Source organism: Genypterus blacodes, unplaced genomic scaffold (assembly GCF_046128005.1).
Source record: "Genypterus blacodes isolate CSIRO-AG114 ecotype Tasmania unplaced genomic scaffold, CSIRO-AGI_Gbla_v1 ptg000032l_1, whole genome shotgun sequence".
Classification (NCBI taxonomy): domain Eukaryota; kingdom Metazoa; phylum Chordata; class Actinopteri; order Ophidiiformes; family Ophidiidae; genus Genypterus; species Genypterus blacodes.
In genome coordinates this window covers 7,934,898-8,048,788 of record NW_027466845.1, presented here as the reverse complement: position 1 = coordinate 8,048,788, position 113,891 = coordinate 7,934,898, and the positions used below count along the sequence as shown (strand labels likewise).

The window sequence follows — 113,891 nt, the reverse complement described above, 5'->3', positions numbered from 1 at the left end:
CTGGACGTTACTCTCTGCCAACCCTGCTGATGTCTCCAATGCAGTTTCAACATCTGAAAGTCAAAACCCTCAAACAAATGGAATCATTTGTTGTGCTTCATGCCAACATGGCCTTGAAATTAAAGAGGATTGATTCAGTCCCGAATTGTGAGACTACCCAGATGTGAATCATTTTATTGTTAACAGTGCCTTACTAAAACTCTGTTTGACATGTGGATGTTTGTCTTTTATGTCATAATTATGAGCAATGTTTTTAATTTGTGTGTATGTTTGTGTAGTGTGTCATTATGGTTAGATCAAGTATTGTTATTGGTTTGTTTTCACCACCTCTATGTTTGACCATCAACCATACTCAGCTTCATGTGGCTGATGAATTTGTTGTAAACATTTTGATTTTTTGTTATTTGTTTTATTTATGGATTTACATGTATTTAATCCACATTAGCTCCCTTTCACGGTCGAGTTATCGCCAAAGCATACAAAGCTTAGTCATTGAATGGCACGTTGTACCGGAGATTGATTGCTGTTTCATATTTTCTAGATTGCATCTTGCATGTTCTGTGCCAACCCAAACGACATCAATCTGTAGGCACTTCAACTAACACCTTGTTTTCATTTTGTCTTTGGATTTTGTTTTGTCTATCAAATACTGAGTGAAGCTGACCCGATCCACGTAAACACACTTTGGACTTGCTTGGACAGGTTTAAATGTCTCTTCTTGGCTCGATAGCCTTAAGGGACAAAAGTTCAGCTTCCTTTGTCATGCAGTTGGAGTTGATGGTAAACCTCTGATGATCTGTATAATTGAAAGGTACACTAAGAATTTGTCACAGAGTAAAATGTCTAAACTTCCCACAACAATCGTACAGCTGAACCAACAACTCCAAGCCACAACAAACTGTCTGGAGAATCATCATTCCCGTAGCGGGTATGTGATCACACCTGGCTTGTAGTAAATTCTCTGGTAGTTGATGTACTGTGTAATCCTAGTTTACCTTTCCACGGCCTAAATTCAACGAAAAAGAAAAGGTTCATCCAGTAATATGACACAAATAGCCATTCATAGCAAAAAGATGATGGCATATTTTTGCCAGTGACAAGTTTGTTTAAATGTAATTTCTTGGTGAATAACATAGTCCCTAGTTCACCACCATACTTCATTGAAATGAATCTATGAGTCACAGTGTTCTAATCACCAGTGTTAGCAGAGTTAGCAACTCGTGACCTTAGAATTCTAAAATTCCCAGCCGCCTCAGACTCGTTTTTGAGATAAAGGGCTTTAAGGTTTGGCCCCTTCATCCAGATGAACCCTTACAACTTTTGACTTTTTGAAATATTAAACTCATGAATTTGAAAAATGTTAAAGTAACCTCACTCAAATATAAAGCATCCTTCACTGACTAAAGTTATGTGCTTAGATAATTTTCAACCACAATGTCAGAGAGAACCTTATAAATACTGAGGTCAGGAACTGTAATTTTACCACACATACTGTATCTTCTTACATATTACACTGTATGTGCATGGAATTATCCAACAGTGTTTTTACAACATTGCAATTTGTTCTAAAGTGCCAGAAAAATGCTTTTAGTGTCTTCAAATTGTTATGACAGAATTTGTACTGATTGATACCTTGGACATATTACAGACACTCAGGCAATAGCTTGCATTCATCAAAATCTGATAAAGTGAAATAACACCTGTTTGTTAAGGAGTAAAAGTGTCTCACCTGACCTGAACTTGGCACTTGGACCATGAAGCTTTGGTTACATTGCTTAGGCAACGATTTAACTTGTGTAAGAATGTACAATGCTTCAGCAAAACAGACACTGTCAGAAATGAAACAATACAGAAGGTGGTAATGAAAAAGATGTTCGTTAAACAGTTGAAACCGTGTAGGATAAGTAAACCTGCATGAGTGCATGAGTCATTGACACGGTTTCCTGTGTTTAATTTGAGATGGAAACCTATTTAGGTAGAAATACATACCTATGATATATCACACGTAATTTATCTCCTGTATTTCAATTGGTGTTCCTTCACTCTGCCAAGTGGCCTAAGTTCTAGGACAGTTTGATGACTGAAAGCAATGTGTTTTAAGGATGCTATGGATGAGGTTTTCCAAATTTTAAAGTGGAGTTTCCCTCTTAGCATGATCGGGGTATGAATCTGCTTGGCTAATGGCAAAGCCAAATCCATTAAAGCCGTGGGATCGCCCAAAATATACAGGCTGAGGCTGAAAAGCATGTCTAGACTAATCGTACTTTCAACATATTTTTGTAACTCTAGACCAGTTGCACTCAGGTACTTTTTTCTTCATGGCATCCCCGGTGTCCAGAACTGTTGACCAACCCAGCTTACAGAGAGTGGATGATTTCCAGGCTCATTTTTTTCTATTTTAAGCTCATTTATCAGTATATCATTAGAGCCCATACTGAAAGGATTCTAAGAAACGGAAAAGTCTGTAATTATCATCAAGGCCAGAAATTTTCCTAATCTATTTGGGTTTTTTTTAAATATGCATGGAAAGACAGTACGCCATTAACAGTTGCCTCCTTCATACCACTGAGACATGAACACTCTATAATGGAGCTATTATTGCTTAACAAACACATGCAACCTAAACCCAATGTTTAAGGTTTCGACGTAAGAACATAAGAACAAAGTAACATCTTTTAATATGCTGCTATATCGTAATCTTGTCATATCTACAGAAGTTAGTAACATTATATTTTTGATTTAATATGCATGATATTAACAAACTACTGGAAATTGTGACAGGTACAGATATTGACTACTAACTTATTTTTCATCTCTCAGCTCATTTGAATTACGGCTTCAGTTGAAATTTTACAATTGATGAGCACATGGCAGCTTTTGGGTCAACATGAAAATGTTTCTGTTCGATGTTTAGTATTTAGTTTGAAAGTAATACCACCTTATTAAGTTGAGCGTGCAGATGTTTTGTGTGTTGGGTGCCACTGAGCTTGCCAATGTCTGGAGTTTCATGTTTTGCGGTGACTTAAGAGCTGGAGCATGTGGAGGACCTGCGCTGTTTCTAAGTGATGATGTAAAGACAGAAGTTGTTCTGTTGTTTCCCACTTTGTGCAAGATGTTGACAGATTATGGTTCCAAACGTCATGGTTTCCATCATCTACAATTAAGTGGAGAAAAGTAAACACCAGCACACATTTACCCGAGGCTTGTTTCACTGATAAACCTAAAATACATGACTATCCAATGAAAAGGGGTATTGTTAAGATTTCCTCTGAAACTAAAAGTACACGAGCTAAAACATGAACAATCTAAAAGCCCTTGAATATGGATGTCAGTTGCAGGTGCTATTGCTAAAGAGGCATTTTAGTATTGATTAATTGAATTCTTGTGTCTTAGAGGAGGAAGGAATTTCACTGGTTGGCCTGTCGGGAAAATTAATCCAGATTTGTTTTAGTTTATTTTTTAGTTTAAATGACTTTCAAGTGTACGGTATATTTAGAATTGTTTCCAGGTGCCCTTTCTCTTGGCCTGGAATATTATGGAACCAGACAGTTAAGAAAGGTCAATGTCGATTCAAGCACAGTCTGATCTGAAGCATCCTGTCCCTCGATACCCTAAGTGTTGTCAAATGCTTTGTCCGCTTCACAGAGGAAGAGATGGTGGTGGGTCTCCACATCTGCTTGCAACTGAAGCAAGAAGCAGAAGCACCATTTGTCTCTCGTAAACCGACACACAAGCTTCTCTAGTTCTTGTAATATTTAATTAGGATGTGGGTTTTTATGACAGCGATTCTCAATGTGCTGTCAGCATGTTACGCTGTTTTTTCGTTTAAAAAAAAGAGAAGAAGATGAGACTGGCCACAGCTGTGTGAACTGCAAACTTCATTATTCTTGCTTGATCAGGATGAAAAATTCCATCATGTCCATGCAATGAGTACAGAAGTGGAGATTTTACATATCCTCGTAGAATAGCTGTGAAAGTGCTAGGTTTGGATTACTGGACATTGATTTTAACCATGTGAGTTCTCTACTGTTGCAAACCAAGGACATTTGTATGCCAAGATAGCTTTAGAAATGATAAAATAAACCATAAGACCAAATATCCTTAAATTGCTGCTAAATAAGCCTACTTACTCTATAGTTATCTAGCTCTGGAAAGTGAAGGACTTGTTACTGTTCGTTTTATTTTGTAAACTATGATAGCCTTGTTCTGTGTAGGCAGCAGAGGTTTGACTGTGGGTGGAACACATGAAAAACCACAGTGCCTGGAGTACGCTGAACAACACCTGGGTGCAAAAGGTAAGCAAGGCCACACAATCAGAAACAGTGCGAGATTTAGCACACCTGCTCCAGCAGCTGAGTATTTTTAGATCTGATGTGAAAAGTGAGCTTAGCGAGTAGATATTATGCCTTAGGCCATGCCTCATGTTTCTGATTCAGTGAAAGCTGATGGTGAAATACCGAACTACAGCAAACGAGAGGCTTCACCACACCACCTGTCCTGTGCCATTGTGTGGAGGCAGTTTACTGAATGACAACACCCTGTAATTTACAGAGGTGTAGTGGCTATGTATTTGGAAACACATACTTCTCTAACACTCCTTAATTAATCAAAACAATAATTCATACATCAAGGATATTATTATTATTGTAGTTCAGTCTGCATGTTGACAGATACACTCCAGCAAAGCTGAATTCTTATTCTTATGAATAAATTGGAAAAAACTGTTAAGCTTTCCCTGGAATGCGTAAAGCTACTGAAAGTGATTAATTAACTTGTATTCCGAAGGTCATGTTTGTGAAATGATTTAGCTTGTCACCTTGTGACTCATATCTCATTTATTTACCATGTAGGAAATGAGTTTTATATGATATTTAAATAGAGTTGACATAGAATAATACACAACATAGAATGAGAACTTGCATTATGTATATTCTGATAATGGCGGCCCCAGGAATACACAAGGAATATTAATAATCATGTGAATGTGTCTTGACAGATTGGGGAGTAGTCTGTCTGTCATTCCAAATTCCAGATATGAAAGTGAAGTGTAGAAACCAGGTGTGAGCAAAATATTTACAATTTTGTCCATTTGCTGCAAATTCTAAAATTTATTACCTTGGATATTTAACTTGTAACTGGACAGGAAATTCATAATCACTTCACATTTTGATGAAATGGACAGGATATGTTATAAAGTAAAGTACACCTCAGCCAAGGAAGTTGTTTTATCCGTTAGCACAATATCAAAAGCTTTTCAAGTTTGGTGGTGGGATGCCAAACTCCTTCACAAAGGAACGCACAGCACAATGAAATCAATAATATGAGCTGAGCTATTGTCACAATGAATTAAATATGGTAACAGGTAACTGCCATAGCAACTACAGACTAAACAAAACCTTTAATAATTTGAGAGATTTGTTTTATTACAATAACAAATTGAGAAGAATGTGAAGCCCTGGCTTAGCTTTGAATTCTCTGGATGCTTCTTTAGTTACTAAGGAAGAATTGACAGCACATAAGTCATTATATTTGACTGAGTAGTGATAAGCTCTGTGAATGTTTGTACTAATTCAAATATGTCCAAAAACATCAGAGGTTATCTGACATTTCCACCACGAAAACCCCTGGGAACCAATGACAACCTTTTTTCCATGTTCACTTTGGTACCATGCAACCTTTTTCCGTAAGGTAATATTTCATGGTTATGGTTGGACTGGATTGCACGGTGTGTTAACTTTCAAAGTGAGGTCAATGGTTTCTTTCATTTGTTATGTTTCGGTTGTTCTGACTTCTGCAGATAGACTCATCTTGGACAAGAGATCAAAAAACTCTGCAGTCACCACATTTTTCTATGTAAATGAATCAGAACACAAGAGCGCGCACACATGCACGCAAACACACAGACAGACAGACACAATTTATTTCCGTTTAAGGAACACATCCCAGTTCACACAAATTTGAATTGCCAAGGCTGAGTTCCATTTGAAATCAAAAGTCTAGTCGTTGCTAAGAAAGCATGACACTGGAAACAAATCACACCGGTTCGAGGACCGTATCACGCTCCAGTTGAAAGTGATATGTCAACAGTGTCTTACATTCTTGGTCTGTTTGTGTTTATCTCGGACACATTTTGGAAAGTTTGGGTCATTCATTTTTGAGGCTCTACATACCGTCTGGCAGCTAATTGTGTATCTGGTTTATTATGGATTGGTGTGGCAGTGACACTGATGCGGATGCTGTATCAAACTGTCGTACCGAAGCGAGAGCTGAGCCTGAATACAAAGAACTCAATACATGTTGTATGTCTAAACTGTGGTCATGAGCTGTGGGTAGTTACTGAATGAGATCATGGATACAAGTGGCCTTAATCAGTTTCCCCAGCTGGGTGTCTGGACTCATCCTTAGGGACAGGATGAGTCCTGACAGGATGAGTTCCGACATCAACAGGGAGCTCTGAGTAGTACCACTGCTCCTTTGCAGCCAGCTGGGGTGGCTTGGGCAACTAATGCCTGCTAGAGGCCTACCTAGGCAGGGTTCAAAAATCTAAAACTGGAAGGTGATCATGGGGCAGACGCTCAATACGCTGGATGGATGATACTATCCCATAGGGATAGTATCATCTGGGAATGTCTTGGGATTCTTGAGGAAGATCAGGCGGTTGCACAATTTTTATTTTACACAAAGGTGTGTTTTTTTTGTCCGCGACAATCACATGGCCCACATTTGTCCAAAGGCAGTGGGTGTAGGAAAGAATCCACACACAAAATGCAGACGTTGGATAAGACTCCTTTGGGCCATTTAAGGTCTATTACAACAGAGCTATGGAGAGCTGGATGTGATCTAACCCAAGTAAAGCATCCAACATCTCCCAGATTTCTGGATGTGTGAACAAGCTTTCAAGTCAACATTATTGCCACATAATATTGTTTCTGTATTCAGATCCACAGGGATTTTTCTTTTCAGCGTTTTTATTTTCTCAGATGAGACATTCATGCTTTAAGACAGGCCAAAGACTCGACCTCTGCTACCAGGAATTTTCCTATGGGGGCACTTTAAATTTGGGCTGATGCAATTCAAAAAAAAGTCGAGGCACATTGTAGATTCATGTCTTGTTTAAAAGTGGAATAGCCTAATCCTGAGTTACAAACTGATTCCCCTTCTTCAACCTGGGTCACTGATGACCCATCCTCATCATATCCCGCAAATGTTGAATGACCTCAGTGATGATTCCGGTCCTCAGTGATGATTCCAATATCGATTCATTAACTTATAGATGAACTGGTATAGTTTTTGAATGAAAAATATCTATATTTGTCTCTCTATGTTGGACAATTTGTGTAGCAGTGCATCTGTCTAACAGATGTGGCATGTATAATGTAATGCAATGTTATGTAGTGCGTTTGGCCAACATGGCGGCCCTGACTCTGGCACCTCTCTGGCAGATGTTGATTTTCAAAAACAAAAGGACGCGAGCAGGCCTGACAAATGTAAGGCCATTTGCAAAACACCCAACTCAGAAGTAACATGCTGTGGCAAGAACAACTAACTTGAGGAACCATTTGACAAGACATCACACTGACTCCAACCATACCTAATTATTGTAGAAAATGCATTCACAGGAAAGCTGCCATCTACCTCAACACAGATTTCATCGCAATTTGTATCTGCCAAGATATACGCCCTCACAGTGTTGTGGACAGCAAGGGATTCCACAGACCCATCACTGAAACATCTGCTTTGGAGCCGGTAGAGATATCTTTTGGAAGCTCATCTACATTAAGACATTAATATCGACATGTTTAATTTTTTTTTACCAATTTTAGCATTATTAATAAACATATTTTAAGTTAACTCACAGTCACAACCAATGTAAGTAACCAATGTATTTCATTATCTATTGCCATCAAACAGCTGATGGATCTAAAGAACCAAAGACGCTTTCTGTTCAAAAGAAAACAGCTCAAATGTAAAAATCTGCAAGCAAAAGCAAGTTACTTTTAGTGCAACACATGGACCATCTTAATATGTAACAGGCTACACAAATGTTCTCTCACTGTTTGTGTCTGCATAATTCATATGACCTCTGAATTGTGCTTTTGTGTGATTTCTAACCTTTCATTATGGCACAATAGTGTTCAGCATCAGATACTGTACGTTGATAAATGTTTCAAAATGTAGCTTTGCCGTTGTGCTGCCAAAACGATGTCTACTCTGTGTACTCAGATCCATTCATACTGAGGCAATTATCAAGGCAATTATCAGTTAATTTTTCAAATCCCTTCGGGTAAAATGATTTGGCTGCCTTTTTGTTGTGTCCTATCTTGTATCAACAAAGTCATTAATCATGGCTGAGAAACCATGGTGCATTCAATATATCTCTTCATTTACAATTTCATCATTCACACTGCCTGTACTATTTAAACTCTAGTAAATACGATAATCATTGGCCTTTTGACAATAATCTAAATTGCATGTATTTAGACAAACTTATATAAACAGAAACTATAAAAAAAAATTAAAACGTGCCTGCGAAATCACAAAATAAAACAATCTCCTTCTCAAAAATCAATCACAAACAGACAAAAATGTATTTTTACAGATGTGAGCCGACATATGATCGTGAAGCTGGAGCTCCCCTGGTTGCCAAGTCTTGTCAAACCTTTCACCTCTGTGCCAGCAGTTTGATCTAACAAAGCATCCATTAGATAAGTATCGTGCCATAGTTGCACCAAAAGCATTTTTTCCTGGAAAGGTCTGTGGAAAAAGTCTGTGTTAGGCCCTGACTGCTCTCTTTGTATAACAGTTTGTCCTACCTGTCAAAACTCTTGACAAGACAATCATTCAATCATCTACTCTGACGTTTTCTAAGCCAATGACACAGACTTATGTCAGACTGATTGATTGATGGATTATTTTTCTTATGCCTATTAGAAGTACAAAAACCACATGGGCACATAACACCAAATATGAAGTTGCAGCGTGAAACACAGCTTGACACGAAAGGACATAAATTACACGCAAACAAAATACTTTGTCTCATCTGCCAAGCAAACAAACTAAACCACAGAATCTTTCCTTCTTAAACCGCTAATCACATCTTGTATAATCATCTACCCATCATGCCTTTTACAAGAGCCCAAAGCATTGACTCCTCCACTCACATCCAGGCCCTCAGGGGGATGGAACTGATACAGGTCAACATTAGAAATACTTAGATTGTCATGCAAAAAACATTGAAAATCTTGTCCATAATGTAAAGTCTGCTGGAGCAGAGCTCATTGCTCTTACAAAAAGAAAACACATCAGACAATCTGTCTGTTTAACTATAGTATATCCACTGGACTATAGAGGCGTCTGTAATGCTCAGACATCATTTGCATGCTAATGCTGCTGACACAGCTCATTCAATTCATCCGTCAAGGCATTTGTCTCACCACTGTGAGACCAAACTTCTCTTACGTTATGATAAATTGAAGCTTAAAGTTGAGCCATCCTGTGACAGGCACTATGTAAAATAGATGAGAAGAGTCATTTTATGTATAATGGTATAGTTGATTCTTCAAAGAAAAAAGCGCAATTAGTCTGGCTAGTTCAGTGAGGATTTTACAGTTGAAGCACATTGTGAAAGTCGAATAAATGTGAGCATTTATGACATTTAAATGGATTACTTATGATCAAATTAACAGCAAAACCAAGCCGTTTATGCTAGACATCTTGTGTTTTTCCATTGCAACAAATACTGGCAATAAAACCAACTGGGTGTGTTGTAAAGCTCTGCATTGACAATGCACCATGTGTAGTCATCTGTCAGCCAAAAACCCTTCAGTCTGTATCAAGCTTCCACTGCCCTTCAGAGCTGAGCAGTCCTGACAGATCAGGCTGCCGAGTCTGAGGATACTGATTAGATCAGACGAAAAGCAGTCGTACTGCAGCCACGATAACGGTATGAGCATGAAAGAAGGCATGGCAGGAGCAGCAGGGCAAGCCAAAAGAATTAAGTCAATGAGCCAGACAAGATGGACCTTAGCAACAGAGAGGTGACCCAAGTCTGAATCTCTTTGGGAGCTCTTGTGCTCAAAGCCATGAGCGATGGGTGAAATACTTGAGATACTCTTTGCTCAGATAAGTCAAAAAATCTGTGTAACATCTGAGTTTATTGACAATATTCAATACCGCTCATTAAAGAATAATAATTTAAATCGACACCATGCTGTTTGTTCACACACACATTACTGAGAATTAAAAAACCTTGAGCTCTCAGACACACAGGAGGCATGGGTATTTTTGCACTGTGCAGTTTGTTGCACATCATCATAGTTTATTGTTTCCCTTTACTGTGTGGTTATCCAGTTGAATTCCTGTATTACACGCAACGAGTCTCATGAAATTTCTTTAAGGTTTGTTTCAGAATGTGCCGGAGAGGATTTTATTTTATCCATAATACGGTTGTCAGGCAGTATTTGTTGAGAGAGGCATTGCCAAGAAATGAGTCATTTGTGTTCCATCAGTGACTCTGAGACAAGCTATTAAGTGATTTACTGACCCTTGGGTAGATATTACGTAGACATGAAATCCCTATGTTCTTCAAAATATGGCACTGTTGAGACAGTTTAAATATCACACGAGGTTCCCAGAGAAATGTCACCAAATGATGCATATTGTTAACAGAGGTGAAAGACTTTGGTGTAAACAACATTTACAATGACGTCTATGTCCTTAAAACCTTAAAGATGTGAACTGCTGCTTTCATTCACGTGATATGAGTCATAGTATATAGGAATGCAAACAGAAATGCATTAAGCGATACCCTACAGTTCTGCAGGCCATCCGGCAATCGTTACATGATAAAATGAGCACCAACTTTGCATAGGTGCCCAGTCTGAATCCTTACAGTCAGTGCAGAGATTCATGTCTATGTGCGTTTGCCCACTGATAATAGATGGAGAGCTGGTGTTCATTAATTTTTGTTGCCTTCGTAGCTTGTTCCTGATAGGCTCACGGTGATGTCAAACAGGAATACTGCCAGTTGTCAAAAGTCACTGACCGAAATAGCATCCAGCTGGAAAAAGACAGCGATGACAAGAATAATCACATCTTCAGTGAAATCCCTCCATCTGCATCCCTGGATATAGTTTTGAAAATGACTTAACTTAGCGTGATGCCACTACAGAATATTCAGCAATGGTTCTGTCTCATTAGATTATGCCTGCATCACCCTGCTCCCTGCCACAGCTCTGTTTTTGGAGCAATTCATTGTTTGGTTGCTTGACAATCTTGTGTTGTCTAAGGCCGGTCCCTACTGTGCGAGTACTTGAATACTTTTGTTTCATTGGTCGACCTATGATGGACTATGATGTACGCATAAATATTAAATACTGTATAGCGTAGCCTCAATGTGTACAATCAGCATACAGCACATGGTTGGAGGACCTGAGGCAACACTTTGGACTCATAGACAATAGTGTAACATGCTGTGAGCTTGTATTTTCGATACAATCGTTATTTGAAAATCGGATGTACTGTTACATAGTTTGCAATAGAAATGTATGGAAATGTTGTTACATTTTTAAGTATGTTATCTCATACACAGCAAATGTAATCAATCTGTGCCACAGGTGCAAAGGCCTACATTAACGATTTCAAGAAGTCACATCCTGGACATATTGAAAACTGCAGCAAAGACAAATGTTCAAATACTCTTTCCACAGCACAACTAACAACAGCAAATATTCCAAAACCTTCTCCACAGCCGGCATTAGTGTTGTTAGTTCAGTTTAGATTCTGTGAAATCCCCTGTGGTGATCCAGATTTGTGGATGCTGCCACATTTTAGATAACATTTGCCAGGGACAGGATAAAAGTCCCTGGCAATCCCTTGTTGTGAAACACCTGAAAGAAAACTTGAGAGTCAAGGACTTGATGCACACATAGCCAAAGTATTGAGTAGAGTTATTCCGATCTTCGAACCAAAACTGTAGACTCTGAGAAATGACTAACACCAGACATATCTCCATTAATATAATGTAGCTGCGCAGGGCCAAACGGCACAAGTGTCAGTAGTTAAAGTAGAAGTTGTAGTAGTTAAAAGGAAGCTGTACTCACTGAGAGGATCTGACCCTGCTACAATAAATTACACTTTAATAAAATGATTGAAAAATATTGAGACAAATTGCGTGATTTTCTCTTGGCAGAAGGTAAAGGACTTGCTTGAGGCAAGTGGAAAAATGTAAGGTTGCACATCTGAGTGAGGTTTTCAGTTGCTTTTTGTAAAATGTTTTCCCTCCAGCACATTCAGAAGCATTCAAGGCCAAGAATGGCAACGTTTTATGCACAGGCCAAAAATAGAGATCAAAACAGGGTAAAGTTGGTAACAGATCTGATGAATCTTTGGACAGATGTATGCTTCTGAATATGTTTCAAATAATAAAAGAAGATGCCAGCTCTCTAATTTAGCATTTCTGTACAATGAACAGAATAGAGTTTTGTCTTCATTGAAAAGTTTATTACGTGTTTTATTTAATCAGTATGTGTGCTCTATAAAATGCAATGTGTCTCGCACATGTATCGGGATCTTACACACAAAACATGACGACGAACAATTTAGAATATGGAGAGGACTAAGAGAACAGAGATTAGTGACTGAAAGAAAGAAAAAACCTGGCAAATCCTGGGCACAACTTAGTTCATATTTTCCTCTCGTCATTCCCTCCCAGGCGAACACAGCTGCTGCAACAAGAGGAACTTCAGGAGAACTGGAGCAACAGAATGCAAGGGGGTGTTTCTGTTTCCCTTGCGCCTGCTTTCGGCCCAAGCTGGCAGTGCTTGCTTAGTTAGCTCTCACACAGCACAATAATGCCAAACCCTTCCTGGGCATTTTCAGTGGACATGTCACAGACATTACGCAGTGGATTTGCCCCATTAAGCGTTCACGTTTTCATGCCAAGATCCACATCCAGCAATTAACAGGCCGGCTTATACCATAGCTATATGAATATGGGATCGCTCGGCAACTCGGTGCCAAAAGATCGTCGGGAAAAGCCCTCAACTGTTGTTTTCTCAGAAAGTTGAATAGTGCATCTGTTCCGTGAGGAAATGTTCACTCTTAAGCCTTTTCTTTGACTGCCACCCCACTAAAGAGAACACATATCTGGCAGGGCCGCAGTGCCAGCAAGTATTGGCTGAGTTGTTTGCTTGGAAAAGAAGCTAATCAGGAAAATGTGAAAACTAGGTCTGACATTATTATTCTGTAGATGCACTTTATATGGGATAGAAAGACCAGGTTTCATTATGCAGACCTGCCACTGTGACGAAAGTCGAGTTAAATAGGAGGCTGATGTACTCAAATGTTGTGAAATTAACAAGATTTGTTACAGCGAAAAATGTGTTTGGGCTTAAAAAGTTAAAAGGTTGTGGTTGACGGGTAGGACAACTGGTTTACCCAGTACACAAAGGTTTCTATTGTCAGAAAAGTTTCCTTTGTTATTTCTAGAGGCCGAAGTGTAATCCCTATGATCAATCAGCAGGAGGTGAAGATGCAAGCAAATCATAATCAGGAGCTAAAGCTGTTGAGTGTAATTATGTTGTTCATCTCTCTTGTGAAAAGCGACTGGATAGGTGGTTAAACTGTGAAATTATCTCTACAACCATTGTACATAATCATAGTCAACAGGCCATGTTATTGATTTCCTGTGTTGTGCTTTCCAAAGTGAATAGGTGTGGCTCTGCACTTCTCACATTGATTCTTACTTGTACAATGTTTCAGTTTTGTCTCACATACACCTTCTTCCTTTTAGATTTTCTTTTCGATTCATTTAAAAGATTTTATTCTGATTTATAACTATTTCTGTGGTTTATACAGATACAACTGGCGTTATACAACAGGAAATGAGCTAGTTCTAGCCTCCCACTGGCGCTTTGTTAAAGTTTGCCATACAGCTGTAGGACATAGTTTACTGAATGGTCCTTTTGATGGTAACATTCATCATTCTGTATGACTCATTCCAATGAATATTCTTTTTGAAATCATAATATAAGACTTTGTTTAAGTACTTTCAAAGTAAAATTGTCCACAGCAAAGTCCACAGCTGCTCAGCCAAAAGTCCCTTGTGTTTTATTTTAATTAAGAACGAGTACTGGACGATCAGTCTTATAGGTGTAGTTCTCGGGACTGCACAGGTCGACTCTTTGCTCAGCTGCTTGCTTTGGGAATATGTAATAATTCAGACACTCAGCACATTTCAAGATGCACAACACACTCTTGTTTTTTAGCTCTGCTCAGCGCCTCTTGGGGAGATCTGGGAACAGTGGTCATAATTAACAACAGGGCTGCAGAAGACGTTTTACTGTACATATTTTGCAATGCTAAATGGAAGAGCAGAAGTTGTGATGAGTTGTTTATCCCAAATTCTATCTAAATGCAATGTGATGCTGCTGAAAATGTCTGAAAGATTGAAGCTTAGAAAGGCCTGGAAGTATGAAGGGTCTGAAAGACAATCAAAAACACAATATTATATAGTTGAGTTCATGTGCTGTATGTATAATAGAATTCTTGTGTTGTGTGCATCAGTAGCGTTTGTAATTTCACACATTTTACATGGTGCTTCTGTCTCGCATCAGAACCCAGCTGCCTATAACCAAATACCATCTAAAGTAAATGTGAGACATTTAGGCGTGCTGCAGGCACTTCATCAACTTTATTGCCAGTTTAAAAAGTCATCACTACGACAACAGCTGCAGAATGACAGCCACAGCCAACTCAGAGTGTGAGAGGTGTGAGAATCTTATTAAATAATTGGTTTAGTCATGCTGTAATGAATTAGAATTTTAGTGTCAAAGTTTATCGAGTTTCTCCTTTCCCATCGTGGGTTCGCATCCCACATAGAGGCCCTGGTCCTGTCTGAGAGGAGGTTGCCTATTCTCTCTATGTGTTTCCTCTGGATACTCCATCCTGTGAGAGCTACATAAAGAGCTTGGGCTGTATCGAGTCAGAGGCTGTCCCTTCCTATTTCCTTTGGTGATTTTTGGCAACTGTGTGGACTATTACACAGGGAAGTACTATGCAGACGGTGATGATTGTCTCTGGGAGGCTCATCAGTGTAGAGACATCATCAATGAAAGCTCATAAAAGTTAAAGTGCATGACATGTAATTTGTGTTCAGGTTAGTCAAACATAAAAAGATGTCTGATTAGAGTTAATCTCTGTGCTGTTTTTAGTCTGTGTCTGTATTTGCATCTGTGTTTTATTAAGCAGTCTGCCTTGTAAAATCAGTCGAGCAAAGGAACATTCTCTTATTGGGCCTAAGTTGAAACTTTTTAATATTATGATTTCAAGTGAATAAGACCATATATGGGCCGACTCCACCGTATACAAAACTCTTATCACTGACGACAGAGCTTGATGGCTGACAGGATCAATCTGTTTAGGTTTTGTTTGCGGCCTAAACTTGTGAATATCCACGGTAGTTATCACGCTATCATGTCTCACTGTTTGTGGTATCTTATGGCACCACGTCACCCTACAACCCCAGCAAAGACGAGGAGCCTCTGAAGCTTGCTTTCTTATTTTGGTGCTTATGGTATAGTATCAAGCGAAATGTAATGAAATTCAATTAACTTACGTGGTGGCTAAGAGAGTTAATTTGCAATATAATGAATAAAACTAAAGATAATACATCTTATATGGATCTTGTTGAATAACAATTGTAGTTATCTTTGGCAACCATGTCATATACTGTTTTAATTAAGTGGCATTGTCTACCTAGAAATGTATGACTCAATAATTCAGTACATTTCTCAGGCGTAAATGGTTACAGTGCACATGGCCCCATGTTTCATATTGTACATTAGTCACCTCTTAACAAGTGGTTGCCTAAAGGATCGCCATTTTGTGTCTGCACACCACGTGGAAATCCACATTTAAAATCAGATTTTACACCCTTAAAGAGAGAATGCCTGTGCTGTATGTGTGGGGTTGTGGTAAAGTGAGCGCTGGAGTTTTATCTGATGTGAGTCTAGGTAAACATCCGACCTGGCGTGGGATTGTTTGAGTTACACAGGGAATGTTCTGACTTTTAGAGTGAACAGACTAAAGCACAGGGCAGTCTGTGCACTTTTATTGCCGGCCTTAAGTATAACAGTTTTAAACTGGCAAAAGTATCAGTAGTGAGAGAGAGGAAAAGATGCAAATCAGGCTAAAAACAAGATGTCGACAGTACTGAAGCTCAAAAATCTGAAGAATTTCTGAAGAAGCTGTGTTTGTTTATCTCTGCATCTGGATGTTCAAAAATGTATCTCCACAACAAACAATCTGCTTGGTCTTTGGAGACAGATTATGCCATTCACTCTGCACCACAGCTAGTATAGTTCTATATAATTCTATATATCAATTTGCGGCGACGGTTAAGGCTGCGCATCTCTCTAGACTATACTGTACATTGGCAATCCTGATAGAGAATAAGAAGAAGGAGTTTTTACATTGCCCAACACAACAGAAGTTCAGCAGTACATGTTTATAATTTACTAAACCAAACAACTGTTCCTCTGATTAGTTTCTTTAATCAAATTCAAATGCAGATTTCCTTTGATGATTTGATGTGTCCATTTTACATTGGCAACAGAGGAAGCAGTATAAAGTCTGGCTTGATCTGAGATATGTTGCAGGTCATTAACACACATATTTTCATTGGTACACCCCTTACAACAACACATTGGTAATGGGACACTGGTGTGCTTACTTAAGAAAAGCTTTAGGACTGTATTTTAATTACTGTGGTGCTTACTTACACACCGTTGTCAGTGTGATTCTTATGATTTATTCTTTCTTGCTTATGTTCAGCTAAAAGAAAATTCAGTCATGCGCTGACATTTTACAGCAGCATGATCAACACCTGAAAGTTCAATGTTTTCCAGCTGCCCTTCGACAATTTACTGTAGAAACATTGCAGAGAACTTCTTCACTGTGCAGATCCAAGATAATGTATCCTGATATGTGTTTATTTTACACTATGTTACTGGCTCTGTGTGTGTTTTGTCAGGTAGAGGCCTTGTGCCAACACACTGACATGCTATATTATAAGTATCCGCTTACTTAAAGAAATGATTCAAATGATTTTTGAGCTCTCGTTCATCATGTTTGTGCTGTGAGAAGGAGTTGATGTACAGTTGAGTCACAAGTACCAGGCTACCAGCTTAAGCTAGGTAAGGTAAATGTTACACATAGGACTTTGTGGCGTTAGCTGGCTAGCATCACTACGACTTCCACAACACATTATGCCATTCCCCTATCAGGTTGTATTGGTAGCTTTTGGAAGACACACACGTACACGAACCTGTGGTGATGAGAAGGTATTAGTAAGTATTGGTATGTTGGTAAGTTGTTGTTTTAGGTATTATCTCCTCCCTTCTTCGCAACGTCTCTCCAGTCTGTGCTGTGCTGTGCGTGCTGTCCACTGGTTTGTCACTAGATGAAGTGCACTCAGGTGCTATTTATACTTTTTCTCCATCCTGCCATGGTTGAGTCATTGGCAGGAGAATTTGATGGAATACATAAAATTTTCCATCGTGCCACTAACTTGTCTGTAGCTAAGGACTGTGCACTTAACTGTCAAGTAGTCAAACCACACAGCTTGAGCGGTATGAAGGAGATCAACTGTGCAGGACATGGACCTTTGATTGGTTGACATCTCAGTGCATTCCTCCCAATTACAGCTGTCAAAAGCCCTATTCGGACAGGATCAGTTTTACATGAGGAGATGGGGGTCATGTAATAATTACTAACAATAACTGCAAGCCAAGACAGAACCTTACAGGATAGTTGGTACGCAAAGTACCAGAAAAAAACTCAGGTACCACCGAGTTGAATTGCTGACCCGTCTGTATATACATAAATCTGTGTGTGTGTAAGAGTGGCACGCAAGACAAATTTCAGATTGACATGTTTGCATGGTGACGTGTTCCCATGTGATTTGACCCAATACATTTTCTTTCTTCTTCTCAATAAGCTGTACCAAAAAGAAAGTTGTGGCCATCTGCAGCGCTGAAACTAGAGATGTTCCATGGTCAGTCTCCATGTTGAGGGATTACGTGTTACTCCTGATTCTATTCTTGTATATAATAATTGATAGCTTCTGGAAAAACAATATCAGACAGCTGCATCAATGATTATTGAAAAACACGAGTTATTTCATTCCTTAAGGTGCTTTCTGGCTGTTAAAAGGACCCTTGTTAAACTGAGCTGGTATTTATGTTGTTTTGTGAGATGGATGAGCCAAGACAAAATTGAGAGACTGTGAGGATCTGTTGACTATTTTCTGATGTCAGACACTTTTGGATCATTCTGTTATTGAGCAAGAGTCGAGAATGTTATTTATAGATGTCTGCATGTAGTTTTTATCAGTGTCTGTGGAACCAGAATAGGTTTTTTGGGTGTTTGAGTAAAGTGATCCTCATTGTTGGAGCCGTTTCAAAAATGCTGGAAGAATGATCATTTCTACAAATCATGTATTTGCAAGCAATGTAAATAGAGCTTGTAATTCCCTCGCTTATTCCAAGGCTCAAATCAACCAAATGAAGGGCCTTTATCTGCAACCCAATGAGAATCACGTCCAAGCAAAATCCATTCGTTAGGCCTTCATGTAATTAGTCAAGGTTTGATTGGCATTTCATCGTGACCATCAAGACCTCCAACACTGCTCAATTCACCAGAGTATACAAATAATGGGATCATGCTCGAGAAACAGAAGAGCTGACAGATCTGGCAATGGTTGCTGAAAGAAAGAGGCCTATGTAGAAATGATTATATGGCTCACTAACACTGCACTGAAATGGGTCACATCTACAAAAATCACTTTTAAAAATGTTATATTAATGACAAGTTTAACCTGTCAGATGAAGAGGCAGCATTTCAATAACTTTTTCCTTCTCAAAATATTTATCTATTCTCCATGTCTATAATGCTTGCGCAAGGCTGATGACCATCATTTACTATGTTGATACTGGAAGGCATCTCCCATGATTCAGTCTGCTGTTATCTTTAATTAGGTGTGATTAAGTAATTTTTTCCTGGTTCTTGGATTGAAAGGTTCTTTTACTTGGATAATGACTCATGACCAAACATCTCCAGTGCTGTGAAATCCTTGTGTTCTTGCATGTTGAATGTTCAACCATACACTTATTATGGTAATAAGTAACATTTTTTTCAAACTTAATGTAAACACCATAATTAAGATTCATGTCTTCAGGTCTCCAGTCTAGTGCCTTGGTCAAGGGCAATAGCATGTTTTGATGGAGGGGGAAACTCAGCCAACTCAGGCATTTAAACCTTATAATTAACTCTACATGCATTTCCTTAGCTGCCGTACCCTCTTTTCACTCTAATTATGCAAAGCTTCATGTAGTTCTGTGACCCAAGCAATCCTTTTAATTCTGTCAATGTGTCCATGTGTTCATGTCTTAGAACAGACAAGAATCCCAGCCTGCTGGTGTGTGTTTTTTAGCTTTGATTCGTCAGTGCAATACAAACAATGTAGCTAATGCAGACGTTTATCAGAATACATACAGTTGACTCAAATATGTTTGTTAGTATACAACAATATACATATTTCCATCCATGTCACAAGAAGGTCTGTAAGTGCTACATCACAGGGCAATCACTTACACACACACACACACAAGCACAGACAGACAAAATCATTCACGCTCACAGTCATTCATTCTTCATGTAGTTTTAATACTACATTTTCCTCTGTCAGTTTGCCAGCTGTAACAATTTGAAGTGAATCTCATGGCAGTCAAGGGATGTTTTAAATATTCGTATTTAGAGGAATGCTGACTCTTACCTTCTGTCTTGGTGTTGGCTTGTCTCAGTCTCTGGTGGGTACACATGACGTCAGTTTCAGTCAGGAGTCTTCAGCCAAAACCTTGTATCTAGTATTTTAAACCTTGAAAGACTTAAAACCTTTTCTCACACGAATAAACTCACAGTTTTTGAAGGAACTGACTTCAAGGATTTAATGTTCCCATCAAAACTGATGGGCCACAATAATATTTATTTTATCATGAAGTCTCAGTTGGGAACCATTTTGCTGATTTTGTCATAACTGTAACTAATACTACACGGAATGTGGACATTAGTGGCACAAGTTGCTCAAATCTCTGTTGTTGTGAACCCATACACTAACAGCTATGCACTGTGTACACATAAACTTTATGATTTCGACTTTTGCACTCCAAGTTTCCAAGCACCCAGTATTGTGTCAGATGAGGAGAGGGGCAGTGAGAAGGAGAGCGGGAAAGGAGCGAGAGAGTGCTCCATGTGATTACAGTCTGATCTCTTGATTAGACCCTCAATTGGTTCCCAAAGAGGATGTCATAGTTCCTTTCAATTGTTATGATCCAGCAGGTTTTTGGCAAGTGCCTCCTTTGAGTGAGTGACCTGCTTTGTCCCTGTTGTGAGTACATGCCAGCTTATCTGTGGATTGAGTCTACACACTAAGAAAACTGAAGTACTTACTGCATGTGGTGAACTCCCTTGTGTTGGTTGTACAGCTGGCACAGAGCAATCCGCTATGATGGTCAGAGGGAAGTTATAACAATGTGAAGGAAGTGTGTTAGTGTGCCTTTCAGAAATAAAAGGCTGGTGTCAATGTCCTTAATGGAACTCAAACCTGCCCTAAATTCATTTCCCTCTTACGAGTGATGCTAAACTGAGATTAAGTTTCTTTAGTTAAGTTTCTTCGTGGAGAAAGACCATCAGTCAAAGAGATTGTTAATAATACTCAGACATATTCATGCATTCCTGAACTTCATACAAAACAGGATTTGTTTTATGAGGCACATATTAACTGTTTTTATCCTTTACAAATGAATCAGATTTAAACTTTATACTCAACATTTCTCTATCCAACTGATATATTTTACACAACTCAGCAGCTTCAGTAGTTTGAAGCGTTCACACATCTTGGCTATCTAAGTCTGGAGCTGTATAAGGCTGCCTCAGAGGGTTTGTGTTTCTAACTTTGATCTTTAGTTAGCTATCTAGTTATTTCTTCATGGTTGTAGGGATGGATTTTAATGTTGAATGGTTTGGAGTCATGTTCGCATTACAGCCTTTTTCAGTTTTCACATCTTGTTGTAGTCAAATCACGTCAACATCACACTTCATAGTTTCGGTAGCATGTCTGTCACTGGACCCAATTTACAACATGTTGACAGGATGTTTCATCAACTTATTATCAACTGATTGCCTATGAATACTGCTCAGGGGCCCTGCGCTCTCTCTGTCAATCCTTGGTGGCACATTGCCGGACTTGCTGACCCTTGAGGCCCTGAGCAAAGCCTGAGAAACATACCGATAAGCCCAAGATCAAACCCTCTGCAAACATCTTGGCTTTCCTTTCACTATGAATGGTGTCATTCCTTTTCCGTGCCAAAATAGCTTTTTTCAAGTGGCAGAACTTTGGGTGGTGCATGCGTCACTGTGGGCAAAATATGGCAATGGAAAACAAGGATTTCAGAGTTACTCCACTCAGACTATTTTTATTATTCATATACAGTGGAAATCATTCTGCAGATTCAGACATTGTATTCATTGTAATAACGGTGATCGTTCAGCCTATATTGCCAAGTCACATTTGTAATGATTTTCTCAGCAAAAGCTCTACATGACTCACTTTTTACAAGGGGAATATTTTCTAATGTCCTTTATGTGTGACCCTTTTTCACCACCTTTTGAAATACTATTTTTAACACACCCCCATTAACCACTGACCACTATTCTGATTGTGTGTTGCAAGCAGTTATCATTACAGAATACAACACACATTTGGACGTGAAAAAAAATTGATAATTATCATTTCCGTCTGTGACTAGTCAACTCTGATTTTGAACATGTGTCATAGGTGGAACAAGGAGAACATTGGTGATGTGAACACACCGTGAGTTCGCAACGATCTGGAACAGACAAATACATCAAAGGTAGACTAGGGCCTTTCTTTTAGTTTTCCTTTTGGCTAACAGTTGATATCGTAACAAATCTGTGTCTTTATTATGCACTGTTTTTAACAAAAGTCCTCGCTTGGTTATGTGATTGATACCCACACGTTGAATTTATTTATCACTGCGGACAATTTAGAGCAAATACACTCTGCTTGTAACTTTGCTATAAAGTTTTATATTGAACTTGAGTCCATGCAAAGCACTCTTAAACATGTAGGCTTGACGACTTTAATGCCAAACATGAGTCATCCTGCTGGCTGGTCTGACTCTTACCAGAACTCATCAGTTTTCCCTGTGTGCTTGGGCTTGGATGTGATGTTTGTTGGAACCTACCTCACGGAGTAATGTCACTGCAGAGAAACCACATCTGGAGTGTGGGCTGGCTGTGTGTATTGCACTTTGGAGGTAGGCCAGTCTACTTGTCAGTGTTAGTTGGTGACACTACAGGTTACATAGCGAAAATATTTAAACAGAGCGATGTTTGCACTTTACCATGGCACTCAATGTCTGGTAATTTGTAAGTCTTTCTGCACTGTCCCATTGAATGATGATCTGAAGTCTCACCATGTGGTGCAAGTTTTATTGGTGTGTTGCTGTGTAGATGGGTCTAAAATCAATCTAAATCAAATGAAGACAAGAATCTGTTGCATATGACAATACATTTACTATGCTGCAGCCATCCTAAAGGACTGGCCAACAACTGATAAAGATGATCGAATACAGTGCCCCAAACACACCCAACAGGCTGTAAACACTTAGCTAGTGAACAAAAGGTCATTGTACTACTGGGTTACAATTGTATTGTTATGTGTGGATGTCATTTTCTCTCACGCTACAAGAGACACAAGAAAATAAGACCATCTGTATCAGTGTCGTTATCGTTTGAACGTAAAATCCATTTAAGTAGTCACTGTTCACTGTGGATGCCACCAATAATGATAACATGTTTCTGCTTGAACAGATATGGGATTTATCACGTGACATCATGTCCATATGAGGGAAGGGGTTGGGTTGGAAGGGAAGAGTAGGGTAAGTGTGACCCATTTTCAGGCCAATAGTCTGTTTGATTTGGTCCAAAACACGGACTAAAACAATCTTACATGTACTTCTTGGTGGGTTTGGTATCACAAATCTATCTACAAAAGCCATTTGAGAACATTGGTTTGTAATGGAACCAAAACCACTTCCTCAAACTAGTCTCAGGGCGGTTCTTTTGTTCTGCACATGAATGGGGTTCCTGTGTATAGAAGCAAACCCTGATTGAACTGGACCAAAAACATGTTGGTGTACTCAAGTCCAAACTTGTTTCATTCAAAACAGGTGAACCTCAGTTTTTTAACCGTGGTTCGAACCAAAGTGACACCTAGACCATATTCCTGTAATAACAGTGCTGTGGCAATACGGTGATATTGTGCTAGTAAGTGCATATTTTCATCGCAAGTGTTTATTAAGACTGAAAAAATATTACTCATCACCTAGTCGGCGCCAGCTTCACAACTTCAGAACTCGTCTATGTCTTCGAGCTCTATCTTGATACTGTTTTACTGAGTCTAGTGTATACTGTAGATATTCGTACAGTTAATACATCATCATCAGCTGGTAGTAGTGCCATTGGAAGAGCAATGACATGAAAATTTAAGGAGAGCGATTGAAGCCGCAACTGATCAGCACCAGGTCAAAATCGTCATAGTGTGGTACTTTAATGCAGCGTGAAAGCAACCACAGCAAATAGAAAACACACACTGTAACAAAAGACTCATCCAATGGGATTGTTATGGCCACTTTTTGCTGTACCGCCCTGGTTTACTGTAGATTGGGGAACTGGCTAAAATAATTGTAATGTAGCCACTGTACCCACTTTAGTTGCATTAATGATATTACATTAGTTGCTGAATTAGAGATGTTTTCGTTGCGAAGGTGGAAGGAAAGTACTCAATGGAAAACCACACAAACATTAGGAAAGCTCCAGAAGGCCCACCGCTGGCCCTTGTGACATTGCACCCCAGGACCTTCTAAATGTGTTGCCACAGCAATAAATACACGTATTTCCCCTCAGTGAACCAAATGTAACATTTTTCAGTGGTGACCACAGTAAGTCTAAAAACCTGAACACATGCTACTCTAACTCCACTGGAATGTCTGTAATCTTGATGTTGGAAGTGAGTAAAAGTTTGATACTCTCTTATGTAGATTTATATACTGAAGATTTTAAGTACTGTGCAATTCTCACTTTGATGAATATTGTAGGAAATACCTACAATTCATAGTTTTGTTTATGATATGAAGTTCTGCACGACCTCTCCCCATCCTCCCCCAAAAGCTCATGTATAACTTCAGCCTTTTTGGCAAAAACACTATTTAATTCCGTCCTCCGCCCAAAGGAGGAGGACCAGAAATGAGCTAAAATAGACATTTAGACTTACAAATAAATGGAGAAAAACACTATTCTCATCCAGAATACACTTGCTTCCCAATCCAACTAGTCAGCCGAAGCCATCAGTCTTCAAATCAAACACTAAAAGAATAGTACCGTGCAGAATACATTAACTATTAATTTGGTGTAATCATAAGAGCTGAGAGTTGTTCAAATGTTTTCTTGTTAATGATTGCAATAGAGTTTCTAATCGGTGTACGTATTCATTCACTTATCCAGTGAGATTACAAGTAACAGATGTTTTGTTAATTTTTGAAATCATCATTTCGTAATGTATGGTATAGGAACATTTTGTAAACAGTTACCATTGGTTCATCAAAGCACGCTGCTACAATTAGATCTCAGGTGTGCCTTGAATAAATCGATGTTAAATTAAACAGTTTAATTGAACTTAAAACAATTCAATGACCTCTGTAAACAAACATCTCCCACTAATCTAATGCCAAGTCTGGCAGCTTTCAAGCACTTATGTGATGTACATTACGTTAATGTTGCCTCACCTAAGCAGGCCTCATTACCACATTTTTCAGAACCATAATTTAGAGTAAACAAACTCCTTTTGACATTTATATCACTGATTCCCATCAATGAAACCATCATTTAATATCAGAGTGTAAAACAAAAGTGATTTCCCACTGCTTTGAAACAAATGAACATGAATAATTGTGACATTAGGCTTTGGATCCCTCATTATAGTCTGCTGTCTAATATCTTGCCCATCTGGGCTTCATACATACAAGGAGAGGAGTGAATATTGCAGGATTTCTACGATCAAAAATGGCTGGAACCTGAGAAGTGGAAACAATTGAGATATTCATGTTTCCTGGAAATCTGCTCATATCATCCTAAGAAGCCAGACAGTGATGGTTTCAATGAAACATTTTCATGAGATTCCCTCCTTTTGCTTACTTGTTAGACTAGAGCTAGCTTGCAGTGACTCGCTCCAGTCATTGTTGCAAAGCCAGACATATGTGGTTTTAATAAATCATTGTTTGCTGAAAACTATAAATGATGGTTAGTTAAAGACAAGGAGTGCTGGTTGTAAGTTATGAGGCCACATTTTGATATTGGTGATGTGGTTGAAGCAGCCCTGGGTAGCCATGCAAAGTGGAAAAAAGAAAAAAAGCATGAACAACAAAGTAGCTAGCATTGCAAGCGAGAGAACAAAGAACTATCCACAGAAGTTATGATGTCAATTTAATTTATTGATTATGATTGTTCCCTGAATCTCTACACTTACACAATGACAAGTGGAGTTATGTTGTCAAAAAGTTATTTTATGGGTTGCATTACTTGCTGCAAGTTATGGAAACATTTAGGCGATTTTTTTTTTATAGAAACCCAGTCAAAGACAACCTCACCTATAAATATGTCCTGAAAGCAATCTTGCTGTTAAGTCATCACTTCACTGACTCAGTGTCAATAAAAAACAAACATTACGAGTGTCATGAAAGGATGATTGATCGCGCAACTGCTATATTATGTTGCATTAGATTGCACAAGATTACACAAGTGTAACAATTAACTAGTATGTTGTGTTGGTGTCTAATAGTTGGTGCTGTTAGAGGCCTGACCTAACAGGATGAGGGGAATCAGCATGAGGGAATATGAACATTTACGGTGGACGTCATCACCATGAAGGATACTGTGTGTCTTGGAAAGTAGAGGCCATTAGCATGCATTCTGCAGCCCATTCTGTCAGGTTTGTGTCTAAGGGAGTAATGGCTTTGGCTACAGTTGATGCCAGTAAAAGTACCTCTGTTCAATCTCTTCTATTTGACGTCCCAGAATGTGTCACAGTACAGAACATAAGGTAAGGTGTAAGGTAAGGCGTTTCCTCATTAATGGATGGACATGTTGAGCGATGCTGATGTGCAAGCATGATAACGTGTCTGAGGAGGATGTATTCTGTTAGTGACAGACTTCTCGTGCAAACATTCTATCACATACATATGGCAAGGAGAATCTGCTTTGGAAATACCTTGGCTATTTGCTTCTTCCATTTTATATCCAGCCATTTATTTTTTTGAATTTTGCAGTAAAAGACAGCTGTGTAGTGGGCTGGTTAACTTAAAAGAAAAGGATTCCAACAGTCTGCCACCGGTAGCAGTGTTCAGGTGATGCAGATGACCAACAATGCACAGGCATTATTCTGAAAGAAAAGTCTTTTTTAATACAAGGGATTCATTGTTTTTTAACATACAAAATGTTGCATTTTGGTGTTTTCATTTTTTTTTATCGTTTTTTTATACGTAAATTAGACCTTTCCTCATAAAGTTAGAGCCATGGGCCTTTTAATGTGCTTTCATCCAAGGGGTGTGACTGAGCTCAGGGTGAAACAAAGGTGTAATCAATTCTCTTTTCGACACTGACATGGAGAAGTGCATGAGTTCCACACTTTGAAATGCTGCTCCCTAGTGGTGAGTGTTGTTTTATGTAGTAACGCAAAGCCATTTCCAGACACATTCTTTTCCTGGAGCAGGAGGAACCCTTCTGAAAGTGAGCAAAACTTCCGAATACTCAATTCATCAATGTCTTACGATGGCTTTACTGGGTCGAGCAACGAAAATCAAAGACTGATGTAATGGCACAAGTTGGTGCTTTGCAGAACCATGTAGAGACAGTATTGTATTGTATTAAGGAAAATGTGCAGTGGACACTTGAAAGATGTGGCGATAGACCCTACAGGGTTAATGATCCTGTAGACTTTGTTTAGCGCAGAAACTCATAAAAGAGGATTCCTGATCTTAAGCTCTATCAGCTCCTACTTACAGTAGAACAGTTCAGTTAGCAATGCTACAGCTGAGATTGAACTGAGATTTAACGTTACTCCACTTCTGGTCCCCCTTACAAGACTCCCAGCGGGGGAGCAGGGGAATTTTCATGCTTGTTTGCCTAAATGTTTATCCTGATGAACTGGCTTAGAGTGAGGACAGAAAAGCAGCCTGCTGTTTTTTGGTTCTCTGTCATCTCTGTGTGATCTTGACAGTTTTCTCATAGCTTTACTAAAACTGCCCTAACTGGCTTCCACACAAGGGCTGCCAGACACGCCACTGCTGTTTCCAGCTTATTCATACAGTCGGTGACTTTGTAATGTCTTGTACTGATATTTCAGGGACACATGCTAATGCTTGATATGGTCTTTCCCTTGTGTCTCAAGGATTTCTGGATCACTTGTTTAAGAAAAAGAGAGAGAAGCACTGTTCCTGATGAGGAGCGACCAGATGAAAGGTAGAGCCATGGAAAACAAGGTAATTATCTGGGTATGCGGTTTGCTCCTCTTCAGTGTCTGTCCTGACTCTCAGAGATAAGTACGCTTTGTATCCATGCAAATGCTTGGCAGACAGTTCAATTCCTTCTGGATGAGATGACTGGGTGGGGGGGTGGGGGGTCTCTCTCTCTCTCTCTCTCTCTCTCTCTCTCTCTCTCTCTGTCTCTCTCTCTCGCTCTCTCTCTGTCTCTCTCTCTCTCTCATTCTCTCTCACTCTCTCTCTCTCCTTCTCTCTCCCTCTCTCTGCTGGCAGCAGCATCTGTACTGTTGGCAGGAGTGACCAGAATAAAAACAGCAACACCAGACGTAGGGGAGGAAAAAAAGCAAAGTGATCCATTGAACTAGAGTCTCTTGCCCTCTCCTAATTACGTAGAGTCCCATATCTTTTCCCGTTTTTCACTTTTTTTTTCTCCTCTGTGTAATACTTTGGACTAGCAGTAATTAGCTAGAGCAGAATAAAACCAGCTGATCGGCAGAGGGGTGGTGTATTTGGGAGCGAGATGGCTAACAGAAACATTCTGTTGCTCTTCTGTGGACTCTTCCTGATAGCTCTGATTCAGCCCTCTCTGCAAGGAGGTAAGTGTGTGCTACAGGTGAACTGAGCCTTGATCTCTGCTGCATAAGTTGCAGACTTGGAACAGGTGCAGGTCGTTTTCCCTCAGACACATTAAAATCTTAAATTACTACAGCATTTTTGACAATTATCAGTTTTGTTTGTGGTGACTAATTTGCTATCTGTTGCAGGTGTTATTTATGTGACTTTGCATAGCAAACAAATCACATCTTTAGATCTCATACTGATGGCTTTGTCTATGTAAATGCATTTAGTCTTCTTTTTTGTTTCTCTCTTTTAAAGTATTGAACAGTCTGCATTCTTGATACATCTTGATTTTTTAAATTATTTCTCTTATTAGACACATTTGTGAATTTGCACAATTTTACATCTTCAAAACTGAATTTAATTACATTTAATAACTTAAGTATACACTTTTATTATTCAGATTCTGCGTAATTTATCCAGCATATTTGCTTGAAAACATTATTTTCACAATTCTTGACAGATCCCTGATTTTTCAATAGGAATTTTTCTATTCGTGTATTTTATTTCACAGTTTATATTGGCTACGGAGGGGCAGCATTAGACAGGACAATTTACATCATATACAGCCTACACACACAGCCTAATTAGCGAATGTTTATGTGACTGTAGACAGTGTATGAAGGGCTTATGTAATGCAGAGGACATCCTATAACATGTCAGGGAGACAAGACTCCAGCTGGTCCCTCTTTCCACTCGGCACCACGTATGTGCACCATGTAATATAAATTGACCTCTGATGAACTCGGGTATGAGCGAGTGTCCTCATGACAGCTTTCAAAGTTCAGGCTGGCGCCCTACATGCAGCAGCACACAAAGATTTAAGGGGTTGAAATTGCAGTCTATCTGTTTCAGACAGAAAGGGACAGAGAGGTTACGAGCGTGCCTTTCCTCCCACTCTCATTCAGTGTTTGCTCTTTCTCTCTCTCCCTTCATTGCTTTGATATGGTTCTCTCCCTGTTATTTGGCTAAGAGTCTCTGAGTTATACAGCCCCTAAGTGGAAAACATCTTTAGCATCTGTGGATGTGTGTGCGTCTTCCTGTTGTGTTTATTTGCTAAATGCATAATAACAGCTATCCCTTGCACTCCTTGCAATGTTTTTCATCTGCTAATATGCATGTGTTCTTCCAGAATCATTAGACTTGAGTCCTTCCCCACATTCCTAAAAGGAATGCTTTGCTTATGAAGTGTCTTTTCCTGTTTTGTTTTTGGTTTTCCTCTTATTTGAGCAAGCTGAAAAAAAATCTCTGTAAATTGAAATCTCATAAATGGGATTATCTAAAAATCTCTTGCCCTTCTCTCCCCCGTACCACATTTATCATTTCTCCTGTGCGCCAGCCTCAACGGTTTAGCCCACTGTGCTGATTGAAACAGAGGACAGTTGAGGTTTTAAGGTAAATTCTTGCAAGATTTACGCAGCAAGAAGGAGCCAGCGAATATAAAAATTGGCTTAGGAGCACAACTTTGATCTCAAGTGTCTATATCAAACGTTTCTGTGGATCTCCAAACAGTTCCATCTGTGTCTGTGCACACTAACTTGAAAATAAAAAACAAAAACACCCTCAGCTTGGTCGAAGGGTCATTTTGTGGTGAGTAACATGAATCTCATTAACACCCAAACCACTCATTTCATTTCACAGTACTCCTTCAACACAAAACAGCACTTGTTCTTGCAATGCTCTCCTCTGCGGTTATGATGCAGTGCATCTGTCCGAATGTTTTTCATTGACTAGTGTAAATGAGTGAGAATCCTAGAGGAAACATCTGGGAGGGATTCTGTTAATAAATATGTCCATTGTCTTGTTATCCTTTAACCATGTGCAGGTACTGTAGAGTGTTTGTTTGTTCTCCCGTATACGATGAAGTAGTCAGACTTTCTTTGCATTTTTATAAACAGACAACATCTGTCAGATGGCTACACTGAACTAAATGTTATTCTGATGTAAATGAGTGTGTTGACGTAGCCTGGGCTCAGTGGCCTTTTTCAGATTACATGAGAATCCAACACAGGCCCAGACTGTTGATAAAATTCTTTGAATAGATTCCTCAACTTAGGACTCAGAATTTAATCAAGCTCATTCCTCACAGAGCTAATAAAGAGAAAGAGTGAACAGCTTGCACTCCCCCACCATCAGAAATGGGTCTTCGGTTAATCACTCCTGAAAACCGGGGTTAAATGCTGCGCTCCCCTGTCTTAATTTGACTTATTCTGATTACATAACTTAAAAGACAATAAATGCACACTCTGGAAGGGATTTGTATCAAGGCACTAGGCCGTAGATCTGGAGTTGCTCGGCTCCACCAGGCACACCCACTTCACACAGCAGTTTCTGTCATTGTGTCTTAACTGTGAGGAATTAATTGGAAGTGAAAGTGTGAGCTGTTATCTCTCTCTAAATTACCCCATTCATTCCATTCCACCTGGCGATTCTGAAAACACGTTTACATTTATACCATCTGGCGTGGTCTCTGAGTGAGTCAGACAGGCTTGGTTGCATGTAGCACACTGCAGCCTTAAGTCCTCCAGGAAACCAACCAACATACTCGTGCCCAAGTTAGCTGCTTTGGTTTCGTGATGGACAAAGTAATACGGCAGTTCTAATGAGCAGAGACCAATGAAGGATAAAAACAGCAAAACTGCTGCTCTGTTCCTTCACGGTCTCAAAAGAATTAAAGAGGTTGTTTGATTTGTTGTCGTGCTGCTGGAAGCCAGTTTGCCTCATTTGGCATTGGTAGTGTGCAGCCCCGAGACTTCAGAGGAATTTAATACATGAATTCTCCCCATCAGTGACACTCCGTTGGCTGCAGGTGAAGCTGAAATCAGTATGGATTTGATGGCATGCTTCGGTTGTCACGGAAACTCAAGTGATGAATTACACCATGACCACAATTGCTGGTAGATACCCAATCTGATTGCCTCGATTCTGTAAGTGAGCGGTGCTTGAGGCTTTATTGATAGCATGTGTAGTGAACACCTCTTTGGAGTTAATCCCTCTTTTGGCAAGCTTGGGTGCAAACCACAGCAGAAGGGATTAATGTGACACACAAGCGTCTATGGGCTCAACAACTCCTCATAGCTGTTTAAGGAATACTTCTTTTGAAGTCCTGCCTGAGGAAGACACAAACATTCCTTCTTCGAGTCTTTGGTTCAGTTTCTTCCTCTTCTTCTTCAATGCTGGATCCACACAAGCATTGTAATGTGTTGATGTTAAGTGGTTTGGTGTAATTTGCTGAACGGTGATCTCATTCATTTGGGTACGAGCCTCTTGGTTACATTCAGTTTGTGACCAGGATTTGGGATTGTGAAAGAACTGTTATTTCTACATATTTATGTCCAACCTTGGCTCATGTGCTGGGAAAGTGTTCCGAGTTTAAAAGATGATCTGTCCATGTTTTGCAGTTGCACTTGAAAGAGTGGGCCCTGTATGAATCAAACCTAATCGCCAGGAGCGATTACTTTCATTTTAAGGCTTTCCAGTCACTTTTTTTATTGTAACTGTTGAAAGAGTGTCAGAGAGATCGTACCAGAGGAATGAGATGGATGAGTTGCTTGTAAAAAAACATAATTCAAAAGTAGAACAATGGAAATGTCCACATCATGTTTTACTATGAGTCAATGTGTATAACACAGATGGACTGTTTAATGCAATCCAATTCCTTTATGAATGGACGGCTGACATGATTTGTGATCTAACACAACATACTTGAATGGCTACGACCTGCATGTAAGTAGATACTCCATGTGCGCAGTTGCACACACAGAGCTGTTTATTCAATACCAATCTTATCATGGCTGGGAACGAATATCAGTTTATAGTTTGTTTTGCTCTTACGCTTTGGTTGTGTGTAATGTCAGTCCTAGCATCTCCCAGTCAGATGTTTGGTCTGTGGTAAGCTGGTGCCAAGTGTTCAACAAAGAAGCACATTAACAGAGATGATTAATTCCAGCCACTCTGCTCTGTGAGCAGTTAGCATCAGTCTCACTGGGCCAGCAATCTGAAATGGCTCCTGTCAGGAATTTGTTCTGCTTATTTCACTTCTTGACCAATCATGGCATACTGCCCGAGGTTTCTCTGCTCCAATTTTAATAAGGATATCAGGGTTTCTATGCTCAGGCAAATCCCAGAAAAGTCATCGAGTTTGAAAATGTGTTTTCCATGCTGTAAATGTTTGATAAAATGTAGAAATTTCCCAAGAAAAGTAATGGAATGTCATTTTTTAAGAATCTTAATTTAGACCAGTCCAGTCCAAACCCGAGAAGTGAAAACATTGAAGATATTTGAATTACCTGGCTTGTTGAAGATGTTTTGGGTCCATGTTGATCTATTGTCATTGTAAAGGTTGTTTTATATTTTACGTCATGGAACAGTAATGGAAGAGGAAACCCTAAAGAAAGGCAGACATATGCGTCTATCCTCAAAGAAAGATGTTAATTCAGAGGAAAAGATGGCATGGCTCGTAGTTTAAAGAGTTTTGTTTTACGACTGTCATAAATCAAGGGAATGGAGCTGTTTCTTTATTCGGTACACATTCATTTGGTCTTTTTCCTCAGGTCCATGTCAGCTCTTTTATATGGAGTGAGTTATTGGAGCTTATTAAGAGCACTCATGCCATTATGCTTTAATGATAAGGAACAGAGAACAAAATGTTGTGCATTTGTTTAAAATCTCCATAAAAGCTAAGCAACAGCTGTCACTGAAGAACTTGAAAGCTGGTAATAAAATGACATCTGATTAAAAACACATTATTCTATTTAATGAAAGTTTTCTGGCATGGAAAGGTTGTGTGTTCTGTTATCATTTTAAATACCTGCATAAGATTAGGATTATTTTTGTTACCATTGCTTATTAGGGCTTCAGCCTCTATCAGTTTCACTCCGAGCCAAACAAAACTTTTTCAAATTTTTGGGAAATGTTTTGTTTTTGGTTTTAGCACTTGAACTAATGCACTTTCAATTCCCACATTCACTGTAACAAACTGGGCAGATCATGAGGATTTTGTTCCCCTGCTCATAAATCACAGATTTTATGCATTCTTCTCCCCCTGCTGCTATGCAAACTGCTTTTGTTCTTGCCAGATTAAAACTGAATGTGGAAATGTCTGTAACCTGCTCATGAATATGATTGATGAGTCTTCTGTCAGTCATCTTCCACATCACTATTCAGTCTCTGAGCCATAGTATTTACAGGGTTCCAAAACACAAAATAACAACAAATAAATCATCCAATTTACAGAATAAATTGTTATAATGCTGTCCACAGTCAACATTGTTTATATTTAATCAGTTGTACCTGACTGATGAACACAAATTAACTGAAAACAAAGTCTTTGCACAAAGCCAAATGTCAGCTTCTCCTGCTGCGTGCTGTTGATGATGAGTTACAAATTATTTCCAATATCAAACATGCTGTAAAGAGAGTAAAATAAACTTAAATGTGTGTTTTTACAATCAACTTAGATTATTAATCAAAGTCTGCTTACTCTGACCTTTAAAATGTGATTGTAAATCAATTTACTGAAGCACATAAATGTCATAGTCTGAGTAAAACACAACTGTTCTGCATCTGTTTCCTCAGCGGACAGACTCTCCTCAAACTGTTATTACGTAATTTGTCTGCCTGTTTGTCGGAAACATGCAGAATCCTATTAATGTCTTTCTCAAAGTTTGAACCATAGTCACATTGCTGAAAAATAATCATATCACAGTGCGCAGCATAGTGACATCATTTAATGTAACATCATTAGCTGTGACTGAATCTGAATGGCTGTAAGAATTTTCATGTGCCGCCACCATCCAGACCGTCGTCAAGGGGTCAACATCGTCTTTGTCACAGAGGTCTCATCCAAGCCTGCTACTGCATACACAGTATAATAAAATATGAAATATTAAAGAAACACCAAACCAAGTAAAATAAAAAACACACATAAATAAAAAATAGTAAAATAGACCGCTGTTTATAGGAGAGAAGCAGAGATGAAAGCAAACTATGAAGTGCACATATAAAAAGTGAAATGGCTCATATTTTATCAGATATAATCAGACGCACCTTTGTTACCCCTATAACTGTATCAATCCCACTGTAGGAAGTGGAGCGATAAGTCAAATTCCTGGAATGAAATCAAAATGTGCTGTGTTTATTCTGCTACTGTAGAGCTCGTAGTCATTTCACGTTTCTGATGGTTATCGAGCGCAACTTAAGTTTTCGTCATGCTCAGTATAAACTCTAAAATACTTATACAGGAGGAATCCACAGCTGTTGCAAATCCTTTCCTGTTTTTCAGTTTCAAAGGCGTGTTCTCCTTAGCCCTCCAGTGATCCACCGTCGGCTTCAGTCAGGGGTGTGCAAATGAACGAGAACTTAAGAATCTACTACTATTCCTTTTTTTTTTAAATAGTGCCATCTGTGGGCAGCCTGTTTAGTTGTCTGTGCATACATCACAACAAAGCTCTGCGTCGCAGATGTGTCGCTGAGAAAGAGAGAAGAAGTCACACACATGGAGGTGGAGATGGCAGGAGAGGTCCATGTGATGATCCTATTCATTTTTGATCTCCACTTTCTCAGATGCTCCCTAAACTTTCCACCTCTCAACACTCTGTGGAAACTACACAATGCAAAGAGAGGGACAGATAGTCGTCCAGCTGTCACATGTCTGATAGCAGAGGGCGGATGGGTGCCAGGAACCACAGTGTTGGCTTCACCGCACTGCTGCTCTGGGTTTCGGTATGAGAGATTTCCGTTAAGAGCAAATCAAATCTCCTCTTCGGGGACAGTGGTTTTGGATGAGTCTGAACACAGAAAACAGTTGTTGGTTTGCCAAAGCATATTCTCATTGTATCAACATGGATGGAATTATTGCTGCAGACTTCTGTGAATGCCAGGTGGTTAAAACGGTGTAAACACATGACAGTATTGTTTTCCTGTCTGACTTAACGCCACACTGTGATCATGACTGGTACAGGCCGTCTGAAACCTTAAGTAAAAGGTAAAACTGTAATAAGCCTTTGTGAGGTTGCATGTGTGAGTATTGAGTTTGTTTTGCAAGCCTTAGCACCGTGCAAATTGTTCCATCAACTCACTGGCATTTATTTATTCACTAAAAGACCAATTATTGAACAAACGCAGCGAAGGTTCATTGAAATGTCAGATTACTCACCAGCCGAAGTAAAACTAAACTCCTTATTCAAGTCACAAACAGGAATCATAAAACGTGTCATTAACAGGGGAGGTAACGGGAGTTCTGCCCTAAAATGCTCTAACGCCTTTGATATTCAGTCATTAAATCTACCATTATCCAACATAACTCATCCTATTGGATCCTGTATAACATTTCCACATATGCTATGACACAATTTTAAACTTAGACTGTTGAATGCTGTAGTCTCAGTCTGACAGTCCGTTGAATATTAAATTGAATATCTCTCAGCAACAGCTGATAAATATGTCACTATCCATCATCCATTATCACACTCCAAAACTAAACATCCTGAGGTCAGATACAGTCTTTGTCACTGTTTCATCTTAACTACATTTAAATGATACTGGAATAGGAGAAACCACTGTCACACACTTCAAATTTACTACAATTAACTGGTCAAACTGTAGATAATATAATGTGTAAGTTAAATAGTTCCTGCACAGTTACAACATTTACGCATCTACTGTGTGTAGATGGATAAAGAAGATTCAGTGTCACTCAAGGAGAAGAACTTGCTGCCTTTGCAGTCTCCAGCTGTGGGCCACACATGAGTTAGTATTCAGTGTCCCCATCTTTCTCAGCCCATCTGGGTCACTAATGTGGCACAGTAGTGCTACTAATTGGACACATGTAAGCAATCTTCAGCTCCACACAGGCTCGTCCATTACCAATATGTGTGTAATGAGTTAAATTAGACCCAAGTGTGGACAACATAATTGAATCTTCTAGAACAGTACAGTGACTTTGCTGATAATAACAAGAATAAATGTAGATGGCAGTCGCCGAAGGGGCACTGCCTGAGAACTAGACAACAACACATGGCAACTATGACTACAACAAAACAAACACATTGGGGGGATTGTGAGTTGAGGTCACCCAATGATGCAGTAAACAGGATCTGAAATGCACACACACATACGTTTAAGCGTACATACTCATGCTGGAATATTCCTTTACTCCTTTCACAAGTTCAAGGATGGTAGCCGCGACAACCAATGCGCTCACTTAAACCTTTAATTCCTGATCAGGCAAATGTCATCTGTACACTCACTTGCTTGTTTTGGCCCTACATCCTTTCAAACGCTGCATTAAAACAAGAGCTAAACCTGAGTGCAAGCTCCAGGATCAGCACAGTGTAGAGTAGCTCCGATAAAGATAGGCACAGAATAACTCAGTATGTTTGCTATTGAGGACATGCATGTGCATTCTCGCTTTAAGAGATGTGTGGGAGTTGATAGGATGGAAAAAAAGCCCAGAAAATTTGATCAGAAAACAAGTAATTTTCTTGTCTATAGCCAATATTGTCTCAAAAAGGAACCAGGGGATAACTGGTCACTAGGGCTACATGGAATATAATAATATATATCAAATTTATAATGACATAAGTCTCGTTTTGGATGGCTTTGGAGGGCCCAGTAGTCCCAGTATTTATTTCACAGTGCACATTGCCACCGGCAGATAGAAGAGGCACCTCATCCACTTTGTGTCTTCTAAGTTTGGACTGCAATCAAGTCCAGAGTGGAGCAGTGACCACCCTTAGGATTCCTGCCTGTCTGCATGCAGCATCACCCTCCTGATGCACTCAGAGACACTCAGCACTATCAGAGCTGTTACAGGTTGTTGTCTGTATCGCTAAGCATATGTCCTCAGGCCACAACCTTCCACAGTCATTCATAGTAGGAAAACATCGGTTTGACAAGTTGAGCTGTATCCTCAGGAGTGAAAACAATGCTGACATTTTTATTTCCTGGTAATCTGCTCTCATATCACTTCAGGAAACCACACAGTCGTGGTCGCTATGAGACGTTATCTGAGGTGATTCCCTGTTTGCTTGACTGCAGCTACAGTCGGTAGAGACTCACATTATCACAGTGCCAGACATTTGGTTTGAAAAACACCTGTTGTCTGCTTAATAACATCAATTATAAGATTTCCGATTTTCTGTTCATATTCCAATCCACAATTACACTCACATAACAGATTGAATTGCTTTACTTATTATGTGATCGGAAAATGTTTGGAAGTTAAATGGTGTTAAGTGTGGAAACCCAGCATGGAAGAGTAATTTGTTAGATTCAAATAGCCTCTAATTTGTCATTATTATGTGATATGTTTTGGGGTTTGTTCACATAAGACCGATTTTACTTTCTTATCTTTTCCTCCCTGAGCTCCCCCATTGTTTTAGCAACATCAAACTACTATTAAAAGCCGCTGCATTGTAATAAATGTTCAAAAATTCTTTCCCAGGGTTTTGAACTCGCCAACATTAATCACGTTGCGAAGACTCTGGGCAAACGCTGGAATATGAAATAATTTCTCTGCTTTGGCTGCTCAGTGAACCTAATGCTCTCTGGTGTAGTCTTGTGGTACGGTAGCATGACGGGATCTGAGGAAAGGAGAACTGGAGCAGACTCACACTCCTCTGCCTCGCTTGCAGTGCCGAGACAGGAAATCCTTCCTTTGATTGTGAAATAAAGGAGCAAAGTTGAGAACAATCACCCCATCCTGGTTGTGCCGTGCCTCCACCTGAGTGCTCTGCCATGGAGCCAATTGCTTGGACACATACACACACACCAGCACACACACAGACCTGTATTGAGTTAAATTGTTGATAATCAAAAACAGAACAGTGGAAATTAGTCTTTATTCTTCTTTTTTATTTTAGCCTTGCCGGATTGTTTCTTTCTCTGTAGGCCAAACCTCAGGAAACCGGATCGGCTTTATGCTCATCCAGCTCCTTCTTAGCCCAGTTCAGATGAGTTATAAGACATCCTCCCTCTAATCTGTCCGTAAGGTCAAGGGGGCATCAAGGGGGTATTGTGAAGGGCACAACCCCATATTAAACCTTTGTAGGACTTGAGAGAGGCCATTGTAGGCAAAGTTTGTCTTCTCCTGAAGTCATATTCTTGCTGTCGAGTACCAAAACACCCCTCATGTGCACACACACCACTCAATTCACTTTTTGAAAAACGTGTCATTTTTGCACTTTGTTCTGAAGTATATTGGATGTTTGTGTTTTGTTGCTGTTGCTGGCTCTGTAAAATACTAGAAAAGGACAAACAACACAAAAATGTATTTTGTTGTCAGAATTTTAATGAAACAGGCCTTGTTTTCATTTTCGTTTTTATTTCAAAATGACAGAATACAAAATGTTTCTGCACTTCGCACGCGCTGGTTGCTTGTTGATTGACACTGAAAAGACATTTAGTTAACTCCAGTTTGCAATGCAAATTATCAAAAGTTCACTGTGATGGTGCAAACATATTTAGAGCCACAGCTTATTTTTGGTAACACACAGGCAGATATACTTTGCTCAGGGTTACATTTTGCTTTTCCTATCATATCAAATTAGTGTAAAGGTTATATTTCATACATTTTCACTCATACAAGTCAACTAGACCAGACAGTAATACCTTATAATGTTCCTCTCCTAATGGCCGCACTCTGTGGACAGAACACAACGGGCAGCATAGACACAGTACTCACTAATAAACATATGAATGTCTATGACATATGCTTTAAATTAATTGGCCTCCCAACACATGTAGGAGTCATTATACATAATCATTTTTGTCTCACAGTTCCATTCTCTCCATTCCACTGTGTTTTTTTGGATGATACAAACCAGGTTTTCCTTTAAAAAAATACAACTTCGTAATTCTGGCCGGAGCTCAGCGGTCCCGTTGGATTTATCTGTTTGTTATCCCAGAACAACTTGAGCCATCTTTTCTTCTCCCTTTTTGTTTCTGTTGTTGTTCTTTGCACACATGAGGCCTCCTTGACCAGGGTCCAGAATGAGCATCTGAGGAGTTAATCTGGGCCGCAGCCAAAAATCAGGCAAAAGAAGGCCGGGGGGTATTGAGGGGGTGTCCACTGTGTTCAATGAAAGAAGGCTTCCAACTGCAGTACCTCATCAGAACGAAAACAATTCGAGTTTTCACCTCCTCACGCTCAGGAGGAGATTTTTTTCTTTCTTCTATCGTACCCTGGAACCAGTTTTATTGTGCGCCCCATCACTACTTTAACCCGGGGCAGAGGGTTTTCAGGATTTCAGTCTGGGTCACAGATGATGAATGTGTTGAGGAATGTTGGTGTAATGAATGGGCTCATTGTTTAGAAATGTTGTTATAAGCTGTGCAATAAAATGAAAAGGACATTGATGGCTAAGATTGTTTGGCCACCATTTTAGCCACCGGCTGATGGGTTGGGTGATAGCGAAATGACTTCCTATATCTGTTGTGTGTTCCAGGTGTTGGACCAGGAGGTGTTGGACCAGGAGGTGTTGGGCCCGGAGGCTTTGGGCCCGGAGGTGTTGGACCTGGAGGCTTTGGACCAGGAGGTCTTAGACCAGGAGGTACTGGAGCAGGAACTGGATTCTTTCCAGGTAACACACAATCCATTGACGTTCGGGACAGTGTGAACCAAAATGATTCAGAACTCAGCCAGAACAAACAAAGTCTGTTTGTCTTTACCAGAGGTATTGCAATTAAGTCATACTACTGTGGCCCAGAAGCAACTGGACAGGAAAGACAAATAAAAGCTGCTTGTCAGACCTAAAAGTAACATGAAACTAAAATCCAACTTGCCTCCGTCTGTGTTATTAGGAACTTAATAGAGAAAACATCTATATATGAATCTTCATGTGACATAGCTGTGTTGTCATGTACAAAATTATGCAAACATTTCGCAGCTGCATTCCTGTTTGAAATGACCTTTGAATGGTCTGCAACAGCTCAGTCACAGGATGTATTCTTCATGTTCTCATTAGACAAAACCCATAAAAAATACCACCTTCCTAGAATTAATCACAAATACTCTTATATCTATTTCCTTACATAAATAATTATTACAATAATTGAATACTTTTCAGACGTGTGTGGTTTCAATTTTTTGCTGGTCTGTCTTGTGTAACAGGAAGTGACACAATGTATCTTCAAATGGAGCAACAGAAATACAGTAGCTGGTGTGATGAGGCCAGATAGCAATTTATTGTATCAGAACATGTAGGTGTACCATGACTGTGTGGCTTTTGTTTTCCAAGGCGCTGCTGGAGGAGGCTATAAGCCAGCTAAAGCTGCAGGTGAGTAGATTTACAACTTTCTCTACTGAAGAAAACATAAACAAAGCCCATCAAGTTTACCCTGAGCTGAAATGATTGACCAAGGGTGATTCAAATGGGTTGGTTTGAGATTTGTACTTTGCTTTGTATGTTCATTCATGTTGTTAGTTATTGTATAGCCTGTTTTGTAGGGTCTTTGGGATTTTGCCGAGTCCACTACAAGTTTTTTTATAGGCTCTAATGCAAGTAAGAAATCCCTAAATGGAGATGCTGGGGATTGAACCCAGGACCTCATACATGCGAAGCATGCGCTCTACCACTGAGCTACATCCCCACATGAACCTATGGTAGCACTCGTCTTTACACTGTTACTTTTTTTTAATCATTATGCATTAGGCTTTGACACTGCCACCCCTTGAGCTCTCGGGCCCCTAATGGAGGCCATGATCAGATTATAGTTTTGAAGATGTGAGGTGGTTATTTTATGGGTAACACCACCGTTTGAGGTATACTATGATGTTGATGTTGACAATGCTGAGGATGATGAAGAAGGGGAGCAAGATGATGACCCTGCCTCTGTCTCTTTGACCCCAACAGCAGGAGCTTATGGAGGGGGGCGTGGTGTGGGCCCTGGGGGTGTGGTACCAGGAGTTGGTGGCTACGGTACTGGAATAGTACCAGGAGGAGGTATGTTGTTCAGGTGTTTAACCCAAATCTCCACATCATCCTGAAAAATAATATGCAGTATCTAAAATGATATAAGTTCACTTAAATACTGCAGGTCCTGAGGTATTAAACCTTAGACCTTTGTGTTGTTTTGAGTATTTTTTAGAAACATGCTATTGAGTTGTTTTTTTTTCCCCTTTGTAGGAGGAGGTGGAAAGGCCCCTAAACCAGGTAATGCACCTGTAACAATAGTATCTAAACACATATCATCTCATCACATCTCATCCAAGCAAAACAGAGTTTGTTGGTTTTGCACTCCACTGCAATCCGAGTCAATAACGTGAAAGTGAAATACAATGTATTGTTGTATGTTAATGTGTAGGATGCATTAAGCTCACACAGCAGCAGTGGGACTGGACCTGCAGAGACTCGGGCAGTGGCATAGAGAAACAAACCTTTGATTTTATCGCGCGTGTGTTTTCGTGGGTTTATCTTGGCTGTGTTTAACACATCCTGACTGGGTGCGACCACACAGAGATTCCACTTCTACACCTCTGCTGTATTACACAGTGATGATTGGCAGAGTGCAACTTGCCATCAACACTTGGCCAAACAATGGTGCTATTGCACTGATTAATGTTATTATAATGTTAGACCTGCACAATATCTGGAAACCTTCTTGTTGAAAGTTACCACAGCCCATCTCCCTGATACTGTACGGTCAATATTTTCCTTACTTCAGTCTGCACTGCATTGGTGCATTAACAGTGTTTATCCATGGTGTCATTTCCATAAGCGTTGCTGATATAATCGTTGCCAACTGCTATGTGCCGAGGAAGATAAGGAACCAAGCAATCGTCTTATACTCCTGATTAGACGTGAAGTTACGGAAGGCTCCCCGAAGAGCGCCACACCCCCACTGCCTCGTCTGAGCAGTTTGAGAGCACATTTTGTGAAAATTACCTAATATCCACTGCTAGGTGGAAGTTGATGTTGGCTGTGATCAGCAGAGTACAACTATTAAAAAAAGATTCCATGTAATGCCACGATCTCAGCAGGGCTCCAAGGCGGAAATGATATCAGTGGGAAAAACAGTAGTTGCAGTCAGTATGTTTACATGCACTCAGTACTCTGATTTCTTGTCCCTAGTAGGATTTGAGCCAAAATGTGATTAAGCAATATACATGGAAGGAATGAGTAGCATTCTACCGTTCAAATAATATATTCAAGGTTTTGTCTAATCCCAGCATGGAAATGTGTAGGAGTGGCAAATAAATCTATTTCTAAACGTATAATCTATTCAGTTACTCTGAGTAAACCGGAGTAAACATTCATCAGTTTGTGCCAATTTCAATCACATTAAGATGTTTCCCAAAAAAATCAATTTACCTTAATCACAGCATAATGGATGTGTCTTTGGTGTAAATAAACATTTTCAGATAATTATCTCGAGGCCACAGGATAATTGTCTTGTTCCGAAACCTTACTAAGTCTTGTCCAGGAAGTAATTATCCTGTAACCATGACTTATTAATAAAGAAATCAGGGGGGATTTGGCCCAAAATCGTCTTGTGGTTTTCCAAGACAACCACCTGCTGTATAGAAAAGAGGAAACAACTCTTGCCAAGGTGACACTTGAGGGTTAGCTAAGGTTATACGACCTTTATGAAATGAAAGATTTACAGTCACAAAGGAGCTGTAACACGCTCCCCTTTCATGGCTTTTCTGAATATGATTTCCCATCAATGGTAGCTTTACACGTGATATTTCTATTTCATCAAGATGTTGGCTGAAGTGACGTAGAGTTTTAGAACTTTCAACATACTATATAAAGTATAGAGTTTCCATTACCTTACTAATGCAGGCCAGCATTTCGGCAGCGGAGAAGCCTCACACAATAGCAGGTTGAATTAATTTGGATCAGTTCGTCCATGTTTGGCTTGTGCCTCAGAAAACACGCCAGATGAAATTCTACGCTACAACCAAATTAAGACAATGTTTGAGCCTTCGTTTGTTAACCTTCAGTATGTAAAGCTCACACACGAGACACACCTGCAAGCCGTTCCCTCTCACATACACAGACGCACTCACACACATACACGCACACACACCGAGAGCTGCCATTCGGCCAGGCAACGACACTGCATTCCACAGACACACCTTGCCTGGCCTGTAATGGAGAACAGCAGCTGGCGATAGGAGTAGCGTGACTGCATTGAATTGCAGCGTAGCTCATGCAAGACCTTGTAAATGTTACACTAATTGTGAATCCTGTCAGCATCCAGCTTTGACCGAAAGCTGGAAAAAGGGAAATTTCTTCTTATGCACAGCTGTTGGACGCCATCTATTTCCCCGCGTTCCCTCTGGCCACGGTAGATTCAGACCTAGACATGGTTTAATTACCAAAACTTGGCTTTTGCAGGCTGGCTCTTTGTCACTTTGAGCGTTAATAAGAAACATAGGAGTTTCTGTTTCAGCTGGTTGAATTCTACTGCAGTTGACTTTTCAAGGTGGGCGATAGATGTATCAGAAAAACAGGTACAGTTTCCTCTCACGCAGCAATGATTAATCAGTTCTAACACATATTTCAATGACTCTCCATTCCCTCTCCCCATATTTTTGTGATTATGCATGAACAGCACCCGAAATTCAAGTGCATTCATTTTGCAAGACCTTACTCAGTATGGAGAAGCACGATTTCACTCAGCCATTCGCCTTTTGTGCGACTTTTCTGACCTGGAGTGTCTTGTTTTCATAGATCATAGCACTGCATCTGTAGTTGATGTTGGACTATATTTTCCTCAAGATTGGATCTTGTTCAAAGACGCGTTTGGGGAACTTGCAGGCTTTGCAGCTCTAGGAGAGAAGATAAATGAGATGACAGAGATGACAGGGTCGAGGAGATATGGGTAGAAGCAGAAGAGGGATGTATACATACGCTACCACAGACACACACACACACACACGCCATAGAGACCTGCACATTCATTACACACATGCTTGGATGCTTGGAGATGTTGCTGAAAGAGAAGCAGACTGATAGATTAAGCTGAGGATGTTTAGCCAAAAGAAGATGAGCCTGGCGGAGGTTTCGTCTGCTGGAACACATGTGCTTTTCATTACCGGAGCTCAGAGCTGTCAGACGCTGGAAAGCTTGCGAATGTGCATGACAGGGATTGTGTGCACTTATGCAAATATGTTTATTAACTTCACATGGATATGCAAACGTGCGCGCGGACACTTTCACACATAAATACTAAGTGTCTTCATACGTGTCCCTCCCATTACCCGAACAAAAGTGTCTGCAGGGAATCAAAAGCTCCCACACCCCACTAAGCCCACCCAATATATGTGCAGCCAGCATGCCGCCTGTTTGTTGTCATTGCAAACGCCTGTTAATTCCACAATAATCATTGTTCGTTGATATCATCAGATGATATCAGCACTCTCTGGAATCTAATTATCGCCTCAGCCAGAGTTAAAATGATAACAGAGTGAAGGGAGATAAGATAAGCTCCATTTGTTATTCATCAGGTGAAATCAATCTCTCACACCACAGAGTGCGGCGTCCCTTACAATAAACTCATATTGTCTTGTTTGGTTAACCACAGCTTTTCCAACTTTTCACCAGCATCATGTTTGTGTGGTCACTCACAAGTGACCGCAAACCCTAATTTGGTTCCTGTTCACTGCTTAAATTGATGAGCCGTCCCTTGGCATGTTCTCACAGCCTCTCCCCTGCTGTGGTTGCCAGCAGGTCTGGAGCATGGACCCAGCTTCCCGTCCATCTGGCGGCGAGGCCTAAGTGTTGTTTATATAGTGATGGTGAAATCTCTCGCTCCTATTTCCCTAAGAGTCCATGAAGACAGATCACCACAAGTCAACAAGTCACATATGCAAGAATTCTAAAAATCATTTTCCCCCTGTGGGTTCTCTCGTGCTAAAGATCCTCTCAAGACTGTCCAAGGTATCGACGCTCAAGCAAGTGAGTGACTTGTAAAGATAAATACAGTTGACAGCGTTATAAATGACGTCAACTGTGAACCAATGAGCCTCAGCATATATACAGGGTTTCTATGGTCGTGAAAATCCTGGAGAAGCTGAGGAATTTGAATATGTGTTTTATAGACCTGGAAACATTTTGGAAAATGATGACATATCCTAAAAGTTTTGGAAAAGTCATGAAATTCCTTTATATAATGATTCTGTTCTTAAGTAAAGCTGGAACTTGTTATTGTTATTTCCTGAAATCTTCTCTAGTAATAACCTTAGAACACCAGCCAGCGGAGGTAATTAAAAATCTGTCTAAACAAGGTTAAAGCACAGGACGTGCTGGGCGTACGCTGATCTTACAAGGTTGAGATTCTTCAGGTTGCTGTCAACATATTCAGTTTACAATGCAGTTCCAATAAACAATTCCACTATTCGAATTTCCGTAATTTGCAAATACCTGCTGAAACCATTTCAGGAGGAGGCAGTGCTGGTACATTACAAAACCCTTTGTGGAACTTTGTAAAGTCAATACTGATTCATTCGACATGCAATCAATATAATTGCTAATTAAAATGTATACAGTGGCAAAATGAAAAGGATTCCATGGTGTTGCAACTGACATAATGTGTTGTTGTTGAGGAAATGCATGAGGAAATGTTCTACAACATTTTTATGCCTGAACAACACGATTTACAATTGTATTATATTTTGATTAATGACATATAATTCATTCACATATTGGTGTCTAAGCGTACTGATTGATGCGATTCTCCCTCAATTCTCTCATGAGAGCGTTTGCATCCGTGTCCCATGTGTCCGCCGTGGCAAACACGTGGAATGCGACGGTGGGGGGATCGTACCCCTGCGCAATGACGGAGGAACTTGGAAAATGCTTTTGAGGCTGACTCAACCTAACCTCTGTGTTTCAATGTGCATGTTCTGAGGCGAGCCGACATGTCCATCGTTAGCCTCCTTTCTCAACCCTGAGTTGTCAGAAAGGTATTCAGTGGAATGGCAGCTCGATGCATATGTGGACCATCTGCGGGAGGAAACACACTTGGCCAACTTTTACATACCATGGCCACGCTCGCCATTTGTTGACCTGTTTTCTCAACCTATGCATGGATTGCACCGCCCATCGTCTTCAAACAAACACATACTGGCCAGAAATGAGCTTTCACAATGTAATGATCTGATTACACGTTTACTTTATGTACTACCGTCAGGTGAATATGGAAATGTACACAAATGCTGGCTGTGTGTCTGCATTGTACCGCCGGTTAAAACTGCGCCAAACTAAAATGGGCTGTTCTATCAGCACTTGTAAAGAAATACTTGTTAGATTAATTTAGTATGGGCAGAATAACTGTAGCATTCCTGCACAAGTGAAAGTGAAAAGATGAAAGTACACTTGCAAGATTGTGTTGTCTGTTTGAAAGCTTATAGCGTGTGTGTGGTCCTCCCCGTTTGAGAAATAGCATAGATAATGACATCATCACAGAGGCAGTGGATCTGGTGTATCGCAACTGTGCACGACTTGAATTAAGGATAGCAGTAGTGTTCTTTTTCACAGATGTGTGTGGGAAACCAGGGATACTACACGGCTTGTAAAGTAGCACTGGAGTGAAAGAGTCGCGAGGACCGTATGAGGTTGGTGAGGTCAGACACCCGCACACGTCAGCGGGCAGGGCTGGCTGGCTCGGCACGGTGGCAGCGCTTGTAATCGGCATACGTGTAATGACTGTTTTGCCTTTAAGTTGGAGCCTTTTGTAAGATTTGCTCAATGCCTCTGAGAGGATGTGTGTGTTCTGATGCCTGGTGCGTGGGCTGCTGGCACACGTCACCAAACTCCAAGCACTTACCGTATAATGAATACAACACATTCCCCGTTTTTTTTTTATGATATACTGTAGAGTATCACCTCGCTGAAATTGAAAATGACCACATAGTAATGACCACCCAACAACCAGACGAACAAAGGTCCCGTTTCATAACACACTCTTTGGCCTGGGAGCTGTCCCACAAGCAGAACACGAGGGTAGAATGAGGGAGACGTAAACCCTTTCCCTCTCTCGCCGTCTCCGTCTCTGACAGTTGTGCACTTTGGGTCATCTGGCAAAAAGGAAGGCTGACGCTCTGGGACATCATTGATAGTGTCAATGACTCCATGGAAAAGGAAAAGTGAAAACAATAAAAGGCTTGCCGCCAAAGTTGGCCAGCTCACACCAGCCATCAAGACAGTGCGGTTGTGTGTAGCCGTGCGATTGTGCTAATACTTAATTAGTCCAGCATGTGAAAGGCTCCGCTATTCACAGCTCGGTGCCCGTGACTGACAGTACAGAGAACCTGAAAGTGACAAGGAGCAGGGGAGGTCACAGGCGAGGGAGGAGGAGAGGAAGCAACAGGAGATTCAGTGCGTCCACTTGTCTCACGCGATCTGGAATCACTGCATCAGCTCGCATCATTCTGCTTTCCTCCAGCTCGTCCTGCATCACCTCACAAGTATGCAATCAATCCACTAACTTGGAACGACAACAGTGTGATAATTTGATACTGATAAAAATCTGGTGTCATGTCAGTGGAGGACATAATGAAGGGCTTTTCTTTCGAAGTAAAAATTTATATGGGACCGCTGCCGAAGAGCAGAATTCACCTGTCAGTCACATGAAAACACAGACTCACTGGAGACCTCTGGAAAGCCTTTCAAGCTGAAGATATGAGGCTTCCCCTCACATTACAGATAATTACAGCATTTTCACTTTACTTTTTTTTTTACCACCTATTCTTCATTTTAGCATCGACTGTGTGCTCTATCCCGTGATTGAGTTGGACTTAAGACTCTCAAGGCCCATTAAAGCAGTACTTTGTAGTTTTTGGCATTGGCCTCTTAGCGCTGCGTTATTGTTATTTATTTGCTTTTAGATGATGTCACCACAGCACCCCAGGTAGATAAGAGGGTTGACATATTAGAGTTTGGTCTCCACGTTTGACTGAGATGTTACCTTGATGTCCCAACACAGGGATTGTGTGGTGAGGACTGAAATGTACTGCACTGCCCTGCATTGTGGTTAAATCCGTTGGCCGTGTAGCCTGCCAGTGTAACAGCCTTGCCGAGCTGTGTTTCGTCTGAAGAGGTGTCTGTGCTTCAGACAGGAGTGTGATCCGAAGGGTTAGCCAAGGGGCGGGGGGGGGGGAGACATTGTTCAACGCCTTTCGTTCCAAGGTTGTGGCCTTTTGCAGCACAGCATCAATTTGCTATGGCGACATAACGCTGGGAGGGAATCAAGCTTCCTGAGATCAAACTTCATTCTTACACCAAGTTCACTCAGAGGTTCACTCGGTGTCTGCTGATCAGTCTCTACACATATTAAAATGTAATAGAACTGCTTCAGTTCTAAACTACCATTACAGCACAGCCCAATCCTCCTTAGTGAGTGCTACCACACTGTGTCCTTCATTCATTTGGCCTGAGGACGAGAAATTACCTCAAAACTGAAAGACAGCCGTATTGGCACTTTGTTTATGCCATAATGTGTTCTGTTTTTCGACCTGTTAAAAGCAAAAAATATATAATGACAACAAGATGAAGGCCAATGTCTGAACTGACGCCAGACCGGATCTGCCTCACCTATCACTGTTACGTATCTAAGTTAATATGAAGAGAATCTTTCTAGTTCCAAACGTTACATCATGCTGCTTTAATCATCTGTATATCTATAATATCACGCTCCTCTGATTGACTCCGGTTTTTTAACTCATAGAGTAATAGAGAGGTAACATGTAATCCCCCCCCGTGTATTCGCTGTAAACAAACATTTGTTCTCGGGCCAAATTGCCTGATTTAATAGGAGCTGAAACAAAGACGACGGCGAGAAACGAGTCCCAGAGGTTTCCTAGACATTCCAGAGCTTCAGCCATGAGGAGTGCTTTCTGTGCGCTTGCCGTCGGTAAAGGTGGAAACCTGCCATGGAATTCGTTGCTCTCGTAAATTAAACCCTTCACCATACACAGCTGGTTCATGAGGCAGAGAAAGAGAGAGAGAGCGAATGGGGAGTGAAAGGGAGGATGTGGAAAGGAGCGAGTGGATTTGTCTTTAATTTCACATGTTTGGCTTCCCCTGGTTGCTGCTATTAACACCTCAGAATCAGTGGGTGCAACCCCTTTGACACCAGCTGGAGGGGTAAGAAAAACAGTTCTATGGAGAAAGGGGAGAAGAATCGGAGAAAGCAACTGAGCTGAAGACAATGTTTTGATTAATGTCCTTGTATTCCTGTGGTTCTGAAGCAGGAGGATTACCTTACCTAACCCCGGTGGGAGCACAAGCGAGATGTTTCAGGGGTGAAATTAAAAACAGAACTTTCTATTCACACTGGCTCGCATCCACCGCTTGTGCTGGATCCGAGTTTGTGAACATGACTAGTGGCTGAACAAACTAGCTGGACTGTCTGGCCAGTTTTAGTCTGTGTCATTTGTTTTCATAGCGATGCACACAGATGTTACCGGGCCCCGATTTCCTGCATCGCTCGCACGTCTCTGAAAATATGACTGCTTCTTTGTCAAAGCAAGAACAGTCTCGCATTTACCCCTGCTTCCGAACCGACGCCACTCTTACACCGGCGGCAACCAAACCACACATGAATCACCGCCACTGGGTTGGACGCTCAATGACTTACTGCCACACCATCCTAAACCTCACCTTGACAACCTGCTGGTGCACTTGCCACTGCACAGCTGTCTTTTCTGAATAGAAACTGGCTCTTGAACCATGTTTCTGTCACACTATAGTACTATTGTAATGGAAGGAAACTATGAAGCATCTACAAACTGCATGTATCGTCCAGTTTCCTTGGCCTCCAGCTCTCTCTCCCGTGTAGTATTGGGTTTCTGTCTCTTCCATCGAGCATTTAAGGCATTGGCCTTTCGTAGTCTTACTCAGTCTTGGGCCCAAAAGTTGTTGGGCTTTCAACTCTTCTCCCAGGCGTCCTGTTATGCCCTGAGGGTCACTGTGCAATCAGCCACTGCATCAGTGTACAGAAATCCTTCAACGTGTCAGTAATCAAGCAAACGCTGGGAACAGCACCAAAGAAAAGCTGTAACATGTCTGTGGTTTTTGACAACAAACAACATTAACGTAGACATGCAATAAAGTGTGAGCTAAGACAGATCTATTTGCTTCAGCCGACACGCAGTAATAATAGTATTCCAACAAAAGCATGCTTCTTTGAGCCGACAAGTTGGAGTAAACACAACTGAGGCGGGGGACTTTTGTAAGTAAACCCCATCCTCCATCCTCCAAATATACAATCAATGGAAGGACTCCAGGCTTACAAAGCTCTAGTTTGTTAGCTTGTCCTCTTGCTCTGACCCTGAAAATACAAACCCTCCAGGGCCGTTTGTATCTGGACCCCTTTCATCCCCACGATGCCTAGTGATGTCAGAACTAGAGTTCCTGTGGCAAGTTTCTTTTTGCCCAAGGCCTCATTGTCTCACACACACACACACACACACACACACACCCTCTCAGCCTTCTCGTGTCTGCATCTTGTTTTCCAAAATCTGAAATCAGCGTTGAGCTCAGTGCAGCAGGTGCTGGTCGACCCTGAGCACAGACTGCCAGATCCAGGTTGGGTCATGCACATGTGAGAACAGGTGGGCCAGATGATTGATGGGGAACCTAAGCGTCTCCACCATGCCGCCCATCTCCGCTCTCTTCATGTTTCTCTCCCAATTACACATACAACCTCTCTCATCCTCACATGTACAGTACTATATTTCAACCTCACATACACACACACACACACACACACACACACACACACACTCTCTCAAACACACACGCACACACACACTGTTAGGGGATGTTGAATGTTAGCTCTTCAAGCTGATTTAAAACAGTTGAAAGTAGTGAGCTACACTACAAGCTCCTCAGAATTTACTTTAAGGGGCAATATTTGTGGAGCTTTACAACAAAACAGTTACAGAATTGTTTTTGTTACAAATCATTGGAGTCATGGAAAATAATTAGTTGTGACCTGGAAAAGTATACATGCTGGTGTTCAGGGGAGCTGCGATGCTGGCAGCTGAATTTGAGAGTTCAGTCCATGGTTGTGTGTGTTTTGAATACAATTACTGTGCAACAGCACAATAACAGTGATCATCTCGCACAAACACACACACACAGAAAGCCTCTTATTCGAGGAAAAAAGTTGAGCTGGAGAATATTACGTTATTTTGTGCTACTACCAAGCTACTGGGAAAAAGTGGTAAAGTTGGTATCTTTCCCAATTGTAGCTCGTTAATCTGCAGCTCCAGTGAAGTGAGGAACATGAAGTTCTGCTGTGTTTCTTCTGTCCGTTTTTTGTCATATCCCAATTTCTTTTTCAGTTTTGTGATACATTTGACAAGACATTAACGATAAATGAGACAAATTTCTTGTGTCAGTGTGAGAGAGTCAGGGACAGGAAAAGCCCCAGATCAGCCTGATATATACTAGAAGTTATTGCTGTTATTACTTCCAGTTGTATCTGGGGATGTTGAGCAATCGTGGAGAATCGCTTGGACCAAGACGGATTTTCGCAAGGGCGCTTAGCTTAGCGTCTGAGCTCGCGGTGCATGCTCAGTGGGGTTGCCAAGCACTCTGTGAGGCCTGTGCCCATATTTGTTTTGACTGGGTCATGAAACCCCACACTTCCATCTTTCTCCCCCTGTCATTCTCTCTTCCAGCACATTCCTCCACCTCCTCAGCATCTCTGCCTGCACCCCACAGATTCCTGGACCGTCTACCAGTTCTCACCCTCCGGTCTACTCTCTGTCTCCCTCTCTCTCTCTCCCTCTTGTCTCTCTCTCTCTTCTTTCATCCAGCATTCGGCCTTGTTCCCATGCCTTAGCTGTTCTCACCCACGGTACAAGTATTAATGAAAACAAATGGTGGACTTGCTCGCTGGCAAACCATTTGCTATAAAATTTCTGCTTGTTTTTATGAGCATTTATTACTTCAATGTCTTTGCCTGTGATTCATCTTTTCAGCCTGCAGCTTTGCTTCACTGTTTCTCTTAAAGTAAAAGCAAACTGTTCGTCAAGCCTAAGAAAAGTAAACACCGATCATTTACATAGAAACTTGGGTTTTTCTTCAGCATTCACACTTCCTTTCACATGCTGGACAGAACTTTGCCACTTGTCATTATGGGTCATTTCATGTTTATGTTGTCTCTCATTAAATCAGTGGAATAGTTTGGAACTAAAGGCAACGGTTACTTCATCCAACATGTTGCCGGTGGTGATGAAAGGAGGTGGATTTCCACCAGCCAAGTTGGGGAGGGGTCTACTTTATTTTATGTATTTTGCACGCCTGCCAAATCACAGGTAAATACAACAACATCGAAGTAACGGTAAAACTCTCACTCTCCAGTGTATGACATTAGCTTTTTAAAATTCAATTTGGACCTCATCTGGAACTATAATCCTTCATTTCAGGACTGAAAACATGCAGTTCTTCTCCTCTCATACAGTTCTTTCTGTAACCCGTCTTCTCCTCACGCTCCTTGTTATCATCACTGAGCAGAAACCCAAGTTGTAATGTGACTTAATTCATGTGTAACCACCACATGGGAGAGGGACTTTCTTTCTTTTACTTATACGTGTTTCAGTCTAGCCACCCATGAAACATCTTGGGATTTGCGGTCACAGTAAGAACCGACTGCTCCCTCCAGTGTTTAGAATGCAGCATAACATTTTTTTGTCCGTTGAGTCTCCCAGGCGGTTGGGATTTGCTTTTTTTCCTGTGCCCAAGCTACATGAAAAAAAACCTGGAACTGGTAAATGTGAATGTTTTCAATCAAACAGACCTTAAGTAAGCAGATGTGAAGTTGCCATATTTTTCTGTATGTTCCGTATTTGTCTTGCTACAATTTGCTGCACTTGGAAAATATGTTGATGATTGAGTGAGTTTTGATTGAGTGATGAGTGATTTTTGTTGAAAGTTTAATCAGAGTTAATCAGTGGTAAACCATGATGAAAAACCTCAAAGTGGTTATGGGAAACAGAGTTTCTTTGATCCTCCCTAACGCAACCTATGTTTGTTTTTCAGTAATTCTCAGTTGAACTTCGTACATTTACATGCATTTACATCTACACACACTGTACTCTGATTCTTGTCTGTGCTGTGATAAAGGCCAAACCTGAAACATGGCTCAAAAGTTACGGGATCCTGTGTTTTGGAACATACTGTACATAATGTGTTGCAGACATATGAAGCTGAATGCATCAATTTCCTCACCCGGTGAACGCTTACATGCCGCTTACATGAGTGATCCGATGGACAGTCAGATAATGTAGATGTTTTAATCAGAGTAAGCTTACACTGATCTCTGCTTATCCAGTTGTGTCTTTTACAGCTTTACATATGATTCATTTCTTTGAGCTTGTAATTAAGGTTTTATCCATCATGTTTTATTCCAGGGTATGGAGGTCTTGGAGCTGGTGGCCTTGGAGGTGGAGGATTTGGAGCTGGAGGTTATGGAGCTGGAGGTCTTGGAGCTGGTGGCCATGGAGCTGGTGGCCATGGAGCTGGTGGCTATGGAGCTGGTGGCCTGGGAGCTGGTGGCCAAGGAGCTGGAGGTTTTGGAGGTGGAGGATATGCGCAGCCTGGAGCCGGAACTGGAGCTGCAGGTGTGTGTCTGCGTAAAAGTAACATGGGGTTAATTGGCCTGATTTTCAGTATACGTAATCCCAGAAAGTTTTGTCTTTCAGGCCAAATACAGGAAACACCTTCAGAACATTTACCATACATTTGTCTGTTGCTCATTTTCACCTTCCTTGTCGCAGGGGGTTACGGTGGCTATGGAGGATATGGAGGAGGCCTCGGAGGCTTTTTCCCAGGAGCTGGTCAGAAAGCTGCAAAAAGAGGTACAGATGAGATGGCAAACAACGTACAGTTACAACAGTGCATCAATCAGTGATTGAGAGTCTGGCTGAGGGCGTTTTTAAGCTGTGTGATCTTTCATATAAGTTGTAAACACAGTTGAACATTGCAAAGTTATATTGTTGTGGTCCTGTCCCCAGGTGCAGGAGGAGCAGGGTCTCTGCTCCCACATGGAAGTACGCTCACTCTTGGCTCTTTGACAATCTGCTGTAGAAACACAGACAGAACACTGACATAGAGCTCTTTAAGTCTGATAGATGTGCATGCTTGCATATTATGAGAAAGCCAAACTGAATGTTTCTCATTAATGTTAAGTTAGTATGAAAAATACAGATTTGGCACACATCTGCACATTTTTTGTACCTGCAAACCCTGGATAGCTCAAACTTCAATCCTGGCGTGACCTCACTGTGTTTGCTATGTACGTGCACATGATTTGCTTGTAATTAGGCAGGTTGATTTATAAAGGCGCCGTTATGGCAGGAGCTGTGTGATGGCAAAGAGCCATAGTCGGCCAATGACAAATTATTATTATTATTTTGCTAAAATCAATCTGTGCTGTCTTCATGACACTCAGAATAACAGTTCATTCCACGGAAACAGATAAAATAAAACACTCCCTTGCCAAACATTTCCTCACCAAATCTCTCAGGCCACATATTTACAGGCAGTGCGCAATGTCTGTCCAGCAAAGTGTGGAAGGTTTAAGATTATAAATACCAGGAGAAACACTTTAGACAAATAAACGATGTGCTTTATCCCACTGCCAAGCTCCCTTAGAAGGGGAAGTGACAGCTAATTTCCTGCGATGGTATAGCCAGAGAAATGAAGCATGTGATGAGGCAAGGCTAATACTGGCTGCCTCCCCTGGTCAGATGTAAGTCAGCCATGTTGCTTTTGATCATTTGGCTGATGACAGACTAGTAGGACCCTATTAGCTGCTCCCAATCCTCCACCAGTCTGGCACAGAGCACCGCCTCAGCCATCTTCTCAGATGAACAGGGCCCTCTAGTGGTCATAACTAAAGGATACTCACCTCACTCACAGTCAGGGTTTTAAGTACTCTGATATTCACAAATGCATTAAGGGCTCCAGTGTAAGTCGGTGTGTGTTTAAACTGAATTTGTTTTGACATATTTCTCTAATTGTGCTTATTTCATAGGTGTGGGAGGAGGCCTTGGAGGGGCAGGAACTGGAGCTGCAGTGCCTGCTGGAGGCAAGATAAACACACACACACACAAACACACGCACGCACGCACGCACGCACGCACGCACGCACGCACGCACGCACGCACGCACGCACGCACGCACACACAGACAAACACACAGACAAACACACACCCACACACACCCCCACACACACACACACACACACAAATTGATAACATAAAGTACAATGTGGCACTCTTATCCTCTTTCCTCTCTTTCCTGTTTTTCAGTGCCTGTTATTCCTCAGACAGGCCTTCCAGGAGGGGGCGCTGGTGGTGCAGGGAAGAAAGCAGCCAAAGTGCCAGGTTTTGTAATGTTAAACATAATCATAAACGCATTAATTATGTCGAAACCAGACTCCACATGGTGCTTTATTGTGCAGAACAAATTACAAAGTGGCAAACTGATGGTGGAATTGTAAACTACAGTGGGAATATTGTTGATGCATTCACCCAAACACCGCTGTCGACTACAGTATCAATTATGGAGTCTCGTTTCACATTAACTTGTGGCATGGTGTCTGGCTTTACTGGGGACAGTCTGTGTGTGTTTATGTGTGTGAGCTAAGATGCAAATGTTATATTCTGCTCTGGTCCCATTTTCCGTTGTAGGTGTGGGCGTGCCTGGACTTTACCAAGGTGGTGTGATTCCAGGACAAGGTGTGTATCAACCCCAGAGTGACCCCTCACTCTCTTCAGTGTGCTATGGTACCTGACAGGTGATGTTTCCTTTTGGCTCCTGCAGGGTTTGGCGGTCGTGGGGTTCTACCTGGGGTTGCCACCGGCACTGACCTCAATACCAAATCATGTAAGATGAATTCATTCATGCATTTGTTGTCCCCTGTAATATTTCAACTTTTACACTCATCTTGCTTGCCTGTTTGTGCATGATTTCTTGATATTATTTCTGTAATACAGTGGCAGCGGGAGGTCAAGGAGGACAAGGAGGAGGTGACTTACTATCTTAGTATTGCAGTATTTCAAACACATTTATTTACTGTATTTCAGTATTTGAGGATCACAATGCCACAAATTACTTCTGTTTCTGAACTTACGCAGCAGGCCGTGGGTATGGCGGACAGATGCAGCCCGGAGTGTTCCATGGATACCCTCTGAAATCACCCAAAGTGCAAGGTATGTGATCTGCTTCAGCTTTAAGGGACCATTTGTATGTTAACTTACATCAGGAGACTAGAGATGGAAACAGTATTTTTGCCTTTAGTGCGTCAGTGAACACATGACTGAGTATGTTTTGGCCATTGCAGTTTTCAATATGTCCAGCAAGTGGCAGCATTACATCAATGATACAGGTGTTTAAGTGTATTGGCCTGCAATGTCCAAATGTTTTGAATCTGCGTCACAGTACATCAGTTATGACAATAGGCACTCACTTCAATAACCGCTGTCTCAAAAATACAAGATCTGAGCTCACAGTGTGTCACACTACTGAGACTTAAGTTACACAATATTCTTTACTTCTTCATACTTCAGGCCTAGTCTACTGTAGTTCAAGCTTTGTCCATAAATAAGAATCCTGAAGAGTAATGCAATATGTATTTGAATACTGAAACAGCAGGGGACAGCCCAACTTTTTTATGCAACATTTATAGCTGCATAAAGTGTATTTCATCGTGTTTTGAAGTAATCTCTTTTTTATAGCTCTGCTCAAAATTGTGGCTGTTTTAGAATAGAGAGTAATTTTGCATCATTGGTCTCAGGAGCTGTCTTTATCTTTCTACAGGTGGCTATGGAGCAAAAGCTGCTGGTGGCAAACTTCCTTTTGGTAAGTTTTGATATTCTTATAATGACTTTGATTTCCGCAGTAGCATCAGTTGTGATAGAAGGCTTGGTAATGTGTTACATTCCAATGTTACAGGTTATGGAGGCTTTGGTAATGGTGGTGGTACTGGACTTCCAGGAGGACAAGCTGGATATCCTATTGGAACTGGTGTGTGTTTTTATGAATACAGAGTACAATGATGTGGAGCACAAACATGAACAAGCCCACACACTACATATGTCATGTCTTTTGACCTTTCTGCAGGAGTTGGACCAGGGGGCATCTCACTTGCTCAGGCTAAAGCTGCCAAATATGGTATCATCCTCATCTTCAAAATAATGCTTTCTTGTTGAAACAAATTAGAAAGATTGTGGTCAAGGGAAGTCTATGCTCTCTGCTTCAGGTCTGGGTGGTACTGGTGGTGTCGGTGGTGTCCTGGGTGCAGGAGGACAAGTGCCAGGAGGTACAACATACAGACATGAACCACAAAGAACAAATAAATTGCAGCATGTCTCTGTTTTCTCTGTATTTGGAACAAATGACTTATTTTTGTTTCCATATCTATGAATATTCCACAGCAGGCTATGGAGCTGCTGCCAAAGCTGCCAAATATGGTGAGAATTTACACACGCAGCACATTTATAAGCATGTTTCAGAACAATCTTTTATGCCATAAGTATGTTAGAGAATAAATAAGTACTGCTTCTGTTGAATTCAGATTAGAAATTTATTTTGACATATCACAAAAATACTGTGGTTGTTCCACATGTGTCCAAGGGGGCGGAGGGGTAGGACCAGGCGGAGTAGGACCAGGAGGCGTAGGACCAGGAGGACTAGGACAAGGAGGAGTAGGACCAGGAGGATTTGGACAAGGAGGAGTAGGACCAGGAGGATTTGGACAAGGAGGAGTAGGACCAGGAGGATTTGGACAAGGAGGAGTAGGACCAGGAGGATTTGGACCAGGAGGAGTAGGACCAGGAGGAGTAGGACCAGGAGGATTTGGACCAGGAGGAGTAGGACCAGGAGGATTTGGACCAGGAGGAGTAGGACCAGGAGGATTTGGACAAGGAGGCGTTCCAGTGGGTGGGGGATATTCAGCAGCAGCCAAAGCCGCTAAATATGGTACACAGACAACTTTGATTTAGCCTGGTAATGAACAACAAGGAAAAACATTGATCTGAATCATGACCTGAATCATATTATACCACTGAAACTTTATCCCGATCCTGTAATATACATCCTTTGTGTGTTATTGCTATGATATTGTCTGGTCTTGTACAGGGCTGGGAGGAGCAGGAGGACTTGGAGGAGCAGGAGGACTGGGAGGAGCAGGAGGACTGGGAGGAGCAGGAGGACTGGGAGGCACAGGAGGACTGGGAGGAACTGGAGGATTTGGAGGAGGTGGAGGATATTCTGCTGCTGCCAAGGCCGCTAAATATGGTGTTGGAGGTGGAGGATTGGGAGGAGGAGGATTAGGAGGAGGTGGATTGGGAGCAGGTGGAGGATTGGGAGGAGGATTGGGAGGAGGTGGATTGGGAGCAGGTGGAGGATTGGGAGGAGGACTGGGAGGAGGTGGAGGATACTCTCCTGCTGCCAAAGCTGCTAAATATGGTAAGTTGTAAAAATGGTAACATCATGTAAAGATTTGAAGAAGATCAATTTAACCGTTTTAATTGAATTTATTGGTATTTACATTAAGTGTCTTTTCCTGAACTTATGCAGCTACATGCAGTACACTGGATATGATTGAATTGCAAGTGAGGATGAGAAGTGTGGGCATTTTTGCTATAATATTGTCTTGTGTTGCTTCGGAGGACTGGGAGGAGCAGGAGGACTAGGGGGCACAGGAGGATTTGGAGGAACAACAGGACTGGGAGGAGCAGGAGGACTAGGAGGCACAGGAGGATATGGAGGAACAACAGGACTGGGAGGAGCAGGAGGTCTAGGAGGCACAGGGGGACTAGGAGGAACTGGAGGATACGGAGGAGGTGGAGGATATTCTGCTGCTGCTAAGGCCGCTAAATATGGTGAAGATCAGATTCTGTTGCATATGTGGTCAAACTTTAATTTGCCTTTGTTGACGAGTCAACTGAACAGGGTTCCTCTTCTTGATCCCACAGGAATCCCTCTGTCAGGGGGTGGGGCAGGAACAGGAGTAAGGCCCGGCGGTGTAACACTACCAGGAGGTGCAGGAGGACTGCCACTGGGAGGAGGATATTCTGCAGCAGCCAAAGCTGCTAAATACGGTATGGTGCCTTTGTTTAGAAGTCAACACATACATTTTTTATATGTGTTACCTGAATGTGTATATTTTTTTTTCTCACATTTAACATACCGAGGACACATTCATCTGAAATTGTAGGAGGAGCAGGAGGACTTGGTGGAGCAGGAGGACTAGGAGGAGCAGGAGTACTAGGAGGAGCGGGAGGATTTGGTGGGACAGGCGGAGGACTACCTGGTGGAGTAGGAGCTGGAGGATACTCTGCTGCTGCTAAGGCTGCTAAATACGGTATGGTACCTTAGTTAGAAGGCAATACATGCATTGTTATATAAAGAATGTGTTACCTGAGCGTTTTCTAACATTTACCATACACATTCATCTGGAATTTTAGGAGTAGCAGGAGGACTTGGAACTGGAGGACTAGGAGGAGCGGGAGGATTTGGTGGGACAGGAGGAGGACTACCTGGTGGAGTAGGAGTTGGAGTAGGAGGTGGTGGATACTCTGCTGCTGCTAAGGCTGCTAAATATGGTATCTAGAATTCTACACAAAACACAGCAGTGTGAAAAAAAGAAGGTGTTTTAATCACATTTTTCATCTTGCATTACAGGTGCAGGAGGTGCAGGAGGGCTCCCACAAGGTGGGGGTGTGGGCGGAGGTGGATTCCCGTCCCTACCAGGATATGGATGTAAGCATTCCTCAAAAGCATTTTGAGCGACAATGTTATTTTATACAGACTCACTTTTCTAATCTAACCTCCTCTGGATCTTTTATATTGCAGCTTTGGCCGCTGGTGCCAAACCTCCAAAATATGGTGAGACTATGATTTCATCTTTAAAGACCTTAACATAGTATAATCATTTATTTTATTCATGCATTCAATGCTTCTCTTTCACTCACTGAATTTAAACATTTCATCATTGTTCACAAACTCCCCAAAAGGAGTCCAAGGCATGGGAGGAGGAGGAGTAGGCGGAGCAGGACAGCTAGTACCTGGTGGTGGATATGGAGGTGAGGGGGAACTATACATGTGTCAAAAAGGGATCATTCAATTGCAGATGTATCATTGTTACCTGGGCCAGAGGTTTCGGTGAATGGATGCTTAACACTTTTTTTAAATTAATTTTTGATGAACAGTTTAAAGTCATGGTTAAAAATGGTCTGAAATTGAACATTCTGGACAGTAATTTCCACTTTAGCTGTCCATAAATTTGCCTGATAATGTTCCACATGAGCCGTGTTGTTTCTGTTGCTTCTTGCCAGCTTATGGAGGTGGAGCCGGAGTCAAACCTCCAAATTACGGTAAGATGTTTCATCTTTTAAAATTATATATTTACATGTCAACAACAGTCTGAATCATGTAGATGCTCCATACTTAAATGATGAAGGTGAAAATATTTATATGTTAATATGCATCATGGTGTTCCTGCAGGACAAGGGTTCGGTCAAGGATCAGTACCGGGAGGAGTGGGAGGAGCAGGAGCAGTGCATGGTCTCCTACCAGGAGGAGTGGGTGGTGGACAATACTCTCCTGCCGCAAAAGCTGCTAAATATGGTAATAGGAATTAATTTGTATTACTGTAAACTCATGAATCCTACAATCAGATTCCTATAGTATTTCTCACTTACCCAGCATTATATGTAATCTGTTTAATTTTGCTGTTTTAGGATTAGGACCTGGAGCAGGCTTTGGAGGGCTGGGAGGAGCTGGAGGTGTACCAGGTGGTTTACCAGGTGGTGTACCTGGTGGTCTACCTGGAGGTGTACCTGGAGGAGTTGGAGCTGGAGGTACTACTCTGTGCCTTAAAAGATACATTAGAATCACTATTGTTGTTAGAATTGCTGTTTATCTCTGAATATTTATATCACTCATGGAAAGTTATTGATAATGTTTTGCTTTGATGCAGGATATCCAGGGGGCGTTAAACCACCGAAATATGGTAAGGAGAACCTGGAAGACTTTATAGCCACAGCTTCTAAAGGGAAAAACCACTGTAAAACAATCAATATCTTCATAGAGAGTGTAGCTGTTTGTCTTATTTGTCTCATTCGTACAAACATCACATGGTGGCAGACATATTGTTGGTGTCAGCCACTGACAATCAAACAGCAAACTGACTCGCCATTTTGCTATAAGACTGAACACTGAAGAAGATGTGGATGTGCCATTTTGATAAAAGACTCAAGATTCAACATTTCATATATCCTCTCTTTATATTTGATGTGCTACATTTTGTTGTGTTCCCTCCTTCAGAAAATCTTATTGTCATGTAGTTGTGACCACAGAAAAGTTAAGGAAGCGTTTTGGAAATTAATTGGAAACCCTGCTAACCCTTCGGCTACTCGTGCAAAGTGCTTCTCTTTCTTCTGACATAGTTTTCAAATTAATTTGCTGGCGTCAGGTGTTCCTGCCACAGGGGACATCACAGGACTGGGATTGCAAGGGCCAGGAGTTACTCCAGGTACATATGTGGGTGGTGTTCCTGGTGGTGTTGCTGTGCTTTTACCAGATGGCACAGGTGTTCCTTTTGCAGGAAAACCAGGTAAAGCATATTGGAGAGTTTCTCCCTTTCACTGAATTTGATCCAAAGTTTTTCATTTCATTGTTTTTCATTGTGGGTAAAAAAAAATTGTTCATACTTTTTCACAGCAAAGGAAGGATATCCTGATGGAACTGCAGGTCCAGGTAAGTTAACACAAGATATCTCCAGAATGCTGCAACTTTCATAACAAAACAGTGTCAGTGACTGAGTTCTGACGTAATTGACCTGGAAATCATGAAAAGTTGTCACATTTTAATTATACAGTTATTAGACGGCTCCTGAGCTGAAGTATATGGTTATCATGTCTCAGTGATAGACATTAAATTGTGACCCTGTTGAGACCATCAGTGACACACAGACAGCTTTCCTGTCTCACCATAGCCACTATCTGCAGGTTGGACTTCACCTCGAGGGCACTGCACCAAAATCACTCATTCCTTCCAATGTGTTTTCATTTCCCATTTGCTTATATTGTGTTTGTACTGCGAGTGCTACCAGCCACTGACCCCCTCTGGCTTGTAGCTCCCCAGCTGTGGCAGTGTCCGGGTCCACCTCATGGCTTCTGCCTCTGCTATAGTTCCACCCCCGCCGCCCTCTGCATCAGCTAAAGCACACTGGTTAAAACTGAACTTGTTGTCTTTTAGCAGCTCCCACACCGCTTGCTACTACTGTCAAGGCCCCAGAAGTCCGACAGCCCAGTAAGACTCGTTTGCATTAATGATCTTTAAAGTCTGTGGCATTCAAAATGACTCACATTACATTTTTTAGTGTAGTGTGGGACAGCCCAGTCAGTATTTGAGAAGATCAAAGATTTTTATGACGCATTCAGATTCTACAAGTATGTAGAAGTAATAGACATAATGTAACTTAGCCACTACTGATGCCTAACACGAGAAAGCTGCATCTGCTAAAAAGTCATTTTCATGTTAAACTCTTTACTTACATAAGTATGTCTGTACTTATATTGATCCAAATAGCATTCCACTCTCATTTCTGACCCCTGAACAGTTGATCATCTTCTCAAATACTGTTTGGACTGTCTTGGATCGGAGGACTTCTCGACTGTGCATTTATACTCTTAGTACTATTCTACTTCAGACACAATGCATGCAAAGCTGACAAAGGTGACTTTGTCTGCCACTCCCCATTCTTTCTTATTTTTGGCCACAGCTTGTATCTTTTCTAATCCGCACTAATCTTTTCCCTCTGACAAACACTGTTGAGGTCGCTGATTTGTTTCTTTCACACTCATGAAAACAGCTGTCACCTTAGGATAATTGAATTGTCGTTCCAGAGGTATCAATAGGTTAAAGCTGGAATGTCACCTTCCGACACAATGGGGGTAATTCATAAGATAGCACCATGTTTAACATGGCGATAAGGTTGCAACCATGTTCCCTCATACATAAGCACATGTTACTTGCCTCCTCTTCTCTATGTTTTAAAGTCTTAAAGCAACACTAACCTGCAGTCATTATATTCCTGTGTTTGTCCTTCTCATATTTCCATTCCTTAAAACTTCAATTCAAATATTCACATGTAGTGTTGATTCAGAGTTTTGTCATGTACATGTTTGTGTGTCACTGTTTGCACGTCACAAAATATAACCAAGCAAAACATCAAAATTAAGAAGAATCGTGACTAACAATGTTTTTTTGTGTGTTTTGTATGGGATATCTATAAACAGACGGTAGGTTCAAAAACTTACTAATCATTCTTTTACACACAGTCCATTTAATGCCATTTAAGTTACGGCTGTTCTAAAGTTTTTATTACTGACTTTCTTGACAGCTACTGGTGGTATTGTTCATCCTAGTGGTAAGCTTTACATTTTATTCAGTAAATTAGTTACCAATGTGAGCTACAATATAACATGAAAATAAGAAGTATTTACATATCTCACTTGCTAACCATAATTCCTTCTTTTTTTTTTACAGCTGGAACAGGTGTCGGTAAATAGACAAATTCCAAGTTTGCCAGACAAAAGAAAATACATTTATTCAGTTGTTACAGAGTTGTGTAAGTGTTTTTGTTTCTTTGCTGCAGGTGGAGCAGGTATTATCTTGCCCGCTAGTGGTAAGTTTCCCTTTGACGCTATCAAGCATGATTAGCTAGCATAATTAGATACTGTGAAGGAATCTCCATAGTGTGAGACTTGAAACATTTTGCTCTTTTATTCTTAGACAAGGTGGATCTTAATGGTAATATCTAATGATATTTGTTGTTATTCTTATTGTTTACATATATCTGGTATTCAATGCTACCTATAGCTGTGTTTGCTTGTGTGTTCTTTCTGTATTCTGACACATTTGACTATCAGGAATGTTTGATCAATTTGACACAACAGTCTCTTCTCTCTTTTAGTTGCCTCACCTGTAAAGCAAAAGCCAGGAGGTAGGCAAACATATGAGCGACACAAACCCCTCCCCCGGCAACAATCATAATTACGAAGAAACTTGAATAATAATGATTTGTTTTTTGCCCTTTTGGTGTTTCTGTGGGATGTCCAAAATTTAGAACATAGTCTTTTCCACATATTCATTTATTAATGCAGATGTTCTGATGTTTTATTTCTTTATTTACTCTTTTTGACAGGTGCTGGTGGAATTTTCCAACCTGGTAAGCTGTATATATTTTTCCGTGAATTAGTTATGAATGAGAGCTACAATTTGTCATGAAAATAGCTATAGAATCCTTTATTGGATTGAGGGGACTGGGAAATACTCATTCATGCAAACTTAACATGAACTAACCATCTTCAATTCATCATATCAAGCAGAATAACAATACATTTACATTATACTTGTTATTTAATCCACTCTTGATGCTGATAACATGTAATAACTGGACAGGTCAGATTTAAGTATTTGAAAAATCCCGATCTATTGTATTTCTAGTGGGATGATGCATGCACACATACACACCAATTTTCACTTTAAGTGTCATAGATCAATCTGTTCTCACACAGCTGTATTTGTCGTACCACACATTCTGTCTAGACGCTTAATGACTCAGCTTGGATCGATAAACCAGCATTTTATGTAAAAAGAAAAAGCTGTTTCAGGCATTTTAAAATCTAATTATCCATCATTTCTACTTAACTGTCATAAGTCAGCAGTTCAGCAGTAATTTTAGCCCTTCTGCACTATTTTACCTGTGATGTGACTGGCAGCGTGTCCTCACATTGCACCCCATTCAGGTTAGAAATTGATTGCGTTTCCGTCTTACAAGCGTAATTTATTAAATAAAAGAAGGATCGGCTTTGGAGTTAAACCAGGACAACAGACAAATTCACAGACAAACAAGATAAATGGATAATCTATAATTACTATGATGGCATATGTTTACCCACTTATGCCTCACCTGACTGCTGACCTTCAGTCTGAGCTGAACTTTAACCCCTCTGTGTCAATCATGCCTTTGTCTCACTCTGTGGGCACAGGAGCAGGTGTGGGTCCAGGTGGAGTTGGTTACCCCTATGGAGGAGGCTACGCATGTACGTCTGCTTTGTTGCTATTCTGCTTTCCTGTTCAGTAAAATGTTGTCCGACTGAGAAATTTTGAGAAATGTATATGCTTTAGTTCCTTATGGTGTCGGTACTGGACTTGGAGCTGGAACTGGAGTTGGAACGCTGCCTGGAGCCAAACCTCTGAAACCCCCAGGTGTGTGTGTGTGTGTGTGTGTGTGTGTGTGTGTGTGTGTGTGTGTGTGTGTGTTTGTGTGTGTGTGTGTGCATCTGAATAGCGTGTGCAAGTAACTCCTAGGCAATCACTAAGTTATTGAGCATATTTACTTGAGCAAATTCGCTTTTATGTCATCTTGACAAGTCAAATAGAAACTGAAAACGGAAAACAACACAATTACTGATTTGTTATTTAATTGCAGTAAAGCTTTGATGATGATAAAGCTTTGATGCTGATAAAGCTGATAACGAGTGCTTGTGTTTTGGCGCTTGAATATTTGAATTTGAAACTCTGAAGTCCTGAAAGTGGCCCGGTCTTAATCACCTCCCACCTCTCTGTTGTTTTGTAGCTGTGGGAGGAGCAGGAGGAGCTGGCATCCCACTCGCAGCTCGACCTCAACAAGGTGAAGATTCTAAGTTTGTTCTCTCAGAGTATTAGAACTCACCTGTTAATATATAAACTGGTGATGAATTCTTGGATCAGGTGTCAATTAACAGGGACTGTTTTAAAATAAAGTAAGAACTACTAAAGTCATCAGAGAGTGTTATTCTCTTCACATTCTGCTGGCCAGCGACTCCCTGTAGATTAGTTTACCACCGGTCAGGAAATAATGCTGCTTTTCTCTCACCATGATTCAGGGGGATACTACCCATATGGTCAAAGTTATGGACAGGGTATGTATGAGAGGCGACCAGGCTCACAGCACTAATGCCTCTGAAAACGTTCTGCTCAGTGCTCAAAGTGACGGTTCAGAAAGATCACATCGCACTTCCTCTGTAGGGAAATGACTGACTCTACGATAACAGCTTCTGTCTATACTGGGCAGAGCATCAGAGAGCAGAAGTACTTCAGAGTGAAACAAAAACAAAAGTAGGCTAAACAAAAGTAAAGCGCCAAAGTACTAAACTGTGCTGTTTTTAAAAAGGTGCAGGATTTCTATGGTTAGGAAAATCCTGGACCTGGTCATTGGATTTGATAATGTGTGTTAGATATCCCATGATTGGAATCATGACAAGTCGAGAAAGAACCTGAGAAATGAAAACAATGAAGATATTTTTATCCCCTGGAAGCCGCGAATCATCTTGAATACCCGAAACCAGATGGACGATGGTTGCTATGAGACAGCGTCTTGTGATTCTTTATTCTTTCATGATTACTGATTTTGACAGATTTATTAGATTAAAACAGGCGTCAGCAAAATGACTAAATAAATGAATGAATAAATAAAGCAGCTTGTTTCTCATGCTTGGTGTGACTTAAGTAAAAGCCAAACTCAAGCACTGGAAGGTAAGAAACCATAAATCAGGGCGGAAAAGGTTAAAGGATGTGCTGGGGGTGAGAGTCCGCAATGTGGTGATATGGCTTCAGCAGGCCTGGTTAGCCATGCACATGGACATGGAAAAGGTCGCCATAGCAACAAGCATAATCAGAACCCTTTTTACTCATATACACTGTGGTGTTACTACCAACATTACATCAAGCATCCAGGCTGCCAAACACAAACAGCCCAACAGCAAAGTACAGTCTGAGAAATGATGTGGGCACTTTAACTTATTGATTCATACAATGCAACAGTAGTCATAAAGGTCTAGGAATCTGTTTGGTAAATGAGTTTAATGGCTCTTTTGTTGCTCTGACAGGTGGGCTGCTGTACCCGGCTGGAGTTGGACTGGGAGCTGCTGCAGGAGCTAAAGGACCCAAACCAGGTGACCACACCAAGCCTAAACCCTTTAATTTTGCGTCTTAGGAATTAGATATCAAAATTCCTGACATGGTTCATATGAAAGGAATCATAGAAACCATGACAGAAAGTTAGTGTGTGTTAGCAAAGAGACAAATATAGCCGTGCTGCAGGAGGTTTAGTCTTCCAGCCTGAGGACTAATGAGTTCACAAAACCCAGCTCCACCACAGACAGTCTGCAGTGTTGCAGTGCCGTTAGAGCTGTAAATGTAGGAAGTCAGCAACTCTGCCTTTTCTGATGCAAAGTGATTACTGTAATGCACAACATCAAAGTGACGGTTTGGAGATAACAGCGTTCTCTGGAGAGCCCGGCCCTAAAATTCGGCTGCTCTGCCAGGGGAAGCTGGATGAGGCTATTAAACATGAGTTAGATTACCCGTAAAGCTAAATATAGGATTATCATCAATATATTGTAAAAACTTGGAATATCAGTGTGTATTTTGATAAACGCTTGATTTTATTGTGTTTGTGTTTTAACAGGCTACGGCAATCTGGGAGCTGGTGGTGGATATCAGCCAGGTGAGGGAGGCGTGTGCAGGCTCACAAATCAAGCACTAGTTTGATCAGATGGCCCACATTTCATGCTCTCTTGCATATTTGTGTTTTGATGTCCTCAAAATCACACAGCAGCACCCTTATATTAATCTAAACTGGCTGTGTTGGTGTTGCAGGTGCGGGTGTTGTGAATCCTGGTTACGGTGGAGGTTACCCATCGCAGTTCTACCCAAATGCTGGTAATGCTGGTAAGGTTCATTTACAAAAACTAGATTTACATTTACAAAAATCAGACAGCAAAGTGATTCATTTTTGCTCTAGCTTTGTTCCCTAACTTCGTTTTTGGAGTGCTTATAATATCTCCTGGTCTTCCTCTCTCTGTGGTGTTCTAGGTGGATACGTGCCGGCCCCACTCACTCCTCAGCAAGGTAACAAACATCAACGTCTCTCCTCTCACTCAAATCACCACATTTAAGAGGATCACACACACGTCCCCACTGCACCTCATCTCATTTCCCAAATCTCCCTCTCAAACATTCTGCCGCTCTTTCAGCAGAGGATGTCAGATTATTTTGGGGTATTTGTGGGTTTGGTACTGTGCGTTCTTATCAGTGCAGATGTCACAGCACACAGGAGATTACTGCCGCTGGGATTATTTTTGCTTAAACTTGTCTGGTTTCTTAGATACCGGGTTTAGAACTCTGTCATGAAAAGCCTGGAAAATCATGGAATTTTAAAAATATGTTTCCCAAAGATTTTGGTCAGTTTATTTAAGTACATTTGCCTATTTTAGTAATTCACTCAATAAGAATTAACACATTTTATTGAGTATGTCAGAATATATCGAATATTTTTTACAATCCCTGTCCAGTGCACCTGTACCTACTTATACACCACTGACCTTATTAACTGGGTTACACGTCCGCCTACCCTGCGTGTGTGAGGCCTGTGCTGCTCTGTGCCAATAAATCATCTGTAATGAGATTCACAGTATCCGATTGGTGCTGTGGGGGTGAATATCAATAGTCTGTCTTTATGGTTGGTAGATGTTAGATTTTATTGGTAATTCATAAAAAAAAAACACAATAAATAAACACTGCAGTAACTGAAGCTCATTCACAAAAGCTTCCCCAATGTGAATTTGTGCCCTGCAGGATTATTACTGACACATAAATTTAAAATGTGTCACACGTAAAAGCCAATGAAATCGTGATGATACTGAGCTGAGCTAAATTGACGTCTTATCAACTAAGGAAAGAAACTGTCTGATTTGGAACATCAGCATCTACAGAGAAGAATGCTAATCCAGATCAGAGCAAATTCATTTAAATAAACTGACTAATCAACTGAGTGGTTTATGAATAGCTGAACAGTGCCTCTTTCAATCCAAACACTTAAGAAAAATAGGAGGAAAGTAAGAGATGTTCATGAATGAGGAAAGATGGCTGTTGAACACTATTTGCAATTCGTGACGAGCTGCATCTAGCGCTGTGACAAATCCACCCTATGGTGTCCACGTCCTGAGGAAAAAGACGTTATGGTCAACATGTTCGGTTCAACTAAAAAGTTATTTTTGTTGTTTCGCAGCCAAAGCAGCAAAGTACGGTGCTTTGCAGGGCTTCCTCGGTGGAGCAGGGGGGGTCTACAGAGGTAAACCTCTTACATACATTAGCATCATCTATCGGAGAGACTTAAGTCTGACTGTGGTTTGATGTCCTTTGCTCCAGGTGGCGCTGCTGGATGCCAGGGCAAATACTGTGGGAGGAGGAAGTAGAGGATCTCTTGAGATCCAGCGTGACCTCAAGAAACCATGGTGCTACTGCATGATCTAGAATGTATATTTTATATGCAAACCAAAGCCCAACTTGAGATGTTGTTGTTTTTGTTTTTTTTACTTACTTGACTTCAATGTCTGATTTTACACAAACCCACCGACCCAGAATTTTGTATGTGACGTATGTAATCATTAATGTGGAGAAATTACCCCAGCCAACATATTCAATTGTGTGTGTATGTGTTTGTTTGTGCGTGTGGTTGCGACATATGGTTGTGCTGTTGTGCAAAAGACTGATCTGTACCATCGACTGCCCATGTGACCTATGGAAGGTTTCTCCTCCCAGTCCGAGCGGAAAGCGAGACGTTTCTCCTGCATCACCTCACTGTGACGGCTTATTCCACGTGTCTCACAGAAAGGACAAAAACGGTTGAGGCCGTTCAGATGACCAGAATTCTGGCCCTTCCATCCCCTCCCTCCTGTCATCTCTGGTGCTATTTTTAGGCCTCTATGGTTATGAAGCAGCAGGATTCAGGGCTGGAGCCAACCCATCTGCTCTCAGTGATTTTGCTGATTCTAGTTGCTATGCAGTGAAGTTTTGGTGCCAAACTTGTGATGTATGAGTAGCGATTTCTGCTCTGCTGAAGATGGTGAAAATGTTTGGATTGATCAGAGCCTTGTTTCCTGAATAGAGCCAGAAAATGTTGGAAAAGGGAGAAACGCTTCCATTGTTTCACATATTAGAATATCATTCAGATGCATGTACATTATGTACTGTATGTATGAATTTCTGATGTATTGATTATGTGTCCTAAAGCCTGAGAGTGCTTTAGTCTGCTTCACATGTTTAGTCTCAGTTATTTACATTTATGCAACTTGTCATTTCATCAATATCCAGCATTTTTGGATCATTTTGACTCATAGCTTTATTGTTATCAGAGGTGTGTGCCCATGAAAGGAGAAGCATTTAATCACTGTAATACTGAATAAGACTTTTATGTTTGATGGCGAGCCTGCGTGTTTATCTCGTGTCTATGAGAGACAGACGCTGCCATTGATCTCTATTTACTTGAGCTGCTTTTAAATAGCTTTACTTCCCATACTGACCAAAGGTTCATGAGCTCTGTTGCTAAGTGACCCCATCTCTTTCTGTAACTGTGTACTGTATTTTGTACTAATTTGACGTAAGCTCGTTTCAGCTCTTTTGTCTTTGAGCCTTTCTGGGTCAGAACTTGTCTTATGTGCCGTGGGATGGTATTCATCTTTATTTAAAACTGTTTTCATGAGGAAGAACAGTGTGGTTTTGCACTTTTTATATTTCCACGACACACATGTGACTTCTTCTCGGAACTCCCGGCATTTTATTTGCTTCATTAAATAACAAGACAATTAATTTGTGCCTTTTTGTTCCATTTTTTTCAACTGAAAAACTCATCTTGAAAGTTAACGAGATATACTTGGAGCATTGGTGGCCCTCAAGACAAGATCACTACACTGTAAAGATATGTAGGTTTATTTTGCAATGAATAGATGTGGTGTGTTTTAGCGCAAAAGTCATTGAATTCATGGAATAATAATAGCGGTTTTCCAGGAATGTAAATGTTTGGAAATATCAACCACCACCACTCTCACATCTCGGAAACTGGAAAATAACTGGAGGTGTGTGTGAGCGAGCAGTTTATAACGAGAGCAAACCTAAATAACGGCAGAACTTTCGTCAGCTGATGGGGGGCCTCAGAATGGAGACCTGATAAGCTCTGTACTTGTTGTGGCAGCTGGAAGTGATAAACTCTGGAGTCCTCCTTTGAACGCCTGACCCCTCGATCCACATCCTGGGAAAACTGCTCTTCTATTCCATCAGCACACAAAGTCTCATAAAGGAAGCACAGACTGCTTAAAATATTTCCGAAGTACTACTACACTGCATCTCTATGTCACAAGTCATGAAAGTAAATATGACAACTTATTACATACTACTGCTATTATAGTACAAATATACTCCTAGACTAGTAGATAGACAGACAGACAGACAGACAGACAGACAGACAGACAGATAGATAGATAGATAGATAGATAGATAGATAGATAGGCTCAACAGATGTTTGCAGATGTTTGCCTGCTCAGCATTTCTCTTCTAGCCCACATACTGTATGTATATGAGTGGAGCGTTGTGATTGGTCTGCCGTGCCTTTCCTCCTCGCCCTGATTGGCCAGCGACTCGCCTCTTGAATGGAGCGCTCGCGCAGCAGGAAGCCGTTTCGAGCTCCGCCGCGCAGCAACAGCGAGTCACACGACCGAGCGCCGGCCGGGCAAAGCAGCTCGCACCCCCGCTAACCTGTGGACCAGAAGCCGCTGGCGGAGAGTGAATGAGGTTGATGCTGCTGTGCTGCACCTGGAAGGACGAACGCATGGGAGAGGAGGAAGGTGAGGGAGCGTTGGTTTGGGAAGGGAGGAAGGTGAGGGAGCGTTGGTTTGGGAAGGGAGGAAGGTGAGGCTAGCGTTGGTTTGGGAGGGGAGGAAAGTGAGTTGGTTGGCGTGCCGGCGGTGCGGCATGCGGAGACAGCAGCAGCGGCAGCGGCTCGTCCTCCATCAAGGGGAGGTTGCAGCCACATTCAGCATAAACACACACACACACACACACACTGGGGCTCCTCCATCGTTTCATGTGTGTAGGAATGTTGTCAGTGTGTAAACGCATCCGGCTGTCAGAATGGGCTCTGCATCCGTCACGTTTGCAGCATTTCAGCTATGAATTTATCGTTTTAAAGGATATTTAAACTATGATGGCGTTATTGTAATTGAATAAGTGATGAGGAGAGCTGACCTGTAGACTCGACCTGTCTCCAGGAGAGTGGACTTGGACTCCATAGTCAAGCATTGCCTGACTTGAGACATCATCAAAAACACTTTGACACCTCTGACTTGTGACTTGATGGAGGGAATAAGACAGGAAATAAAGGCTCTGTGAGTGAATAAGAGTGTGCAGGCTCTCACTTTATCATTTGAATGAAAATACATGTTGTGTCGTCACAGAATAAGAGAAATGCTGATTCGTTATTTGCACGTTTGTCATTTTCATAATTTCATCTATTCACTTAATTGGATCAGGATTGTCTGAGTAACAAATACAATTTACAAAAACATTTACAACTTGCCAACAAACAAATTAATATCCTGGCACTGAATTAGTTCCAGAGCACATAATGACTTGTTAAGGACTTGTTTGGAGCTCAAAAACTAGTTATGAATGCACAGTTTTGCTGGATGTTGATGTGGAGATGAGAAGCACAAACTGTACAGGTTAGGATGAAATGGAAATTGTAAATGAATGAACGTAGATCAGTTTGCGATGCATTGAGAGCTCTGTTGACTCCTCATGAACCTGATGTGCCTGAACATCAGGTTCAGCCAAGTGAACAATGGAGTTTTATTTGATGACTCACTTCACTTTGAACTCATCAGGAGGGAGATTGTCAAGGCTGCAAGTCAGTGAGAAGGGCGAGGCACATGGGCGCAGGTTGCTGCTGATGTCCACTCTGTGGTCTGTGAGACACATTTATGATCTGTCGGGAAGGAAGTGGAGGTCAGTGGAGAGGCGAGGAGAAGAAGGCAGCTTCTACCCAATAGGATAAATACAAGTACTATAACAAGGGGCTGTCAGAAGTAACAAAGTATCAAATTAGCACTGTGTGTTGTTATGTATGATATGATGTTATTGAACAAAAGCTGAAGTTTAAAACAACATATTATTATATAATATTTAAACACTGCAAAATTAAACATTAACGTATGTTAAGTATGTTTATCTTCATCTTCTGTTTGAAGTGATGATTTGCATTCATGTGGTGTAATGGATGCAAACTCAGCAGCCCTGTTGTTTGTTTGATGCATCATAAACTGTAGCTCATCCAGGATGCCCTTTGACCTCTCTGTCTCTGTTTTTGTGCTGTGCAGCTGGCGGATGCGTGCCCGTCTGTGCGGGATGTAAACAGAGGATCTTCGATGAGCAGTACCTCCAGGCGCTCAACGCCGAATGGCACACCGCCTGCTTCAGGTACTGCTACTTAAAGGAGCCGTATTAGAACCATAATTGGTGCTGAGTGTAAGGGACCGTCTCAAAAGTCTGCTTACGACGATGTGAATGATACATCCCTTAACATATTTGTAATGTCTTCAGAATGGGGAAATATCTAACCTACAGCCTGCTTAGCACAATCAGCAGCCAGTAGAGCCGAAGTCCTTGGACATCACGTTACAGTGAGTGTCATTTTCAGACGGTCCCTTGCAAACAGCAGCGATTTAGAGCCAAACCATGAAGCTTGAATCAGCTATCTAATGTTATCTGACTTTGTAATTGTATGGGTTTCTCTCCCCTGTGATGGTGTGTAGCAGCCTTAAACACTTGTCACTGTCAGTAGGGGTTGCTATGACAACAGGGGTTTTGGGGGGTTTGAATCCCATCCCTCGTCCTGTCTTTGTGGAGTTTGTTTTGTTATCTCATATCTGCGTGGGATTCTGACGGGAACTCTCTCCCCCCCCGCACCCCCTCACATTAGTACATGTACAGTTAGTACTTTTACAGGACGGTGTTACGGTTGTCACGCTTGTCTTAATCAAGCGAAAGCCGAAGCTTCATCAGCTGAGTGGAGCTGAAGCCTCAGACGTTTCCACATCCGTCAGTGTGGCTGATTTAACTTTCCACAGGCTTTGTGTGAGGAGAAGAATGGGCTGGTTTGTATTTCAGTGGCTTGGCTGAGTTGAGATTAGACTTAGTCTGATTCGTCACACTGCAGCATGAACACACATCAACTTGAGAAGTGTGCAGTTGGACTTCGTGCATACAGAGACTTTATATTTATGATGTTTTAACCCGAGGGAGACGATCTTTTATACATCGAAGAACATTAGAAAAAGAAGACACAACACAGCTGATCATTCGAAATGCTATATGGGTGTTCTGTAGCCTCAGTCATAATATTATCATGGTGTGACCTGAAAAGTTTGAGATATTTGAATGTGAATTCGTAATTTGATGTGGGCTTGAGTTCATTCAGTTGAGTTCCTGTTGGTTGTGTCCATGTGTTGAGCTCAGGTGGTCATTGAAGCTTCAGATCGATAGAGGCCTCCGGTGTGATGAATGTGAATCCGTGAATAAAGACGTTTCGCAGATGGTTGAGACGCTCTAATGGGCATCGATCCTTTCAGCACACCAAAATGTAATCGGACACTTCCGCTGTAGCCTCTGTCCGGACAGGAAGGAGCGCACAAGCATTACGGGTCCTTCAGGGACATCTTCAATTCCTAGACAACCTTTGGAAGATCCCCTTGTTAAAATCAAGAAATAGAATGAAATAAGACGTTTAAAGTCAAGAAGGCTGTAAACACCCAGAGAATGTTTGTTTCTGCAGACACGCTGAGCCATTTATCATCATCATCATCATCACTGTCATCATCATCACTCATTTATCTGAGTGTGTTTGCAGTGACACAGCAGCAGAACACGCCACACAGCAACGTCTCATTAAGGTGAATTATTTGAAAGTGGGTGCGCTTCAGAAATTGCTGCATAATTATAAACACAACAGAATGATGATGATGACCATGATTATTATAGATCTTATTCATGGTTTTAGCCTGAAGGTAAATGTTTACTCTTTAAGTATCATTTAGGCTGACACACTTTGCATACGGGACCTTGCTGTTATATTATCCAGCCATGGGAAATGTAATCAGACTGTGACTGAGTTTGTGAATTATTGTGTGAAAGTGTTGCAGATCTTTGCTCTTTATTACTCACGTGTGTATCTAAATGTGAGCTGTAAAACTGTGCTGCAGTCTCTCTGCAGCACAGTGCAGGAGCTCTGTTCTGTTCTGTTCTGTTCCCTTTATAACTATTTACACTGACAGATGTCCCCCGCCCCACACACACACACACACACACCCTACACCCACAGCACTACAGATGAGCACTCAGGCCTCTTTCTGTAAACTCACCATACGTTGCATTTACATCTACTGAGAGTGAAAAACATCTTGATTATGCAGCTGTATGTCTTTTTGCTTTTGTTTTCATTTTACATTTTTTTTTGCTGAAATAATCTTATATTCTCCCTAGAAAGTTGTTAATTTTTCCAAGAAGTCTTTTAGATGTTTTAGAGCATGAAACATGTCATCTGAGGCGTTTCCTGACCCAGATCCTATTCCTCAGTGTGTCTGAATCGTCATGAAAAGGCTTTAATCCGGATTTGTTGCTAGTCAGACACAGCTTCTGTGGAACTTCAGGCACTGAGCCTCCTGACAGCAGCATTGGAGAGAACGGAGCTTTGATCCAAACAAAAACGTTGGAGCTGCAGATCTGTGCTGCAGCAGTGCAGCATTTTATAATGGTGATGTGTTGGCACGTAAACATGCACTCGGCTGTGATGATGTTCTGAGTTATGCGTATTTCTTTTGCGCTCTGTGATGCAGCATTGTGAGTTTCTCCTGCTGAGGTGTCTTTGTCCTCGTCACACCCTGACTCACATCTGCAGCGTGGAGGCTACTGAGAAAAATGTCCTCTGTTGTTTGAGGTCACACTCATATAAAGCAACATACAGAGAAAAGAGGAAGAGGAACAAAGCTAAATTCATTTAAATGAATCCGATTGTAAGCTGCTCGCTGAGGTACACAGACACTTTGGATGAATGTCAAGATTTATGTTTGTTTGAGTCCCTGGAAGCTGCAGTGACTCAGCAGTTACTGTACCTGCACGTGAACTCTGCCCGGTAACAGACACTGCCTGAGGGATGAAGGTTGGAGAGAGAGATGGATGGATGAGAAACAATCTGTGGTGCTCAGGCGTCAGGGAAGGTACAAGATTAATAAAGTTATTAGTGATGTAAACAAAAGGTAAAATCAGCACTTGTGGTTGTGAAAATCCCGTAGTTGGGATCCTGGCAAGTCGAGCTAGAACCTGGGAGGTGATCATCTTAGAAAGCCAGAAGGCGATGGTTGCTAAACTTACACTTTTCAACCTCATCACTCCACCAAGAAAGACTATGACAAGTATTTCAAGCGTATTGAACGCTACGCTAAAACGTAGGAACGTAAACTGTTTCTTTGCGGTTTCACTGCTCGAGAACACACAAACACTTTGGAGCCACCAACTTCCTCAAAGTAATTACCCTGGTACTCTACGTGCTTTCATTTAAATGACAACTCAATCTCACTTGTCTCACTTGAAACTGTCACATGACTGGAGGACCTGCTTCATCTCATCCCCACCGCATCAGTCATCCCCTGGGTGTCCCATGTGGAATTTGGCCCATTGCATTAGCTGAGAGGAAGCAGGAGGGTTTATAATAAGAGGAAATGAAGAGAGTTCATTACACGGGCTGGGAGCTCTGGGTTTCCATGGCGTCGAGAGGAGGGACGTGCAAAGCGTGTGATGTCACAGGGTCGCGTCCACTCCCACAGGACGGACAGAGGACAGGAAGTGTTAGATAAAGAGGCAGGAGAGAGAGAGACTGATGTTTATGACAGCAGGGACGCCTGCGCTTCGTCAGTCTACTTCCTGACTGTCACAATAAGAGCGTCGCTGCCATGGGTGACCAGCGAGGAATCAATCGCCTGAGGGGCAAAATGTAAGTCAGCAGTATTCATGTTTGGATCAGGGGGGAGATAACACTTTAGTTTGGCCTCATCCCTGTCAAAGAAATGCCATTTAAATGTACAAATAGACACTTTTGGTCTAAACATCTAAATACTTTGTTGTGCTTGTGTGCTTGTGAACAACATAACAGAGAAATGGAACAAGCCTCTACAAACCACCGGCGCTCTGTGTTGTGTGGTTGCTCTGTCAGGTGGATCAGCTGCGGTTTCACTTCCTCTCATGTTGTCTTAATGGGACAAGGGTCTCTCACAGGGATGTAGACAGTGTCACACTGCGACTCACACCAATGTCTCATTTCTCTTTAATTTGCTCTCACTTGCATCTCAGTCTGCTGTTACCTGTTTTGCGTTTTGCTCAAGTCACACTTGAGACACAATGCTCAATCCAAAATATCCTCCTCGTGTGTGTAGTGATGACGAGCTCATGTGTTGAATCTCCACGTATCTGCTCACCTCGTCCTCACTACACGTTTGTGGTTACACAAACTGAGAAGCAGCGCAGGTCTTTGTGTCTCATGACGGATATAGAGGGAAGGAACAGGCTGTGGTAAGCTGTCAGCAGCAGCTCCCCTGATAACTCGACCGTGTGTGTGTGTGTGTGTGTGTGTGAGATAAGTGTGTTATCCAGCACTGCCAGGCTCTCAGTGAAGGAAACATTTTGTTTGTTGGATTAATAGGATATCTGCTTGTCCTTCTCTAATCTCCAAGCAGTTAATTTTTTCTTCTTCCAGGGAATTTTTCTACATGTTTGCAAGGAGTTTATATGGTACAGACTCCTGTTTATGTGTATTTGTAAGCGGTACATCAGTCAGATTGCCTGGGCGTGTTTACCTCAGGCTACATCCACATTCCACATTAAACCAGAGTTTCCTGAAATCTCAGTTGAGCTGTGAAACCGATTCTTCATCCACACTCACATAATGTCTATATTGCTCACACACAGGTGGCAGAGTGTGAGCAACCTCCGCTATGTAGTTTCCATGAAATCGCCACTCTCGTCTTGACTCTTGTCTCTTTTCATGTTCTGTTATAAATTTTATCGAAATAAAGAGAACAACAGCTCGACTCGCTCTTTTCCCATTGTTGTTTAACAGCCAGAGCTTGACTGTGTACAAACATTCATTATGCAAATGCAGCTTCTTCTTTTCAATAAATAGACAGAAATGTGTCGAACCGGTTTCCTCACATTCAGTTCTTCATTTACACACTCTTGATCTCTGTCTTTGTTTCTATGAAATGGTTTAACTCATCTCTCCGCTGGTAATTTGTATTTTGAGTTTTCTAAGCAACCCCAGCAAGCAGACAATGTTTAAAGTCCTTGAGCTTTTAATACTGCACTGCTGTCAGATTACTGAGTAAAGCTTTTTCATTCTGAAGGATGATTAATATTCCCTTTATACACTTTATGACACTTTACTTTGTGCCTGCACAAAGTCATCCTGCTCATCCTGGGAGTTAATGTTCCGGGGTTCATACCTGCTGATAACGTGAGCGGAGGACAGGAACACTTGACTTCACTCTGATTAAAGGCCTGGCCCCAATCTGTAACCTCTGACGTTTTGCTCCCTGCAAAACTTTCATCAGGCTTTAGAAAAGGTGATTTTAAAGCACATCAGAGTCGATGCTGCAGCTATGGAACTAAACCCTGCACGTGATTAAAGAAGAAAGGTGAACACATTTAGACTTTATTTTGTGAAACCTGCCGCCCTCACTTTCATACAGAACGGAATGAACCGGAATGTTTTGCTGCTTTTAGATAAACTTTAACACATTAATAAATAGTCCAGAGAAATCATTTTAACAAGTATTCAGTTATTCTCCACCTTTATAACCTATAATAAAAGATGTCATCGCTGCAGTTTTCATCATGCCCAGCAAGAGGCAGAGTCATGTCAGTATTGATGCCCTTATACCTATGGCAACGATGAACTACATGTGTTGTGTGTGGGATTACATGCTAGAAAAATAAATACATGTGTAATCAAACATTTGTATGGCACAAACCTGACAATCAGAATAAACTCAAATATAAAACAAATGAACAGTAACACTGTGTGAATGAATATGCACACTTTCAAATAAACAACGTCTCAAAAATACAAGCCCACCGTGTTCTGTGCACTGATACTGTGCACAATGTGGATGTGTGACAGTAACTAAGTAAGTAAATGTATTAACATTATTGATATTTATTGCTTTTACATACTTATAGGTCCATGTAATTGAGTGCCAATGCACAAAGAAGTATTTGAGTACTTCAATAGTTCCTAGTATATCAGCATAGATTAGTGTATGGGCAGCGGGGACATGAATGTTATCATCACCCACCAGCGGAACTAATTGATTCCCAGCATGTTCCCCAGTGTCCTTGTTTGTGTTTTATTTTAGAATCACGGAAGCTCATGATCTGATGTTGGTCTGTCCTGGTCCATGTGTGTCCTGAAGCCCTCTTCCTTATTTTCCCACAGTGGAACATGTGAGAAGACCCAGACTGAATGGGCTAAATGAGGGGGGGGCTTCAACAATCACAAAGGGAACTGCTGCTCTTTCACCCCCAGTCTGCCTTTGCTGCTGCTCTGTAACAGCTCAAGACTGAGCGGAATAGAGCAACAACAGAGCAACCCAACGTCTGATTCAGCCGAGCATCAATGCCAGAGCTGCGACTAGACATGAGTATCTCCACCGTTTCACAGATTCTCTCTACTGCCTTTTAAATTTTTTAAGAACAACAGGGAGCTGGAATGTGAAGGGTTAATGCCAGTGCTGAGCTTGCAAGGCTTGGGGGGGGACTGGCAACCCCATTGGCTGAGGGACCTCCTTGGAGGGGTGTTAGAGCACCCAATAGAAAGAGAGGACCTCTGGGTTAGGATGAGGTAATGGGAAAGGGGTGAAGGGGTGACATCATCGCCATGGTATTCTCCATTGCCATAGAGAAACAGGGGGTTGGTTGAGGAGAGGGGCACAAAAAGAGAGCCTTGGAATACGACAAATGTGTGCTTTCAACATGATTTGGTGTGTGTGTGTGGATCCAATTCAATGTAATAGGTTGTATTGTTTGACACACACACACACACACACATACATACACACACATTGTCTGTCTGAGAGAGAAATCCTCCTTTAGTCTTGTGTTCAGCCTGTCTGGACCTGGAATCCCCCTCTGGTTATGTTTTCCTCTGAAGGGGGAGAGAGAAAGAGAGGAGGGTCTCCCCCAGACAGTCTGCCGTGTGTGTGTTTGTGTGAGAGAGAGAGAGACCTTGCTTTCTCTTTGTTGGTGAGGATTTCAGCTTAGAAGGCAATCATCAGCTGCCGAGCAATGCACAACGATGTCATACAGCTCAGATTACTGACTGAGTATTTGAATTCTTGTCAATTATGTAGCACAAAATTAACAGTTTGAGTATTTGTCCTTTTTGTGGACAAAGTACATTGACCTGCAGCAGACCTAGAAGTATGTAGAGGTAATCAATATTGTGTAACGTAGCCTCAGTTGATGTGTGACACACTGGTAGCTCAGGGAGTGTATTTTTGTGACGACGGTTATTTGTTGACGTAACAAATTTATTAGAAAGTCAGTTTGTACAACACAGGTTTTACTTTACGTTTGGTTCTGAATGTATATTTTAGTGGTTGAATATTTAAAGCAAAAACCTGCAAATACTGAAATCCTTCAAATCGTACTCGTGGCTCGCATTCAGATGTCATTAGAATCGATTGACACCAGCATGTCATCTCATCGATCGGAAGAACTCAAATGCAAACGTTTCTGCTGTTGTTGCAGAAAGATGCGAGCTGCATGGAAGGTGTGTGTTCAATAATTCATAGGAAGGTACACATGTGCATGAGTGTGTGTGGGTTTAAGGGGTGGAGTCCCTCATTTATCAACTTCGCACCTTTTAGGTAATGATCCTGCTGTTACTGCCAGAACACACACACACACACTTCCTTTACAGCACTTCTGCTTCCTCCAGCCGTGTCAGCCTGCGCGTCATTTACTGACCTGCGCCTACACCGCCAGCACTGCTGTACTCAGACTGTGTGTGTGTATGTGTGAACCAATCAGTCATAGCCAAGCTGTTGTGTGCCAGATGTTTATTTCGGGCTCTTAGTTTTTAGCCTAAATGTCATCGTGTAAAACCACAAACAGAGCACTGAACTAACGGAAACATTCGCCCCCTATAAATAATTTCTGTTTACACGTCTGCCACCTTAAAGCGATACGCACATAACGTCTGACTATTTCACTGATGTATTATAGTTTTTATTTGTGAGTGGGAGCATTTTGGAGATATCTGGTCTTCACTTCAGTTAAACACATCTTATTGTTTACCTGTAATGAGATGCAACTCAAAAGATGCATCTTCTTGAGTTCAAACAATGAATGTCTCCATAAAGTTAGATTTAGTGCCGATTTAATGCAATGTGATTCAATATTCAGTTAAAGTTTACAGGCATTTGAGGAACGCAAGATTACAATAAAGAGAGATGATGAAATGACATCATATTACAAGTATTCAGTTGATCATGAGTTTTTGTCTTGAAACTGTGATTGTGACTATTATGTGTTAGCAGCTGTGTGTGTGTGCGTGTGTGTGTGTGTGTGTGTGAGACTGTAGACATGTTTCTCTGATTTGTAAATGTTGGTGCCTGATCCAATGCATTTTCCCCTGCTGTGGAATTTTCCCCTGGGGAAATGTGATTGCATTCATTCACTCAGACCGTGTTTCCATTCATCATCGGCTCGTTCCTTCCAAGTGGGACAAATTAATCGGGTTTAAATATGGACCCGGGTCATGTGAGTGATGAATAGGAAAGTAACGTCGTTCAAAACACATTACATCACCGGGCAATCTAATGAGATCATCTCAGTGGGAATAATAAAGGTGAATAATAAGATCCTCATAAAAAGGAAGGAGCACATGGAGAAGAAATCATCTGGCAAAGTTCTTGCACTCACACGCACTGGCTGGATTCAAGTTGTTACCTTTCACACAATGGAATGTATCAAACATGCATATTTCCCTCTGGAGGATGGAAATGAATCTTCATAGTTGACGGGAGCGGGCGTGACAGCCAGAGGAAGGTGAGAGGCCGGGAACTCCACTCCCGTTTTTTGGCCCAGAAAGGAATTTATTACCCACTCAGCAACATTTGGCCAATTCCATCAGGGAGTAGAGTGAGGGGGTGGCGGGGCGACAGGGTTTTAGATTTACGAACTCTACTCCATCTCGTTCTCCTTTATCACGGTTGTCGGTTGCTCTCTGCCCCTCGGGGTGGAATCCAGCTGGACTTCACCGTGTCCAAAATCTGTCCTGCTGTCTTTCCCTTACTTACGCTGATTTATGTCTAACCGCCTCTTTTTGGTTTTGTTTGCATTCCTCTTCTCCCTAAGGCCATCACATCTTGGTTTGGTCTGTTTCAGTCAGACATTTGTTTTCCATCAGGTGTGGACCAAAGCAACCACAGCAAAACCTTTTTGAGGACGTGGTCTTGCTCCAGATCCAAACAAACTCTGCTGTGGTTTGGTCTGTGGCCTGAACATGATCGGCATGTGTGTCACAGCCACAGTATTGATCCATTGATTGATTTAGAACTAGACAGGGTTGCATGTTGGTAATGTTAAAACTACACTTTTGATTAACTCTGTTGCTCTTATTTGATCGTTCCTCTTCCTTGGCGACATTTCCTAGCGGCAGCAGGAGGTATTGCATCGTCAGCCGACAGCAGGGGCCAAACAGTGATCAGAGCAAAGGAAACGTCAGACTATGAAATCCAAAAGTACAATAACAGACACATAACAGCAATTACTCCAATTATTCCCTGGATTTCATTTTGTCAGATTCGTCATCTGGTTTCTATAATTCTTGGATGCGTCTTCAGTGGCGATTTGAATGATAAAAGGACCAAGAACCCCTCTAAATTCACCTCTTGTTCGATTGCCACAACAGACGGCATCGATCTGTTCCACTTTCCTTTACCTCTGCAGTTGGACCCAGAAAAGATGGAAAGGTAGAAAAGAGTGTTGGAATGCACCCCGGGAGGCTTTGAAAAGTCCTGAGGCATCTGCACCGGGGACTCACTAATGTATTCACTCATATCTTTAATATTCTGCTGCCACTGCGGCTCTGCCAGGAGAGGAAGCTGAATGCTTTCGTGTGAGGAGATGTGAGTGTGTGTGTCCCCAGGTTTGACTTTGACCCAGCTGGGGTTTGTAGGACGTCTGCGTCTTGTGAAAGCCGCTCTATTGAGCAGCAGAAAGATAAGACGTCTCATTGACTGCTGGCTCTGCGATGTGACAGCTTTGACCCACTTGCACGTCTTCACCTCTCATCGTCTCAGGCTGAACGTCCTGCATACTGAAGCAGCTACGGCACCAAACGCTGAGCAGCTCTCTGCAGTCAGCCCCCGCACGCTAACAAAGAAGTGTGTGGGTGTGTCCCTGTGTGTAGTGCTGCTATGTATATACATGTGTGTGGGTGTGAAGTTTTGTGTGTTTCCACCAGCGTACAGTAGGTGTGAGACCTTGGGAAGGTCATGGAAAGGTGTGACTCCGGCAGAACAGGAAACAGAAAAGCAGCAGATCATCAGTTTGCTGAAGCAGATGAACGAGTTTATGATGCTTAAATGACTGAAAGTACTTCATTAATTTGGACTATTTTCAGCTTGTATGTGCTGTATATGATATTTTAGTAGAGGCTTGTTCTTACTGTGAAATAGACAAGAAGGAGGAATTAAAGTAGAAAATAAGGATAAATAAAAAAGGACGTTTGCATGTCTCCTACATTTTGAGGAGACATCTGAGCTCCTCCACTCATTTCCTAGAGTTTAGAGAAGGTGGAGGACATGAGGAGACGTTTTATGCTTCCGGGTCACAGAGGTCACGGAGTCATTGCATGTGTTTATGTTATGGCAGCGTTGAAGTCTTGTATTTTGATGTCATTTTAATTTGCCTGCTCACATCTAAATGACTGTGGTGTGTGTGTGTATGTATGTATGTATGTGTGTGTGTGTGTGTGTGTGTGTGTGTGAGATCCTCATAGGAGCACATTATCACTTGGTAAACTGTAATTATGGGCAGTGAGGTGTGTCATTACCGGGTTTAAAGTATGATTACTGTCAACGCAATAACAACTTCATCTCATTGGCACTTTGAAGGCTCCTAGAGGCCTAAACTGCTGATTCAGCAGCGATGTGGCAGGTACTTGCTCATTATATTTTGTAGCTTTGACTCAAACAAACATGTCTGACACTGATTTGATGACATGCTGAATTTGATCAAAGTCATCAATGTTAACAAATGTCATGTTTCTCTCCGTCTCCTGTCCCCTGTCAGGTGTTGCGAATGTAGCGCCTCACTCTCCCACTGGTATTATGAAAAAGATGGACGACTCTTCTGCAAGAAGGACTACTGGGCCAAATTTGGGGAGCTGTGCCACGGATGCAACGACCCAATTACCACCGGACTCATCATGGTAAGCAGATCTACATGCTGCCTCTCATCTCTCCTCGCCTCTCTGCGTCTTTGTTTGTAGACAGACGAGTTACCGAGTTACAGCCTCGGCCTCTGTGTTTGAGGGCTCGCCGCAGGTCCAGTGGCTCTGTTCCAGACCTGTAACTGACCCCGGTGCCTTTGGTCAGATTGTCTTACAGGGCAGCAGTGAAAGGTGGAAGCTGTTGTTGTGACACAGAGTCAGTCGATGCAGATTAGATGTGACCACAGCGCCGGAAAGCAGATAAACAAAAGACTCTGCTGCATTATGGAAAGGGAAGGAGAGCAGAGCCAGTGGAGGCCTGAGTCTATCTGTGGATTCATTGTGATGACGCTCCCAAACAAACCTTAATTTGATGGCATGATAAAGTAACATGATGTGTGAAGTCACTGATGATTTAAAAGATTCAGGATCTTGTGTGAATTTGCTGTAACACATTTAAAACTGCAGAAAAGTCTCAAAGTTTAGAATTAAATGGAGCAGTAAGTGCAGAAAGCTTGATGCTGTACAGTGACAGGCTGACTGATGAAACAGCAGCAGGCTGTGTAATGTGCTCACTCATCTCCACTAACCACAGGAGAGAGCTTGTGGTCAGAGCTCAGTGAGGTAAAATTATTATTAGAATTATCAGCCGGGGCTGCAGGTGATATGAGAGCTATGTCAAGTGTGTGTATGTGGAAATATGCAAGGCTGTACTGGAAACTACAGCCTGTCTGCTTTGCATGCAGCTCATATATCAGGGAAATGCATCATCACAGAGAGCAGAAATGGGGAGTTTGTCCTTTAGAAGGAGGCGTTGCTGTAGCTTAGTCCAGCTTGACCTCAATAACATTTATTTCATGCTGCAGCCACACAGTTTCTGGAAATTCTCCACAACCTTCCTCTGCTTCTGCCTCCAGTGCAGCAACACAGACATGTTGGAAACCATACGTGATTCCTTAGCAGAGCAGTGAGCGACCACAGCTCCTGTGTGCATAAATGCTCATCATGCTATTTGCCTCTAAATTGTTTTTTGCCACCATTTAGGCGTTTATGCTTTAAAGACTTGAAGTGAATCAGAATGAAATGATTCAAGAGATCAGAATCCGGTTTGAACGCTGATGCTGCTGTGCATCAAGTCTCTGCTCCTACATGTCACTTACAAGGAAATTGTTGTGACTATCATTTATGTTTCATGCTGATTCTCTCAGTGTGTGCCTGTGTGTGTGTGTGTGTGTGTGTGTGTGTGTGTGTGTGTGTGTGTGTGTGTGCATTCCATCATTCCATGGCCTCTGCAGAGTTTGCCCTTTGCAATGCACTTTCAGTAATGAAGAGCAGGAGACTAAGGAGATGGAGGAGGAGAGATCACTACACCCTCTGTCCTCCTCTCCCTTGGTTTTTATTGCTCTCCTTAGTGTGCAGGCACTGATTGACCGTCCCTGCAGTTACACTTAAGTACATATAAGACGGGTCAGCCAATCACGCTGTAGTGCCCTGATGGTCAGACTGACTGTGTGATTGTGCAGGCAGGCATATTGAACAGGGTCCAGACAGGAGGAGTGAGGTCGAATCCCGCAGAGTCAGCGTGACTTATGAGCAGTTCAGCATGAAAACACACTCCTGTTTTTTACAGATAAGCGACGCTGCTGCACCTGGGAGAACTGAGAGCACCCCAAGCTCAGTGATGCAGCTTTGAGGCGGTCTGAAGACAGAAATGTCAAATTCTCGAGGTCAAGCAGAGAAAAAGACAAACCCGATAACTGAGGAAGGAAATTGAGGGGAAGGAATCCTTTGATGGTTTTCTGTCTTCAGCCTTTGAATTTTAATGTTTTCCCTCTCTCCCTGTCATGTTCACCACAGGATCTGAGGCAGTTTGCTTTTTTGTTTAACCCTTTAAAGTTATAACCTTTGAACCTTACGTAATAGAATGGAAATCAAAATCTTTTTTCCCTGGATTCCTTGGGTCTATCTGCGTCCATCCATATAGGCCACGCCCTTTTCATATCTCCTTCCACCATTTTACATCAATGGCCACTAAATTTGACTTCTAGAATGTGTGGTTATATCTTTCTGTTTTGATAATTCTTGTACCTTTACCAAATTAGGCGAGTAGGCGTGGCTTATCCTGTTGCTGTATCTCATCAACAAATTTGTCTCCCGTAAGCACACTGATCGACCTGATGGTGGCGCTGTAACAACAGCAGGGAAATCTTGTCAATAACATTTGAACCAGATGTAGCATCTCTGAGTTCTAGTTACTAATTACAAAATACTCAGCTGCTACAGCTGCCAGTGGGTGGGGCTGTTGTTCTGGTTAAATCTGGTTTATCAGTATTATTTTTTATTAAAGGGGAATGGATTGTGTGTGTGTGTGTGTGTGTGTGTGTGTGTGTGTGTGTGTGTGTGTGTGTGTGTGTGTGTGTGTGTGTGTGTGTGTGTGTGTGTATGTGTTTACTAGCCCCACTGACTGATGTACCTGCTGACCTATGTAAACCAATGTGATTGAGTTCTCTCTCCTTTAATCCCTCCATCTCTCCGTCCCCCCGACTGATGAATCTGCATCGTTCCAGGAGTTTGGAGCTCATTTCAGAGCCAAATTCAGACAGCTTAAGACTGATAGCCGCCATTGGGGTTGGAGCCAGACATCTCTATCGACCTCTATCTGCTGATTGGTCGCTGTTGAAAGAATCTTAAGCCGTCACTGTTTTTCACCGTCCTCTGAGGTGGCAGAGCTGGATGGGACAATAAGGATCGATGACTTTAATCATTTATTTATTGCAGGAATTATTTGGCATAACAATGTTTTTTGCTCAAATGTTTGAAATCAATGACTGAAAGTGTGGATGTGTGGGTGAAAGAAAGTTCATGAGGGGAAACAGATGTGACTCAGTGTTACATGTTGGGGACTTTTCTATACAGATTAGAAGAAGTATTGAATTAGTTTGAGGTGAGATTTAATGGATTCCCATGACATCATGAACACACATGAGTGTTTGGGACTTTTTGTGTCTTGGTGCTGTTTGCCACTGCTGAAAGCCCAAATCACATGTTTTGGTTGTCAGTGAGAAGTCAGATATGAAGCATGTGATGATGAACTCCGGTGTTTGTCAACAAAGCAGTCGCCTCCGCGCACACATATGACCTTCTGTTCCATAGCAACAGAGACCGGCGGTACCAGAGATCTGGTCTATTCCTTGATCCAGGAATAAATGACACCTTAATTTCATTCCTACTGTCATTAAACAATTAGAATTTACATGTTGAATATGGGGTAATCTTCACAGTTTCAGTTTCAGGATGGCGCTGACCAGTGGAAAGTCCCTGTTGCTTCACGGCCTCTCACAGCTGTGAGCCAGTGTTTGGGTGGACGCTTGCCTGCAGTTGTTTGCGTGAATGTGAGATGAATGTTTTGCACTTAGGCAGGACCAGCAAATATGTAATAAGTGGTTGCATGTTGTTAAGACGTTGCGTTACTGTTTGTTTCCATGGTGCTTAGCAACAGCGCTGTCATATTAATAATCACTATCTATATGCGTAGGACTGTACAGACTTTGGCATTTTTCTTTTGAAATACAGAAGATATAATTCTGAGATCTTCCTGCCAGATTTAACATGTCATTAAGGCGAACAGTGTTGTGCCACCCTCCATGAAGTGAAAGGAGTGTTGCTGTAGGATTGGCTCATTTTCATGTCGAGTTAGTTATTAATATAACAAACTCACACAAATTAAATCCTTATTCAGTCTGATACAAAATATCATTAGTAAGAAATGTCAGTGAAATGTTGGCTCCTATGTGATAGTGAGCAGTAAATCTAATAGTAAGACTAACTCAGTTGATAAGTCAGTTTATTTAAATGTGAATGGGACACCGGTGAACTAGATGTAAGGAAAAGCTTTCTGCTGATAAACCTTCACAAGACCAAATTTATGACAGTTTTTTCTTTCCACCGTGGAAAGGTACGCTGATGACGCTGTTGTTCCACTCCTGTGATAATCAGCAGGCTAAAATTAACCTGGTATTGGTTTGCAAAGCGAAAGCCATTATTTGGCTAAGGCAAAAGATTTGGTGGTCAATTAAAGTATTGTTTTATTTTTCATCCTGCTACTTCAGACTGGTTTCAGAATGTGGTTTTAGCTTTTGAGTGCAGCCAGAGAGAATAGGAGATAACATGAGGAGGAGGAGGAGTAGGCGGAGGAGGGGCGAGGAATTTACTGACAGACACCGGGCGGGGGGTTAGAGGGGGGCGGAGCGAAACAGGAAACGATGAAGTCATAGCAAAAGTGAGAGAGGAAAGGAGGGGGGAGCGAAGGAGTGACATCGATTCAGAGATGAGCTCAGCTGCGAGGGCTCAGTCTGCCTCTCTCTGCCTCCCTCTCTCTCTTTTCCCTCCCTCTTCCTGCCTCTCTCTCGCCCTCCCTCCCTCCCTCTCTCGCCCTGCCTTGGCTGCTGTCAGTGTTTTGTTGTGACAGTGGGGAATCGCCTGGCTCAGTAGAATGATCTAGATCTAGACCAGCGCACATGAGGCCGGCTCTCGTTGACATGGTGGGAGATCTGTTTTTCTGGAGCTTCTGCTGTCTCAGGCTGTGGAAAAGAGAAAAGAAGGTAAGAGAAGGAGGGCGGATCAGTGCTGTGGGAGGTTGGTGTGGGTCTGCGTGTAGCCGGCCGGCGAGGAGGCAGGAGGCCTGGCAGCTGGCAGCCTCAAGGTTGTGCCGGCTTCTGCTGCTGCGCACTCTCTTTCCATCTTTATCCTTTTAATGTGGAAATGAAAGCTTGACCCTCATACTGTGCCTGTGTGTGTGTGTGTGTGTGTGTCTATCCTTTTAGTCTGCCCCCCTCTTTCTGCAAGGCAGGGTGCTCTAGATTTTTTTCTTTTTTGCCTTTTCATGGCATGAAAAAGTGATGAGCCATAGCATTTGGGCTATTTTTAGAAATTATTCTCCACATAAAAGCAGGATTTACTGTACATGTGTGCCTATATTAGTATATATACTATATAAGTTATCAGTCATGGGGGTTACATCATTAGTCATATAGTTATCATGTGAAGTAACGCCTACATGGCACAGCGTTCATCTCTAAGGCTGCATCTGCTGATTATCGTCCTTATCATTCATATATGGTTTATTCTTTGATTCATTTCTGAGTTGTTTTGTGTATTAAGTATCATATAATAGTGTCAAATGTTTGTCCTAAGCATCCTGAATCTTAAAATAATAATTCATCTCAGGAATACATTTAAAAAAAGCCAATGTAGAATGATATAAAAGAGACCAAATCATCAAATTCTAGGATATGTTTGGTTTTTTAATTAAACTAGGTGACTAAAATGTTAAATGGTCTATTGAAATTGTTGATTGATTTTCTCTCCTTCATTAATGAGTTAACCCTTTCCTACCTGCATATTTCCCTCCTTAACTGAGTCCACACTGGGAATAGTTTCCTCATCTTACAGCGGATGTATGTGAGCAGCATAATTAAAGCTAAAGCCTGTGTGCTGTATACAGTGTGACTGTGAAGACTGTGCTTACTGTACTGTGTGTGTGTGGCAGGATGGGGGGTTTCCATTCAGCACGCGACATCAATGTGGCCCTCAGTCTCCTTTCTCCGTCTGGCTGTGTTTGACTTCATTCTATAGGATTCAGAGCTTCTACACTTATTTATGTATTAGCAATAAAAGGACAAATCATATTTTTATTTTTGTACTAATTTTTATATATTTTTTATTTTTATATATTTTTTTATTTTCATTTTTTCAATTTCATTTCATTTCATTTTTACTTTATTTTTGTGTCACAACCCTGCAGATCTCCTTGTGTTCACTTTAAAAGCTTTTATCTTTACTTCCCAAATTAGAATTATGCGTTTTCGCCCGTCTGTGTCTCAGGAATTCCCTTCAACACATTTTGCAACCTGACCTGACGTGTCTCTCTTTGGGGAGTATCACATAACGAATGCATGTGTTGCTGATCGCATTGCTCTAAAACCCCTGGATGAGATCATTTCCTCCTCCAGATCTTTGGCTCCATGTGACTTTTGTTTCTCGGGGAGATTTCATTTGGTTTATTAAATGCTGAGGTGAGGTCACACCACTCCACACGTGAGTCTGAATGAAGTGGAATCTCCCCCTGTGTGTGAACATGTCACACATTCTCCAGCTATGGTTCATTTTAGCGCCACTACTCCATGAAAAGTCTACTAGTTTTCATTTAAATGTGGCTATACAATGTTTATTTGGCGTTTCATGTGACCACAGATGTTTGGCTGTGTGTGTGTTGGCTCTGTCCCCTGTCTCTCTGGGACTGATGCCAGCGCCCAGAACAGGATCAGTGGGTAGTGCCAGTGTTTGGATAGCATCAATATGTCAATTTCCCTTTTTTGGCTATACAGCACTGAGTTTGTCATATTTAAAATGAAGGGTCTGAGTAATAATTAGGACGTTGTGACTTAAACAAAGGACACAGGAAAAACAAGGAGGCGTAAAGCTTAACGGCAGAGTAGATATATTTGAATATATATTGAAATTTCCTCTTTAAAATCATTAATTATTCAACTGTGGAGAATTTATTTCTGCACCCATTTAGCCTTTTGACGCGCCTGATTGCTTGGTATTGACCACCGTCTGTTCTGCGGCTCCGGATGTAAAATGTTTACATTTCATTCAGTCTGTAACCTGATATTTCTCAGCCGATCAGCTCAGACAGAGAGCGATGCGTCTCTGATCTCAGCTTTAAAGAGCGGCGGCCTGTGACAGAAGCTCTGGCACCTACGCTGATGCTTTGTTGTAGTGCGGTGACATCATGGCCATAAAATGACACACATGAAAACGCACACACACATAAAACATCGCATACAAATAAAGCTTCAGAGCCAAGCCGCACCTCTTTCATCTTGTATCAGTTTTAAACGTTTACAGTGTTTATTAAACTACATTACCCAAGATGCACTATGAGTGAAGTAGAAACCAGGTACCAGGGGGCTTTTGAGAAGTAAGAAGCATCGTCAGTCTATTTTCTGTAAGTTGAAGTGAGAGAGACTCCATTTATAACTTAAATAATTTGGTTGATTTACTGTTAAATGGCCCTAAAATAAACAAAAGTCAGTTTGGTCATGTCAAGTCAGAGTAAAAACACGTCTGTACATTACTGTCAGCCCGAGGTCAAGGTAGCGATTAGACCTGTGCCCTTTGTAACCCATAGCAACAGAGCTTCTCCCTGTTTCCAGATGCCTGTAACTTGACGTCATCCAGCCCCAGGGGAACATGTGCACACGATTTGGTTTGTTTCTAACTGAATGACTCCAAATGGACCACATGACGACACACACGGGCCCTGAGAGCATCATGATGAGCTACACACACTATGCAATACACTCAGGATTTCACACAGGCTTGGACACACACACACACACAGACACACAGCCAGATAAAGATGTTTTATTTGAAAAGATAAAAAGGGGAGCCAGTGGTGTGTTGATACACAAGTCGTCTCTCTCTCTCTCGTGTTGTTTGATGGCTTATTTATTTTAGTGTTTATTCCTCCTTTATTTTCTCTCCCCCATTATCATTCTGTTTATTTTTACACTTTAAAGTGGAAGCGTGTTCCAAATGTGAGCACAGCAGCTGTTGTCAGTCAAATGTGGTTTAAGAGAGGGTGTGTCTACGTGTGTGTGTGTGTGTGTGTGTGTGTGTGTGTGTGTGTGTGTGTGTGTGAGGACAGCAAATGGCAGCCACAGTGTTGGCTTAGGGGGCAGAGTCACCCAATGTCTTCATCTCCACGCAGCTGTTCTCTCTTCCTGCCGTTTGTTGAGGTCACACCTGAGTAACACACATACGCACGCACACACACACACACACACACATAGAGTTCGGTCTCTGTTCATCCTCTGGATTAGTGGGGTGTATACTCGGGTGTTGCCATGACCCAGATGAGACCCCGTGAAGCTTTGCCTCTCCTGGTTCGGTGCTTTCTTTCTCTCCGTCCTCGCCTTCAGGATGGTTTCAAGTCCTAGAATGAATTTCACCACTTACTTCTCCGTCTGGTTGTTCACGTTCGTTTTACAAGGCACTTTGGAGGGCAACAAACAGATAACAGGTTTGAGGCCCTGAGGCTCCGTCGCTCCTTTTCCATTACAGGGTCGTTACCTCTGTGATTAGAGCCAAGAGGAAGATCTCAGTCTGCAGCTCCATCTCTTATCTTTCACTCTCTGCACAAAAGCAGCAACATGGAGGAGAGAAGATGATTTTCCTTACAAGAAAGGAGTTTTTACTATGATTCACCCAGGCATTATCCAGAATTAGCTAATGAATTAATTACTCAAAAGCTTTTAGTTAATAATCTTGTTCCGTGTTTTGCAGCCTGAAGTCTGTCAGCGTGTGTCGATGTTTGTGTGCGCTGGAGGAGTGTGTGGGCTCAAGGCCGTCCCAGGAGGGCGGGGCAGACATACAGCTAAAAACATTGATTTATTGATTCTTTGATCAGAGCTTTTCTCTGCTCTGTTTGCTCTCTCTGGTCGCTCTGGTGTTATCGGTCATATTGATCACAGAAGCTGCATTTGTCTCTTTAGTGTTTGCTTTAATGGGTGCAGCTGCTCCTGTGTGTGTCTGCATAAAGGCGTGTTTCAGTCCACACTTGTGCTTGTTCAGCTTGAGTCATCGCCTATAAAGTAAAGGTTGTTGTATAGGAAAATGTCTGCAATCATCTTTTGTAGCAGAGTCGAGCCGCCGATTCCCTGTAAAGTGACGACAGAAGCATTGAAATCTGTCTTTGTTTTTTGTTGATAGAGCCAGTAAAGCATTCTTATATAAAATTACTACAGAATTGTTTCAAAATGCACGAGATAAAAAGCCTGGATTCTAAAAAATATGATACAATGTGTTTGATGCTGAGTAGAAGAAGAGTGTAGTGAAGGTGGTGGAGCTCAAAGGGTTAAACTGTGTGGCCGTTTCTTTGTTTTCTTCTGTATGTAATTGATTATTCAGTCTTGTTTTGCTAAATTAGAATTGCAGATATCGGCAGTTGAGACCTGCTCTCATGGGTGGGGGGGGGGGAGTCGGGTGTGTGTGTGTGTGTGTGTGTGTGTGTGTGTGTTTGTGTGTGTGTTTGTGTGGAAAGGGGGGGGGCGTTGGAGTCGGGTGGGCAGCACCTTCCAGATTATTCTGCCACTCAAAGCAGAAAATGAAACTGCAGGCGCGGCGTCTCGGGACCGCAAAGATGCCGGCAGACTCGATAAGTCTTCAACCTCCTGTCCTTAACAGCAGGCCGGCAGCTCGACTTTATTCACTAAGCGGTTGAGTGTGTGTGTGTAGGGGGGGGCATTTGCATTATTAGACCTAAAGTTACCTGAAGGAGCTAATAAGGGTCATGTATTGATTTCTGGATGTGGAAGCCAATCTATTGATCTTCAGCGATCAGCGTCACAGCAGGGGAGGACAGATGTAAAGGAGAAACATTGAAGTAGCAGTAAAATGCAAAATACTATCAAATACTCTTTCATATGTGCACAAACACACTCCCATTTGCAAACAATATTTACAATGTTGTAGTTTTGGAGCATTTTATTCCACCCCTGTAGCTCATTATTCTTGTTTTTGTCGGTGATTATTACAAGACCTGAATTGCCTCCTGGTGCATTCGATTCCAGACGACTCGCCCGTGTGATTAATCTCATCACTGTGTGTTCTGCTTTCCTGTAATGACTCAGTTCTGACCAACATGAAGCTCTGTTGGGCATCTGGCCGCAGCAAATTCAATCTCGCAGCTGTAACTGATCATTAGCGCCCTTGCCTCAGAGCAGACTTATTAAACTGCCTTATCATCTCGGCATCATGTCTGTTATTGCCCAATGACATTTTGTACTAACGAAAACCGACGATTCTGTGTTTTGTCTTTGCGCAGGTCGCCGGGGAACAGAAGTATCACCCAGAATGCTTCACCTGCCTGAACTGCAGGTCGTTCATCGGGGACGGAGACACGTACGCTCTGGTGGAGAGATCCAAGCTGTACTGGTGAGTCTCAAACATCTTCTCCTTTCTTCCTTGTGTGTGTGTTCCCTTCCCTTACCGATGCCACTCCCTCCTTAACTAAAACTAATAACCTATCTATGAGGTCTGGCACTGTGATGCATAACCAGTCAGCGCCAGATTCTCTCATCGCTCTGTCATGCACATCAACAGTTTGAGTCAGATGTTGTCATTTCACATATGACTCAAAGTTTTATACAGAGAAAGTCATTCACCATCACCTCTCAAACAGCAGTTAATGGTCTCAATGTTAACGTCCTTTCCAAGCCTCAAACCATGAAGGGCATTAGTGGCTCACAGGCCTTGTTATGTGTGTGTGGTGTTGTCAGCTTGTTCCTGACGTGTGTGTGAGTGTGGCTGTGATAAGCCTCAGGCCTGACGTGAAACAAGCTCCTCTAAGTGGAATAGAAATACACAGGCGCAGCACAGTTTGTCCTCTGGCTGAGTGGAGGTGGACGATGCCTGTGAGATCATCAGTCACAGTTAATAAGCCATGTTAATGATGTAAACATAACCAGGCTGGATCACTCTGACACGAATGCTGCGTTCGGGCAACATGAGAAACTGGTCAATGCCAAATTTGCAACTGTGAACGTCACCTGAGTCATTTTTACAAATCTTACACTCCTACACAACCTTTCGGGTCTTGGAGGAAAATGGCGTCCCCGCTTTTAAAATGTAAATAAACCTGAAAAAAAAACCCAACCTGGTACGTTTGATACCTGAAACAAATTTATGTATTTCTTTTCAAAGCAGTATAATGATGAACTGCCATGTACCACTTTACCAGCTGGTTTCTACCACCTTCCGATGAGCGCCTGAAGGCAGCATGAGTCAGTATGAGTCAGTGTTTGTCTGACGGAGGTGAAACAGAGCTCTTACATCAGTGAGCCCTGCTACAAGCTGATTTAAAGCGTTTTTTAAAACATGTTTACTTTTCACAGACCCATTAGAGAAAACATTGAGAAAGCAACAGTGATGAATATTTGATAAACAGCAGAATTGTGGTGGAAACTCAAACCACCAATCTGGAAATGCTCAAATTTCCCACATGCATGAACAACAACAACAACAAAAGTACCTGATTTGTGTAACAGTCACAAAGTGAAAATGGAACCCAGCTCGGTCATTTCATTTCTCAGTCTCTCTCGCTCAACGGCCCCCGGGTGTTTTCCCAAAGCAGAGGGACTGAAGCAGCACGAGGCGCTCAGGAAACTGTCGTAATGTGGAACTTCATGATTACACGGCGAAGCCTCACGCGGATTTCCTATTTCTGTATGTGACTACCTCTTTCTTATAACTTCCCTCATTCTCTCTCTCTCTCTCTCTTTCTCTCTCTCTCTCTCCAGTGGCCATTGTTACTACCAGACCATCGTGAGCCCGGTGTCGTTGCCGGACTCCCCGTGTTCACGCATCCCTCACACGGTCACGCTGGTGTCCATACCGGCGTCCGCTGAGGCCAGCAAGGAGCGCAGGGGGCGGGGCTTCTCCGTGGCTGTCGACAAGCCAGTCAGCCCCACCAATGGCTACAGTCCTGAAAATGGACCTACAGTCCGGGTCTCCCAGTGAGTCTATCTCTATGTGTGTCTGTGTGTGTGTGTGTGTGTACTAGATAAGGCATAAAGTTTGTTTCCACTTTTACGCACTTGAATGTGCACTCAATTCTAATCTTTGAATCTGAGAGGGAAAAACATTAAATACTATTTTTAGCTCCTGGAAATTTTGGATCGGGTCATCTGAGGAAAACAGACGGTGATGGTTGCTAGGAGACACTGTCATACATGATTTTAAAGGATAATGAGAGGGACGCAAATGATTGAGAGTGAATGGGAGAAAAAATTAAAGAGCTTTAACATTACGAGAGAAGAATAATGATGAAGGACAAAAGATGAAGGAGGAGGATGAAGAATAGAGGACAGTGTGATGGATGAGACAAAATGCACACAGAGCAGAATAATGAGAATGAGGCAAGTCGGAAGTCAGAGAGAGTCCAAATGAGCTGAGACGACATCGTGTCCTGTGTGTGTTTGTCCAAACAAAGAGGTGTGGATGGTTGTAACATCATGAGTGGTTGTTGTCATGCAGAGTGGACGCAGACTGCATCAGCCCAGACGTGAAGAACTCCATTCATGTTGGAGATCGAATCCTGGAGATCAACGGGACGCCGATACATAACGTTCCTCTGGATGAGGTATTATTTCTGTTTGTAATTTAAACATTTATGGAACTGAATTTAATATTAAGCAAGTAGAAGTCGATGTTTAGTTGTAATCTGTCCGGACTGGTACGTGTTTCATGAATCAAACGTTTTGTGCGTGTGACTCCTGTTATGCAAAAATGTATGAAAATAGTACGTAAATATTGCTGAATGAAGCCTGTTGTTGCTGTATACATGAACTAAACCAGATGAACAGTAGCACCACTGAGCTTTAACAGAGTGTGACCCCCCGCCCCCTCTAGATTGACCTGCTGATCCAGGAAACCAGCCGGCTGCTGCAGCTCACCATCGAGCACGACCCGCACAGCCACGAGCTGGAGAGTGCCTCGCCAGGGGTGGAGGACCAGGTGGACGACCCCCTGTCCACACCTCTGTCCGAGGGTCCCAGCCCCACCCTGCCCATCACGCAGCCCCCCAACCCCGACATCTGCAACCTGCGCTCCCGCATCATCACGTGAGACCATTTCCACACTGGTGCAGTGTGTCCTATCTGATCAATGTGTTCTCCTCTCCCTGTGCCTTGCATGGCTTCACCCTCTCACCTCTCCTCTCTGATCCCTAGGCGGAGCTGCAGCACCGATAAGTCGCCGTGCTCGAGCGACGCGACATCGCCTCTCTCGCACCGCACAGACTTCAACCGCTCTGAGTCGCTCCGCGTCGTCTCCAACCGCACGCACCGCATCTTCCGCCCATCCGACCTCATCCACGGAGAGGTGCTGGGGAAGGGCTGCTTCGGTCAGGCCATCAAGGTATGTGTGCCTTATATGTCCACAAGATGGCGACATTTAGGTATTGTTTGAGAAATTTTGGGAACGGCACTTTTATGTCTCCCAAACCAGCTTGATTCATTGCATTGTTGCGTCTGGTCACAGGTCACACACAGGGAGACGGGGGAGGTGATGGTGATGAAGGAGTTGATTCGTTTTGATGATGAGACACAGAGAACCTTCCTGAAAGAGGTGAGTGGACACGGACCCTCCCATCACTCATAGTATCTGGGGCAGAATTTTGTGGTATGAAATCATCATCCGGCAAACTGATAAAGCACTGAGAAGGTGCAACAATGTGAAATGATTTTGCTTCTGTTGCTTTGTTAGTCATCCTGTCATATATGATGGATGCACAGAACTTACTTCACCCTCCACAAGAAGCTTTAACTGTCCTCTCCTCCCATTAAGTCGGAAAAGATAACAGGGACCAACTGATACCCCGAAGTCACAGACGTCTGTAAGAGTTTAGGTGGGATCATTACATTGTTACCCAGTGAACAGCCTGAGTCACTCCTGAGTCTTTGTGTTAAGTGGAGGTGGTCGTTATGTCCAAAACAAGCCGTTTGATGCTCAGTATTACAGACTCACTCAGTCACTTAAAGCTGCTAATTGAGATGTTTAAACATCAGGAAAATTGTTCCCGTGTGGTTGTGTGTGTACTTGTGTGGTTTCTTCTTTATTATTTAGTGACCGAAACACGAGTCCTTTATTTGTATTTGCTGTGGCAGATGAAAGAGAAGAAAGGGCGGCAGTAAAACAGCATAATGAGGACGATTAGACGCCTGCTAGCTGTTTGTGTGTAGGTGGCCTGACCGCCACACGAGGCTGTTTGTGAAATTGTTGGCAGGAAATCAGGAAAGAATGCAAACTTGAGAGAGTGACAGTGTGTGTGTGTGTGTGTGTGTGTGTGTGTGTGTGTGTGTGTGTGTGTGTGTCCTCCTCCACAGCTCATCATTCAAGAAAGACTCAGTTTAGGTGTCGCTTTAAGCAGCACCAAACCACAGTTGCTCTATAGCCTAAACTCTTTAGAAATAAACTTCCTTCATCATTTCCACAGGGTTTCCATATTAAGGAAAATCCAGGAAAAGTTATTGAATTTGAACCTTAGTGATTTCCAGGTCTGGAAAACCACAAGCATGGCCTCTTGGGAGTCGGTCTGAGTGTAGGGGGTCATTGGCATTAGCAGACTCAAAGTTACCCAGAGGAGTGAACATTGGTCACTTATTGATATCTAGAGGTGAAAGTGGTCCACTCTATTGATTGGACACACTTGACATTATGTTAAGTCGAACAGAATCACAACAAGCGAGAAGAGAGGGGAAGAGCATCATCTGCTCAATGATTTTCACCCCCATACATCGTCACAACAGCAGGCAAATATAATTGAATTGGTTACTGAGGTCGTGCTGTGTTTGACTCTGTGTCCTCAGGTGAAGGTCATGCGTTGCCTGGACCACCCTAACGTGCTCAGGTTCATCGGTGTCCTCTACAAGGACAAGAGACTCAACTTCATCGCAGAGTACATCAAGGGAGGCACACTGAGGGAGACCATCCTGAAAATGGTGAGGCAGGAGTGTGTGTGTGTGTGTGTGTGTGTGTGTGTGTGTGTGTGTGTGTGCGCGCGCGCGCGCTTGTGTGTGTTGGACTCTTGTCGTCATGGTACTGCTATTGGAGTATCGTCTCATTATGATCTTGTGCAATTACAGGACAGCAACTATCCCTGGAACCTGAGGGTCAGCTTTGCCAAGGACATTGCCGCTGGGATGGTGAGTTCATTCAAGTTTGTGTGATTGTAGTCAGAGATGTTGTTTAGTCAAACACAAAGCTGGTATGGCTTAGAAGAGAACCGTCTCCAATCTAATATTCCACTCCAACATCATAGACGGCGATGAAAGTCTCTCCAGGTAGACAGACACATCCTTTAAGCCTTGAGGCGTTATCTTCTTCCCTCTAGTGGTCATTTATGGGAGCTACAACACCCGTTGTGTTCTTCCCGTGTAGTACACACACAGACTTTACCGTCGCTCCTGTAGGAACCACAGCATGGATTCCTACAGGGTTACACCAATACAATGGTGATGAGGATTATACGAGTTGAAACAATGCAGGATTGTTCTTGTCGACATAAAGTTCCTGTTTTTCTTCCCACATTTCTGTCCACTTACCATCCATCTATCTGTCATTTAGACCTATCTGCATTCCATGAACATTATCCACCGGGACCTGAACTCACACAACTGCCTAGTCCGAGAGGTAAGAACTGCGTGTGTGTGTTTGTGTGTGTTTTTCTTTAAGGATTAGCACAGCGGACCTGTCAGTTGTTAGATTCCTGCTATATAAACACAGAAGAAGAGCTTTGTGAGTGTGAGCTGCAGCAGTGAGCCCCCAGCCTGATGTAACCGAACAGAGAGGGCATTGTGGATGTGTCATATGCAAACAAAGAGTGTGTATTATAGACCTGCTGTGTCTCCACAGTGTTTGGTAAATGTACACGAAGAGAAACGTGATGCCCGGAGTTGAATTTCATGCATCCCGAGCAAGGCAGCAGGTTTAGTTCTCACATTGGTCAGGATGTTTTTGTCAGATGACCAAGATGCACAGTGGTGGTTTATGCTTTTCCCAGGCGATTTGGTCTAAAATGATTATTAAATTGTTAAAATGTTTGAACAAGGCACAGAAATTTACAGAAATTGCAACACATTACACTTGCAATTTCAATATAGAATCAACTGCCTGTTATGCTTCGTGTTTTTGATTCTGTCATCATTTATACTTACTGTTCATCGCCAAAGTAATAGTAGCATATCGATGACGTGCCTACCTTCTGGACTTGTTCCCATGCAGGATAACACGGTGGTGGTGGCAGACTTCGGGCTGGCACGACTCATGGTGGAGGAGAAGTGCGAGAAGTTAACGCAGGGCAAAGTGCCCAGCCTGAAGAGGCCCGATCGAAGGAAGAGATACACGGTGGTGGGGAACCCTTACTGGATGGCTCCTGAGATGATCCACGGTACGATCGGCACCCATGCGACAGTCACTGTTTGTCTTCAACAATATCCAGTGTTCCCTGCTTCCCAAACCAACCATAGCCAGTTTGTGCTTGTTTTGGTGCCATACTCGTACTAGACCAAACTGAAACCTCTTCACTTTCTTGAACTATAGCAAAATAAACAACATCCTAATTTTGTCCTTTTTGCTTCCCAGGGAAGAGCTACGACGAGCGAGTGGACATCTTCTCCTTTGGCATCATGCTGTGTGAGGTGAGTGATCCTCCGCTCTCTAATCCTCTGACATAATGAGACCCCCGAGCAGCCATCTAGGATCTCAGAGAGGTTATTGTTTCATAAATATGGCCTCAATAAAACAGGATTATAATAGCTTTGTGGAAACCTTTCTGGGGTAAATGAGCCGAAGATCACAAGGATCTAGTTTATTAAGTATATCTTTTCTCGTCTCTCAACCTACTCAACATTGACTTTTGCCTTAAGTCTTCTCATCCTGTTTTTACAAATTGGTTGCACAGAAGCTCAGCTCTTTGTTTGCTTCGTCTCCTCTGTTTGCCCAAAAATCCTCTTCTAGTCTGTCTTGTGGGATCTGGATCTCATCATGTTTCATGTATCTAAACATATTCGAGATACTCTATGTTGTTAGGTTATCGTGAGGTTGTTTCCTGTTACATTCATAACCAGTAATGCTTAGTCATGTCCAGCAAGAGGAAGCTTTACATCAGTAACCTCTCTCTCTCTCTCTCTTGATCGACCTATAGATTATTGGCAGGGTGAATGCGGACCCAGACTACCTCCCTAGAGCTGTGGACTTTGGCCTGAACGTGTCCGGTTTCCTGGAGGAGTTCTGTCCCGCTGATTGTCCCCCACCCTTCTTCCCATTGGCTGCTGTATGCTGTGACCTTGATGCAGATAAACGGTCAGACATCAGAAAATAACTTCAATCTTTAATGTTAGATGAGACAGTTCACACCAAAATACAATCTTCACCTGGAATAGTAGGGTAGGAGAATTCTTGATCTCCGCTTGGCAAAGGTATCAAGTTGTAATTTTGAATCATACTGGGAAGTCTATTGCATCAGAAGAAAATACCAAATGTATACCTATAATTTATTGATAACTCCACCACCAAAGTTAGGAGAGGTCATCATCAAACGTTCATAACATTACAGACATTACAGATAAAATGTAATTTGATCTTCTGTCAGCAAACTAACCGCCCTTTAATCTGCAGCCCTGCTTTCTCCAAACTGGAGGAGTGGCTGGAGAACCTGAAGATGCACTTGGACATCAACCTCCCTCTGGTGTCTGAACTGGAGAAGCTGGAAAAGACCTTCTGGGACAACCATGTCATCACACGCTCTGAGAACGGCCTGCCACTCGACCCCGAACATCCAGAGTAGACCGGACAGAACAGGACAGAAGGAGAAGGATGTTCCATTTAACCCCAGCAGGCTTTTAAGAGGGATCTGTGGTCGGGTCGGTGCAGCGGCCACCTTCCTCAGGCGGTGCGGTGGCTGCTGGGGCTTTGCCTAAGGGGAGGGGTGGTGTTAACTCCCCTCGCTGTCCTAGGCAGACACAGCAGGTGAAGACTGGCTCAGGACGACTCAGGGGGACAATGTGGATCCGAAAAGAGACACACATTCAATGTCAAATCAAGAGACGATTCTTTCCTTAGCTTAACTCCACTGCAGCTGAAGCTCAACTGGAGGCTGTCATGCAATCAGAGCCAATCACGTCTCACCTCCTGAATCATGTCTGATGTAGATGTTACTGTAAGGTGTGTGTCCTCACAGGGACCATGTAGTCATCCTCACTTTCCGCTCCTATAGTCTGCAATGTACAGTACATGCTGTGTTTGGTTTTGCTTTGAACCTATGACATTAAGAAAGAGAGAGGGGCTCAACACAAAGCTTTAAACATCGTGACGTCAAAGAGCATGACTGTAAATAACGCTGTCAGGTCACATCCCAGTCCATCATGTCCTCTGACCTCATTGGGTCATGTGTAGTAGAATGTGAATACTGGCCCTGCTTGTGTCTCTGCCCCTCACTCACACACTGTGTAGCACTGACTTTACTTTGAGGTACATTATTGACGTCCGGTACAGTACATTGTGTCCCCATGTTACAAGGGCTGGACCCAATAACTTTTTTAAGGCCTAGAGAATTCGCTGATTGGTTGATATCATGTGCAGTGGACTCACAACGATGCTAGCTAGTTAATGCTAACGCTACAAGGTCCTAGCATTACGCTGACTTAAGCCAGTCTTAGCTAGCAGCCGTGTTTTCCTTATTTGATACGATAGCGCACGCTTGTTGTGCCTCCACTGTACGTCAAGGCAAAGTTACACAATATCTATTAGGTCTACATACTTCTAGGTACATTCTAAGTCAGGTTACTTTGTCCACAAAAAAAATTATGACTATTCTGAATAGTAATTTTGTACAAGAGTACCGAAATAAGACGTATATGGTGACTTGGACCGTTGGGTCCAGCTCTAGCTGTTAGCATAACTCGCTAGCTTAACTCATACTGGTGTACATAGCTGGCAACATTGTAAATGTTTTAAATAGTGTAAATGTAAAGACATATTTTGTATACGTACGCTACATTGTGGTATATTAATGGCCGACCAGTTGAAATGAAGCAAAAGTAAATGTTTGACTGCAGTTAAAATGGTGCAGTCGAACATTTATTCAGTTTGTTCAGGGGTTTCTTGTGTTGGAGATGGAAGAAGGATCTGGGTGCCATAATCTCCTCCTGTGGTTTGGGGGTTGTGTACAGTAAATGTTCCATTCGGTTGCATCCCTCCATCCTAAATCTTTATGGTTTATTTGTCAACACTGGTTGGGTCCTCCTGGAGTTAATGTACAAGGTTCCCATGTAGATGAAAATTATGGAAAAGTCCTGGAAAGTTTGAGTAATGAGCTTAATACTGTCAAGCCAAGCTAGAAGATAAAGCAATGGAGATATATTCCCTGGAAATTGCTCGAATATTGCATGAATATCGTCACAATTCCAGCCAAGCTCAGTCCAAATTTGAGATTAATTTTATTCTTTTAATAACGCCGGCTTATCCTTTGAAAAATAATATTAAGGAGAACACATTAGGTGTTGGTCTGAACGAAAAGGTTGCCATAGAGACTAAATCTGTACCTTTACGGCCTCACCTACAGCTCGTGTTAGAATCACTTTTAACGTCAAACTTCGAGGCTGCCAGCAACACAAACACAAATATCAAATCATAATATTTATTGATTCCGATTATTTGAATTTGTTTGCACACAGTTTTCAACAGCATGAACATTGAAAAGGTCGATTTGTTTATTACACCTTGAAAAAGTCATGGAGTTGCCAAATAAGTGTTGAGTCCCTGCATGTAGAAATGACATCAACTTTTCTCTGCAGACCAAAATCAGAAATGAGTAAATTACTTGCCGTCGAGCCTAATTATGTGTGGAATTGTTTTTTTTACTGAAATAGTTGGGTAAATTGATTAATTCTCTCATCTCATGTACTGTACCGTAGTTTGGGTGTAGTATAATGGTATTGCCTCACTGTGTCAGCGTTCTGTCTCTCCTTCTGTCTGTTTACATGTAAATGCTGTAAATATATCTGTATATTTCTGTCCTTATATCTCTGCGCTATCTCGCACTCCTCAGAAACTGTCTCTTCCACTGTCCAACTTCCCTCTTTTGCACCTTTTTAGTGTTCATTTCCTGTTTCTAACCTTCCATTTCTTGCTCTGAGCTGCGTGGTGTACAGCTTAGGTACATTCAGCTACTAAAGCAAGCTGTTTTTGTCTTCTCTTTGTCTAGATATTGTGAGTTTAAATAAGAAAAACCAGGAATGAAAGACAAAAAAAGTAAGCGGAGAAAGCCAGGCTAAGAAAACATAGCATCTGTTCTTTTATATGCGTATAACCACTGAAATCTTTTGTATGGATTTGAGTACTTTGATTTGCACTATAATACCAAACAGCTGGTTGAAGCCATGTTTGTTAATTTCCTCTCTTGGGGCTACTTGTGATAAGGATTTAAATAATGTCAGTTCAGGTTGATATATGAATGCAAGACACTGATAAGAGCCTTTCAACTGTAAAAATGGGTTCTGGGAAAATCATCCTCTCGATAACAAACAACCAGTGAAGCTTCAAAGAGTGTGTGACTATGATCCATTTCTGTGCGATATTTCATTTACAACACATTGAAATGCAGCTCTGGAAACCCTACAAATCCCTCTAATCTCACTGTCTGGGCCGGCTTGAGACCTGTTTTCAGAATTAGCTATTTTGAAGGAGGATTCAAATATTTGGCCACTGAAACAAGTCGAGCCGGAGTTGCATCCGATTTTCCATAGCCAGCAGGTTACCACAAGTGCTTCCTGAACACAGAGGCCTCTGTTTAGGTTTGTCTTGGTAAAGATGAGCTAACGCATCAGTCACATGTGCCATTTCCAACATGTCAGTGCTGGTGCCCCGGAGCTGTGTGCACAGTGTGAACGTGTGATGATAACATATGCATTAAACAAGGCTAAGTTACACTGTATTTACTTCTACACACTTCCAGGTCCATTGTAGGTCGAGCTACTTTCTCCAAAACAACACAATATTCTGAATAGAATTTAACACACTCTTGTCTTCAAGTCTTAAGCACTCTCGAGAGACAAAGTTTTCTGGTCTTTGTTAGCGAGAGGATGTGAGGTCCCGGCTCTGCCTGCTGCCTACAGACTGCTCCTTTGTGAATGTCCTTCTGTGTTGTTTCTGACTGCTTTTTTTACACGCAATGTCCACAGAGTTGACAACCACTGATGTTAGAGCACTTATATCGACCACTCCCACTCTGACTGTACTCGTTTGGCTCAGGGCCGTAGTTCTCTGGTGATACTTTACAATCCATTTAGTGCAGCAGCTTAATAGGAGCGCAGTATTCAGCATCCGCAGTGTAGTAACAGTGACACTTGAAGTGCATGTAACCTTCCTGTCAGTTTATCAGCTAATACACTAAATATGCTTCCCCTGAACTCTTCGTGCTGTACACGAGTGGCTTTGCCTTGTTTTCTGTCTGAGCCATGTCGAGCATGTTAGTCTTGTGTACGGACGTGTCGTTGATGGATGAGAATTTTACCGCAGCACTTCTTTGCAAAGGATCGTTACCTCTGAACATTGCTGTGCCTTTGTTGTAAGCTAGCCTTGCCAACGACTCCATGTGTTTGCGTGAGCCTGTTTCCTCTCACGTATCCTGAGTCTGATTCATGTGGGTTGATTATCATTGCTGATTCTGTATTGTATGAAATTCTGTCTTCTGTATCATATTTATATTTTCCAGATCTCCACTGTCAGTTTTGACTTTTTATTATATATATATATATTTTGTCTTATTTCATTTTTAACACAAGCTGTGAAAACAATTCTGCACTTTAATCCTGAACGTGAACATTTAGTGTCTGAGGAGGCGACTGTTTTTTTTCCTTTTGTCACAGCTAAAATAAAATTCTTGCTCCTTGAAGAAACAACGACTCATTCCTTAGTTAATGCTGATGTCTTCACTGTCAGTTTGATTCCATTGCCTCATCAAATGTGTCCACAAACACCTGATGATAATATTCACACATTTATTGACATTATACTGTGAAGAGAAGTGAACACGTACAGTGAAAAGTCTTTTCTGACTCCAAAACTAGTGCAAAATGTCCATACATGACACAAATATAACCAACAGTAAACTTAAGTAGAATTTTATTTGCGAGTTGACCACTAGAGGTCGCTATATGCCTCTACTGTTCTTTCAATGACAAAAGTAGTAGCAGTAGAATCTTCATCTGATCATCTTCCAAATGAGCCTGCCAGCACATTTCTGTTACAAGAAAACCAACAACAATATTACTACTGCTACTAATAATAATAATAAATAAACAAAATTAAATTAACTTGATAGCTCCCTCAAACCATTATTCAGTATACAATACCTACGCTGTTGTGGTTTTCACAGTCATATATATTTTAAACAAAGTATATAACGTCAATAAAGATAATAATAAAACTGTATTTAAATCATTCAATACAGTTTTAAGTATATCATACAGCTTTAAGATATAATATAGAAATGATGACATGAAATGTGACTTCATGACTCGTGACTCGAGTAGACTTGAACCTTCGGGCTGGATTCTATGTGACCCGGTGTCTCTCCGGTTCATCCCGAGTCTCCGAGTCGCTCTCGGTTATCTTCGTCCGATTTCGGCCCAAACCGCTAAGAAAGGTGCAAGTGTTGCAGGTGCACGTGACCGCTGCTCATCTTGTCCACGTGCGATTGTTTTCATTCCGACGACGCTGCTGCGGCTGCTGCCTCGTGACGTCACGGGCCCGAGGCTGCTGCCTCATTGAAGCAGCGAGTGTGTTTGAGTGTGTGTGTGTGTGTGTGTGTGTGTGTTTGGCAGCACACAGTTACACACACACACACACACACACACACACACACGCGCAGAGGGAGAGACGGGTCTGTCCGGTCAAACACAACACAGCGGCTGTCAGCGCAGCGCGGATTCACTTTCACAGAGGAAAACACGGAATTTACCGAGCAGTTGCTGCAGTCGGCGCTGGCTGAAACTTTGCGACATGGAGAATTCCTACAGCAACAACCGGTTCCGGTCCGCAATGTTCAACCACGGTGAGTAACGACCGTCGCGGGCTGTGTGTGTGTGTGTATGTGTCTGCATGCGGGATGTTGGGTAACTCAGGTGGAGCTGGGGTGGTATTCAGCTTTATCGATTGGTTCCGTGATCATGCAGATCGGGACCGGTTCGGCTCGGTTCGGTGCGTAACGCTGCGAAAAGGACAGACGTGCCAAATGGTGTCCTGTGCCACAGGCGAAGGGAACAGTTCGTCCAGGGAGAAAAATCCCTAAAAAAAACAAAACCTCCTGAGCTCCCGCAATAAGGCGGCACACTGTAATTCTATAGTTATGCAAGAATGGCACCGAGACTCGGAGCCACACGGGACTATTTGTGGACTAAGCAGAGAGATGGACTGACTGCTCGGGCTGGACATGGACACGGAGGGAGGATTCACGGAGGTCTCACACACAGACAGACAGACAGACAGACAGACAGACAGACAGACAGACAGACAGACAGACACACACACACACACACACACGGTGGTTTAGTTATCAGTGGAAATAAGCTCAGTGGAGGATAGAAACAGAGTGAGACACACATTCACACACTGAGAGTGTGTGTGAGGGCATTTGGTCATCAATTCACAATTGTTTTAAACTCCATCTGACCACCACTTATAAAAGAAGTCATGTTATAAATGAAAATAGAATAATGATTAAAACTTGCCAAAAAAAACATACAATGAATGAAAGCATCCAAAAAATTAGATCAAAACAATAAAGAAGAATGAAAAGAATCACATAAATTCTACTCACACATGAAGATTAGAGGCTCCTTAATCCTTCAGATTGCAGCACAGCAGCTGCAGTGTTTCCCTCAGACTGTCACAAGGACATTAAGGACATGTTTGCTTCTTTCCCCTCAACAATACGTTTCTCCTGCATCATCCCTTTGATCTTTGGAGATCAAACAGGTCATGTGTGTCTCTTGGATTGTACAGCGTCTCGTTCGACTAGAAGAAGCCTCCTCGCTGTGTGAGCCTGCTGAAGGCCTCCGTCACTGTTTTGTCCCTCAAAGCAGATGATTGGTCCATGTAGCTCCTGGGCCTTGCAGTATGTGTGTGTGTGTGCGGGTGGTTTCAGACAGACCATCATGGTTATAGTAGTGTCCATACCTAGAACCTGGACCTGGACCTGGACCTGGACCTGGACCTCACACCGTAGATGAGGGGTTGGATTTCTGGTTCCTCATGCTGATCTATAGACCTTCTAAAATCCCACAAGGCTCACAAATACAATAGTTTTTGCTTTGTTGTTTGCTTTGTTTGTGAGATGATTTTGTGGGGAAATGAACCCAATAAGAGCAGCTGAGGATGTGTCAGTGTCCGGACCCTCACTCAGCTCCACCCTCTCTTTGTGGAGACTCTCTAGATTCAGCGTCCCGGTGATATAGCATGTTCAAATGTTAGTTTTACTGTTTCTGGATCTGGGGTGAATTATTATTGTTTGGACTGTTCTAGTTCACTAGAAGAACATATCTAAAATTGCTTGGTGATATTTCTTTGCAGCAATGTTGACACAAATCACCATGGGAATAGAGGAGAGGGGGGGGGGGCGTTTAAAGCTTTGATGGGCTGTGTCGAACTTTATAAATCGTGAGAGTGGCCGTTAAATCAACATGTAATTTCCCGCCTCTCGACCGTTTTTAGCTGAACTAGTATGACATGTTTTACAAAAGTTATCAGCAAAGCGATATAGTTTATAATGATGTAGAGATAAGTTTTAGATTCCTGATAGTTCACTGGAAACAATGAGCCCAGAATTGTTTCTCTTCAGCCGAAAAACAAAATGTCTTCGTACTGCAGCTGTGCACCTTTTACACCTCACAGTAACATGTTATCCTGTTATTAGGACATGTTATCTTGAACAAGAGGATGAGGATGTTGATGCAAGATATCAAGAAGGGCCTGTGATTGTATCTCTGCCACAGGTTGCCAGGTTTAAACTTGGCGTGTGCAGTCATGACACTTGACTTGAAAAGGTCACGCTGGGAATCCTCTCGCTCTTATTGATCGAGTTATTTTGAATGGGAGTCAAACTGTGAGCTAAAATGTGAAGGTCGCTTGGGATTCAAAGGGTTTAGAGCCAGTAGCGTATTATATTACTCTAGGCCAGGCTGTCTGAATAAGGACGTGGAGTAAGTGGAAAGTGAGGAAAGCGGACGGGGCGGCACAGTCAGCAGTGGTTGACATTCCTCAGGGAAAGCCTGGTGTGGAGATGCTGCCTGTGCCTGTGGCTCCGCTGACAGCATGACGGGCGAGGATCCTCTGCATGTAGGTCAACACGGCCACCGCAAGAAAAATTAACAAGCCGAGCCAGGGGCCATTATAGAAGGCAGGAATTTAACGTTGATGACACGTTACGCATCTCGATAATCAGATGTTTTTTGGCTCTAAGCTGGCAGGCGTTTGCAGCCAGCGGCGGTTGCAGATGTTTAATGTTTCTGTCCAGTTGTTTTCTCTGTCAACAGTGTACAGAGGACTTCTTAGTGTGTCAACCCACCGCAGTCATCTCACAAAAACAGCCTCCAGAGAAATTTTATCCAAGTTGATTGTGAGTGATATGAGGCTCATACATTATATATGGTCCATAGACGTACAGGGAGGCTAAACCAGCCTGACATGAGAGAGACTTCTGCTGTATTATTGAATAAACGGTGACAGAGACGCTCAGGACGCTTTGGCCCCCCCCTGACTCGCATCTCTGCAGTGCAAAGGCAGCAGATCAATAACTGTAACGCCGCCAGCAGGCTGTTTCCCAGGTCAGACGGCTCAGTGTAAATAAATTTGTTTTCCCTCTTAAGAACTGAAGGAATCGGTAAACTGTAAACATCATGAATAATTTGGAACGGCATCTGCTCGCCACTAATTACTGGAAAGAGCGACTGATCTTAAAGAGCCGAGGCCCCGCGTATTGATCTCATCACTTTCATTCCCCTCAGCAAAGCGCATCACCTACGTCTGCAGCCATTCATTCATAGAGGCCACGCCCATTTAACCCCAACCAGACTTTCCACCATTTTAATTGTTGTTTTTTGTATTTCCTCCTGCAATTCGTGGTTCAATTGTCACCACACTTAACATGTAGAATGTCTGGACTGAGTCTGAATCTTTGTTTATTGGTGTTCTTTACTGTTTTGTTGACTTGTGTTGTCTGTCCTGTATTGTGGCGACTGCGTTGTGACATATTCTCATCTCACCATCTCAGTATGTGTATTCAAGATCACTCACTCTCTCTCTCAAAGACAAAATCTTACACAGTTCCATGCCACACACGCACACACATTCAGTATGTAGCAGTGCTGGCAGCAGCATCATCGTTCTCACTTCAGCATTTACAGATGCTCTCACATGCCGCCGTCAGTCTGATTCTCACACATTCTGGTTTAAAAATAGGTTCTTCTGTCGACATTTAATATTGTGGAACTCACTGCTTCATCTTCAGCCTTTTACGCAAATCTCCATCAGCCCAAATCAAAGATGTGCCTGAGCTCTGTAACGCAGGCGTGGATGATTGAGCTGCAGTTAAGCTCCCGGCTGTGTTAAACGTTGGAAAGTGTTGTTTTTTTTAAGGGCGATGTCGTGTCAAGTTTTGTCCATGGACTCGTTTGGCGTGACGTGCCTAAGCAAGTCCCAGGTCTCCTGACACGCAAGGAAGGGTCTCTGTCTGCTCAGGAAAAGGATGATGTCAGGCAGATTCCAGGTGGAAACTGGATGATCCATGTGCCTCAACAATGAAACATTTACTTATGATTTGTCTGTTCTGATTTACTCTGTGAATGTGTGCAGAGATGATGAAGGAGATGGAGATGGAGATGATGAAGCATCGGATCCTTATAGTGTATTTGGGGTCAAATGTGGTGGGAGTGAACAATCCCATAGGTTCCTGTGGTTTGGGAGGGGTCATACTTAACCTGTAGCACTTCAGGAAGGGGAGGGGCAGGAACAAAACGCGACTATGAGGACTGAAGTCTAAATTTAATGCAACTGTTTTGGCTGATTTTGTCTCTTTCCAGTCATTTCATCTTTAATCTTGAAACATTTGGACTTTATTCAGGGACATACCTGTTGTGTAACTCGGTCAGATTAACCTGCTGTTATTGTCAGATGATGTTGAATTTGATGTGTTTTTGCTCCTCTCCTATGTGTCTGAACCGTGGATGCGGATATTGAAACCTTGATCTCTGCTGCTGGCCCTCCCCTCCTCCTCCTCCTCCTCCTCCTCCTGCTGCACAGATGAAGAGGTAAGAAAACAGTTTTTGCTCAATCCTGCTGCTGAATGTGAAGTAGGTCATTGGCAGAGGGGGATTTGGCCTCCATTAGCTCTACCAAATGAGGACCTTGTGCTTGGTGATAATTTACGGTCCATTTCTCCCCTGATGCCTTTGCGATTCGGGCGTCTCTTTGTCAAATTTGAATACATTACTGGACATTGAAGAAAAGAACAACATCTAAACGCAGACAAAATCACAGCACTGTTCAATCTGTGTGTGGAAATATCTAATCATTACGCACGTGACACACGTGTGAGACAGATTTGTGCTGGTTGGCCTCAGGCTTTGTGGAGGGACAGCCGGGTGAGCATAGGTGTGTCCTCGAAACCCAGATTTTCTTGTTCCTCTTCTTGTCAAAGTGTCAAAGGAGAATCTGAAGTGTCTGTAGGTGCGTCTGCTCGGTCGGCATTGCCTCCCCCCACACTTTCTCTCCAAACCAACACGGAGCATCTTTCTGCCCAGTCAGCACCTCGCCCCACTGATTCCGCTCCAGCCTTTCCAGCAGCCGGCGGTCTGTCACCTCAGCGTCAACCCCCCCCCCCCCCCACCCCCCCCTTACGTGTTGTTGTCTACATCCCACGGCCCGGCAGCTGTGTCTGGCCCAGCTGACGGATGAAAGTGTGTTTGTTTTCAAGCCCAAAACAGTTCACAGAGGGGCGGAGAGGAGGAGTGGATCCGTACGGGTGTGACAAAAACTCGGTTCCTTCCTCAGCAACATTCCTGGCCCGTGGGACAAAGCTGTAGTGTGTAGAGGGAACACACCTTGTGTATGTTTTCAATGAAATGCCTTCTGTGATGGTTAAAGATGGCCGACAATGTTTGCTACTGCTCCTCACTCGGTACAACCACACGCATGTTTAAACTCAGATTATACCGTGATTAAGGCTATAAATGATCATCTGAGGCGGAGCTTTTGATGCACTTCTACATACTGTGTCAAACAACAAGTTATGTGCTCTGGGAAGAATGATGCATGCTAGGATATGATCAGGAGGAGTAGCGTTGCAGGTTGCGGTGCGTTTGAGAGTTAAGTGTGCTTGTCTTTGTGTGTGTGTGTTTTAGATGCAGCACTTGTCACTGACTCCACCACTCATGACAAGTAGCTTTGTAGCTTTTGCCAAGATACACAACTATAAGTGGAAAGAAAATAGTTAGCGACTGGAGAAGCTAAGTAGCTAAGTTAGCTCCCCTACTTGTAGCTAGCAATGCTCCAACACTGGAGCCTTGTAATTGTGTCTGGCTTACACACGTCATAGTATAGACAAATAGTATAGACAATAATCGTAGTATTGCTTGCACGTAAACGCAACACTGGAGTCCTGTGCTGTAACAGAGAGAGATGGCACGTCCCCCGTGATGGTTTGGCACATCTCTGGCCGGGTTTGTGGTCTTTAAAACGCATGTACGAGCCACCATAAATATAGTTCCTGCTCCTCTAACCACACCCGCCGTAAGATCCTCCTAAGTACAATTCATCTCCTTGTCAAAGCAATCATTCAGGTCCAGGTTGACATAGCTGAAGTTCCCTCTCGGCCGGGCCCACACCCCGTGGCTGCAACGCTCGGGGTGTGGTGGAGCATGAGTGACTTCCTTTTGTCAGCCCAAAAATGCCACACAAACTCACACACACACACACAGAGAGAGAGAGAGAGAGAGAGAGAGAGAGAGAGAGAGAGAGAGAGAGAGAGAGAGAGAGAGAGAGAGAGAGAGAGAGAGAGAGAGAGAGAGAGAGAGAGAGAGAGAGAGAGAGAGAGAGAGAGAGAGAGAGAGAGAGAGAGAGAGAGAGAGAGAGAGAGAGATGCACTATTCTTGGACAGCAGCAGTTGTGGACGTAGAGAGAACGTCAGATTTTGGTTTGAAATGTCTCAAGACGACCTTCCCACATTCACCGACACACACACACGCACACACACCACGGTGCATTCCAGTGTGGCTTTTACTCAACTAGCCATTAGCTTCCTGCGCCTTCAATTGCCGCCCGCCGCTGCAGCCAGAGTGCACAGACTCTATACTTGGACTTTATTAGCCCATTAGCTCTCGAGCCGCCGCTGTAGTTGCTGGTTTCCTCTTTCTTCACTGCAGCTCTGCCTGTTTTTCTCATTTGCTGTCAGGGCCGGTTTGGTGCTGTGCGCTCGCTGCGTTTGACATTTTCAGACTGGAAATGCAGAATGTGCAGTCATGCCGCACCACACCCTCCAATTTCACCGATTGACTTTGCATTGTTTAAGAAATG

At 42.2% G+C, this 113,891-nt stretch overlaps 3 protein-coding genes, 1 long non-coding RNA gene and 1 other non-coding gene across 10 annotated transcripts; 3 read left to right on the top strand and 2 right to left on the bottom strand.

Moving 5' to 3' along the window:
- Window positions 1–27,996: 27,996 nt before the first annotated feature.
- On the top strand, window positions 27,997–62,787 carry elna (elastin a). Of its 4 annotated transcripts, none has more exons than XM_076146521.1 (34): window positions 27,997–28,273; window positions 39,743–39,877; window positions 40,535–40,573; window positions 41,150–41,239; window positions 41,423–41,449; window positions 53,668–53,877; window positions 54,034–54,114; window positions 55,293–55,346; window positions 55,570–55,644; window positions 55,951–55,998; window positions 56,084–56,146; window positions 56,257–56,289; window positions 56,398–56,472; window positions 57,080–57,121; window positions 57,215–57,286; window positions 57,383–57,433; window positions 57,522–57,581; window positions 57,697–57,732; window positions 57,896–58,240; window positions 58,400–58,729; window positions 58,933–59,145; window positions 59,239–59,364; window positions 59,481–59,627; window positions 59,737–59,868; window positions 59,948–60,025; window positions 60,119–60,151; window positions 60,280–60,348; window positions 60,601–60,639; window positions 60,770–60,892; window positions 61,006–61,125; window positions 61,245–61,277; window positions 61,740–61,880; window positions 61,988–62,023; window positions 62,525–62,787. In XM_076146521.1, exons 1-34 carry the CDS (start codon window positions 28,198–28,200, stop codon window positions 62,596–62,598), a joined length of 3,306 nt encoding a protein of 1,101 aa, XP_076002636.1. In that variant the 5' UTR covers window positions 27,997–28,197; the 3' UTR covers window positions 62,599–62,787. The 4 variants fall into 4 exon arrangements, with proteins under 4 accessions (XP_076002636.1, XP_076002637.1, XP_076002635.1 ...); XM_076146520.1 differs by having other exon boundaries at window positions 27,998–28,273; window positions 59,731–59,868; window positions 62,528–62,786; XM_076146519.1 differs by having other exon boundaries at window positions 27,998–28,273; window positions 59,731–59,868; window positions 62,525–62,786.
- trnaa-cgc (transfer RNA alanine (anticodon CGC)) lies at window positions 40,815–40,886 on the bottom strand. Its single transcript has one exon. It is a non-coding gene; the product is annotated as a tRNA-Ala (tRNA).
- Window positions 62,788–63,216: 429 nt separating the features above from the next.
- On the top strand, window positions 63,217–70,966 carry LOC142995320 (uncharacterized). The gene is made up of 16 exons (XM_076146319.1): window positions 63,217–63,222; window positions 63,647–63,698; window positions 63,818–63,832; window positions 63,927–63,956; window positions 64,245–64,274; window positions 64,476–64,499; window positions 65,323–65,376; window positions 65,462–65,542; window positions 65,913–65,966; window positions 66,202–66,237; window positions 67,204–67,269; window positions 67,785–67,823; window positions 67,976–68,047; window positions 68,192–68,227; window positions 69,387–69,449; window positions 69,527–70,966. The coding sequence occupies exons 1-16, from the start codon at window positions 63,217–63,219 to the stop codon at window positions 69,571–69,573; spliced, it is 705 nt and encodes a 234-aa protein (XP_076002434.1). The 3' UTR covers window positions 69,574–70,966.
- Window positions 70,967–71,864: 898 nt separating this feature from the next.
- Window positions 71,865–106,206, top strand: limk1a (LIM domain kinase 1a). Of its 3 annotated transcripts, XM_076146158.1 has the most exons (16): window positions 71,865–71,997; window positions 73,528–73,627; window positions 84,557–84,695; window positions 94,588–94,697; window positions 96,062–96,277; window positions 96,798–96,903; window positions 97,173–97,384; window positions 97,493–97,679; window positions 97,803–97,889; window positions 99,131–99,262; window positions 99,407–99,466; window positions 99,888–99,953; window positions 100,545–100,710; window positions 100,905–100,960; window positions 101,467–101,624; window positions 101,940–106,206. In XM_076146158.1, exons 1-16 carry the CDS (start codon window positions 71,940–71,942, stop codon window positions 102,106–102,108), a joined length of 2,022 nt encoding a protein of 673 aa, XP_076002273.1. In that variant the 5' UTR covers window positions 71,865–71,939; the 3' UTR covers window positions 102,109–106,206. The 3 variants fall into 3 exon arrangements, with proteins under 3 accessions (XP_076002273.1, XP_076002274.1, XP_076002275.1); XM_076146159.1 differs by lacking the exons at window positions 71,865–71,997; window positions 73,528–73,627 and adding an exon at window positions 77,060–77,195; XM_076146160.1 differs by lacking the exons at window positions 71,865–71,997; window positions 73,528–73,627; window positions 84,557–84,695 and adding an exon at window positions 89,006–89,296.
- LOC142995190 (uncharacterized) lies at window positions 74,628–76,934 on the bottom strand. Its single transcript, XR_012961511.1, has 3 exons — window positions 76,782–76,934; window positions 76,318–76,351; window positions 74,628–74,897 (listed from the first exon to the last, which is right to left on the bottom strand). It is a non-coding gene; the product is annotated as an uncharacterized LOC142995190 (long non-coding RNA).
- Window positions 106,207–113,891: the final 7,685 nt, after the last annotated feature.

Excerpts from the sequence above, each read along its gene's own strand:
- LOC142995320 (XM_076146319.1), top strand. Across the intron at positions 64,275-64,475 it reads TGTAAAGCAAAAGCCAGGAG|GTGCTGGTGGAATTTTCCAA; the intron begins GTAGGCAAACAT and ends TCTTTTTGACAG. Across the intron at positions 65,967-66,201 it reads CGCAGCTCGACCTCAACAAG|GGGGATACTACCCATATGGT; the intron begins GTGAAGATTCTA and ends ACCATGATTCAG.
- elna (XM_076146519.1), top strand. The coding sequence starts at position 28,198 with ATGGCTAACAGAAACATTCTGTTGCTCTTCTGTGGACTCTTCCTGATA. Across the intron at positions 55,645-55,950 it reads GAAAGCAGCCAAAGTGCCAG|GTGTGGGCGTGCCTGGACTT; the intron begins GTTTTGTAATGT and ends TTTCCGTTGTAG. Across the intron at positions 60,893-61,005 it reads CGCAAAAGCTGCTAAATATG|GATTAGGACCTGGAGCAGGC; the intron begins GTAATAGGAATT and ends TTGCTGTTTTAG.
- limk1a (XM_076146158.1), top strand. The coding sequence starts at position 71,940 with ATGAGGTTGATGCTGCTGTGCTGCACCTGGAAGGACGAACGCATGGGA. Across the intron at positions 97,680-97,802 it reads GCTTCGGTCAGGCCATCAAG|GTCACACACAGGGAGACGGG; the intron begins GTATGTGTGCCT and ends GTCTGGTCACAG. Across the intron at positions 97,890-99,130 it reads AGAGAACCTTCCTGAAAGAG|GTGAAGGTCATGCGTTGCCT; the intron begins GTGAGTGGACAC and ends CTGTGTCCTCAG.